Source organism: Malania oleifera, chromosome 6 (assembly GCF_029873635.1).
Source record: "Malania oleifera isolate guangnan ecotype guangnan chromosome 6, ASM2987363v1, whole genome shotgun sequence".
Lineage (NCBI taxonomy): Eukaryota > Viridiplantae > Streptophyta > Magnoliopsida > Santalales > Ximeniaceae > Malania > Malania oleifera.
The window spans coordinates 72,182,582-72,326,760 of NC_080422.1; the positions used below are offsets into that span (position 1 = coordinate 72,182,582).

Below are 144,179 nucleotides of genomic sequence, written 5' to 3' on the forward strand. Positions count from 1 at the left end.
CTCTCTCTCTCTCTCTCTCTCTCTCTCCCTCTCTCTCCCCTCTCTCTCTCTCTCTCTAATCTATTTCCAATCACCTCCCTTATTTCCCTTATACTTTCCACAATTCTATATCTTATTTGCCCTTATCTTATAAGAAACTGCTTACTTGATAGGATATCTTGCATTTGTAAGGGGAGCAATTTCAGTTCACACACCACTTCCACATTGAAATATTTCTAATTCCCACTATGGTAACTACATACACTACAAAAAAGAATGCCTTTAGTGATGGTTTCAAACTGTTACTAATACTTATTAGAGACAGCTTAGTGATGGTTTTGGATTGGTCACTAAAACGACGGTGACAACTAACTATCAATGATAGTTTTAAAACCGTCACTAATAATGAAGTATTAGTTATGATTTCACTTCGTCACTAAAAGCATAAGACCATCACCATAACTGGCACATTTTCTCGGCTGAAAATCATCACTACAGACATACCTATTAGTGACGGATTTCCAAAATGTCACTAAAAGTCGTACTATTAGTGATAGATTTCCAAACCATCACTAAAAGTTTAAAATAATTATTTAAAAAAAAATCACCCATTAATCCCGATAAAAACCTATAATTAAATTTCTACATACATAATATTGAACTAGAATTAATCAAAAAAGTTAAAAATTGTTTAGAAACCTTTATATATATATACACACACATAACAAATTGTTCCAAAAGATCACATATGATTTGTTCAAATAACAAAAAATAAAAAATAAAAAAAGTTGCAACCGACTGTAGTGCTCGACATCGTCTCAACTTCTTGTGACAAGTCGTAGACCCTTCAACGTAATAATTATAAAAAATTAGTATACAATTTTTTAATATGTACGTACTATAAGTAAAAATGATTTGATAGTAAGAATGATCGGATACATTTAAACAAAAAATGATACAATTTTAAATAACTAAGTTTGATCAATCGAAATTGACCCTACTCGGTGGCTATCTCATATGCCGACTTGGACACCTGAGTGCTTAAATCAACTAAGTTTGCTAGGTTAGCTTCTAACAACATAATTTTCAATAAGGAAGGATTTTTTAGGTACCGTGAGCTCTGATATGTCAAGCTGAATGTCATGGACGTGTTGGGAGTGACCCTACTCGATTTGGACCTCGCATGTCTGACTTGTACACTTGAGTGCTTAAATCCACTAAGTTTGTTAAGTTTGCTTATACTCTAACTTTGCTTCTAAGTGTGTAAAAAGATCCCAGGGAGGAGTTTTTGGGCATCGCCAGCTCCAGCATGTCTAACTCAATGTGATGGACGTGTCGGGACTGACCCTACTTGGTTCAAACCTCGTTTACATGCCCGAATTTGAAACCTGAGTGTTTAAATTCACTAAGTTTGTTAAGTTTGTTTATATTCTAACTTTACTTCTAAGTGTGTAAAAAGCTCCTAGTGTTGACTTTTTGAGTCTGATTCCTGGTTTTGATTATGACAAACTTCATATTACTAATATGTGTGCCTAGTACTTGAACAGGTCATTAATTCAGTACACACACATGAGAAAGGATTGTTGGAAGCCTGAAATACTTAAAGATCATACTCCTGGCATACTCCATGGAGAATCCGAAGAGCAGAAGAAAGAAGAAGAAGATTCTTATTATAAATGCATTTATGTTTTAAATTTGGTTTGTAATAATCTATATCGGTCCGTAATAATCTTTGCATGTCATGTATGTAGGTAATTGTAAGTTCAACAAGACTGTAGTTTGACCATAGGGAGCTAAAGGACCTTAAGGCACCCTAACGGTTGACCTTTGGTCGACCGACGCCAGATTTTTGGGACTATCTCAAAATAGCCTTATAAAAGGCCTTAGGTCCCTACACATATGCATAGACAATCCCCATAATAACTTGCTCAATCAGAGGATCAAATTGAAATGGATTGAACATAATAGGCATAAAATATAAAAGGTCGTGCAACTGAACCCTAGGTGTTCATATCACCTTGAGCGCCCGAACCGTTGGAATGTCAACGGTTTGACCAGGTTTCGGGCAACCAAACCTAAAATGACCTTATCTTCCCCGGGCGACCAAACCCTTAGAAAGTGACTTTCCACCAACTCGGGCTACCAAACTTTTCAGTTCAAAATAGGCCTTGGGCGACCGAATCCCTTAGTTCGATTAACCGAACGTATTTTCGGGTAGCCAAATTGCGCACTAAATCTTTCTAACTTTTGTTCAACCAACCGAATTTGAACTCGGGCACTCGAACCATTTAAAAGGTCTTTTTTAGCTGAGTCTATTCAGGCGACCGAACTAAAGTTCAGCCACCCGAATCCTCTCGGGGTACTTAATTATTTACCGAGGTTAAAAGAGTTAAATTGGGTTAAAAGTTCTAATGTGTTTAAAACTTTCCTAACAATACCTTATATGTCCTAAACGGTCATAAGTTGACCTTAGTCTATATATGTGGGTTCATTTGTGTGAATTAGCAACCAATTAAGAAAATCATTAGCAAAAAATTCTCTCTATTTTCAAAATCCTACCTTGCCCAAATACTCTCAAATCTTCATTCCCTTGATACATCTTAGTAGTGTGAGAGCTTATTGATTGTGTGTGATTACTAGATATTGCTAATACTCCCATAATATTGATTGATTATTTGATATTGATTTTGGGGAGTTTAGTTAAGTTTATCCCACAGATTTGAACATTATAAATCTTGTGTTGGGATAAACTAACAAGCTTAAGGATGTTTGCATTGTCATTGCAAGATTCCTATAGCTTTGATTTTGTTGTGCAAAATATTTTTCCACAAGTTATAATATTTTCAAACTACTCTTGTGTTTATTTCATTGAAGGAAAATATTTTGAGTTAGTTGAATATTTGATTAGCATCTTTGAAACCTTGATTCATTATTGAGATTTGATATAACTTGTTTCAAAGATATAACTTGATTAGAACACTCTTGAACATTCTGGTGATCGTATCTTGTTAAGTGTTGCTTGCACAAAAATACACATCACTAAGCTTACATTACCTATATTGTTGATGTGCATGTAATTGATTACATTTGGTACATATCTGATTGACTGAGAAGCATAATCATTGTACCTTGTCATATTGTGAAAATACTGTTGTATTCTAGGTGTGGCCTGAGGGGGTGGTAATTCAGTCCGGAAGGATTGTTTAGGTTGAGGTCAGCACCGCAAATTGACCTAGTGTATTAGGTGCTGCTCTACTCGTTTAAGTCAGTCTTATAGTGGTAATCCTTGTGCTGGTGAGCCAAGGCGGGGACGTAGGTAGTATTGGCCAAACCCCGATAACAAATATGGTGTCATTTTATTTTCTGCAATTTACTTTGTGCACCTATATGTTTATGTTTATTGTTTGAGTACTTAATTGGGTTTGCAATTACATAGAAAGACCCTAGGTTTGTATAATACTGATTGTTGGATTAAGTTAAACCTATGAAGAATTTTTAAATACCCAATTCACCCCCCCCCCCCTCTTGGGATTACACCAAAGCTAAGACCCAAGAAAGAGTTTCTACGCACTGTCAGCTCCGGTACTTTCTTTTTTTTTTTCCCAAAGAAGGGTGGCACCTCCATTTATTTATTGATAAACCCTAACTTTTTGCGAAAGAATACCGTGGTTACAAGACAATCAAAGGGAGAAACAGAAGACAAAACTTTAAAGGTCTCCCAAAAAACAACACCGACATAGCTCAATGTGACGGATGTGTTAGGACTGACTTCACTCAGTTTGGACCTCCTATACCCAACTTTGACACCTGAGTGTTTAAATACACTAATTTTGCTAAGTTTTTTTTTTTTTTGTATTCTAACTTTGTTTCTAAATGCATAAAATAAAAAATAAAAAAACTCCCGAGGAAGAGTTTTTGGGCACCGTCAGTTCTGGTACGTCCAGCTCAATGCGGCAAACATGTCAAAACTGACCCTACTCAGTTTGGATCTCGTATCTATACTTGGACAATTGAGTTTTTAAATCCACTAAGTTTGCTAAGTTTGTTTGTATTCTAACTTTACTTCTACGCACGTAAAAAGCTCTCAAAAAGGAATGTTTGGGCACCGTCAACTCTGACATGTCCAACTCGATGTGATGGATGTGTTGGGACTAATCCCACTCGGTTTGGACCTTGTATGCCTAACTTGAACACCTCAGTGCTTAAATCCACTAAGTTTGCGAAGTTTGAATGTATTCTAACTTTGCTTCTAAGTGTGTAAAAAGCTCTCAGGAAGGAGTTTTTGGGTACCGTCAATTTCGGTACGTCTAGTTTAATGTGAAGGAGGTGTCAGAACTAACTCACTCGACTTGGACCTCATATGCCTAAATTGGACACCTGAGTTCTTAAATCCACTAAGTGAATTTGCTAAGTTTGTTTATATTTGAACTTTGCTTCAAAGTGGAAAAAAGATCCCCGGGATAAGTTTTTGGGCACCGTCAGCTTTGGCATATCCAACTCAATGTGACAAACGTGTCGGGACTGACTCCACTTGGTTTGGACCTCGTATACCCGAATTTGACACCTAAATTCTTAAATTTACTAAGTTTTCTAAGTTTTTTCGTATTCTAACTTTACTTCTAAGTGTAGAAAAATCTTCCGAGGAAGAGTTTTTAGGCACTGTCAGCTCCGGCACATCCAGCTCAATGTGGCAGATATGTCGGGACCGACCTCACTCAGTTTGAACCTCATATCCTAACTTGGACAACTAAGTGTTAAATCCGCTAAGTTTGCTAAGTTTATTTATATTCTAACTTTACTTCTAAGTGTGTAAAAAGCTCCCGAAAAGGAATTTTTTAGCACTGTCAGCTCTGGCATGTCCAGCTCAATGTGAGAAACATGTTGGGACTAACCCCACTCGGTTTGGACCTCGTATGTCTAACTTGGACACCTGGTGCTTAAATCCACTAAGTTTGCTACGTTTGTTTGTATTCTAATTTTGATTCTAAGTGCATAAAAATCTCTTAGGGAGGAGTTTTTGGGCACCATTAGTTACGATATGTCCAGTTTAATGTGAAGGACGTGTCTGGACTGACCTCACTCAGTTTGGACCTTCTATACCTAACTTGGACACCTGAGTTCTTAAATCCACTAAGTTAATTTTCTAAACTTGTTTATATTCTAAGTTTGCTTCTAAGTGCAAAAAGGCTCCCGAGGATAAGTTTTTGGACATCCTTAGCTCCTGCACATCCAGCTCAATGTGACAGACGTGTTGAGACTGACCTCACTCTGTTCGGACCTCATATGCCCGACTTGGACACCTAAGTTTTTAAACGCACTAAGTTTTCTAAGTTTTGTTTGTATTCTAACTTTGCTTCTTAGTGCATAAAAAGATCTCAGAGAGGAGCTTTTGGAAACTATCAGCTCTAGCACGTTCAACTGAATGTGACTGACGTGTCGGAACTGACCCCACTTAGTTTGGAGCTCGTATGCCTAACATGGACACTTAAGTGCTTAAAATCAATTAAGTTTACTAAGTTTGCCTCTAAGCGCAAAATTTTTAACTAAGGAAAATTTTTTGGGCACCGTCAGCTCCGACATTTCCAACTCAATGTGATAGATGTGTTGGGACTGATGTTACTTGGTTTGGACCTCATATGCCTAACTTGGACACCTTAATACTTAAATCCACTAAGTTTGCAAATTTTTTTTTTTTTTTTTTTTTTGTATTCTAACTTTACTTCTAAGTACATAAAAAGCTCCCAAGGAGGAATTTTTGGGAACCGTTAGCTCCGTCATGTCCAGCTTAATGTGACGGACATGTCGAGACTGACCCCACTTAGTTTGGATCTCGTATGCCTAACTTGGACACCTAAGTGCTTAAAATAAACTAAGTTTACTAAGTTAGACTCTAAGCGCATAATTTTCAACTAGGAAGGAGTGTTTGGGCACTGTCAGCTCTGACACGTCCATATCAATGTCATGGATATGTCGGGACTAAATATGCATATTTCACATTTTGGACACCCTAAACCCCATTTTTAACTCCTAGCTGTTTTCTTAGCTATCCCTGTAGTCATTCCTACTCATTTTTGAACCTCCTTTTACATCTCAAGATTTAACAAAAGGTAAATAAAAGGAAACTTTGAGAACTAACTCTAGAAAATGCTGCTATGTTTGCTCTTAATAGAGTCATCATTCCCACTTTCATGATCCTATGAATCAACCAAAGGTGCATCTAGTTTGGAAACTTTTCTTCTCCTTAACCTAGCCTTAGTACCCCTCTTATTTCCTTCCTCATCAACACCTTCTCTTTTCTTATCTATTTCTTCAAGAAGACGACTTCTCTTTCTAATGTCATCAGCAACCTCAGCTTCTTTTTCTTCCTCCTCCCCTTCTATCTTCCTCCTCCTCCTTTCGTACAGTTCTTTGAAAAATTAGAGCTTCTCTTAGCCTAGTTCTCTTTGCTATTGGCAAGCTATAATCCATCCCTAACTACCTCCTTTCCATCTTTATCAATCTCAATTTATTTTCTCATTTTTTAAAAAGGGTTAGAAAGGAGAATTTACATGACCTAATCATGCACACATAAGATAAGACCGTCTTATATGTATGATAAGCTTAAGACGATTTTATCAACTTCATATAAGACTGTCTTATCTTACATATAAGACGGTATCGTCTTACATATAAAATGATCTTATCTTACATATAAGATGGTTCTTACATACATGTAAGATAGTCTTATCTTATATTCTCAGTCGATCAGAGTGTTCCTCAAAGGCAAAAATGACATTTTTATATAAGGTCAAGTGACCGGCCTCCCACTGTTATATTTAGGCTTGTCAACCGATGAAGGCTTAAGGGCTAAAATGACATTTTGCATTAGCTTAGCAGACTGGCCTTGAGTTGGCCTTGATGGCTTAGTCGACCGGCACTATTCACTCAGCAGACCATCATTAAGCCTCAACTGACTTATCATCGCAAATTTTGAAATTGCCTCAAGGTCAGTTGACCATACCTATTGGTTAATCGACTGAACCTCTCGGGAGGTCAAAATTCTAGGCATTTAACGGTCGGAAAATTCAAATTTTATTATTATTCTTTTTGCCCAACTGTCATATAACGACCATATTCTGAAAAAAGTCTATAAATACTTGGCCAAAACACCTTTGAATGTGAGAAAAAGAGAATGAAAGATATATTGTTTATTCTTTAATTCTTTCTTATATTTTCCACTCCATATCAAAGATCAAATCCATTTTTCCCATACTCCTTTTGAAAAATATTTTTGGGAAAATCTTGAGGTTCATACAAGTTAGCTTTGAGCATTTATTCAAGTTATATATCTTGCTTGAAAGGCCTCTTGTTCTTAAAGAGCAAATCATTTCTCCAAACTCTCCTTATTTTGAAAAATACTTTCTTGGAGAAATTTTCCTTTGGGTTCCTGAAAAAGACTTGAGCTTGTATTCAACTTCATATATTTAGCTCGAAAGTCTTTATTTCTTTTTTTGATTAATCTCAAAGATCTAAATATCTTATACGCTTCATCATTGAAAATTATTTGTGGAGATAATCTTTGAGTAAATCAAGAGTGCTTGAGCAATATATTAATTCATATATTCTTTGCTTGAAAAGCCTCTTGTATTTCGGTTTTACACAAGATCAATCTTGAGGAAAAATATTTTCCAAAACTCTCAGCCTTCATTCAAAAAATATATTTAAGAGAAAAATCACATACTCTACAGAGCTTCATTTGTAAATCATTTGAGAGTGCATATAGTGTCTTACATTGTACACACTAGCTTATTTTGAGAAGCATCGTGTTGTACACAAAACTTTATTTTTCATCTTTGTATTCTCGGCGTGTGGTATCATTAGAGGAGGAGGACTGTAGTGACCCGAAGAATAATGGTATTTAAATAATAAAGAGGGAGGGAAATGGGAACAGTAACAGAAGGAGAAAGCCGACTTCATCGACGAACGCTTTGCATTCATCAACAACGTTGCACTTAGGGGTATAATAATTTAGGAATTTTCTAACGGCCTCGTCGACAAACACAGGGCATTTGTCGAGGAGAAGATACCGAGAGTGAATTTTTGGAAGTCTAAAATTCATCAACGAGGGTGTAGGTTCATCGACAAACTTTCTACAGGACTCGTCGACGAGGTGACATGGCCTGTCGACGAATCCCACAATATAAATAGTGCTTAAACTCAGTTTTTACCCAGAAATTTCAGTGAAGACTCTCTCTCTCTCTCTCTCTCTCTCTCTCTCTCTCTCTCTCTCTCTCTCCTCTCTCTCTCTCTCCTCTCTCTATGGTCCCTCTCCCATTTTTCTTTGATTTTGGCCCCGTCAGTTGCCGGATCGATGATCTGAGGCCACCACGACGCTCATGGCGAAGTTCTCTTCAAATCTGTTGGGGTGGATCGTCGGTGGGATCGAGTCAAATTTCTCCCCATAATCAGGGTAAGGCCTTTTAGTCAATTTTTGACCTTCTGGTAGTTGTAGGAAATGATGTAGGCAAAGAAATATTGATATTATATTCTGGCGAATGTGATTTTCAGAGTGTTGAGTGGAGAACCCTGCATGTTTAGCACCCGTCATAGTAGGGGATTTTAGCAGGAAACAGGTAAGGGAAATATGTTATGCTAGGTTGTTCGAGTATGATTTCAATATAAAATTATATATATTCTACCACATTATTATTCACAGCAGAAATTTATATAGTTTATCAAGTATGATTAATATATTTTAAAATTACTGTGTGGCTTGAGAATATAGATATAGTATAGAAACATGCTTTACAGTATTTTTCAGAGTTATATTTTATAGAATATATACATAGAGGAAATATTTTATAGTAATTACAGAATACCATGATTATACAGTTGATACAGATACAATTTACAGTACCATGACATGCAGTTTTACAGCTTATTTTAGAAAATACAGTTGATACAGATATAGTTTATCACAGCGTCATGGTTTATACAATTATTATTGAATCATGGTAAAATAGATAATTGTATATAGAAATGTATTATATAGTATTAGACCCTGATGGACCATTACAGATTACATAGCATGGTACCGTAGCTACATACAGTATAGAGTGCAACCACCTATTCAGATAATACCTAGTATAACATTCAATCGTATAGAGCCCACGAGTGGATAGATTGTAACGACCTAAAGAATAATAGTATTTAAATAATAAAGAGGGAGATAAATGGAAACAGTAATAGAAGGAGGCAGTCAACTTCATCAACGAACGCTCAGCGTTTGTCGACGACATTGCATTTTGAATATAATAACTTAGGAGATTTTCTCATGGCCTCGTCGACGAACACAAAGGACTCATCGAAGAACACAGGGGATTTGTCAACGAGGGTACAAGAGGGTCTCATCAACAAGGGCAAGTTTCGTCGGTGAGAAGATGCCGAAAGAGGATTTTTGGAAGTTTGAAATTCGTCGACGAGGGTGCAGGTTCGTCTTCTTCCTCTTCTTTCTTCGATTTCGGCTCTGACAGTCACCAGATCAAGGATTTGAGGCCACCACGACGCTCCCGGCGGAGTTCTCTGCAAGTCTACCGGAGCGGATCGTCAGTGGGACGAAGTTGGAATTCATCCTAAATCCAGGGTAAGGTCTTTTATTCAGTTTTTGACCTTATGGCAGTTGTAGGAAATGATGTAGGCTAAGAAATATTGATATTTTATTATGAAAAATGTGGTTTTCAGGGTGTTGAGTGGAGAACCCTGCAGGTGTAGGACCCGTCTCAGTAGGGAGATTTTAGCAGAAATCAAGTAAGGGAAATATGCTATGTTAGGTGGTTCTAAAATGATTTCCAGTATGAAAGGTATATTTTTACCAGGTTATTATTCACAGCAAGACCTTATACAGTTTATTAATCATGAATATTATGTATTAAATTACTGTGTGGCTTAAGAATATAAATATAGTACAGAAGCATGTTTTACAGTATTTTCAGGGTATGTTTTATAGAATATACAGCCGGTGGATATGTTTTATAGTAATTACAGAATACCATGATTATACAGTTTTCAGTACCATGATTATACAGTTTTCTATACCATGACTTGCAGATTGCAGTTCAGTTCAGAAATACAGTTGACACAATTACAATTTATTTCAGTGTCATGGTTAATACAGTTATTTCAGAATCATGATAAATCAGATAGTTGTATATAGAAATATATTATATAGTATTAGACCCTGTTGGACCATACAGCAGAGCACGGTACCATAGCTATAGATATTTAATTCAGAGTGCAACCACCTATTCAGATAATACGTGGTAGTAGGTTGATCGTGCCCAGACATGGACAGGCTCCCCATCAGATATGGGTTGAGGAGTGGTCGATCTGACTGAGGGAGTATAGTGGTTTACCCTAATCGGCCAACCAGGGTAGATCCCGCCTACAAGCCGCACAACCCTGTTATGAGAAGTTAAATCATGACATACAGTTAGCCACAGGGAAGTTTTCAGTTATTATTATGTATATACATATTTATAGAGACAGAGAATATACTTATGTACATTAGAAGTATTTTGAGTAGAAACCTAAAGTATAGATATGTTAAGCAACCTGGAAAGGATGGTGGTTTATATAACTTGTATTGTAATTATGGATTCAGTTATACATGAATATATAGCAACAGATTTTCATAATATTGTAACTCATTTGCCATACACTAGCAATAGCATATATCGTCTTATTGAGCATTGGCTCATCCCATTACTTTAATATTTTTCAGGTGATCTAAGTAGGCGAACAGACCAGGTTCGTAGATAGAGGGGGCCTCAGTATTTCCTGATAATAGAGTAAGTATTTTTGGGAGTATTTTTGTATGGCCCTAGCTGGTCGAGGGTATTTTGGGGAACAGTCATATATGTATATTTTGGGAAACATTTTAGCACTCTGGTATTATATATAATTACATATGGTTATGTTTATTTTATTTCTGCTTTTCGCTGCTTAGGTTGATGGTTGGGTTTAATTCAATTTGGTATTAAAAAAAAAAAAAAACGCAGTTAAATAGTAGATGGTTACACAGGCTCCCCATCAAATATGGGTTGAGGAGGGCTGATTAGACTGATGGAGTATTGTGGTTTATTCCTGGTTGGCCAGTTAGGGTAGATCCCGCCTTCGGGCCACACAACCCTGTCATGAGGGGTTAAATCATAAACACAGTTATCCATAGGGAAGTTTTCAGTTATTATTATGCATATAGATTTATAGAGACAGAAAATATACTTATATATATTAGAAGTATTTTGAGTAGAAATTGAAAGTACAGATATGTTAAGCAACATGGAAAATATGGTGGTTTATATTACTTGTATTGTATTTATAGATTCAGTTATACATGATTATATAGTAACATATTTTCATAGTATTGTAACTCATTTGCCACACACTAGCAATAGCATATTTCGTCTTACTGAGCGTCATCTCATCCCATTACTTTAACATTTTTCAAGTGATCTAGGTAGGCGAGCAGATCAAGCTCGCAGGTAGAGGGGCTTCAGTACTGCACTGTCAGTAAAGGGTGGGTATTTTTTTTTTTTGGAGTATTTCTGTACAGCCCTAACCCAGTTGAGGGTATTTTAGAGAACAGTCGTGCATATATATTTTGGGAACATTTTAGCACTCTGGTATGGTATATTTTGAATATGGTTATATGTATTCCGCTTCTTGCTACTTAGGTTGATGATTATGTTTAATCCAGTGTGGTATCAGAGCATTATAAATGTTACAGTATAAAAAAATAAAAAAAAAACCCAAGTTAAATAGCAGGTCGTTATAAGGACACCATCTTGTAAGGTGTACCGATTTGGCTCCAACCTAGTTTGGTGAGTTAGGAGTGATCCATCTTGTAAGGATCGGTTGTACCAGTTTGGCTCTAGCCCGGTTAGGTGAGCTAGGAAGGCATAGTCCTGTAAGGTATCACAATTTGGTTCCACCCTGTAAGTGAACCAAGCAGTCTCCACCTTGTAAGGAGAGGTTGTAGACGGCGTCACTCTGCCCGATTAAGCGACCTTATAGTGAATCCGCAAGTGAGTTGGCTTGAGGGGAGGACGTAGGCAGGATTGGCCGAAGCTCAATAAAAACCCCGTGTCACTCTAATTTCCCTATTCTCTTTACATTCCTATACTTACATAATTATATCTATATGTTGGAATTACTGCATTTGTGTTTAAGTATTAATTTGTGATTGTTTGAGAAATACTGAAACTGCTATACTTAAACATTCATATATCTGTTGGATTTATACTTGATTAGAAAGACTCTAGGTTAAGCTATACTCGATGTGATTTTAAAATAGGATTGTTGACCTAGAATATTTTAAAATATCCAATTCACCCCCTCCCCCCTCTTGGGATTACACCAAAAATCACACTTGTACTAAATTACACTGCTGCCCTATCCTCGAAGGGGCTCTATGATCCATGAGTCCCAATTAAAATGTCTATAATGCGTGTGGATGATGCATAAATGTTTGTAAATGCACTAAATGCACTTTGCAAATGCAGTAAATGAAACTAAAAGCAATAACTTTGCCATAGTTCTAAGAGATCCCATTGTAGATGCCCATTTTATTTATTAAACAACTTAGGAAGGCACTAAAATGTTCCTCTAATTTATTTTATTTGAAGAAGAAGAACTTAAGCAGACATTTAGTGCAATTAACCACCTGAATTCTTATGCATTTTTAACAGCTACATGATCTGATTTCCAAGGTAAGTCTTATGCTTTATTTACCCTACCATGTCGATGGCATTAGCCTTATTGGACATCTAAGTATTACTGAACCTTAGATTTCCTCTGCAAATACTAGCACTAGGTTTCCCATGGAACTACTTGAGCGACTAATAGAACTTTGGCAAAGTAGGGGATATGCCTAGACCGAATGCAACTATATGTAACAATTCTAAATGCTTTAATCAAATCAAATATGAAACTAAGAGTTAAGCCAAAAGAGCTTTATTAATTCTGACGGACATCATGAATAAATACATTCATAGTACCCTCAAAATTAATACTGCCTAACAAACCCTAACAATGCAATATGAGTTACACACGGAAAACAAATTAGGACATGGAAATTTTGAGTGGACAAAATTTGCAACCTATAGAAAACAAATCAACACATGGAAATGTGAAATGGACAAAGTTTGCAACTCGTAGACAACAAACCAATACATGAAAATGCTAAATGGACAAATTCTGCATTGAAGGATGAGACTCCTATCCCAACCCAAGTGGGTTTACCAATCATGGGGTTAGTTTTGAAGCTCTATCCTAATATAAGAAACTAGAGTTAAGTATGTGAGGTTTAGGCTCTAATCTTGTTGACAAAAGCTCCTAGAACGTCCTCAATCTTCCCCCTTATATTGGTTTGGGACATATACAAACTAAGCGGAATGCACGCCCCTAAAGACTCCTGCTTCACAGAAGCTAATACTACTACACCCCTATCTAATCCAAGGAGGGTAAAGCCCAGGTATAAGACTTCTAAAAGCCTGTGGTGAGAGAAAAAGAATTAATAAATGCATATAAACAATACAAAAAAACAAGATAACTCTACAAAAAAAAAAAAGAAAAGGAATAGCTTATCTAGAAAAGGAGAACACTTATAAATGCACAATAATTACACATGTACACTACAAATTTCACAAGGCATACAAGCTAATGAAATAAAGATAACTACCGAACAAATCTTACAATTATTCACACACCCACAAACAAGGAAGGAAACACCTACAAATGACTCAACTCTCTCATATCCCTAGCGGAGTCATCAAGCTATCAATGCCAGATTCTTCTTGGGGTACCAATGAAGAAGAAAGGTGGTCCTCAAACAAGAAAGGAAAAGGTTTTGATAAAAAAAGAGGTAAAATAGTTTTTTTTTTTAAATAGAGTCACCGCCTTGTGTTTTTGAAAACATAGGGAAAATAAAGAAAAATCCTGCAACAAGTTTGCAAAAATGATAAATAAGCTCAGGAGTACAATTATGTGAGGGGAAGATATTAGCATCCCCTACGACACCTATTCGCAAAACGATTACTGCAACTACATTGGTGTTGCCTTCAAAAAGAAAAGAAAAATAAATTAAAAGGGAGAAAAGACCTTTTTTGGTCATCTAGTGACAAAATCACTGTCTGAGCACTTTAATGAGGCTTCGAGAAGCCTAGAGTATTTCTCTAAAAGGAGTTGGCAATAGAATCCTAAGTTTTTTACGAAATTGTGATTATGGTGATGGTGATGGCTGATAAATGCATAAAGACAACTGATTTTGAAAATGTCGGGCTTGTATCACCAACTTGGAAAACCAAAGTTTTAGAAAGGAAAAAAAAAAAAAGGTCAAGCTTATACTACCGATAAATGAAATGAGTGAGTTTTGAAAAGTGATAATTTGAAAAATATGGTAAGATGTAGGTTTTGAAAATCTAAGGCTTCATCGTCAGTCTTATTTAAAATCGAGAAAATTATTGCAAAAAACATATTTTTGGGATTTTTCAACAATTTGCTATTCTATTGACATTTTCGATAAAGGCAGGATAAAGTACATACTAATACACACATACACTAAAATAAACAACAAACATATACAAAGACATGCATACATATATACATATACATATACATACATATACACATATATACATGCACATATACATATTACTATATATATACCAACATACTAAATACACCACAAACACATAGACACACACACATAACACATATGACACACATATATATGATACATACTATATATATATATATATATATATATATATATATATATACATAAATATATAAGCTTACATATAAATATAAATACAACTATGTTTTGGGACGGGGCCACTATGTGGGTGGCTACCGACTCTTTCTATATATATATATACAACTATGTATACATGTGTGTGTGTGTGTGTGTGTGTGTGTGTGTGTGTGTATGTAATGACCCAAAATTCCTATCCATTTTTTTATTTATTATCTGTCAAGCTATTTAATATAATCTCTAATACCCTGTAAATAAGAATTTATCATCTTCACAGCCTAGAGTAGGTGCGGTGGTAACCTGTGTCATTCCTGTATTTTACCTATGCAACAAAAAAATAACATCCAAAACATAACCCAAAATACACAATACCAAAGTTCTACAGACCTATCTATATATACATACACACATATACAACATTTCCTTAAAAATCCTCCAAAATATTGTGGGCTCTACCACACAGCCCAAAACTAACCCCAAAAATACGCCGACTCAGCCACCTCCTCTATCTCTGAGCTGGCCCTGCACGCCTCTCTGATTACCTGAAATAATTATGATGATGGGGTAAGACACCTCCTAGTAAGGAAAAACATGTTATTACCAGTGTGTGGCATATGAGTTTAAGCACATAATAATACCTTTAATTAAACTATACATGGAATATCATTAAAAAGTGACTACATATAAAACTTACATTTATGTCATTTTAAAATACATGATTCTGAGTTCTCTATTCAATAATACTTTTAACAATAATATGTAATCTCTATTTTTTGTGTATTATATATATATAACTCTGACAATTTCCATGTATGGTTGTATTTCATGATTTAACTCCTTATGATTGGGTTGTGCGGCCCATGGGCGGGGCTAGACACTGGTTGGTCCTCCAATGTCAGTTTAACTGTATGCATCTGTATATGCCTATAACACAAAAGGCCAGACTCCACCTAGTCCGGACCCCAGGGAGTCCTCTACCTGTCTTGTGGCACAATTGGTTGTACCATACTTTATCTGAGACGTATGGTTGCACTATCTATACTATATAGCTATGGTACCGTGCTCTATAAAATGCTCTGCTCCATATGGGTCTGATAGTATATAATACTATTTCTATATAAGATCTATCTGTTTTACCATGATTTTGTACCATCTGTATTAACCATGATGCAGTAAATCTCTATAATTCTATATAATCTGTATTTCTGTATAATTTGTATGTCATGATTCTATGTTATGTATATCTTGGTATTGAAAAACTCTGTATAATCATGATTCTATAAAACATTTTGTATAGTCATGGTTCTGTAATGCCGTATAAACATGGTACTATAAATTACTGTATAAACATGGTACTGTAAAAGTCTGTAAAATCTTAGTTCTGTAAAATCATGTAAACTATAGTTCTATATAGCCATAGCTCTGTAAATAAAACTATATAAACTGTATTTCATAACTCTGAAAAAACTATATAATTACAAGTCTATAAATCTGTATAAAATTCTATAAACGTTTCAGTATTTTTCTCATGCCACACAATTAAATACAACTCTATATATATAAACTGTAATATTGCATAATTTACATGCTTTATTTAGTTTAAAACCATATCTGTAACTCATATTCAAGTACTGTGCTATACTGGTAAAATCTCTAAATTATCTAGCACAACATATTTCCCCTTACTTGACTATCTAAGCTCTGCTTATTGTTTCTCTATCTCACGCCTGTGGCATTTGTAATTTCTGCGCCCTGAAATTATACACGTGTGTTCCCCATTCAATCAACTAAAATTTCCCAGAATGTCAACCAGATGAGTATTACTATTTTTACCTTATTTCCTGGAAAATACTCGCCAATCCTAACTCATGCCTGCAGCACTTACACTATAATCCCGTATTACACAAAATTCCAATTCCTTAATTCAGCCCCAAACTATATTCATATTTACATTTCTAAGTCTATTCATCCCATAATTTAGATAAACAACCCATAAATAATTAAATAACACCCTTACCTCAATTTTGGGATGGTGCCCCAAAACCCCAAATTGAAATTCCGCTCCGCCTATGATGTAGAGAATCTTCCCAGGAACCCTGTGGTGGTTCTTGATCATCAATTCGGGCTTTAACGGAGCCAGAATCAGAGGAAGAAGGTAAGGGGGCCGTGGGTTTCTTGAGAGTGAGAGAGAGTTTTTATTTTTATTTTTCACAAATGACTCTCGGGCTCCTTTTATACTTTCAGCACTGCAATCAAAATCGTCGACGATTTTCCTAGCTTCTCATAAAACCGTTGCTAGTTTTCTATTAACCAGCCCAAAATTCACCATTTTACCTTTACCCAGCCGCGATTAAAACCCAAAATCGTCGCCGATTTTCTGGCTCCTCCAGATAACCGTCACCGGTTTTCCTCCTACCTTAGCCAAAATCCATTTTTTCTTATTTATTTTATTATATATATTTTTTCCGGGTCTCTACATTCTCCCCTCCTTATAAAATTTTTTCCTCGAAATTTGCTGTCTATACTATTTACCATCCTCTAAGGAAAAATTTGCTACTTATTTTATTAATTACCCTCACTTGTGGCAGAGGAATACCGTGGTTACAATTAGGGTTCTGGGAGATTACATGTATAAACATAAAAGAAAATTCTCCCATAACCAAAAACATTACCTATCTTATAACCTAAAATACCACTTCTACATACATCATTCTATTTTGTATAAAATAAAATCAAACTATATTTACTTTACCTAAATTACTACCATTCATTTTCTGTCTAATGTTGGTCCCCACTGAACAGATGTGGGTATTTCTATTGTATTTCTTCCTCAAGATCCCACGACACTTCCTCTACTGCATGATTCCTCCACATGACTTTTACTAGTGGAATTCTCTTGGTGCGGAACTCCTATTCTTTTTTATCTAGAATCTGCACTAGTATCTCTTCATATGCCAAAGTATTTTTAAGCTCTATCTCTTCGTAACTGATCACGTGGGCGGGGTCTAGGACATATCTCGTCAGCATGAAAACATGGAATACGTCGTCTATCCTAGATAAGAGCTAGTGGTAAAGTTAGCTTGTAGGCAACTGGACCCACTCTCTCAAGTATTTCAAATGGGCCAATAAACATAAGGCTCATTTTACCCTTCTTTGCAAACCTCATAGCTCCTCTCAGCGGCACTACTTTCAGAAATACTTGATCTCCCACATCAAACTCCAATTTTTGGCAACGAGTGTCTAAATAGCTTTTCTGCCGACTTTGAGTTACACTGATTCTGTCTTTAATAAGTCAAAATTTATCGTACGCTTACTGTACTAACTTTGGTCCTAAAACTCGCCTTTCACCCATTTTATCCCAGTATAGTGGAGAACGACAATGCCTCATAAGGTGTCATCCCAATGTTGTCCTAGTAGCTGTTATTATACGCAAACTTAACCACCGGCATATACTGGGTCCAACTACCCCCGAAATTTAGCATGTATGCACGTAGCATATCCTTAAGTATCTAGATCGCCCTCTTTATCTTTCCATCAATCTGAGGATGAAAAGTTGTGCTGAATGATAATTGAGACCCTGAAGCTTCTTACAAACTCCTCCAAAATTGGGACGTGAAATGTGGGTCTTGGTCTAAAACTATAGATACTGGCACTCCATAAAGTCGAACTATCTCCTAAATATATATCCCTGCCAGTCTGTTCATAGGGTAGCTAACTTTAATAGGTAGAAAGTGGGCAGTTTTCATTAGCCAGTCTACAATCACCCAAATGGCATTTTGTCCATGTAGTGCCAGCGGTAATCCTACGATGAAATTCATAGATATATGGTCCCACTTCCACTCGGGGATATGGAGTGACTGCAACTTTCCTGTCGATCTCTGGTGCTTAGCCTTTACCTACTAGCATGTCAAACACTGCTCCACAAATTCGGCTATCTCTCTCTTCATACCGCTCCACCCAAATGACTCTTAAAGGTCCCAATACATCTTAGTACTGTCAGAATGAACTATGTAAAGAGATCTATGAGCCTCCTCTAAGATAGCCCTCCTAATCTCAACATCTGTAGGGATGTACAGTCTGGTATGGAACCTCAGGGCTCCATCATCTAAAGTAGTAAACTCCTTTCCTTGTTCGTCCTCCACTTTATCCATCAACTCTATCAATTCTAGGTCATTTCTCTAAGCAGTTATAATTCTCTCTAACAAAGTAGGTTGTAGAACTAAAATGGCAATAAATGTTTGATGATCATCCTCTACTAACTCCACACCGAGCCTGTCTAAGTCCATTTGAATAGGATGTTGAATTTCCACTACTAACAATGCTATACTTATTGACTTTCGGCTCAGCGCATCAGCCACCACGTTTGCTTTCCATGGATGGTAGCTGATAGTACAATTATAATATTTAATGAGCTCTAGTCATATTTTTTGCCTCATATTCAATTCTTTTTTAGTGAAAAAATATTTCAAACTTTTATGGTCAGTGAAGATCTCACATCTCCCACCATAAAGATAGTGCCTCTAGATCTTTAGAGCATACACCACTGCAGCTAACTCTAAATCATGTACTGGGTAGTTCTTTTTATATTCTTTAAGCTACCTGGATGCATAAGTAATAACTCTTCCTTGCTGCATCAACACACATCCACGTCCCTTTAGAGATGCATCACTATATATAACAAATTCATCCTCTCTTGATGGAATAGACAATACCGGTGCAGTGACCAACCGCTACTTCAACTTCTGAAAGCTTTGCTCACACTCGTCAGTCCATTCAAACTTTACATTTTTTTCTCGTAAGTCGTGTTAGTGGACTCGACAATTTGGAAAAACCATCTACAAAGTGTCGATAGTACCCCGCCAAACCTAGAAAACTCCTGACCTCCTAAACGTTTCCTGGTCTCACCCAATTCACCACTGTTTCTAGTTTGCTCAAATCCACTAATATGTCGTCCCTGGAGATCACATTCCCAAGGAAAGTGACCTGCCTCAGCTAGAATTCATATTTCTTGAATTTAGCGAACAGTTTCTTTTCTCTCAGTACCTGCAAAACCAACCTCAGATGATTCTCGTGCTCCTCAAAACTCTTCGAGTAGACCAATATATCATCAATAAATACCATAATAAACTGGTTCAAATACTGATGGAACACTCGATTCATTAAATCCATAAACACTGCCGGTGCATTAGTCAATCCGAACGGCGTTACCAAAAACTCGTAATGTACATACTTGGTTCAAAAAGTTGTGTTCGAAACATCTTGTGCTTTAACTTTTACCTAGTGATATCCTTACCGTAGACCAATCTTGGAGTAAACTTGGGCTCCTTGGACCTGATCAAATAAATTGTCAATTCTAGGAAGAGGATATTTATTCTTAACGGTCACCTTGTTTATTTCTCTATAATCAATACACATCTTCATAGTCCTGTCTTTCTTCTTTACAAACAGGATTGGTGCTCCCCAAGGTGACACGCTAGGTCTAATAAACCCTTTATCCAGCAACTCTTACAACTGATCTTTCAATTCTGCTGGAGCCATTCTATAGGGTGCCTTAAATATCGGTGCTGACCCTAGTAGTAAATCCACAGTAAATTCAATCTCTCAATCTAGTGGTATACTAGGTAACTCCTTTGGAAAAACATCTGAAAATTTTCTAACTACCGAAATATCAACTTGTTTCAATTCTTCTTTTGGCATCTTCTTTATATAAGCAACATACCCTTGGCAACCACCCTAAAGTAGCCTCCTCACCTGAATAGTCGATACCATTTGCAGCGAGGCACATACACATGATCTCACGAATATGAATTCCTGCTTACCTGGGGGTCTAAAGATCACTTCTTTCTGATAACAATCAATGTTGGCGTAATTAGCCACCAGCCAGTCCATACCCAATATCACATCAAACCCTTGCATATCTAATATCATAAGGTCGGCTGGTAAAACTTTCTCTTGCATGCCCACTAGATAATTTTTAAGTACCTTCCTACACCTCACTACTGATCCAGTCGGCGTGGCTACTGATAGCTCAATATCCAGCAGTTTTGCCTCAATCCCAAATATTTTAGCATATCCTGATGACACAAAAGAATGGGTGGCACCTGTGTGAAACAAAACAACAACTTTATATAGTAAAGCAGTAAGTGTACCTGTAACAAAGTCTCCGGCAGCCTCGACGTCTCCTGGCGTCAATGCATAAATCCTCATCGGGGCTATGTTCCTCTACTGGCCGCCACCCATGGGTTCCTGATAATGTCTCCAAAACTGTCTAGGGGCTAGTGCACTATTCGGTTTCTAATGATACTCCCGTACTATATATCTGGGTCTACCACACCTATAGCATACATTGTTTCCCAACCGGCATGCTTTCGTATGTCTCCTACCGCATATAGAGCAAGTGATGTATGCCTGCTCACCCTGGTTCCCATGATCTCCCCTCTCCTGCCTCCGAGCTCTGCCATGTATATCTCCCCTCCAAGGGCCTCAACTGGACCCTGCCTAGAAACCCAAAGGCGTAGGCCTCTTTCTCTGACTTGGTGCTCCAACATCTTTTTATTCGCTCTCCTCTGCTACTGTTGCTCTTTCAACTAGTTGTAGGATAATATTTGTCAAAGAATACCTCCTTGAACTGGCTCCACATCATAGTCACTAGTATGGGCCTCTGCTCCTCCAATAATCTCGTAGCCGTCCACCATCTCTCGGGCTCACCTGTCAATTTATAGGTAGCATAAAGGACCCTCTGCTCATCCGTATAGTGGAGCACCGTTAGTATTTTCTCAATCTCTTGCATTTAGTTTTTGGTCACTACAGGATCAACTCCTCCTGAAAATGCCGAAGGATTCATTTTAGTAAACTTCTCAATGGTACAGCTCTGGTCTGTCGATGTACCTCCCTGCTCTCTAGAACTTCGCGCAATCTCAGTCATAACCTATTGAACCACACTACGCAAGACTGCGTCTAAATCCCCACCACCTACACCAGAGGGGCCTGTCCCATCATCCCCACTAGCATGAGCGCTACTACCTCCAGGGTCCATCATGAAAAGGAAAGTAAACATAATCTGAGGACCCTGTCTGTATAACATAACTGACATATTTATCTAATTGAAATCTTATACTATTAATTACTCTATCGTCCTTGTTTTCAATTTAAGATTTAGTCCAATGATAAAGAAACAACCTGACAATAGTTTTCTATGACTTTCCTGAAATAGTCACCTCAGGAAAAACACAGAAACCACTACGAAAATCTTGCTTCCCGATCACGGAACAAAATCCTAAATACTTATCTTAGTTCCCCAATATTGACTCACCAAATTCCTAATCTATTTCTATACTCTGATATTGTTTTTTGCTACACACTATAGTCTACAAAACCTAGCAACCTAGGCTCTGATAGCAAAATGTAACGACCCAAAATTCCTATCCATTCTTTTTTTTATTTATTATCTGTCAAGCTATTTAACATAACCTCTCGTACCCTATAAATAAGCATATATCATTTTCACGACCCAGAGTAGGCACCATGGTAACCTATGCCATTCCTGTATTTTACCTATGCAGCAGAAAAACATAACATCTAAAACATAACCCAAAATACACAATACCAAAGTTCTACAAACCTATCTATATATACATACACACATATACATCCTTTCCTAAAAAATCCTCAAAGATATTGTGGGCTCTACCACACAGCCCAAAACTCACCCTAGGAATACGTCGACTCAGCTGCCTCCACTATCTCTGAGCTGGTCCTGCACGCCTCTCTGGGTTACCTGGAATAATTATGATGTTGGGGTAAGACACCTCTCAGTATGAAAAAATATTTTATTACTAGTGTGTGACATATGAGTTTAAGCACATAATAATACCTTTAATTAAACTATACATGGAATATCATTAAAAAGTGATTGTATATTTAATTAAACTATACATGGAATATCATTAAAAAGTGATTGTATATAAAACTTACATTTATGTCATTTTAAAATACATGATTCTGAGTTCTCTAGTCAATAGTACTTCTAACTCTAAAAACTTCCCTAGATGGTTGTATGTCATGATTTAACCCCTCATGACTGGGTTGTGAGGCCCGTAGGCGGGGCTAGATATTGGTTGGCCCTCCAATGTCAGTCTAACTGTATGCATCTGTATATGCCTATAGCACGAAAGGCCCCACTTCACCTGGCTCGTACGCCAAGGAGTCCTCTACCTATCCTGTGGCACAATCTGCTGTATCATACTCTATCTGAGACGTACGGTTGCACTGTCTATACTATATGGCTACGATACCGTGCTCTATAAACTGCTTTATTCCATCAGGGTCTGATACTATATAATACTATTTCTACATAAGATCTATCTTTTTTACCATGATTCTGTACCATTTGTATTAACCATGACGCTGTAAATCTCTGTAATTCTGTATAATCTGTATGTCATGATTCTATGCTCTGTATATCATGGTAGTGAAAAACTTTGTATGATCATGATTCTATAAAACATTTTGTATAGTCATGGTTCTGTATAATGCTGTATAAATATGGTACCATAAATTACCGTATAAACATGGTATTGTAAAAGTCTGTAAAATCTTAGTTCTGTAAAATCATGTAAACTGTAGTTCTGTATAGCCGTAGCTCTGTAAATAAAACTATATAAACTGTATTTCATAACTCTGCAAAAACTATATAATTACAAGTCTGTAAATATGTATAAAATTCTATAAACGTGTCAATATTTTTCTAATGCCACACAATTAAATACAACTCTATATATATAAACTGTAATATTGTATAATTTCCATGCTTTATTTAGTTTAAATCCATACTCTATAACTCATATTCAAGTACTGTGCTATACTAGTAAAATCTCTAAATTATCTTGCAAAACATATTTCCCCTTACCTCACTATCGAAGCTTTGCTTACTGTTTCTCTATCTCACGCCTGCAACGTTCATAATTTCTACGCCCTAAAACTATACACGTATGTTCCCCAGTCAATCAACTAAAATTTCCCAGAATTTCAACCAGACGAGTATTACTATTTTTACCTTATTTCCTGTAAAATACTCGCCAAATCCTAACTCATGCCTACAGCATTTACACCATAGCCCTGTATTACACAAAATTCCAATTCCTTAATTCAACCCCAGAACTATATTCATATTTTCATTTCTAAGTCTATTCATCCCATAATTTAGATAAACAACCTACAAATACTTAAATAACACCCTTACCTTGGTTTTGGAATGGTGCCCCAAAACCCCAAATTGAAATTCCGCTCTGCCTATGATATAGAGAATCTTCCCAAGAGCCCTGTGATGGTTCCTAATCGTCAATCCGGACTTTAACAGAGCCGGAATCGGAGGAAGAAGGTTAGGGGGTCGTGGGTTTCTTGAGTGTGAGAGAGAGTTTTTATTTTTATGTTTCACAAATGACTCTTGAGTTCCTTTTATACTTTCAGCACTACAACCAAAACCATCAACATTTTTCTTGGCTTCTCAGAAAACCGTCACCGATTTTCTATTAACCGGCCCGAAATTCATCATTTTACCTTTACCCGGCTGTGATTAAAAAACAAAACCATCGCCAATTTTTTGGCTCCTCCAAAAAACCATCACCAGTTTTCCTCCTACCTTAGCCAAAATCCATTTTTCCTTATTTCTTTTATTATATATATTTTTTCGATATATATATATATATATATATTCACACACACACACACACACACACACACACACACACACACACACACACATATATATATATATATATATTCATGTATACACATCCATACCCACCCACACAAACACACATCCATACCCATACCCATACATCCATGCATGTCATTATGCATATCACCCATGCACCTACATAATCATGCATCCATGCACACATGCCTCCAAGCATACATACATCATGTCATGCATTATCATTCATATGCATACATACATCATATCATACATGCATACGTCCACCATGCATATGCATACATGCATAATCATGCATCAAAATGCATCCATACACATGCACCATACATCCATGTGCATGTATCATCATACATACATGCATCAACCATCATGTACATGCATATATACACATTTCGACCATATGTAACATGCATGCGTACATGCATTCTCACACACATTCGAGCACACACTTGCACACACATTAACACACAAACCTGAGCACACACTAACACACATACTAACACATACAAAATGCACACACACACACCCACACCCACACAACATAACACACATGCACAGGGCAGAAGGGAAAAACAAAGAAGAAGAAGAAGAAGAAGAAGAAGAAGAAGAAGAAGAAGAAGAAGAAGAAGAGAGAGAGAGAGAGAGAGAGAGAGAGAGAGAGAGAGAGGCGAGGGGGATTACCTATGGGGGGAAGCCTCAGGTTCTAGGAGGATAGAGGAGGAAGAAGAAGAAGATGATGAAGGAGAGAGAGAGAGAGGAGAGGAGAGGGAAGGAGGGAGGGAATTACTTGTGTGGGGAAGCCTCGATTGAGAGGTAGAGGTAGAAGAGGAGAAGAAGGGGAAATAAAATAGAAGAAGAATAAAGAAAAGAGAGTGTAAGCAGAGTAGAAGAGAGAGAGAGAGAGAGAGAGAGAGAGAGAGAGGCAAAGGTGGTGTGAGCAACATGGGATGGTAATGGGATAAGAGATAAATAGAGAGAATAGAGGGGAAAAAAAGAGGGGGCGCTTGGCCTCTGTTAGTGGCGGAACATTGTTGAAGACACAAGGGAGGCAATGCACCAAAATGGTGTCGTTTCCTCCCCATATTTTTTCTTAATTTCAATAGCCTTATAACTGCATCGTTTCGGATAGATAGAGGTAAGTGCATGAGCACCACGTGCAGGCACATGGACGCCAAGTGCGAGCACATGCACACACGCGCAACCTATTTTTATTTTTTTTATTTTTTGAAAATTCATTTTGCTTTTCTTTTTCATTTTCATTTTTTGAAAAACATTTTCATTTTCATTTTTTAAAATTCTAAATATGCACATGGCACCCACGTGCCAGCCTTTTTTTTTTTGAAAAATAATTTTCCTTTTTCTTTTTCCTTTAAAAAAAATATTTTAAATTTTCATTTTTAAAATATGAATATTATTATAGCATTATAATATTTAATTAACCCTTTGAAAATTTTTTATATTTATTAATTAAATAAAAATGTAAAGTCCACTAAAAATGGTGGGGCTTCTACCTCACTTTTCATGCTAGAGGGTGAAATTACTGGGAGATGCTACTTTAACATTTCGGACAACTCTAAATCACTGAGTGTAGTCAAGAACTGGCGAAAAAAGACTAGAAAAACTATTATAAAAAATTAAATAAAAAAATAAAAAGATGCCATTTTACCTCGATTTGCGTGTGTGAAGTCAAAATCACTATTTCACACCTATTCTTACCATTTCAAACTACTTTGAATTACCCGGTGCAGTCAGATTTAGCATAAAGAGAATAAAAAAAGCCCAAAAATGGCATCAATTTTTCCTTGATTTACATGTCTAATGTCAAAATCACTATCATACCTCTTTTTACCATTTCGGACTACTCTGAATCACACAATGCAGTCTGATTTGGCAAAACGAGACTAGAAAAGCCCAAAAATGACAATGATTATGCCTTAATTTGCATGTCCAAGGTCAAAATCTCTATTCGTCTTTACAATTTTAGACTGCTTCAAATCACCTAGTGCAGTCTAATTTGGTAGAAAGAGACCAGAAAAGCTTGAAAATGACAAAGATTTTACCTCATTTTATGTACCCTAGGTCAAAATCACTGTCAAACCCCACCTTAATGTTTCAAACGATCTTGGATTACCCAAGATGATTAGAAACGACAAAAAAAAAAAAAAAAGTGAAAAAGGCAAAAACAAAAAGGTAGAAAAATATACAAGAAGTAATAAGATATGACGATCTCTACTTTGGGCCTTTGGTCGAAATGGCCACCAATGAGGTCTTGATTTTCGTGCGTGAAACTCAAGATATCATTGAACACATCCTGACCATCTTGGACCACTCCAGATTACCTGAGATGGTCAAAATTGATCGAGAATGCTTTGATACACCATAGATAAAATGAGGAAGGGGGAAGTTTAGAATGTGCCCTACAATTTTAGTGATCGAATTGACACCTGGACAAAATCTAGTATCAACAACAAGTATATTATATGCAAAATAATAATAATAATAATAATAATAATAATAATAATAATAATAATAATAATAATAATAATAATAAAATTAATTTACAAATTATAAAATCTTCTCAAAACAAGTTACCAATTGCCAACATTTAAAATATTTCATTGAATGTCTCAATTTTAAGAGTAAGAAAACACTATAGTAGTTAATAGTGAAGCACCCATCATAAGTAAATAAATACTTCTTCCCTAGTATTGTTGGAAAAATGAATCTAAAAATAAGATGCAAAAAATAAAATTGAGAAAATAGCGGTTGAGGAGTGTGTAGCACTACCCTTAGAGAGAATTTTGCCCCTCTAATACGGTGTAGAAAGCTTGTTGTCTCTACCCCTCAAGATAAAATACCCCTTCAGATTGGTGTGCACCAATCAGGAGACAAAAACAAAATAGCTTGGTTAACCTAAATAGATATATTTCACAATAGCCACAAAAGAGAAATCACAATCAAACCAATAACAAAAGGAATTTCAAAGAAAAGAATTTTGCGAGGAAGAAGAAAGTTCTAACATATATGTACTTATAAATCTCTACCTCGAGATTAACAATTATTATTACACGATCACAAACAGTCATAAAATAGTCAATAAAAATGGTCACAAAATGGTCAACTAGAACGGTTACAAAACGGTTAAAACTATTTTTATAACAAACTATAAAGTTGAATAAATTCTTAAGATGATCATTAGAGGAGAAAACAGTCAAGGCTTTTGAAATAAATTTACACAAAATACCAACATAAGCTTACACTGTATCAAAATAGTAGGTTACGATAGGTTTTCCCTAATAGAAACTAGACATACATCAACCACAATCATCAAGAATCACAAATTCTTGAAATACAAAACATTATGTCATAACCAATAAGGTCAAAGCAAACGTGAATGAGAATTAAAAAGGTCTCACCCAAAAAACAAAAGTTGTTGTTCAACTCACGAAATCAAAGATACTACTCTAAATGACTATCAAATTGACCAGAATAAAGAAGGATGGGTCGTAGATAATTCAAAATTTTGCTCAGATAAGAAATTGTCATCCAATCTTTAATCTTTAAGATCAAATAGACTGCACATGCACTTTTAATCCTAAATTTTCAAAAAAGAATTTTCTTCTTTCCCTCACTCTCTTCTTGGTTGTCTCCAAGGATGCACCAAAATTGTCTTAATTTCTCCAACATGACCATTCGTCTTTCAAACAAAACCTCAACCAACTAAATGAACCACTTACTCTAAAGCAACAAGTAATTCCTCTACTCTTTCTTGGACATGAATTCTATTTTCTTATAATAGTCCTCTACTCTTTCTTGCCTAATGTTTCACTCTTTTATTCTTTTTTTTTTTTTTTTTTTTTGGGGGGGGGGGGGGGGGGAAAGAGGACGGCACCTCCTATCTTTATTAGAAAACCCCTCACTTATGGTGGAGGAATGCCATGATTCCAACCTTGAGACTTGCCTCATGTTTCACAAAATCCCTTTATGAAACCTTCTCTTATGCTGCATTTTGCCATGAAATTTGATTAAGAGTTGTAGAACCCAAAACATAATAGAATGGAAATGGCGCCCGTCCTGTTTATTTTGATCTACTCAACTTTAAAATGCGTATACTATGGTGTGGTAGACATTTGGCGGTAGGTTCCCATCTAAACATGCATTCTATTTTCAGATTCTAATGAAATCCATAACAAATGTTGTTTTACCTTATAGATACTCCATCATAGGCACTTCAAGAGGGGAGGATTATGTTACATAACCCTAACTGTTGATTTCAAAATTCAACTTTTGGTAATAAAGTATGTTTGATGTATACCAAGTCTGTATAGTAGAATTTTTTACATCACAATAGCATCTAATCAAAGAGTTTACAAGATTGTTTTTATTAGTAATGTGTATTTTATAGTAATATCGATTTTGGATTGAATCTATATTATTTAAAGTTATCCAAGTATTTGTGTGTCAATTTTCTAGATGCTAAGCACCTTTTTTTTTTTTTTTTTAATAAAAGAGGACGACACTCCTAACTAAGCAAGACATATTCCCTACATAATTTCTCACTATTCATATGTGATGATTAATTTTATTGATGCTCAGATCGAAGTGACATTGATTGAGGGCAAGATTGTTTTACATTGGATAGAGTAATCCGCAGGTTCCGCATATACAGAAGTTCAAGGCAAAATTCTAATGCTTTTTGCAATGCTGTATTGTGGGTTTCTTTTCTTTTCTTTTCTTTTCTTAATGTTTTGGGAAGACAAATAGTAGAAAGAAGACGGAAAGAATGGACAGCAGGGACAGGCGAAAAGAAGCAGCAGACGGAAAACACAAAACATTTCACAGCAGAGAAGAAATTAATTACAGAAGGCCAATCCATTAATGAAACACTCATGGTGGGTTTCACTCTGGTGCTCATTAGAATTAAGGTGGGCGGTGTCTCTGGCAATGGAATACTAACTGAAACAAACAATGGATGAGTACTCAACTAATCCCTCCACCACTTCCACCGAACAGACACAGCCACCCTCCAAGAACCTCCCAAGAACCCAACAAAAGACGATCACTCTCGCCGTCTTTCTCATCACCTTCATCTCCACGCTCCTCCTCCCACCTTCATTAACTGTACTTCTCCGCAGCAGCCACAACTCCAACAATAAGGACGATCATAGAACCCATAAAACGCCACTTACCACCCACGAAGGCTCGTCCTCAACAATATTCATCAAGAACGCCTGCAGTTCCACCCTCTACCCCTCTCTCTGCCTCTCCACCCTCTCCAATTCTTCCTCCATTAACAACACCAACAATAACAGCAACGACAACAACGACGACGAAGTCGTAGCCTCCTTCCACCACCTTCTGCACTCTGCAATCAACCAAACCCTCAACGTCGCCGTCGCTTCCCACTCCAGCATCTCCTCTATTTTATCAGCAACCAGTGTAGGTACCCACTATCATCCTTCTAATTTGAGTTCTCAAGAAAAGAACGTGCTCGAAGATTGCTTGGACATGCTCGACCAAACCCTATACGAGCTAGCCCAAGCCATCGACGATCTTCGTAACTTCTCCTCCTCGCACGATCATCTTCCTATGTGCTATTGCAACCTCAAGACCCTTCTCAGTGCCGCCATGACCAACGAGCACACCTGCATCACAGGGCTGGAAGAACTCGCAGCAACCGATTATTCAGATATCAAAATCAGTCCCAATTACATGGGTCTAATACAATACCTCCAAAACACGCTCACCCCAATTTCCCAAACGATCAGCAATTGCTTGGCCCTTATCAAATACGTGGAAACCAATCACAATACACCAAATTACTTCCAAGAACGGGATCAGACCCGCCAAGAAGATATGCAGATGCTGTTTACAAAAATGCCAAGGGATGGATTCCCAACGTGGATGACGGTAGGTGATCAGATGCTCATGGAAAGGATGGCATTGCCGAAAATGAAGCCGAACATTGTAGTTGCCAGTGATGGAAGCGGGCAGTATCAGACTATCAGGGAGGCTGTGAGAATGGCGCCTAGCAGGAGCAACAAGAGGTTTGTGATTCAGATAAAGGCAGGAGTATACAATGAGAGCGTGGAGATTTCCAGAGAAAAGGTTAATCTAATGCTGGTTGGAGACGGAATGAATTCAACCATCATAACTGCCTCTAGAAACTTTGCTGACGGCTTTTCCACCTTCACTTCAGCCACCTTAGGCATGTCTATAAATTATGGGATTCACTTCTTTCACTATAAGTATATCCTTTTTTTCTCCTATTTTCTTTTTTGGGTGATTCACAATTTTTTATTTTGTATAACTTTACATTCGGGATGATTCAAGACTTGAATTTTAAATTGTCTTAGATTCCAACAAAAAAAGAATCTCATCGTGGTATCCAAATTTATTGTTTGATTTCTTTGAATTCGGAAGAAAAACTTCCACAGAATACGATGATCATTAAAAATTTACAATGCACCAATCCCAACGTACCTACTTCTACAAGTGGCTCCTATTCGATGAGTCTCACATTCGGGTACAGGTGGGTTCCACTTGGAGGAGAAATATTGACACAGTGCAGTGAGATTGCCAATCCTATTTTAATGTCTGAAGTCTTATGCAAGGTCTTCTCCACCCATGCTCCTAGGCAAATGCTTGTGTGCAAGCGCCCGTGTTTTTTTTTTTCATTATTATGATAAAATCTGGCTATAATATTGCAAAATTGTTAAATGGATACTGATTATTGCCTCCATATATAATCTTTAATTTGAAGGTGTGGACGGGGACAAGTTCCTAGCCAGGGACCTAACCATCTTGAACACAGCAGGCCCAGACAAGCACCAGGCAGTTGCTGTAAGAGTGACCTCCAATGCTGCCTTCTACCGCTGCAACTTCAGTTCGTACCAGGACACCCTCTACGCTCATTCCCTCCGTCAGTTCTATCGTGAATGCACGATCCAAGGCACTGTTGATTTCATCTTTGGCAATGCAGCAGCAGTCTTCCAAAACTGCCTCATACTCATTCGCAGGCCAATCCCTGGTCAGGAGAACATCATCACTGCCCAAGGCAGAGAAGACCCTAATCAGAACACTGGCATTTCCCTTCACAACTGCACCATAGAAGCTGCACAAGACTTCACCATATCTGAGAGGGCAAATGTTACAACTTTCTTGGGTCGACCATGGAGGAACTACTCGAGGACAATGGTGATGAAGAGCTACCTAGGTGACCTGATAAACCCACAAGGGTGGTGCAAGTGGGATCAGTATAGCACTCTGGACACCGTAGAGTATGTAGAGTACATGAACTTCGGACCTGGATCCGATACTAGAGGCAGGGTCAAGTGGGGAGGCTACAGAAGGAATTGCACCGAGGACATAGCAAAGCAGTTCACAGTGGAGGCATTCTTCCATGGCGCAGATCAATGGTTGGATTCCACTGGTTTCCCTCACCTCCGTGATCCATAGAAGGGATAAGGCTAGGACTCCTGGTGAATCTATACATGTGCACACGCCCACATCTCGTAACGAAAATTACACTTGAAGCGTGTTTATGTACATGTGAGTGTTTCTTGGATTTACCTGATGAGAGATGGGGCATTGCAGCTCGTCTACAATCTTTGGAGATGCTTCTTCCCAATCTTATCTTTCCATACTCTAGGCCCCTAGACTGCTTTTCATGCACCATGCACCGGATTACTGAAAGGAGCATGTTTACTTGGCATGAGAGAAACACTTTTGTACTCGGAGGCTGCATAATGGAAGTGTACTTGAACTCCAAAATCTCATAGGCGTGGATAGATGATTGAAATTTAGACAAAACTTCCAAGTTCCACAAACAAAAATTGCATGATATTCCACTATCAATGCTATACACTATGATTCAATATACATTTGCAGTTGCACACTTGAGGGGAACAAATGATGCCACATTGAATATTCAAATAGCAAAGTAAATAAAGAGCCGCATACTAAATGCAATAAATAGCAAGTCTTGTACAATCATTTCTCTACTTCAACAAAACTTCCTCTTCTATTTCTCACACTTTTTGGCATCTACTAGCTATACACTAACACATCAGAAAAAAACATTCAGGAGGCAGCTCTTTAAGCTTTCACTCTCTCTCAAAAATTGAAAAAGAAAAAAACAAGGAAACAAAATCCCACCCTTTCGTCTTCTCCACCCACCGTTCTTCCATTCCTACCATAGTCGAATAAACTTGTACAAGGCACATCAACTGGACGCTAACACGCACAATCAAGCCAGTCCAGTTCAGTCTCACTAAAAAACCAAAAGCACCATCAACATAGCACTTTTCCTGATCCAATCTTAATTACTATCCAATCCAATTATCTTTCACTGCACAAATAGCAACATCAACAGAGCAGTCTTCTGTATCCAGCCTTGGCGACTGAATAATGTGTATTCCTTGCTTATTCTCGAATTGTCCTCATAATTTTCTTCTTCTGGAGAGGCTGCCTTGGATATAGAGCTATTGCCAGTAACAAACAGAAGGCAAGACCAACAACTCCACTAAACGGTTGGAATGGGCAGCTTCCAGCTAACCACGCAGGGAAATTGAGCGAGTAAATTATGAAGCCGCCTCTTTGTAAAACAAAACTTGAGGCCAGCATCCCTGTACGCAACCCAATTGGGATGGAGAGACTGCCTTGGTTTCTTTCTCGAGTCCCTGCCAGGCCCAGAGAAAGAAGCCACAGCCCTGGAATTGCCTGTGGAGACCTGAAATCCCATTCAAAGAAAGAGTCATGACATTTTGTAATGCACATGGTCAGTAAAGTGAGGATCATGGTTTAACCACGTAGCAAGTCATAGTTAGATAAAACAGCATATACTCATCAAATGGAGATATATAAGAAAATTCAAGAACTCTTCAATGGAAGAACAAAACTAAGAAAAGAGCAGAAAGGTTTCAGACTTCATGTTCAACCATGAAATATTAAGCAACCACATCCCCAACAAAAATGCAAGTTATTTTTGAATTCCAAAAGAGGCAAATAATTAGTCAAGATCAAATCTCTAGTTTAATCACATCTATGGAAAAAACATTTGAGTTCCAATTTTAATCAAGCATTTCACACATATCCTCATGCATTATGGATAAGAAATATTGCATTTATATAGGAAAATTTGCTAAATACATTAGAATGACTCCGTCCCAAAAGATATCATCTTAGGTTTTCCAGAATTTATAAAATATAATGATAACAAACCTGTCAGTAAAAAGATTAGGCCGTGCTCCCTTTTATTTTTTGTTGTTGGGTTAAGGAAAGGAGAAAGGAAGAGGCAAAAAAACACATAGAAAAAGAAGATGGTATATGAAGAAGATACCTCTGAAATAAAGAAAAAGCAAGTCCGGAAATAATAATTCCACGATGATATCCAAGTTCTACGGCAATTTCCTGAGGCAACCATGACCTAAAAAGCAATTCTTCCACCAGTGCAACAGCTGTTGCAGTTACAATACCTTGAGCAGTCCACATAAGCAGTCGCCCAGACACCTTGACCCATGTCATAGCATCAAAAGAAGAAGGAAGACTTGAAGGCCAAGATAAACTAACAAAACCAAGTAACACATTTACAGAATGTATTGATAAGACAAGCACAACTCCTCCAATCAAACCCTTCAGAAAAGTTTGCACCTGCACGGAAGAAGTCCATCATCAGCTGTTTTGTCCAAACCATGTAATTCAGAGAAAAATATTCATTGATTTCAAAACAAGGAAGAAAACTGCTTTTGAATGACGAGTTTAAGAAATTTCCTTTCCATTCTCTTCTTCCCATTTCCCGAAATCCAAATGGACACCAACCATGCAGATGCTTGAGCTGAGAAAACATGAAAGTTAAACATATCTATAGAAAAACAAAAGGGCCATTCAAGTGTAAAAAACAGTTTTCATAAATTTTTTTATTTTTAGTTTTCCACAGAATTAAAGAAAAAAATTCCAGCTTATTTTCAGTTTTCCAAGATTCATATTAAAAAAGTAGAACCATGATCACATAAATTGGCGGAAAAGGATTCATATAGCTGACCCCACGTAGTGGGACTTAAGGCTTGGTTTTGTAGTTGTTGTTGTATATTAAAAAAGTAGAAAATAAAGAGTTTGCTTAGTTGTGCAAAACAAGTTTCTTTTTCCATTTTTAGATTCCAAAATAATTACAAAAAAACACCTAGTTTTTCGGTTTTTTCCAAAAATTATATAAGAAATCACAAATCTAGAAAACAATAAAAAGATGTTTTGCAACTTTTCTGAGGGGCATTTTCGTAATTATTTGAAGAATTGGAAATGAAAAAAAAAACTATTTTCCACAAATGAATACTGCCAAAATTTTTTATTGTTTGCTATCTTTGTTCTACAAATGTTGCAAAACTGAAAAATAAGTTGGTTTTTCGTAATTTTTTGGAAAATTAAAAATGGAAAATGAGAACTGTTTTCAAAACTAAACGCACCCTAAGGTTATTTTTTTATCTTTTTGTAAACAAGAATTATTAAGGAGAGGGGGACAATACAAAGAAAAAGGAGAATATAAGAAGAGGACCAGTAGTAGTCCGTAAATTCAATAAAAAGAAAGAAAGAAAAACACTCGAGAATAACTCTAATATAGTCCAGCAGTCCAATCCCTTGGCAAATCTTCAGAAGAAACAATTTTAAAATGGCCATGAATAGCACACCACAATCGCGCATGAAAACCCTGCTCTCCAAACTGAGAATTAGTACCCACTCCCCTAAACATTTGAGCATTCCTCTCAAGACAAATACACCACAAAATAGCAAGAACCATGCAAAGCAATAATGTTTTCCTATCTTTTCCCTGCAAAACCCTCTAAAAGCAACAACAGCACAAGACAGAAAGCATCCAAAGAAGATGAATCAACCCAGTGCCCCCAAAAAACACTAAGACACCCAATGCCTTACAATAAGGCTAGGACAATCTGTTCATAAGAGCCCAAGCAAATGGACAATGTGAGAAAAGAGGAGCACAATTTTCCCTACAAAAGCAAGGAACACAAACATCTAGTGAAAATGCCTTGTTTGGTCTCCACTTAAGCAAATCATTAGTATTGAATAACTAAGAATATCTTCCAAAAAAAAACATGTTTAAAAAATAAAACAAAAAGGTCTAAAGGATTTAAGATAAGAATCAATTTTCAGTCATAGGAGTTCTGTTTGGAACTAGGAATCTCTAACAAACAATAATAGTCTCTGCGCATTACATTACGTCATGAACACTCTTTATATATAATTTCAAATTCACCAATAGTTCTTTTCATCAAGAGAATTTTTTTCCCATTTGCACTAATTGTAGTACCACATAGGCTGGATTGGATGGGGTTGGAAATAAAACAGCATTATATTTTTGAGGTCATCTAATGCACATCAATGTCGTTAAATGGGGTCACAGAGTCATAGGGCTTAAAGAGAGATGTGGTTAACAGAAACAAACCCTAGGAGGGGCAATGACATAGTTGAAACAGAAAGATGGAATCTCAGTTGCCGGCCAATGATAGAATGAAATGGAATAAAGAAAAAATAAGAAGGGATATGATGAAGAGGGGAGATAGAAACTTGACAAGAGCATGAGCTACAAAGCCAAACAGCAACATACCTGTTGAACAATTGGGTAAAATGGAAGACCTAACTCAATGACAGGTATCTCTCTCTATTATAAGATATGTCGAGTACACACCGATGACCATAATACCCCTCACGAACCCCCACTCATTAACATAATACTAACACCTTAATAATGCTAGATAACTAAAATAACCATTAACCCTCCCCCTCAAGTTGGCGTATAGATATCATATGCTCCTACCTTGATACAAATGAATTTAAAATGAGCACCCTCCAAAGATTTAGTAAAGTCGTCAGCAAGCTGCATATTAGACTTCACATAAGTGGTAGTAATGAGCTTATGCACAAGCTTCTCCCAAACAAAGTGGCAATCAACTTCAATGTGTTTTATCCGCTCATGGAAAACTGGGTCGCTAGCAAAATAAACAGCAACTTGATTTTCACACATCAACACCATAGATTGAAAAAGTGGAAAACCCAATTCTTCCAACATGTTTTTCACCCAAACAAACTAACATGTAGTGTGAGTCATGGCCCTATGCTCTGACTCAACACTTGACTTGACCACTACAGTTTGTTTTTTACCCTCACAAAAAACCAAATTACCACCAACAACGATTCAGTCCAGTTGTGGATCTTTTGTCAAAAGGTGACCCAACCTAATCTGCATTTGTATATCCCTAAATATGAGTGTAATACTAATCCTGATATAAGAGACCTCTCTAAGGTGAATCTTTAAGATATCTCAAGATGCGAATAATTGCATCCCAATGACTTATTCTCAGAGAATCAAGAAACTAACTCACAACACTTGTTGCAAAAGAAATGTTCAGTTATGTGACTGAGGTAATTCAACTTTTCACCAAGTCTCTAGTAACGTCTTGGGTTAGGCAACAAATCACCCATATCCGAAACTTACTGCTGGGATCCAAGGATGTATCAACAGGTTTGGATCCCAACAACTCAATATCATCTAAAAGAGCAAGAATGTACTTCCTCTGTGACAAGATGATTCCATACAAGATCTCAATACTTCTATATCAAGAAGCACTTCAATGGTCCTAAGTCCTTGGTCTGAAACTAACTTTGTAGGAAAAGCTTTAGGCACTGGATGCCTTAATCATCATCACCAGCGATCCATATATCATCCACATACACAATAAGAAAAAATTTTCCAAATAGAACATGACAATAAAATACAGAGTGATCTACTGCACACTGTCAGATGTCAAACTCAAGTACTACAGCACTAAATCAACCAAACCATGCTCTAAGAGATTGTTTGAATCCATGTAATGATTTCTTAAGTCGACACACTGAGCCTGACTCCCCCTGAGCAACAAATACAAGTGGTTGCCCCATATAAGACCTCCTCCTAAAGATCACCATGTAGGAAAACATTCTTCACAACTAACTAATGTAGAGGCCAATGACAAGTAGTTCCTAAGAAGATGAAAAAACGTACTGAAACAAGTTTAGCGGCGGAGAGAATGTGTATAAACAATACAAATCGTACACATAAGTATGTCCCTCAGCAACAAACCGAGCGTTCAAACAAGCGATAGAACCATTAGGATTGATTTTCACATTGTACACCCAGCAACAACCAACCACAAACTTATCAAGAGGAAGAGTACCAAACCTAGACATGTTAAATGGGTGGATATGGATCAAGATGGATAGGGTCAAAATGATTGGGGTTGTCTATTACCCATTTACCCATTTATGACCCATTTATGACCCATTTATATAAAACATTTGACCCATTTATGACTCATACCCAATTATAAATGCGTTAACCCCATTTACCCATTTAATTTTAAAGCATACAAAATCAATTATTGAACACCAAGCAAAACTTATGACTATCTTCAAGCATTATCATTGTCATATCTTTCCTTCTATCTTTGAATATTATTCGATCTCTTATTCGATAGAAAAATATGTATGTAATCATGTAATTGCGTACATGCATGCATGCATATTAATTGGTTTGCATAACTAAATCGAATCAATTCAGTAAACTAATATTTGCGTAATTAAGTACATATTTGAATTGTGTATGTATAGATTTACGAATTATAGTATTAATTACATAATAAATTATATAGCTTAATTTCAAATGATACTTGTAGCAAATACTATAATTACATATCTATATAATTACAGACATATCTTAAGCAACCAAATACGTAATTAGGAACATGGATGCATGCATATTAATTGGTTTGCATAACAAAACCCAACTCATAATTGCATAATTATGTGTGTGTGTGTGTGTGTGTGTGAGTGTGTGTGTATAAATATTTTTAAACTGACGTGTCCATAATTACAAAATTATGTATATGGATTTCCAAATTATAATACTGATTTTATAATTAATTATATAATATAATTTCAATGGTTGTCATAGTCAATATTATAATTATGCACATATCTATAAATTACGAACATATCTTAATCAACCAATTACATAATTAATTGGTTTCTATAAATGAATCCAACCAATTGTAGACACTCATGATTGCATAATTACATACACTCGTAAGCAAAACAAACTACCTACGTACATATAGTTACGTAATTACTTGCATATTCAAACCAACAACAACAACAAAACAAAACACAACAACAACAACAAAACCAAGTCTTAATTCCTACTAGGTGGGGTCGGCTATATGAATCATTTTCCGCCAATTTATACGATCATAGACCATTTCTTTTGACAAATTCAGGGATATTAAATCCCTACTCACTATCTCCTCCCAAATTATTTTAGGTCTACCCCTACCCCTTCTACTGTCCCCCCACAGTAACTAACTCACTCTTCCTCACTGGTGCATTATGTGGCCTATGTTGCAAGTGCTCATACCATCTGAGTCGTCCCTCCCTTATCTTATCTTCTATAGGAGCTACACCTAACTTACTGTAAATATGTTCATTCCTTAATTTATCTTTCAATGTTATACCACTCATCCATCTAAGCATTCTCATCTTGGCAACTTTTACTTTTTGGATATTATGTTTCTTCTTCACCCAATATTCCAATCCATATAGCATAGTTGGTCTTATAGTTGTCCTATAAAACTTTCCTTTTAATTTTAAAGGCATCCTACGATCACAAAGCGCACTTGAAGTACTTCTCCATTTTACCCAACCTGTTTTAACTCTATACATTACATTATCTTCAATTTCTTCTTCAGCTTGCATAATAGATCCAAGGTATCGAAATCTACAAGTGCTATTTATTTCTTCATCATCAAGTTTAACTTTATCTTCAATATTCCTCCTATCATTACTAAAATTACATTTCATATATTCTGTCTTATTTCTGCTTATCATAAAGCCTCTAGATTCCCAAGCTTCTCTCCATAATTCTAACTCAACCTCTAGTACTCCGTCCCTAGTTTCATCAATTAATACAATATCATCTGCAAACAACATACACTATGGAACCTCCTTTTGAACACTCTTAGTCAATTGGTCCATCACTAAAGCAAAAAGATAAGCACTCAAAGCAGATCCTTGATGTACACCTATGGTATTTGGAAATTCTCTAGTTTCTCCATCTATAGTCCTTACACTAGTCATTACTCCATCATCCATATCCTTAATGATATCAGTATACCTACTACATACACCTTTTTTTCCTAAAACCCACCATAAAACTTCCCTAGGTATCCAATCATATGCTTTCTCAAGGTCAATAAATATCATATGCAAGTCCCTCTTCTTTTACCTAAACTTTTCTATTAATCTTCGTAAAAGATACATAACTTCTGTGGTAGATCTCCCAGGCATAAAACCAAATGATTTTTTGAGACTTTCGTTTCTAACCTTAATCTTTGTTCAACTACCATTTTCCCATAGTTTCATCATATGACTCATAAGTTTAATTCCACGATAGTTATTACAATTTTGAATATCTCATTTATTTTTGCATATAGGTATTAAAGTACTTTTCCTCCACTCATCTGATATTTTCTTAGTTTTTATAATTGTATTAAATAAATTAGTTAAACATATAATTCCATTATCACCTAAGCATTTCCAAACTTCAAATTGGGATGTTAGCGGGTCCCATAGCTATCCCATTTTTCATCTCTTTTAGTGCAAACTTAACTTCGTTAACTCTAATTTTGCGAGTAAATCTCATATTTTTAGTCTTTTCCTCATTTGACAATTCTAAGTTTAAGCCTTCTATTTCGTTTTCATTAAACAACTTACTAAAGTAACTTCACCATTTTTCTTTAATGTCTTCACCCTTAACAAAGACAACATCATCCTCATTTTTTATACTTTTTACATTTCCTAAGTCCTTACTCTTCCTTTCTCTAGCTTTAGCAACTTTAAAAATATCTCTTTCCCCTTCTTTTGTATCTAATCTATCATACAAACTATTAAATGATCCGTATTTAGTTTCATTAACGGCCTTTTCTGCATCTTTTCTCGTCTCCTTATACTTTTCAAAGTTATCCCTGTTTCTACATTTTTGCCACGTTTTATACCAAATTTGTATTTTGTCTTTACGGCTTTTTGTACATATTTATCCCACCACCAACTTTCTTTACTATTCGAGAATCTTCCCCTTGATTCACCTAAAATCTCTTTTGCTATCCTTTTAATAAAGCTAGCTAATCTACTCCAAAGAATATTTATATCTATCTCATCCTCTATAGTCCAATCTCCATCTTTGATCATTTTATCTTTAAATTTTATTATATTTTCTCCTTTTAGGTTCCACCACCTAGTTCTCTTACACTGGTTTATTTAATCCTTTTTCTTTCATTTTTTAATACATATATCTAACACTAAGACTATATGTTGTGTGGTTAGGCTTTCACCTGGAATAACTTTACAATCCTTACATGATAAACGATCTACCCTCCTGGTTAAAAAAAAAAATCTATTTGACTTCTATTTTGCCAACTTTTAAAGGTTATTAAGTGTTCTTCTCTCTTCTTAAAGCTAGTATTCATTATACTAAAATCATATGACATAGTGAAGTCTAAGATCTCCCCAGGCTCATTTTTGTCTCCATATCCATATCCTCTATGTATCCTCTCATAATTTTTATTATCCCTTCCAACGTGTCCATTTAGATCTCCTCCTATAAATATTTTCTCAATCCCTAGTATGCCTTGTATAATCCTATCCATATCTTCCCAAAATTGTCTCTTAATATTTTCTGCTAAGCCAACTTGAGGAGCATAACACTAATGTTATTTATTATCTCTTGTCCTAATACCATCTTGATTTTCATAATTCTATCCCACTCTATTTACATCAACAACGCTATCTTTTAAGTTTTTGTCTATAATAATTCCTACTTCATTCTTATGTTTTTCTTTTCTAGTGTACCAAAGTTTAAATCCTGATTTATCAATTTCTCTAATTTTCTCCCCCACCTACTTAGTTTCTTGAAGGCAAATTATATTAATTCTTCTTTTGATCATTGTGTCCACAATTTCCATGCTTTTACCCGTAAGCGTCCCTATATTCCAAGTTGCTAATCTAATCCTAGTTTCCTAAACTAACGTCTTTACCTGCCCACATCCAAAATGGTGCAACAACCCTCGCCTATTTGACACAGTACCCAAGCGCTAACACGGCGCGTCGCTTCGGGGCGACGACCTAGCCCACCCACATAGTACAAGTGCAACGCATCGCTCATAGGGGACGCCCCAGCAAATATTCGGTAAAGATTCATATCATAGTGATCTGACAAATTTTACGCTGGCTGTCAGCTACCTAACACAACTCTCCTCCTTTACCCAAGCTTGGAACCGGCTGTGTGTGAAAAAATTTGGACATTAAGTGCATCACAGGCGGAGTTTGCATATTCAAACCAAACTATCAATATATTAAAAAATTACATACATAGATATACAAATTATAGAGTTCATTATGCAATTATGAATTTTAATTTCAAAAGATATATGTAAATAATAGAATAATTACATATCTATATAATTATGGACATATCTAAACCAAACCAATTACGTAATTATGTACATACATGCATATTAATTAGCTTGGAAAACCAAACCAAATTAACTACATATATATAACTGCATCATTATGTACATATTTGAACAAAATTGTTCATGATTATAAAATTATTTCTAAATTATAGTATTAACTACATAATTGAGTTGTTTAATTATATAACTACATAATTACGGCATATTTAAAGTTTAAACTGAACTAATTATGTATGCATAATTGCATATGAACCAAACCAATTGCATACATTTATAATTATTCATTATTAAAAATATTTACATAGATTTTTTGAATAACGGTATTAATTATGTAATTATGTTGTTTAATTCCAAATGATATGTGTAATTAACAATTAATATAATTACATATCAACAAAATTACGAGCATATCTAAATTGAACCAATAATGTAAAGTATGTACATACATTCATATTAATTGATTTGGAAAACCAAAGTAAATCAAATTACTTATGTTTACATAATTGCATAATTACATACACATAATAACTAAGTTATCTATAATTATAAAACTACACATGTAAATTTCTTAATTATAATATTAATTACGTAATTACATAATTTAATTACAAATGATAAGTATAGACAATACCATAATCACATACCTACATAATTACAGACATGTCTAAACCGAATCAATTATGCAATTACAAACACGCATGCAAATTTATTAGTTTGAAAACCAAGCCAAATTATGTACATAATTATATAAATATTCAAACCAAACAATACATAATTACATTACGCATATAGAGATTCAAATTATAATATTAGTTACTTACTTGTAGTCTATTTTTAAATGTGATAAATTAAATGCATAATTACTATTATAATTAATAAGATTAATAACTTAAATGGGTTAATGGGTAAGCGGGTACACCCATCTAACCCATTCAATAAATGGGTCTAAATAAGTCACCCATTTATGACCAATATAATTATATAGTGTACCCTAACCCTTTTATTTAAGATGGGTATGGGTCGGTCAATGGATATGGGTAGTAATTTCCACCACTAACCAAATCCCAAGTATTATTATCATGTAGTGCACGCATTCCTTCAACCATTGTAGTCCTCAACCCATAATAGGATAGGGCTACAAAAAAAGACGTTAGAAGAGCAACAAAAGATAAAGTACTAAAGAGAATAGTAATACAACGACAAGAAATCAAAACAATCAAAATTAGAGATTGGATGTTGGTTACAAGTGCATTTACCTTTTCGGACAGCTATAGGAGGATCAACATAGTGGGAAATAGGATCATTTTGACGAAGGAATTACAAGCACATAAGTAGAAGCTAGAGGAGGCTTTCCTCCCTTGAGTTGTCGTGTGTATACCTACAAATTGGGATGATCCAATCAATAAGAAGGATGCACACTGGATGAAGATGTAGGAGGATTGGACACAAATAATATATTAAGATCTAGAAGGCAAGGCAAAGGAAGGGACTCATCAAGGTCAATGAAACTCAAGGAATCAAAGGTAGTATGGTGTAGACTTAATAAAAGTGGCATCAGCACAGAGAAAGAATCAATGTGAAGTAGGGCTACAACATTGATATCCCTTTTGAGTATAGGAATAGACCAGAAAAATACATTTGATGACACGAAGATCCAACTTATCTGTTCTTGGAATTAAATCATGGACCGAATATACGAGGAGGAAAAGAGAACAAAGGAGTCTTAGGGAAGATAAGTGAATATGGGATTTTACTACCCAGGGCATAGGATGGCATTTTATTGTTGAGGGAGCTAGTTGTAGCACGACAACACTCCAAAAAACTTTGGGGACATTTGTTTGATACAACAGGGTATGAGTTACTTTAAGAATGTCTACTTTTGCACTCTGCAAGTCCATTTTGTTGTGGAGTGCGGGCACAAGATGACTTATGGATCATACCAGAATTAGTCATATAGGTAGTGAATTGGGTATTGAAGTACTCCTTAGCATTATCACTACAAAGTATCCTGACTACCATATCAAACTGAGTCTTTATTCGAAACTAGAAGGCAAAAAAGATAATAAACAACTCAGGCGAACTTTCATTAAATTCAACCAAGTCATCCTAGTGTAGTCATTGACAACTATAACAAAGTACTGAAACCCCAACTTCGACAAGACACAAATAGGACTGCAAACATCGAATAGCATGAAAGGATTAATCGCCCATTGTTTAATCTAGGAAGCAAAGGGAATGTGATGATGTTTTCCCAATTGACAAGACTCACACTCAAGATTATACACAGAACTCAAGGTGGGAACCAACTGTTTCAACTTGTCCAAGGATGGATCACCAAGGCAACAATGGATTTGAAGTGCTGTTGCAATAGTTGTGTAGGCAATGGGAGGGGAGAGCAACTCAAAGTAGTAAAGCACACGAGTCTCACATTCTATGCCAATTGTCTTCCTTGTCTTCGGATCCTAAATTATCACAAAATCAGAAAAGAAGGTTACAGAACAATTTAGTAACTTTGTAAGCTTACTCACTGACATGAGATTGAAAGGAAACTTGAGAATGTACAAAACAAAAGAAAGAGAAATTGAGGGAGTAAGATTTACTATTCCTATCAACTTGACTAAAATAGTGGACCCATCAACAAAGATAACTTGAGGTAGATATGTAGGATACTGGAGGGCCAAAAAGAAGATGGTTGCACCTGTTATATGGTTAGCGGAAGCAGAGTCGATAACCCAAGGACTAGTGGGAGAGATACCAAATGACAAATAGACTATAGGATTACCTTTATGGGCAAAAGATGCAATATGATAAGATGCTTGCAGAGACAATTGATACTGTAGAAGCCTTGAATATTCCTCCTTTGAGATACAGTATGTGGTTCGCTCAAACAAGTTACTAACAAGGGAACCATACTTTTGGGATTTGCAAACTCCATCCCAACACTCACAAACTTAGAGCAATGATAACAAGATTAATTGTTGGAACAATCAGGACAACCACAAACAAGGTGATCCACCATGACCGAGTCATAAATAAATCAACACAAGCCTGTGACAGCACCAAGAAACTTACGCACAGCCCCAAGAAACCAACACACAGCACCAAAACAATTGGAGCAACCACAAACAAGGTGACCCACCACATATGAGTTGCAACAAAACCAGCATAAGGCTTCCATTGCACCAAAAACTTACACACAGCCCCAAGAAAACCAGTACACAGCTCTAATAGTACCACACAACTATTAACAGAGTGCTCCGAGTGAACAATTGAAAAAGTCAAATTTTTTGAACAAAATACATGAACAACTCAATATTATGATGTATGAAGGTATTTAGAACATTCTGAACAAAAAGGTAGCAGAAATCTTGCTCAAAACACTATCACGCACCAGCACATGGAGTCGGAGCTTCCAGCTTCCAGCTGGCTCGTGGCAGCACAAGCACACTCTCTAGCAGTGAAATTTCATAGGGCAGCAGATCAGCAGGTTCTGAGGATGGCTATGTGGTTACTTTTTGCAAAATATAAGGTGTTTCTTTGAGTTTCTAAAAGGAGCATCCAGGATTTTTCTGGCGACTACAGTATTTTCCGGAAACTCCTGGACTTCGCTCTAGTCTTCAGTGGTACAGATTATCTTCTACAGCAGAAGGTATGAGGTTTAGGATTTGGTTTAAGGTATGGTTTCTGTTTGAACATAAAGTTTAGGTCGAATCCTCTTTTTGATACCAAGTCGAATAATTGGGTAAAATGGAAAACCTATCTCAATGATAGGTCTCTCCCTCTATTTATAATATATGTTAAGTACATACCAATGACCATAATACCCTCACTAACTCCCACTCATTAACATAACACTAACACGCTAATAATGCTAGATAACTAAAATAACCATTAACAATTCTCAATGTTCAAACTGTAACTAGTTTGTTGGAACTTCGTTCTCAAACAAACTCAATGTTCAAATTGCAACTCAAAAATATCTGACCAAGAGTTGCACTGGATTTGAGCTGCAGCCCCCAAATTATGGCAGTTTGATCATTGAGTTTGTTTGAGAACAAAGTTCCAACAAAAAAATTAATCCATTATCAGAATTTAGCTTTAAAATTCCAAAATGGACCACATTCTGCTTCAGCAGTGACCAGGTTCAATATTTTGTCCCAATAAAATTACAAAAACAACACAATGTGATGGATACTTTGCCTGCTAGTCGATGGGCATGCTGAAATCTTCTCAAGGCCACATTCACACATGCACACACAAACTGACAGCTGCATCCCCATCTCAAAATTTTAGGACCTATGATATATATAGATATATAAAATCCAATGCCTGGCTACAAATTAAAGTGCATGCATACCTTTGGTGAGGATGTCAAATCCAGCCCATATTGCTCCAATGGATTTCCATACCCTCGAATTCGTTTTCCCCATAAAGTAACAAGTATCATAACAGCAATGTACAGACCAACAACACAAGCAAATTGAGCAAATCTGGAGGAATTATGTGTTGTCCAGCTCTGAACAAGTGTTGGAAGCAATGGAACAACCACCGGAGACCATAAAATAAGCACCATGCACACAAACCCAAGAATTCTAGGGAAAGAGATAGTAGAGCGAAATCAGTAAATACAGTATTAAAAGTTCACAATACAAACATAAGACTTCAAAAAAGGCATAAATAGGGAACAAGAAATATGAGATATCAGCAAAGGATTCCAAAAAAATTATATCATTGCCCCCAAAATTTCTAGAACAGAAAACAGAGAAGTCTCTGCATTTTGAATTTCCATCAAAAATTCAAAAATTATTTGCTATAAGTGACAAGCAGCATCAAATGCCTCCATAGTTGGGCTTTGCTTTAAGATAAATGTAAAAAGAACTTGCATTTTTAAGTAAGAAAAGGGGAAATACTACTGCTCAGAGGACTTCTTAGAAGTAACTATGGGGTGGTTTGGCATGGGTGATCCTCAATGCCCACCTAGTCCTGGAATCACTGATATGTTATTACCATCGCACATTCATCAGTATTCCAAGAAATATTGGATTATAGTGTTTGGCATAACATGGGTATTCTAATTAAAAAATTACCAGAATACCCCTAAACATGTAAGGATAATAACATTGTGCGCGTTTAAAAATATTTTTTATGACACTAGCAATAATATAATGATAATAAACAAGAAGGGGCAATTTCATCTGGGAACAACGAAATGTTGGGATATTTAGTCCATGAAGTTGGATTCTGGTGAACTGTCAGATTGCCTAAGGAAGAGGTGTGTTCTGAACTGTGTGTTTTTGAGGTATCTTGCATCCCCCCAGGGAATTCAAGACACCTACCATGTAAGATTCCCATGCTTTCCAAAATATGGCCATCCAAAGAATTAATAACACTTTTTCAAGAATCTTTTAGGATAACCTGAGCCAATCACCCACTATAACAGTCCTATTTGAACAAGAAAAGGACTTTTTTTATCACTCCACAACTAAGGAAAATGACACTAGACTCAAACTAAAACCAACCAAGAATAACTGACAAGCTCATAAGAAAATATATAGAATTACTAAAAATACCCTTGCTATAAAATTTTCCAGTTTTCCTAGATCAAACGCTCCTAGATTTCACTGCCAGTAAATTGAATCAAACTGCAGAATTACCCCCATGCAATCACTGTGCACAGTGGACCCATTTTCTTTGTGGGACTCACTTTCTCCCTTTTCAAGCATAGAGTTTTAAGGGGCTCATCTCCATCAGAAATTCTAAAACGAGCACTTTGTTAGCACGAATGCATCTATGGTAAATTGAAATGAAAATGCACTCTGGAAGAAGGAAAATATGAAAACAAGAGAGTCTGAAAGAGGCTAAAAAGGATACCTCCCACATCTTAAATATAAGTATTATGTCAGAAATCAAAACCATAGTAGACCTCGTCTCTGTATTAAGGAGTTATGATTCCATTGCCAACGTCAAAGTCAAACCAGAAAATAGTCCAAAAAATAATAATTCAGAAATCTATCAATTTGGCATGTCCATGTTGCAAAATTAGGCAGTTAGATTAAGTTCCTCTGTTTAATGTTGATGCAACAACATGTAAATTAGTCTCTTAACAATTGTACCCACAACAAACAACATTCCAAATATAGGAAACAACTAGCTCTATGATTTGATAACATTTATGCCGAATTATAGGAAACACACAAAATAGATTTAAGAGCTACCAGTTGCTAATATTGAGTAACAAACTTCTAGAAGTGGAGAAGGATTGAAATAGTATTTCTTATTATTTTAAAATAAGGTACAACCTGAATGTCTTATAGACTACAAGGGTAATCTAAAAGGAAAGAATAGTAAAGGAAAGAATAACAAAAGGAAAGAATGACAATTGCTAACAAATCTCCTAGAATATCTCCTAAGAATATATCCTAGAAAATCTCCTAAGAATATTTACATAATTACAGAAATTTCTCCTATAATCAAGGAGAGTTGACTGGAAAAATTTGGAAACTTTCCAACACTCCCCCTCAAGCTGGTTTGAAGATGTCTCCCATAGCCAGCTTGCCGATCAAATTTTCAAATTGCTTCTTTGATATTCCTTTTGTAAGTGTATCTGCTACTCGTTCAATAATAGAGATATAGGGTAAACAAATCAGTCCACTGTCCAGCTTCTCCTTTATAAAATGCTTGTTGACCTCAACATGTTTTGTTCTATCATGAAGCACTGGATTGTGAGCAATGGCTATGGCAGATTTGTTATCACAATAGAGTCTCATAGGTAGTGGATTAGTGACTTCCAATTCTTCCAATAATTTTTTTAATCCAGAACACTTCACAAATTCCATGAGCAAATGCTCTAAATTCTGCCTCTGCACTACTCCTAGCTACCACATTTTGTTTTTTGCTTCACCATGTAACCAAATTTCCACCAACAAAGGCACGATAACCCGAAGTTGATCTTCTATCGATTATACTACCAGCCCAATCTGCATCAGTGTATACCTCAACTTGTAGATGTCTATGGTCTTCAAACAATAGACCTTTTCCTGGAGTTCCCTTTAAATATCTCAGGATTCTATAAACTGCATCAAACTGGTCAGGCCCCGGTGAGTGCATGAATTGGTTTACCATACTGACAGCAAAGGCTATGTAAGGACGTGTATGTGATAGATAAAGTAGCCTTCCAACCAATCTTTGGAACTGGTCTCTATTGGTTACTTCTTCAGTCTTGGCAGGTTGTAGTTTAAGATCAGGCTCTAAGGTGTCTCAGCTGCTTTACACCCTAGTAAACCTGTTTCTCCAAATCAAGTCAAGCACATACTTTCTTTGTGAAAAAAATAAAAAAACCTTTTCTTGACCTTGCAAATTCCATACCAAGAAAATACTTCAAGTCACCCAAGTCTTTAATCTAAAATTCATTAGCAAGTATCTGTTTTAATTTCTCAAGTTCCTTGCTGTCATTACCTGTCAAAAATAATATCATCAACATAAACAATTAGAATAGCAACCTTCCCTTCACTTGAGTGCTTATAGAACATGGTGTGAATAGCTTGACCTTGGCAACAATGATCCTTTACAGCCTTCCCAAAGCATTCAAACCAAGCTCTCAGAGATTGCTTGAGCACATACAATGATTTTTTCAATTTACACACCTTATCCCTGCCAAGATTACCTTCAAAACCTAGTGGTAATTCCATAAACACTTCATCCTCTAGATCTCCATTTAAAAATGCATTCTTTACATCCAATTGGTGTAAGGGCCAGTTAGAATGTACAGCTAAGGAGAGTAAAACTCGGATTGAGTTTATCTTTGCCACTAGAACAAAAGTTTCTTGATAGTCAATTCTGTATGTTTGTGTAAACCATTTTGCAACGAGTCTCACCTTATATCTCTCTGTATTGCCATCAGCCTTGCATTTAACTGTAAACACCCAGTTGCAACCTACAGTTTTCTTTTTCTTTGGTAAATCAACAATTTCCCAAGTACTGTTGTTCCATAGTGCATTCATCTCTTCAAGAACTGCTAACTTCTAATCCGGATGATCCATAGCTTCCTCAATGGCCCTTGGAACAAATAGGTGAGAAATATTGGATGAAGGCCTTATGATTATGAGAGAGTCTATGGTATGATAAATATTTGGCAATGGGGTGTGTGGTACAGGTTCTAACTCCTTTCCAAATGGCTATAGGTACATCAAGGTCAATAGATTGACCAACTGGAAGTGTAGTAGAAGGATTGCCTGGGAAAACCAAATAACCAGTTTTTGGAGGTGGTGATTGATTTTTCTTTGAAATTATGGGATGATCCTTAGTATTAGAACAAAACCTGCCTCTAGTATAGACACGAAGCTCAGAAGAGGGATTATTCTGTAGCAATTCTCCCCCTGCTTGTGATTCCCTTATGCTTTGTACAAGCAGATTGGGATTTCCAATTTTTTCACTATTTAAAATTTCAGTTCCTTGAATGTTTTGTAGAGGTATGTCAATGTCAAGGAAAACATTGGCATTGGTATAGAAGTTTGCCAAAACTGATCTTCACTACTCTTTTTCTCCCCCTGAAGATAAGTTTGATTAAAGTAAGACTGATTTTCAACAAAAACGACATCCATATTGATGTGAATTTTTTTTTTGTTTTTGGAATTTGGATTCAAACATTTGTACCCTCTCTTATTAGGAGCATATCCAAGAAACACACATTTTTCAGCCCTAGGATCAAGTTTAGATCTAAGATGAGCTGGAATATGAACAAAAACAATGCATCCAAAATGCTTTTAGAGGCAGATCAGAAATTATCCTATTATCTATTATCAAGAAAGGATTTTTTTAGGCATGCCAAAGGAGTGATATACTGCAGCGCACGGGTAGGCATTCTATTAATAAGGTAACAAGCAATTAGAATAGCATACCCCCACAAATATTTTGGAATATGCAAAGAAAACATTATAGCCCATGTAACCTCAAGTAAATGACGATTTTTCCTTTTAGCGATGCCATTTTGTTATGGGGTGTCACAACACGTGGATTGATGTTGAATCGAGATCTTTCAAAAAATTTCCCAAAACTTGGTTGAAATATTTTGTACCATTATCCGTACGAAGTATGCTTATTTTTGTGTGAAATTGATTTTCGATCATATTATCAAAATTCTTGAATAATATTTCAACTTCAGATTTTCCATTCATCAAAGATACCCAATAAATCCGAGTATGATCATCTATAAAGTCAAACCATTTTTTCCCCGGATAAGGTAGTAACCTTAGGGTGATTCCAAACATCACTATGAATCAAAGAAAAAGGTTTTGAAGCATGGTAGCCTTTTGAATTACAAGGAACTCAATGACTTTTTGATAAATGACAAACGTCACAATGAAGAGAAGTACAATCCAAATTTTTAAACAGACTAGGCAACAAATATTTTAAATAAGAAAAACTAGGATGCCCTAATCTAAGATGCCAAAGCATTATTTGATCACACACAGGGATTGAACTAGTACTACCACTCAAGCCCTGAGCTTGTTTATTGTTAAATAGGGTATCATCAAAATAATAAAGGCCATCAATCATCCTAGCACTGCCAATCATCGCCCCCGAGTTCTAATCCTGAAATTCACAGTGAGAATCAAAGAATATGAAACGAAAGTTAAAACCACAGGATAATCTACTAACAAACAAAAGATTGCAAGTAAGTTTAGGAAGAAGGACAGATTTTAATTCTATTTTCCCGAAAATTCTAATTGAACCTGCTCCTGCAAGGGATGAAAGACTCTCATCTGCAATCCTAACCTTTTTATTACCCAGACAAGGATAATAAGATTGAAACAATTGAGATATACTGTTCATATGGTTGGATGCACATGAATCAATAATCCATGGTGCAAAGGTTAAATAACTGGAGGCAGAGGTTGTCTATTAAGAATCCTCCCCCTAACCTCATCAAACTCATCATTGAGTCCAGCCAAGAATTTAAAAATTCTTGCATTTTCCACCACCTTCTTGTTGTAGTTGCAATCATCAGGGTCCTTCCATTCTAATCATTGAATAGATCCAAGTCCTACCACAGTCCCTCAAGGACATTAAAATACTTAGTCACAATGTCTTCCTTTTATTGGGTCTTGGCAATTTTTTGTTGCAATTCATAAATCTGAGAATAATTTTCAAGGTCAGAATACACCTGACAAACATTATCCCAGAGTTCTTTTGTAGTAGGATAGCACATGTAATTAGCACTAATATCTTCATCCATTGCATTCACAAGCCAAGCCATAATCATGGAATTTTCAGCATCCCATATAGCATACGATGGATCTGCTCTGTCAAGGGCCTTGGTTTCACCAGTAAGGTACCCAATCTTCCACTCCCGCGAATATACATTCGAACTAACTAAGATCATCTCAAGAAGTTGGCTTCATTGAGACGAATATTTGTGATTTGTACTGAATGGGGTTTGGTATGGGCTACTTTGGTTTCAGTTTTGGTGTTGACCACAGGTTCAAATCTGGCCATGGTGGAAGTTTAGGAAATTTTAGACATAATGGAGGCTGAACAGGGTTAAGGAAATAAGGCCTAGGTTTTAGAGGCTATGACTGCCGAAAAGAAAAGAAAACCAGGCTTTGATACCATCTAGAAGTGGAGAAGGATTGAAATAGTATTTCTTATTATTTTAAAATAAGGTACAATCTGAATGTCTTATAGACTACAAGGATAATCTAAAAGGAAAACAATTGCTAACAAATCTCCTTGAATATCTCCTAAGAATATATCCTAGAATATCTCCTAATAATATTTATATAATTACTGAAATTTCTCCTATAATCAAGGAGAGTTGACTGGATAAATTTGGAAACTTTCCAACAAAACTACAACCACCAAACCTTAAGTCCCACTAGGTTGGATCGGCTACATGAATTCTTTTCTAACAATTTGCACGATGTTGGACAATATCCTCTAATAAATAATGGTTTGTTAACTCTGTATTCACTATCTCATTCCAAGTTATTGTAGGTCTACCCTCACCCCTTCTACTGCCACTAACATTAAGTAGCTCACTCCTCGCATTAAATTGCAGGTGCTCAAACTATATCAGCCGCCCCTACCTTATTTATCTTCTACTTGTGTTATGCCAACTTGCAACAATTGGGTTCATTCCTTAATTTATCTTTTAGAATTACACATTCAACTACATCAGCATTCACATTTTAGTAACTTCTTTTTGAATTTATTGTTCCTTAGTTGCCCAACATTTCAATGCATAAAGCATAGCTGGTTGCTTTAACTCAATGTATTAGCATAGCTGGTTGCTTTAACTCAATGAATTAGCATAGCTAGATGCTTTAACTCAATGTATTAGCATAGCTGGTTGCTTTAACTCAACATATTACATATTCTTCAATTTCTACTTCAACTTGCATAATAGATCCAAGGTATCTAAACCTACTAGAGCCATTAATTTCTTGACCATCAAGTTTAATTTTTTCTCCAACACCCCTCTAGCCGTAACTAAATTACATTTCACATATTTTTGTCTTACTACTATTTATCTTAAGGCCTCTAGATTCTAAAGCTTCTCTCCATAATTCTTAACTTAAATTTTGTAGCGCTTCTATTTTCATCAATTAAGACAATATCATCTGCAAACAACATACACCATGGAATTGCATTTTGGATAATCCCCAATAAGCTCATCAATCACTAAAAGAAAAATATAAGAACTCAAAAAAAAAAACCCTTGATGTACACCAATTGTGATTGGGAATTCCCTAGACTCTCCATCCTAGTCACTACTCTATCGTACATATCCTTAATGACATCAATCTGCATACCCCTTTTTTTCTAGAAACTATCATAGAACTTCCCCCGATACTATATCATAGGCTCTCTGGTAAAAAAACAAACACGTGCAAGTTTCTCCTCTTTTTCCTAAACTTTTCCTTTGATCTTCTTCATAGATATATAGCTTCTATAGTTGATCTCCCAAGCATAAAACCAAACTGATGTTATACCCTCTTTTCTACCCCGTGTCTTTGTTCAATTACCCTTTCCCAATGTTTCATTGTATGACTGATAAGTTTAATTCTAGGATACTACACTTTTGAATATGTCATTTATTTTTGTATATAGATATTAAAGTGTCTTTCCTCCATTTGTATGGAATTTTCTTAGTTCTTATAATTATGTTGAGTAAATTAGTTAACCAAATTATTCCATTACCACCTAAGCATTTGCAAACTTCAATTTGGACGTCATCTACTCCTAGCTTTTCCAAACTTCATCTTTTCCAATGCAAACTTAACTTCATTAACTTCTTTTTTTTTTTTTTTTTTGCGGGCAATAAAGTTACAAACTCTCAACCAAAATAAAATAAAATGACAATTAGCCACATTCGCATAGCACATCAAACAAATAATAAATCTTTGCAAGAAAACTATGGCTTGCCTGGAGTTTTCAACAGTAATTTTTGGCAAAGAAATCATAATTCAACTCCTGTCAAGTTAATACACTAGAAATGGCATTCTTTCAATACCTAATGGGGTGGTAAGAATGTTTGACAACTTGATTTACCTCTGGTACAAGGGACGTTCAGCAATACGCAGAAACAGGATAAGCCTATCTGTCAAACTCATAGCTCCACGTAAGCCTCCCCAAAGCAAAGCAAGTTTACCAACTAGCTTTAAAGTGCCACCCTTTTGGCCCAAATCTGCTAACATTGCTACTAGCCTGTCCACAAAAGGAATAGGGTACAAAACTTTAGAACAAGGAAATTCAAAAAATAAAATATAAGCAATAAAATATAATTATCAAATGACCAACCTTTCTTGGTCCACTTCACCATCTTCCTTTGTTGGCACCACAGGACCAGCAACTGACATGGCTTTCTCAGCTAGGCTTGTGACTATATTATTCTCGCTTCTTTCGGACATTACCTCCTCTAGCTTGTCAAGATCCTTCTGATGATTTCCTCTCTCATTGAAGGGCTTGGATGAATTCTCACAAGTTTCATTTCCTTTGTACAAATCCTTCATGTTTATGAATCACAATGAAGCATGAGAATCACATAAATAAAACCAAATAATAAAATAATAATAATAATAATAATAGCTAAAGTATAATTCTTAGGCCAAAATGGAAATTCACATAAGTATGAATGAAGATGCCCCAAAGCAAAATTTTAGACAGTCGCATCAACTACATCAGGGTAGGCATTCATAGATGTTTACCAAATTAAAATCATCACAACCATTCTACCATGACAGAAAAAGTCTGTGTGGATTAGTTAAACAAACCAATCAAAATGATAGCATGCAGCTTTTGAGAGAACTAACAAGTACCTGTTGATGCGCCAGTAAAGCAGACGCCCCCAGGGCAGCAGTAACAGCACCTACCATAACAGTGTCATTTAGACTATTTAATCCAGCTTTCTCCTTGTCTCTGTTTGTTGAACTGCTTAAACCAGATATTTTATCAGTTGTGTCAACAGGCGCCTGATCAACTTCTTTTTCACCAACATGATCAAGAATTTTTGTCACATAATTGTCGGCTTTATCAAAGGTCACAGCTTCACTTTGGCTGTTATCATGCACTGTAGCTACATTGAAATTATTTCTCAAAGCAGCTAAGCTAGACCCAACAATGACACCAACAGGCAGTACCCTTCTCAAGCACATGGTGTCCTGAACAGAAAATGAAATTGCCTTTATAATATGCTCCCCATTAAGAGTAGCAGCGTCTTTTAAAATACAGCCAGCACCATCGCCTTTACCTTCCAAAGACCAAGTACCATCATTGTTATGCATTACAGCCAGAGACACTGCATTTGCAACTTGTTCCAGATCTCTAGCGAGATTGGAATCCAATTCTTTCAAGTTGTCTGCACTTAGCCTACGACCAACTTCGACCCTCAACGAGTCCAATATAATATTCTTAACAAAACATATCGACTCCTCTGATCTATTATCACCAATTCCCACTGATCCATTCATTTGGCTAACTGTCTCATACTCCCGAATTGGTTCCTGTTCTTCTTCAGTATCTAAAATTACATACAATGGTTCGATAACATTATCTTTGTTATTTGATTTTGCAGGCGAATGGGCCTGAACCTTTCTATCAATGCCCCTATGAGTTGTAATGTCTCCAATTGAGTTTCCAGTGCTTCCCGGCTGTTCCAAGAGCTTCCATTGACCCTCTTCTGGAAAATAGTCGAGAAATAGGGCTGCAGTTGTATCTAGATCAAGTGGTTTTGTGTTCAGCATCTTTGAAAGAAGATGATTTTGGAGAAATTCATTGTAAATAGAATTCCCAAATGGATTTTTGGTTAAACCCAATGGAATGTCACTTACATGTTCACCCAAATTTTCTGGTGTTGGTTCGCCATCAACCATATGTTCCTCCCTTTTGTTTTCCCCCATACCCACAGGACTTGCTTTGTTGTGATCCTCAAAACAATCAATGTCATTCCCATTCAACCAATTTGAATTTTGCTTAAGTTTATCCTCGACCAATCTGGTTCTCATATCATGCTGTGGATCTATACAATCCTCAGGGCCACTATATGCAGAAGGATCATGAAACATATCAGACTGCAAGCTTAGTTCATTCCTGTTGTCTTCTTTCCTTTGCAACTTCTGGTTGTAAATGATATCAAACTTCTCAGCTACAGAACCAGATTTATCATCCTTGACCTCATTCATATTTTTTACTCCATTGTCACCATCTCTTTCCTCAATGTGCGAAATCATTTCCTCTATTACACCGAAAACACTGTTAACAGCCACCTGGGTTGAATCATCCATCCCTGTCAAGGCATCTAATGCTTCAGAGACACTGAATGTTGGCGGACTAGAATCAGACAAAGAGTGCTTATTGTCAGGAATGGGCTGCGGCATATTTCTGTCTTCCTTCTTCTGATTATCATTAACATCCATTTCCATTGGCTGGGAATCAGACACAGATACCTGAGATGAATGTGCCTCTTCTGCCCTGGATGATTTATTTGTCTTATTTTGATCACTAGAAGAATCAGTTGATTTTTCTGCATTTCTCTGGGTAATATTCTCCTCTTTTATATCTGATTGAGTATTTACATTATCTGAATTCCCTTTGCACTGATTAGTGACTGTAGCTTCACTGACGCCAGTCTTTTCTGATGAACTAGGAAAGGGAGGCTTTGCACCTGTTTCTGACCCATTTTCCTCATAGTCAGAATATTGAGACTCTTTTGCCGTGGATAACTCTTCATTTTCATGATTATTTCCCGAGTCATCAGTTCCTTTCCTAACTGAAGAAATATCAACTCCATAAGTATCTGTAGATTGAGATTGCCCCTGATTGACAGAATTTTGCAATTTCTCAGAAGGCAGACACTCCGGTCCCTCAGCAGGCTTGCTCACACCAGGCGGATTGTCATCAAAGCCATCCCCCAGATCATCTTTCAATTTCCCTTGGTCTGAGGGATAAGAATTCAATTCTCCACCCGACTGTCTACCAACTTCAGCAAGATCATCTTTCAGGTTCCTTTGATCTGAGGAATGAGAATTTACTTCTGCACCAGATAGTCCACTGACATTTTCCTGAATCTTTGACTTTAATGCTGATGACATATTGGGAAGCCCACCAACACTAAGAAATACATCAAGATTTTTTAAATTTGTGCCCTGACCTAAAATTCCAGAAACAGCTGTTGTAAGCTTTTCTCGGACATCCTCAGGCACTGCATCTTGCAAAGCTTTCATGACCGTGTCCCCTTGATCCACAGCAGTCAGGACCTGCACATGGAAACTAATTTGTAATAATTAAATATTAACATTAAAGAAAGTACCTGTGTAATAAGATTACGGAATAAAGAAAGAACCCTTAAAATGTAAACATTAATTTAAAAGGGAGAAGGGTAAAGGGAATAATCTAACCTATGACAGAAGATATGAATCCAATCATTTCTTTTCTTGGGTGTGGATTAGCAACAAATTAGATTTTAAGAAGTAAATTATGCCAAAAATAAATGGTATCGTACCAAAAGACCAAATCAACTGCATCCATCCATTTATTTATTTTTATTTTTTTCTCCACAAGGGGACCACTTTGTGTGCACTCACATGCAAACTACTCAAAGAAGAATCAAAAGGAAATTGACTCAGCAGCTACAAATATAATGTGGGGATGGCAATGGAGAGCAATCACTCACCCATTTCTTTCTCCAACAACGAATTTAACCTCTATTCCCTCTCCCCCATAGACCATAGCCTTAAATTTCAAAAATTTCGTCAAAATTTCAGATTTTCTGCCAAAATGCTAGAAATTTTGGGGATTTCAGCCAAAATTTCAGACATATAGGCTGAAATTTCAGAAATCAAAAGAAAAACAGGAATACACACACACACACACACACACACACACACACACAAACACACAAACACGCACACACATGCACATACAAGAGGAGAAAATTTAGGGTCTGTAAAAGGAAATCAATATTTCTATCAATATCAAAATTTCCATCAAAACAAAAATTTTAGTCCTTGCAACCCCCCCCCCCCCCCCTTCTTCTTCTCCATGAATGTGTTTTGTCATTCCCATTCCTGTCTGTACCTCATCCCAATCTTACCCAATGTATATATATATGTATATACATTTGAGGGAATGTATGTATTTATGTATGTATGTATGTATGCATGCATGCATGTATATGAATGTATGAATGCATATATGTGTAATTGTGTGTGTGTGTGTGTGTGAAGATAACAGTAATAAAAACATGTATTTAATTATTGAAATTATTAATATAAATTAAAATTTATGTTTTCATTGAATAAATTATCAGAAGGGGAGCTTAGGCGCAATGGTAAGGTTGTCACCATGTGACCTGGAGGTCACGGGTTTGAGGCGTGGAAACAGCCTCTTGCAAAAATGCAAGGTAAGGCTGCCTACTACAGACCCATTGTGGTCGGCCTCTTCCCCAGACCCCGCATACACGGGAACTTTGTGCACCCAGTTGCTCTTTTATCGAATAAATTATCAACTATTTAAGAGTAAATTTCCTAGGCAGGATATGTGTAAGAGTTTTATTGTACTTGGTTACAAAACCAATTAGAGGTGTTCACAAAACTGGCCAACCTGACCTAAACCAGTCCAAATTGCCCACAAAAAACAGCTTTGAAAGTGTTTTGAGGGTAGTGGTTTGAAATTTTCATCTAGACTGAACATGCGGGTCAGGTGACAAGTTTAGTGTGCAAACCACACGACTTAACCCAATTTGAATTTAATGGCAAAAAGGTAATAAGAAAAACAAAAATAAACACAGAGAAGGCATAAGGCTGCACTGCTGCATAGGTGGCTGCTACTTTAAGGTTAAGATTCCTAGAAAGTGTTCCAAAGCATGGATTTCGGGGCTTTGATTTGGAGTTGTGTGGATTTTAAAAAATATCAATACAATTTGTACTACATTTTATTCAAATCCACTTAAAACCAAATACAAGGTCAAAATACCATGCTCCCAAATGCAGGGTTAGAGAAATTTTGTGCAGGTCAATCTGCATATTTCAATCCATTAGAGACTTTATTTATTTTTTCATATTTATTTTCAAGTTGAATGAACTTGAGTTAGAAATAGTCAAGATTTCATTCCATGTAGTATTAAGCTTTGATGGCTAATACTATTGCTTCCTTTGGTTAACAACAAAATTCATAGGTTAAACCTCACTTTCTATTTCCTACTGAACTTGTATTTGCTCAGCTAAATTTCGATTTCATACTATTCCATGTTATTCATTTCTTTAGAAAGGAAAACTAACCCACCAACTTGACCCAACCTACCCGTGTATCAAACCCATGGTTTTAAATTGCGGCTGCGGGTAGCATAACGTAATGGTAACGGGTGTAACGGGAAGCGGGAGTAGCGGATGTTACATAACGGGAAGTGGGTGTAACGGCCGTGAATTTTTTTGAAGCATGCACAACCTTGTGCATATTAGCGTATTTGCATGTTTTAAGCTTTTAGCCCTTCTTAGAATAGTTTGTGTATTTTGAATCATTTATTTAGAGTAACTAAGTTCTTTGGTAAGGGCAACAAGTTTACATTTGTTTTAAACCACCATTGATAGAAAAATTACATGTGTGTGTGTGCATTTATACTTCTCATTGTTCTTGTCTGTGATAAATTCTTATGTGTGCTAAATTAATTAATAGAACAAAATACATTATACACTCCATTAATCTATGAGACACATAAGACACAAATAATACAAATATAAAATAGCTAGAAAAGAAAGATGGTTGAAGTTGAAAAATATAGAACATAAATACATTATACACTCCATTAATCTATGAGACACATAAGACACAAATAATACAAATATAAAATAGCTAGAAAAGAAAGATGGTTGAAGTTGAAAAATATAGAACATAAATATCGCATTAGTAATATTATCAAAATAAAATATTTTCCTAATTAGTATTTTCAAATTGTTAATTAATGCATCTATTGTGAGTATTTAAAGAAATATTAAACTTTATATCATTGCCATTCTCATTATAATCTTTTCCCCCTCTCGCCACATGGTATATTGAGAATGATTTATGAGAGGGAAAAAGTGAGAAGAAAAAGTAAAAAATAAAATAAATTTTTTGGTGTAACAATCATGTAGCAGTCACATAACGGCCGTAGCAGCCTTTACGTAACGGCCGTGGTCCGTAACGGCCGTTATGGCCATGATTTTTCTTCACACCAATTTCGCGGTGTGTAACGGTATCGGCAACCCAAAAAACCGTTACGTAACGGCGTTACGTAACGGTTGCGGCCTTTATTTCAAACCATGATCAAACCAATCCAAACCACATCCAATACAGCTTAACTTTAGTTTTGATTTTTTTTTTCTTAATGTGACCTAGTCGATTCTATTGGAACTGTGTGCCCAACCCAACCCACGAACAGACCTAGAACCAATGGCCAGCAAGGGAAGGGGGAAGAACCTACCTATTAAAATCAATTATTGCCCCATAAAAAGTGGGAATCCCCAGTGCTTGATGGGAAGGTTGCCACCATATGACTTGAAATGTCATCCCTAACAAAAGTAGTAGCAACTACAACTTCAAGGATTACTACCTTGAAACCAGACTACAAGTAGTAGTAACCGTGAGCCCAAGCAGTAGTAGTAACAATGAGCCTAAACAAAGCAAGTTATAAAGCAAAATTGGCAAATTAATCTACAAAGAAAGGCACCACAGTGCATGCTATTGTTTTACCATAATGGTATAGATGATTGAAAACCAAGCCCCAGCTTTTTATAATTACATAATTTCATGCTTACTCCAAACACATAGAAGACTTTGACATCATCAGCTCCAAAACATAATACAATTTACAAAAAAAAAGGATATTATACCAGTCAAGACAATGTCACATCAAGTAAGAATTTGCGATTGTTAGCATTACCTTCTTTTTTTGTTCTTCTGTAAGAGTACCAGGCATGGTTACATCAAGCATATTCATAACCACCTGCGCTGTCTGCAGTACTTGGCCTCTTTCACCATCTGACAGACCAATTCCATCCTCTTGGACAGATTCAGTTTCAACAGAGCTAGTTAACTGATGTAACACACCATTATCTGCTTGTTGCAGTCCCTTATTTTCAAGTCTCAATTCTCTAGGCATATCTTGCCCAGACCTTAAATTTGTTTCAGCAATAGTCTTACTTTTGTCAAGCATATTAGGTATAGGATCCACAGAATATCCATTCATTGCATTTGATTTTGTAAGATCCAAAAGCTTGTTAACTCTATCACCTTTATTAGATTTTCTGCCTTCCACAAGAGCTAAACCTCTTGAAGGATTGACTGTAACATCTATATCTTTCAGAAGAGGATGACAACCCTTCAAAAGTCCAAGCTCTACAGCTGTTAGCCACTGCAAGTAACAATGCAAACTAATCAGAAATTCACTAGCAAGAAATTGTTTGATTTCACCAAATACTAGAATCACTATTAGCAACAAATCAAGAAAATTAAGGACAAGAAAGGTAATTAGGTGGCATAGTTAGTGTTGGGGGTGCAACCTCGTCTAGACTAGTTTCTTGTATGACAAACCAAAACCAAAAACACCTTAAAATTAAAACAAAAATCATGACTGAACCAAAGTCAGATTCATAGAACCTTAACATTCAAAATGCCTTATGGCAACGTCCCAGAGGGCCGCCTCCCAAAAAGAAAGGGGTTGAATCTCCAAATTGCCTCGACTGAATGGCAACCTCAAAATTAATGAGAAATTGTCCAATGGAGTCCCCACCAACCTATTTCATCCTAGGTGAGGTTAGAACACCTAACTAATTGCTATCAATTATTTGGTCTCTAAGCTAATCTAGGGTCAATGAACCGATAGTCAACATTTTGAGCAACCAGATAAGGTTCGGGAGTACAGTTATGTGAGAGGAATGTATTAGCATCCTCTACACACTCATCTAATGGAAGGTTCTTGATTAACCTAAGATTATATTTGAAATCAACCGATCAAGACTTCCATTCTTCCATTCTTTGTTCAATTACCAAGCCTTTTGATATTAGATAATTCTACGAAAGACAGAAACTGCCCTCACCTCAGGATCTCCAAAGGCATGAACGAACATAACCCCCAAGGATCCTTAAGAGGACTTGTTCTTTATTAAGTGGTTTTCCAATTTCTTCATACTTTGTATGTCATTTGCCTTACCTTTAAATACTGGGAAGTCTCGCACAAGACAAAAACCTCCCCCCACTTCTAGAATCTCAAAGGCATGCAAAGACATAACCTCCAAATTCTAAAAGAAGCCAAGAAGGTAAATAATGAATGTCCATTTAGTTTAATCAAGGATGCACATAAATATATGAAGAGATAGAAAACACATACAAGTGTATAGATCAAGCTGCTTTGTACTTAAATACACATGCAAACAAACGTACTAAGCAAACAACTATTAAATACGTGCACTGAAATCAAACGGTCTAATAAAATCACCTCAAACGAGTTCGAAGTAATTTTATTAGACCTTCCGCCCTTCAGCAGATGATTTAGGATTATATAACCTTTTTTTTTTCTTTTTTTCTTTTTTTTGGATTTTCCTTATAGAAGTGTGTACACACACACACATGCACATGCAGGGGAAGACTAATTTTTTAGACCAAATTCCCAAACATTTTTTAACAAAAATAACATCAACCACAAATACCTATTTTTTGGATTTTTTGAAGTTAATAAACATAACTAACAAAAGAGTACACTATTTTCATGAATAATATAAAGAAATATAACAATTAACACACACTTATTAGCACATATTCATTAATGCGCTTGCACCTACAAAACCACACACAACAACAACAACAAAAACAAATAATAATAATAATAATAATAATATTAAAGACGCCAATGTCAAGTGGACAAGACTAAATTCCACCAAAACCCTCTATGGGCACATATTCACACAGCGCACCTCATATGCATGCACACCACATAGTAAAATTACTTGGCCCATGCAATTACACTATCACCAATACCCCACCCCTTTTCTTTTTAACAATAATAGTTTCCATGCACTCCTTAAGCATGCATGTGCATGCACTGTAAGGCACACAAACCAATTATCCATGCACACACTCACACCACCCTACATGCACTTTGTAGCAAATTACTTGTTGCCATGCCATGTATTCACTAGCACCCTCCACATATATTGTATGGATGCATACAATCATATGACCAATTTATTATTACATGCTCACATGCACAGCACATTTTCACACATACACTCACTGCATACATCACAAATCCACGAGCACATCATCCCACAAGTGTATGCATGATTCACTCACATGAACACATGCTGCCAATTGCCTCACTACACACACGTGCACCACTTTCCTTTCATATCATCATGCATACATACCATGTACCATGAAGAGAGAGATGGGGATACCTTTGGCAGGCTGCGGTTAAGGGAGCAGAACAAGGTGGCCCAAAATAGAAGTAGAAAAGGGTTGCTCCAGCCGAAAGCTCCCTTTTTTGTCATTGGAGTTGGAATGGAAGGAGACCGCTGGAATTGGACGGCTGGCAGTCGTCCGAGCTGGGCTGCTGTAGTGTTGACGGAGTCGCTACAGCGAGTCCCTCTCTCTTGGCCTCTTTTCTTATCCTCTTTCTCTCTCTGTCTCCTCCTCCCCCTCTCTTGTCCCTCCGTTTTTCCTTTAACTCTGTGATAGGCCTCGCCTTTTATAGGCATGATGAACCAGTTACAGACTAGGGATTGGTTATTGACAGCCAGGCAAAGAGAAGGACCTGGGCATAAATTACTGGCTCGCGTGCTCCTGCACAACTAGCCATATTTTCACCATTTGGGGTGGCCTCGGAGTCGAGGAAGGAAAAGGGATAGAGAGGAGCAATTCTGGGCGGTCGGCAGTGTCAGAGGAGTGGCAGCGGTGGTCAGGTGAGCAGGGCGCCAGCTTCCAAGGCGGACAAGTCGCTGGCGGGATGGCAGCTCGCACGTAGGCAGACGATGCAAGGAAGAAGACAAAACTGGGCCTCGAACGACGTTGTTCCAAGTTTCCAACCCCCTTCCCCCTTTATTTCTTTAACCAGCTTAAAAATGAAACCACACCGCATGAAAAGCCAAATGTGGGTGTGTGGATTCACGTGCCCAGCTATTTTTTCTTTTCCTTTCATTTTTATTTTCTATTTTTTAAAATTATTTTTTATTTGAAATTTATTTTATTTTCCTTTATTTTCAAAATTCAATTTCTTACTTTAAAATTATCTCTTTTATTTTAAACTCAAAATTCATCTTTCACTTTCAAAATCCATTTTTTTCATTTTTGTTCTCAAAATTCAATTTTTTTTCATTTTTCAGCATTCATTTGAATTCCCTACTTCATTTTCAAAATTCAAAGTTTATTTTCAAAATTCATTCCCATAGTTCAAAATTTATTTTTCCTTTTCAAAATTCAAATTTCATATTTCATTTTCAACTTTGAACTTTTCAAGAATTCATTTTTCTCATTCATTTTTCTCAAAATTCATTTTCTCATTTTCTTTATTATTCTGAGGTAAGTTCCTTAGCCCCGGACAAAATGGGTGTCAACATGCCTAATTAACAACCAGTAATACCGACAAACATTAGCACCAGTGCAAAATATTTTAGTTTAGATTTGAAGAAGATAGCAGAACCATTCTGCAAGAAAATAAAGCTATCCAATGGCCACTCCCAATGTGGGAAGGTCTTTCTATAGTTTGTACATCTAATATCCAAGATGATGCAGGAGATATTGTTCCCCATTCTCTCGTCCTATAAAAATATCCAGATATTGTTCCCCATTCTCTCGTCCTATAAAAATATCCAACTGAACCACTTACAGTGCTTTAAAACGAAGAAGCACAAAAAGGAGAGGAAAAAGTGTTTGTTATTAGAAGAGTCAAAGGTCCAGAACAAAGTGCGTCCAAACAATACCAATCACAAATTCACATTATCTTCATATGAAAAATGTCAGATAATGCTCCTGTTTAAGCTCCACAGGTGTATTTGTTTGAGGTGAAAGTCAGTAGGAGGGAGAGGATTAGACATAGAAAAACTCAGTCAGGCAATTAAAAAGAATGTGAAGGACCTCCTGATTTTTAAACAATTTTTTATCACAAAATTTATAAGGATACTGCCCCAGATCATAGTAGAAAAATTCATATAATTGACCCAGACAATAGGACCTTGAGGATTTGTATTTGTTGCCCTTTGTTCAAGCTTAAAAATTTATGATGCCCAATTTCATCATATGTGTATTTATAAATCTTTAATAGATGATAAAATTTGTTGATGATCCAAACTTGCCTTAAATTAGCTTTGAGGCTCATAATAGAACTTTAATCCTCACAAAGTTTTGGGTGAGAAGCATGAAGTTGAGGTCTCAAAACCAGAGTGTCAATTTTGATTCACAAGTTGAGTTAGTTCACAAAGCTTTCTAAATTGGACCTGAACCAAAATAACTCAGTTATTGTTTCTATAACACAAAACTAGACCACAGCTCAAAAAGAAAGTAAAATCTATCGCTGACTTGCATTGTGTGCAGAGCAAGCATTTTCAGTTTTCAACACCTCCTTATGCTTTATCTTATCACATGCTCACTGATTCTCTCTCTCTCTCTCTCTCTCTCTCTCACACGCGCGTGCGCAATCCCAGAACCGCCGCCACTGCTGCCACCTCCTGCGGCCTGTGGCTGCCAGGGGCAGTGCTGTTCTGTCTGTGCTATTGTTCCTACTCGTGACTCCTGGAAGCTCAGACGCCAACATACTGCCCTGCCAACACCAAGCCCCTGCACTGGCTATCCTACTCCCTCCTCCACCGCGCCACACGTTCCTTCTCCACCCACAACCTCCTCGGCCACAGATGGCTTCAGATCAGTCTACAATGACATTCACCCCTCTTTTCACCACATTGCCGTGAAGGTCATGGACTCCTACCTCCTTGCACAGATCCATCTCAAGCTCTCAACTGGCTCACTCTCTTCTCATCCACTCCCCCCCCAACACACTCCTTTTCCTCACTCAAAACTCTTTTTTCTCTTCTTCAGTCCTAACTCTGTTTCTTTTTTCTTCTTCTTTTTTTTCAGATTTGGAAAGATAACAGGCTGGATGGAGCTCATAGCAGCCACTCTAGAAGGGGGATGAAAGGTGTGACTCTCTCTCTCTCTCTCTCTCTGAAGGGGATTTTTGATTATGTGAGATTAGTTTCTCTTTCTCCACTAATTTCCCTTTTTGGTTTATTAACTGTTGATAGTGTTCCGTAAGGTTTTCTAACTTTGTGAGTCTTGCTCCTTCGCCCCTGCCTTTTTTCTGTTTTTTCCATATTTAATTTCATATAATTCCTAAGTTCTGCAATTTTTTTTCCCAGTTTCCCTGTATGTTATGTATTTCCTTATAGGCGTGATACACTCTGGCCACTTCATCAAATTAGATTCAAAAAATGATTTTGAAAAACTACCACTGCCTTCATTTCCGGTTCAGGTTACAAATTAATTAATGAAAATTTTAAATTTTTTTTTTTTTAATGAGTTCATATGGGCAGCTTATATCCAAAATATGTACACTTATTAGAATGGATTCATTCAAAACACTCAAGTGTCTAAGCTAGCAGTCAAGTCTCACGGCTCAACAGCCCTTGAACCAACTAAGGTCATCATTAATGAACCCAGACTCGAATGGTAAGGAAAAGAACTCAAGTTCCACTAGTATTGAGGGTAATTCTCATCCCCTCAGTACAACCAAGGTCACAGGTGATACCGCCCAATTGTATAGCCGACGACTAAGAAGGACATACATTCAAACCTCTAGACCAAGAGTACTCGCGCGATCCTATTCCCAAATGGATCGTCTGTAGGTCTCCCACACACCCCCCCCCCCCCTTGGGGGGGGGGGGGGTGGTGGGCGTCCCCACAACAAAAACAGGGAAGCCCAAGACAGCCCTCAAGGATGTCAAGAGCTCACCCTTGAGCACTCCTCAAGGTTGCTCACTTAGTGATACTGGAGGAGGTAGGATGCTTACCTAGTGTACCCCCAAGAGTCATTCTCGAAAGTATTCTTATTCCCATACAAGTAACCACCAGGGATCTAATGATCATACATCTTAGACTCAAGAACACCACAATAAAAACTATTTAGACGAACCACAATGTCACTGAGACATACCGAAACCATCCCCGTGGCAACAGCACAATTGCATCCAGGTTAACCAACCATACCTCCAACTCTATTATCATACACCAAAACCATGTGTTAGGGTCACATAACTCTAAGACCCTAACACAATGTCATATTTAAACTACAATATTGTTTATATTTTTCACCTACCTTTTTTTATTTCTAAATATCTATCTTCCAAATTTATTTACAAATTAATTAGATATGATATTTTTGTTCCCGAAATTCTATATGAAATGTGTTTTTTTTCCCCACCACGTAATGCGGGGCGTCATACTAGTAAATAAATAAAAACTGAACAGAACAACCTAATCTTAACTATTTATCATGGAGCATAAATGTTGGGGAAAATGTTAATAAGGGTAATCTTAAGGAAATTAAAGAAGAGGGGCATAAAAGAAATATCAAACTCAATGCTCCACCCATATCATAAGGCTGCATTTTAGAAACCACAGTACGCTAGTAATGCTACACTATTGTTTAACATAAGAGATTGATACAGGATGAAGAAAAGTCATTACCTCAATGGTGACATTCTGGCACCAAGATATAGCAGATTTGTCATTTACAACATCTTGAGACGGCAAACATGAGCACAACAGCAGACTTGTATATGGATTTTCAGCTATAGAACTGCGTGGAATAGAAAATAGTGGCACTGTCCCATCATCATTCTAATAAATTGACAAAATTATAACTAGTTAGAAACATTCAAAAAAAAGATCGTACACTGATAAATTTTAAATGAATAACCTTCAGACAACTAGTTAGATCAGATCATCCACTTTCAGTTCATACACATAATACGTTAAGAATTTTTCCACAAAAAATACCAGGCAAAACTATCACCATCTACATAGCAAAATGATATGAAGGGGGAGAGAGGGACTCATAAATTTCAACAGAGCAATAAAACATCCAAGATATAGAGGCAATTACTAGAAACCTTGATAGCTGTAACAGTGCTTAAAAAGGTCATATGCACCCTCACAACATTAGATTCAGTCATACAGTAGAGGCAACGCATTCGTTTTTTTAAACTATCAATATTTTATGAATCAAAGATATTACTACAAGCTTATAGCATCATACCACAGAGTTATGTTTACCTTTTAAACTAACCCCACTGGCAAGACAAGGATGCAAAGACTACTGAGCAGGCAAAATGCCCAAAACAACTTCATTAGGACTAGCAACAAAGAAGAAAAAGCCACACATGTTATGGAGGAGTTAGAGACAAGCAGGTATAGTAATCAAACAATCAGTACATCCACACAACTAAGCAAGCACCAGTAAATAAACTAATTATGGCATCAGACTCTGTTTTTCTCAATGGAAAATAGATTGTGCAAAAATTATTTTTAGAAAAAATATATATATATCAAGAAACCATTCATCTCAAATTCTCAACAATTTAATGAAGCTTCATGAACTTTTTATTTGGGCAATTGTCCAGTGAAATTGCCTCTTTACAACTGAAATTTAATTCCATATCACAATTTATTCCACAAACATTTTTTTGTTGAAAGGAAACAGAGCACAAGAGTGAGTGAGTGGGCATGTGTGTGCATGCACCACATGCACACCCATAACAGAATTAATCTTATACAAAATTCAACTGCAAGATCAAATTAAGTACAGAATATGCACCTGTATAAAAAGGACAGGAATCTTCACATTCCCAATGACACCCCACGTGCTAGATGTTGAATAGAAGTCTTCTATAGAATCAAATCCATAAGATACCATAGATATAGCTTTTTCAAAATCACGAACAGATTTTGCCAATAAAGCCTTTTTGACATCAAACCCTTTTGCTCTGCCTTGAAATATTTCCTGAAGGCATTAGTTGGCAGGAGTTACTACCATATATAGATAATTGATGATTGGGTACTTGATGGATTACACAAATAGAAGCATCACGTAAAGAATTCCCTTTCACTGAAGTTGCTAATGACGTATTTGCAAACCTCATTTCACTAAATTTTCAAAATGACGTATTTGTAGAAAAAAGGAGATAAAGCATTAGCATTAAACAGGCAACTCAAAACAAATAACCTTGTTAGATCGTAGAATATCTATCAGTCCACCTGTAAGCTTCTGATCAACAGCAACGTGGTAAGCAGAGGACCTTGCCGCCTCCTCTAAGTCAAAAGGGTTGTCTATGCATGTGGCAGCTGTAAGTGGTGTTTGCTCTCCAACTTCTGCCAAGTATTTTGTCAACATGTTCGCACCATATCCCCATCCAACACTCATCAATGTCGTCCACGGCCTTTCTCTATTGATGAACTGTATAGCTGTGCAGATATCATCGCTGTCAGCAGCTGTAAATAACCTACATAAATAAAGTAGTTAAGATGTCCTACTATCAGCGTATTTGACAAGAAATATTCAGAATGAACCAAGAAAGATTATTCTTCTGGCCTGGGCATCTGAGGATGACACAATCATCCAAATTCATAAATATAAAGAGCAAAGAGAACCAGTCACCACTCACAGTTTCATTAATTCATATCAACCCCTCACACTCTCATCTTTTTCCATTTTAAAAAAATTATGTGTCAAAATAAATAAATAAATAAACTAACTAAACAAAGGGGCAACAATATTTTCTGGTTGACCATAGAGCAAAATTTCACAGCAGAGAATTCAATATGCTATGTAGCTGCCAGAAAAATTGCCTGTGTAGGAGTTGAAATTTGAGAGATTCAGCTCATGCATGTAGGTTTGTCTCTTATCCAGTGCAATGTCTTGGCAGTAGTTAATTGCTATTTTGCTTTCCAAAAGTCTTACAACAGGAGGTGCCAATAATTTGAGCCGCACCTGCACCCAATTCTAATTGCTACTAGAAGCATCGCCATCAAATTTAGGCAAAAGAACCTCACAACATATGCACATGGATCCTATAAGGCATCCAATAAAAAATTTAAAAACATATATATGAAAGAATGTGTTGCTGAAAAATGTGAAGTAAATCAGTTTTGCTCAGAAAAACTATTTTGAAACAAGATCTATATGAGGATAATTGGACAAAACAATTTCTTAAAAGGCAATGGCAAAATGCAAGGTGTTTTAACCTTTATGAGGGAAAGCGTAAGCCTAAAGGCATTAGGGTGAAGGCATTTTAGAAATATTATTTTTAATATAAATAAATACATTACATATATATGTTCAAAAAATAAAATTAGAAAAGTTGCAAATAAAACTTGATAAATAATTTATAAACTACTTTTTATATAACATAAAATCATTAAAGGGTGGTGGAAATGTACTTTCTTGCAGTGTTGTGAGGATTATGGCTGGGCATAATGCACGTATCTTTTCAGGGAAGAAGCTGAATGCTATTTTGGGAAGAAATTCACCATATAGCATCATTATGGTGTGCTGGGTTAGGGCATTTCAATGAGGTGAGCTTTTTGGAAGTTCAGCGAGATTGGAGTAATTTGATGGTTTAATTTTGGGAGTTGTGGTTTTGTTTGTTTACTTTTCTTTCTTTTGTTGTTTTAGATTTTCCTTCCGATTTGCTCCAGATTTTTATTGGGATGTCTTATTCTCCCTTATATAAATTCTTAATCTATTAATGAAATCTCTTCTTTGGCTATCAAAAAAAAAAATCATTCAATTAAACCATGGATAATCATAACATTACAAAGTTCTAGTGGTGTTCATAATTCAAGATGCAACTTTCAATTGTTTTTAAAAAGGTTTAAGTTTATGAGTTTTAGAGATTCACTTGGATTAAAGAATTCACTATTCGTTCTTTCATACTGTTAGAGGTCATGTATGCCTTTTAGTATTATTATTATTGAGTGTGTTAGTATGTCAATTAGTAAGAGTTAATAAGGGTATTACTGTCATTAGAATGTATTTAATTTGTATTATAATCGTCAAGTTAGGTCATTCATTTTTAATCAAATCTTAACATGGTACTAGAGCATGATCCTATCTAAACCTTACTTCCCTCAGCCGTCGCCGGAAAACACCATTCCCAAGGCTGTTCTTCCTTAATCCACCTCCATCCCAATACTAAATCATAAAACCAACCATATACCCATAATCACAGTTCCCCCCCCCCCCCCGGCGGGGCGGATGACTCACCTCACAAAACCCCATCCCTGGAGGGCACTCCATGCTCCGGCCAAATGCCAGCAGGGCCAACCCCACGCGTCGGGGTGCGACTGCAGTTCTGGCCACTGTTCTCTTTTTTTTCTTCTGCCATGCTCTGATTCCTTCTTTAGACTATATTATCAAACTGTTAGGCCAGTTCTTTGCTCAAAAATTCAACCTTTTTCAACCATGCACTCGCAGTATTCCGTTAATTTCTGTTCAGGGTTTTTGAAGGCTTCCTTATGAGTTTTTTGGAGCCATGGAAGCATTCGTATGTTCAGTTGTGAGGCTGTGGCAGTGCTATATCCGTCGGTGAGTTATGCACCTCGTCCATGGTTGCGCCAGTGCTTCACATGGTTTGTGATTGTTCCAATTATTGATTGTTCTTCTTGTTTTTGGTGTGGTTGCTGATTTGTGAGTGCTGTGGCAGCGCTATATCCATCGGTGAGTAGTTCACCTTGTCCGTCGTTGTGCCGATGCTTCACATAGTTTGTGATTGCCCAATTAGTTGTGATTGTTCTTCTTGTTTTTGGTTCGATTGCTGATTTGCGTGTTGGGATGGAATTTATGAATCACAAAAGTTTGTTTCCTACATCACTGCCACAAATAACGACTCAAAAGTTGGATGGAAAAAACTACGTTCAATGGTCTAAAGTTGTTCGGATTTATTTAGCAGGATTAGGGAAATCTAACACCACTTGCTCCAATCTGATTCTTCTGATGAGAAGAGCAAATACGTATGGGTCCAGGAAGATGCCTTGATTGTTTCCCTTTCATGGAATTCGATGGAGCCACAAATTGCACAAATGTGTATGCATCTAGATACATGCAAGGAGATTTTGGATTATGTCAAACTTCTATACTTCATTACCATTACACGTATGTATGATTTATCCTAGGATTACTTTCAGTTACAACAAGGAGATAGGAGCATTGTAGATTATTTTGGAGAGATGAAGCGTATTCATGAGGAGCTTAATGTCGTGCAACCTATAACTGCCAACGTTCGTAAGATGCAGAAGCAGAGGGAGCAGATGACAATTCTTCGTGTTCTAGCAAGCTTGAGACTTGATTTTAAGGCAATTCGGTCCCAAATACTCTAGAGTGCTGAGTTACCATCATTTGCTTATGTTTATTCTCATGTCCTTCATGCTTCCTTTAGCACGCATTCTCCTGCTCTTGCATCTGGCTCTAAGAGGACAGACTTTGCTACACAAAGTGATTCTAGTTCTCTACCAATCAACCGCAAAAGTTATCGCGGTGGTTCGAGTAGTCGTAGCAGTAGAGACAGACGAGGCAAAGGTACTCCTCGCAAGTGCACTCATTGTGGATGGAATAATAATAGTATTGAGCCGTGTTTGGATCTTCACGCCAGACCTTCACATGTTGCCAATGCAGCCACCACTAACTTCACACCTTTTCTTGCTACTACTGTCTTTTTCCTATGGCACTTCAGGAATAAGATGAGATTTGAACATAAGGCTATTGGAACTAAGGAGTTGATTGAGGTTATCCAAAGACATACTTACAGAGCCATGTTTGATAAATTTGACCTACACATGACTTGATTGTAATATGTTCAATTGAGTAGGTCTCCATTGGATTGTATTGATGCATTGTTGAGCTCTATGTGAAATGGCCTCATGGCCCTGGGTATGCCCAGGATTTGATGTATTCCTTGTTACTTGTGTTACTTGGATGGGGGAACTTTGTTTCCTCAATCGGTGTATGTTGTATGTTTGTACATATTACATTTTTTATCAATATATTTACCCTTTATTGATCAAAAAAAAAAAACTTCACACCTTTGGGGGCAGCCAATGCAGCCACCACTGACTCCTCACCTTTGAGGTCGAGTGGGGGGCAACATATTGTCTCTATGTCAGAGGAAGAGTATTCCAAGTTCCAGCAGTATCAAGCATCACAACAAGTTTCTCTTCCCATTGCATCTCTTGCCAAAGCAGGTAATCGCACAATATGTTTGTAATCCAGTACTTCTCATCCTAGTCCTTGGGTCATAGACTCCGCTGCCACTGATCATATCACAAGTATACCTAACTTTTTCTCCACTCTTCAATATCCTGTAAATTTACCTTGTGTTACCCTTGCTGATGGATCCACTACTGCAGTCAAGGGAATTGGGACTGTAAATCCCACTTCTTCTATTTCTCTTCCTTTAGTTTTATATACTCCCAAATTTCCTTTCAATCTTATGTCCTTTAGTAAAATTACTAAATCCATGAATTGTTCAGTGACGTTCTTCCCTGATTCTGTGGTTATTAAGGATTTGAGGACGAGGAAGACGATTGGCGGAGGGCGTGAAGCTAGTGAACTCTATCACTTTGAGCCGCTATCTCCTTTAACCGCCTGCATTATTGCTGCCACACCTTTCCAAATTCATTGTCGCTTGCATCATCTGGAAAAGTTAAAATGTCTAGTTCGGAAAGCACCATCGTGTTTCTTTTGCTTCCCAGGTCAATAAATGAGCTACAAGACCTTTTATGTTAGTTCATTTAGATGTATGGGGTCCTAGTAGGGTTGTGTCCAAGTTGGATCTCCGATACTTTGTAACTTTTGTGGATGATTATTCAAGAATGACTTGGTTATATTTAATAAAAGATCCGTCTGAGTTATTTCATGTATTTTGTGCCTTTTGTTACGAAATAAACACTCAATTTGATTTGTCAATTTGAATACTTCAAAGTGATAATGCTAAAGAGTTTTTTAATGTACAATTCACAACTTATATGACTCAGTTTGGTATTGTTCATCAATCATCCTATGCCCACGCTCCTCAACAAAATGGGGTTGCAGAGCGGAGAATAGACATGTCACTCGCACTTTACTTTATCAAATGCTTGTATCTAAAATGTTTTGGAGTGATATTATACTTACTGCTTGTTATCTGATCAACAAAATGTCATCCTCTATTCTTAGTGGTAAAATTCCCTACTCCATTCTCTTTCCTAATTCACCTTCATTTTCTCTTCCTTCTCGTATATTTGGGTGTGTGTCCTTTGTTCATCAACTAACTCCTAGAGTGGATAAGTTGGATCCCCGTGCTAAAAAATGTGTCTTGCTAGGCTACACATATTCTCAAAAGGGATATCATTGTTATAGTCCCGTGCTGCATCGCTTCTTCATTTCTGCCGATATTACCTTCTTTGAGTCTACACCCAGTCACTAAGTGCTTCTAAACTCAATGAGTCTCTTCCTTTACCTAATCTTCCAGATTCTACGTTGCTGTCCTTGCCCAACCAACCATCTGAGTCTCCATGTAGTTTGCGTCCTTCTCATCGCCTTGATCATCCTAATTGGTAGGTGTATTCATGACGGTGAATCCAAGGAAGAGAGTCCCCTCTAGATTCTGGTTCTACTACCACATCTTTGGTTTCCTCGTCTGATGATCATACTTCCCATGATATTGATCCTTCTATTGCTGTTCAGAAGGTAAACATGCATGTACTCAACACCCCATTTCCAACTATGTTTCTTATGACTCCTTATCACCCTCCTATTATTGTTTTTTCACTGCCCTACCATCTACTACCCTTCCTAAATTGTTTCAAATGCCTTAGCCCATTCAGGGTGGAAGGAATCTATGGTTGAAGAGATAAATGCTTTACATGAGAATGGTACTTGGGATTAGGTACCTCTTCCTCTGACAAGTTTGTGGTTGGTTGTCACTGTGTTTACATTGTGAAAGTCAACCTAATGGTTTTTTGGCTCATTTAAAAGCCCGTCTTGTTGCTAAGCAATACACTCAAGTGTATCTTCTAGATTATTCTGATATTTTTTCTCCAATTGCCAAACGTACATCAGTGTGTCTATTCATCTCTTTGGCTACTACATGTCACTGGCCTTTGCATCAGTTAGATGTAAAAAATGTCTTCTTGCATGGTGATCTTGAGGAGGAGGTTTACATAGAGCAACCACCTGAATTTGTTGCTTAGGGGGTGTCAGGCTTATTGTGTTGGTCGTTTTAGTGCTGTAGTACTTGAGTTTGATCTTTGATGGTGTGTTGTGAATCATTCCGTGTTTTATCGTCATACTTCATCGGGTAAGATCCTTCTTGTTGTTTATTTAGATGATATTGTTATTACAGGTGATGATGGTAAAGGTATTTAGAGTGTCAAACTTTTTCTACAAACTAAGTTTTAGACCAAAGATTTGGGACGGTTGAAATACTTCTTGGTATAGAAGCATTGAGATCTCGTATCGGAACTGTTGTGTCACAACGGAAGTATATTCATGATCTGTCAGATGAAACTGGCTTGTTGGGATCTATACCAGTTGATACACCCATGGATCCTAACAACAAGTTAATGTCGGATATGGGTGATTTGCTACATAATCCTGGACAATACCGGAGACTTGTTGGAAAGTGGAATTATCTCACAGTTAAGTGTTGTGAATCAATTTCTAGATTCTCCGAGGACACGTCATTGATACACAATAATTTGCATCTTGAGATATCTCAAAAGTGCACCTGGGAGAGGTCTTTTATATCGTGATTTAGGTCACACTTATATCCATGGGTATATGAATGCAGATTAGGCTGGATCGCCTTCCGATCGAAGATCCACCACCAGGTATTATATCTTGGTTTGTGGTAATTTGGTATCTTGAAAAAGTAAGAAACAAACTGTGGTAGCAAGGTCAAGTGCTGAATTAGAATATAGAGTTATGGCTCACATTACCTGTGAACTTGTCTAGTTGAAGAACATGTTGAAAGAATTGGGTTTTCCGCATTTTCAGCCTATGAAGTTGATGTGTGATAATCAAGCTGCTCTTTATATTGCCTCCAACCCAGTCTTTCATGAGTAGACGAAGCACATTGAAGTTGATTGCCATTTTGTTCGGGAGAAACTTGTGCAGAAGCTAATTACAATTGCTTACGTGAAGTTGGACATGCAACTTGCTAATTTGTTTACCAAAGCATTGGGGTGTGCTCGTGTTAGATTCATTTGTAACAAGCTAGGAGCTTACGACATTTATGCTCCAGCATGAGAGGGAGTTTTAGAGGTTATATATGTCTTTTAGTATTATTATTGAGTGTGTTAGTATGTTAATTAGTGAGAGTTAATAAGGGTATTATTATCATTAGAATGTAGTTAAATTTATATTATAAACAGATGGAGAGACCTATCTTCAAGTTAGGTCATTCATTTTTAATCAAATCTTAACACATACATATGATTAAATTTTGCTAGCCCAATTAGAAATCAAATTTGACTTAAAATGCATAAGCCTCGACCCCAAAAAGCGCAAAAGGCACACCTATTGTGCACACACATAAGCCTTGCTGCATTATGCATTTGCTGTTTGAGAGTTCAGTATACCATATCTCAGGGCATTTTATGCATGCCTCAGCTTGAGGCAAGCTTCAATTGTGTCTTTGAAAACATTGGATGAAAATTGCCCAAACTACAAAGCCTCATGCACCCCCTTATTATTTCAACAAGTGAAATGGTCTATGCAGTTTCTAGAGAAAAGTTAATCACATATATTTTTGAGCCTGTTGCAAATAAGGCAGAGGGAAGATCATATACAAATCTTGATAAGGAAGTTTTACGTGAATTGCCACGGCCTTGGTGCACATGGTTAATGTTGCTGTCACTGTAGGTGTTCTTGTTGTTGTTTTGGAGTTACTCAGGATATAATTAGTATAATGGATTTCAGCTCTTTTTTCTAGGATTTTATGTGCATTTACATTGTGCTATTAAATTTAATTTAGTAATGGTTCATTTTCAACCCCCTCCCCAATTGGAGAGAGATATTAAGATCTTATTGAAGCATTACTAGACTCTTTCAATCTCAATGGAAGGTCTTAATTTTCTAGTGGAAGTATGATCAGGAATTTCTTCTACAAATGAAAAAGTTATTGAAACTTGTGCAAGTACACAGTGTTATGAACCCCAAAATCTTCTTGTCTCTCCCCATTTGGAATGAATGCTCCAATGAAACTATTCAATCAATCCCAAAAAGTATAAAAACATTTTTCTATTCCATCCTTTCCCCTCCTATATTCTCCTGCAAAATATAAAAGCCTTTTCTATTTTATCCTCTCTCTCCCCCCCCCCCCCCCCTCTATATTCTTCTTATTCTCCACAATCCTCTTTTACAGACACACACAAACAAACATGCACACGGACACAAACATACACATGCACACACAACACAAACATTATTTCTGTGAATATCATAATAACAAACAAGCATCTGCTAATGTTTTAAGTTTGCAAATTTAACTCCTAACATTGGTGCATAGAAATTATGCAAATAATGGCAATTGGAACCCCTCCCCCCCTAATTTCTTAGTACTTCCTTGCCCCACTCCCAAACCGTTTTCTCTCCTCACCGGGGAAAACAATTTCACTCATCCCACTTTGCATTTGAAGACAAGGGATGGGTGAGTTGTAACAGGCTCATCCCACCCTACATTTGAGCAGGGATCAAACCTCACCACTTCAATATGATTTTTTACATCGAATCACAATTTTGTTATGATGTTCAAAATCTAGTTTTACAAATCAGTGTGCAACAGTCATATTGATTGTTAAATAATCGTATTGGTAGCCTGACTGACAACTGTATCAACTGATATGGTCCACTACAGTATGGTAACAGCCATCACAGAGTGCTGCAGGCCATTGCATTATGAGATTGTCTGTGAATAACTAAAATAGATTTTTGAGTCCCTTTGTTTGCATATTTTCACTCTTTTTCCTGCATTAAAGCTTAGAAACACAAATTTAAGCTGGTTTATTTTAAATACTAATTATAAATTGTTGTTTCATGTTTAGGTTTACTTTGATATTTAGTATGCATTTATTTAATAACTAGAACTTGGATAAACCAAACTTTTCATTTCATTAAAATAACAAACATTTGCACATTCTATGTTCGTTCAATTTTATTTATTGAATTTTTTTCTTGCACCTCACTTGAAGACAAAAACATGTTCTATTGCTGTGTATTTATGCTCTTGCTTGAAATATGAACTTTCTACATTTTATATTCCGTTATATTTATGATTTTTAGTTTTTATTTGACTTATAATCAAATAAAGAAAGTAGCAAAGACATGCTTCTTATTGTCAATAGCAACTGAAGAACCCAAGCTAACATCTAATACTTGTAGGCTTGTAGCATATGTTATAGTTTGACTAATAAAAATTTACTAAAAAACATTTAAAGCATTAGTACATAGGACTCTAGGATCAAAACATATGATATGTTTTTTAACAAGTTGGTAAAGCAAAAAATGAATTGATATGCACAGAGTTTGTTACCCATTATGTAACTCTCACAGTGGCCACAAGTCCTACCATTACGACAACCCCCATCATTTGCCCTTCTCCCCACTCATCTATGCCATTTATACGATAATGGAGAATATTTTACAAAGATTAGACAAAATCAAATCTTCACCGACTGCCTAATTTCAAATTATTCTAACTCTAATCCTCCCCTTCATACAACCTAAGTTCAACTAAAACACTGTTTCTTAATGGAACCATATTTAGTCTCCATTACAAGTGTCCAAACCCACTAAACTATCGTTCCTTTATCTTATCATCAATAAGTACATAGCTTACTCATTTGTATTCCTTAAAGTTAATTTCTTGTGTTTAGTGACATTGGCGTCAAGCATGAATTACCACATTAGTTTCAACTGAAGGTAATATTAAAAAGAGTATAAAATTGCAGAGTGGAAACCTTCCAGTCTTAAGAACAATTTTCCACCGACTCCAGACAACCACAGCATCAGATAGCGAACATATATGAACAAGCAAGCTGCTCACCTTGCTGTTGTCAGCGGTGAACGGGCACAGCCTCTAGGGTTCATGACAATGGGAAAACAACCACGCTTTAGCGATTCACAGACGAACAACCTCACTTTCTCATCCATACTCCCTTGAGCCGTTCCGGGAATGAGCAACATAGTGGTATCCAATCCATGCTCCTCCTTAAAATCCAAATTGGCTGGCCAGTCCAAAGATATCACTCCTCCATCATCCGTCCTCACACACTCTCTCTGATAAGCAAGCTTCTCTTCCATTGCGCCATCTCTCCCATCGGAAGGGCCTCTTGCTTGAATCCTGCCGCTGTCGAGCCTCACAAAATGTTGATCCTCATTCACCAGCTTCTCGCTCACGTCCTCCAACAACTCGCCCCCGCCGAACGATATGGAGGGGCAGCGCAGCAGCACGAATCGGTTGAAGGGGGTGGGGCTCGTGAACAGAATCCACTCTCCGACGTCACAGACGGCGGAATTCCGATGGGACTTGAAGCGAGAGAGGTAGAGGGCGACACCAGAGGCAAAGCCTAGCGCCGGAGCAATCAAATCAAGCGAGTTCACAGAGGGGGACTGGGAAATCAAATTATGGAAGAAATCATCAAATATTGGCCCCAACTGGCTGCAAACAACAAGGTGGGTTCGAGTGAGATTTTGTAGCTTCAGTCGCCGACGCCTCCAGACGCGGAACTCGCGGACATGGGAAGTCCGAGTGGTCAAGGAGAAGGGATTGTTAGAGGGAACGAAGGGAGATTGGAGACGACGGTGGGAGCTGGCATAGAAATTCAATCGGACGCTCATGTTGGGGATAACAATGCAGTAATGGCGATTGGCTTTGATTCCCTGAGAAAAATGTAAATGGAGAAGTAGATGACGATGAGAATCATGAGATAAGAGGCTGAGGGTGAATTTGTCTGATCATGGATGCGTATGAAAATGGATATATATATATATATATATATATATATATATATATTTATATATAATCCGAAACGACGAGAGATGGAGAAAGCTCCAGAAGCAGAAGGAGAGGAATTTGAAAGAGGACGAAAGAGACGGCGCCAACCAACGGCCCAACGCCAAGCCACTGAGCACCGTTGGTGTTGGTGTTGGGTGGCGACCTGCTGTATTTTATTATTTTGCTTCTAATTTCCACCCTTCCCGGAATACGCTTTTTTTCCCCCATAATATTTTTTTTTTGTATAAAAAGTTCCTCTCTTCTCTTGCAAACTCGAAGACCCCAACCCTAACCTCCAAGAGCACCTCTCTTTTACCCTCATCTAATGAATAACATTACTCTTAAAGAAGTCGAAAATGAATGTTGGAAATTCTTTTAAAGAAATCAACTATTTGAAGACGATGAATAGTTATCAAAATTTAAGGTAAAGTTTACATAAAAATATTTTTCCCTAGAATCATACCAAAATAAATACATATTGCAAATATTTTTACTCAAAAGTTCAGAAATAGCTAGATATATAATTTTCAAATTGTCCCCTATACACTTTCATTCCTTGGAGTTATAAGAAAGTCAACGCATTCTCTATGCTATTGAATTTTCTTACCTTGTGTTTAGGAGCGCAAATTTCAAAAGGATTTTTTTCCAATCCAAGATTTCAAATTCATATATTCATGTCATCTTTGTACATCTTCTTGGAATGCAATCATAATCGCCCAACTTCAATATTCACCCGAGGAGTTACACAAAGATTAACACATGATAAGCATCGTCTGGGCATAGGTAATCTCACCTAAGTTAACATCGAATGGAGATAAAGCAAACCATTTTAACATGAGATGAAACATTTATCACCTCCAACCATTCGTGAATGACTAAGATAGTTGTGAAGGTAAAGCACTCTCCTTGATGTTGACTTTTTTATTCCAATCTCTGTTTTGATGCGGACAAAGTACAAGCATCTTATGTGTGTTTTTAAGTGCCTGAACAGGTTTATAATTCAAACACACACATAAGGGAATGGGAAATGGAAACCTAAAGGACTTAAAAACCATCTCAACCTAGCGTATTCTATCAAAAGAGTAAAGAAGAAGACATATTTTATTTGACTTGTAAATGCATTTAGAATTTAGTCTGTAATAATGCATGTCTTTCATGATATGATGCATAAGCTTAGATGACCATAGACTAACCATAGGGGACCAACACTATCATGAAAAACCTTTTTCTAAAATGCTAAAATCATACAAAGGTTTTTGGAATAACTTTATGGTCAAAATATGGCTAAAACTTAAGTTTTTAATTGACCTCAATCGACCGGCCTATGACTACTTTATTTGGTTTAATCGACAGGCCATGTGTAAAGACCCAAAAATTATAATAATTAAATAATAGAGAAGAAGGAGAAATTTAAAAGGGAAAAATAGGGTTTGTTGACAAATGCCCTAGTTTCATCGACGAACTCCCTGTAGGATTCGTGAACGAGTCTCAGTGTTCGTCGACGAAGAGATACCGAGAGGGTGTATTTCAGATTTATTGGTTCGTCGACGAGTTCTTTACCTTCGTTGATGAATTGTCTTCTTCACCTCGTCGACGAAGCCACTTGTCTCGTCGATGAAACCACAAGGCAACTGTTTATATATATATGCAAAATCACAGTTCAGCGTGAAATTCTTTTTCCCTTTCACTTTCTCTCTCTAGAAAGTCAGTCCCTTTGCCTTCTCTCTAAAAATCCGGCCCCGTTTCTCCCTGATTCGATGATCAGAAGCTACCACGATGATCCTACGAAGATTCTCTACAACTTAACCAGAGCAAAATTTCAATTTGAAAAGTTTGGGAATCATCCCAAAATCAAGGTAAGTGGATTATTTAAGGGTTATTTGGTTTGTAGGATTTTTTGAACCCAAATTTAGTAGTAGATGTTGTTATACTAGTATTTAGGATGATTTATGTGGGTGTTGTGAATTCAGGGTTTTGAGACTTTTACTCCAAGCAGGTTAGGGAACCTAGTGGGTGTTTTCAAAAATTTAGGTAAGATGATGAATAGTTTATGATTTAGTTAATGTAGGTATGGAAATTATTCTGAGAATTTAGTTATTTGATAGGAATATATATATATATATATATATATATAATTTCAGGATTATGGAATTATGAATGTTGTGGGCGTGAATTAGAATTAGTAGACGAGCCTATTTTGTTAGGTAAGGGATATATGCTACGCTAGCAATTTTGGAAATGTTATCAGACAATATGTGTGTTACAAGGAAAAATTCTACAGGATATAAATTACTTTTATTATCAGGAAAAATCCAGATTTCAGTAAATGAGTTTAATATTTATTTAATTGTGTGGCATGAGCAATTATCAGATTCAGCAAGAAATTTATTCAGTTTACAGATATCATGTTTTACATTATATATATACAGATAGATATTTTTACAATTTACATTCAAATAGATATTTTACAGTACTTTAAGATATACCATGATATTCAGATTACAAAACCATAACAATCAATTATTTAGTATTTAGTCATTCAGTTATTCAGATTATACAACATATTCAGATCAATTATTACAATGTTATGGTTATTTCAAATATATCAGAATCATAGTAAAACAGCAAGATAATATATATATATATATATATATATATATATATATATAATAGTATTATACAATATCAGAGCTTGATGAATCAAATTAGTTGCAGAGCACAGTATCATAGTTATTTCAAATCACAATGCAACCACATATCTCAGATAGTGTGTGGATTTCCGTCAACCATGTCTATGAAGGGATTGCAGGCTCCCCAAAAGTTTGCATTGAGGAGGCCGATTTGACAAGGTAGATATTAGTACAATGCCTTAGAGGGATTGCAGTTGGTCGGTCTGATGATTGGTAGAGTTTTAGTTGACTTACCTAGTAGGCCAACCAGTGTTAAGTCCCGCCTACGAATCGCACAACCCTGCTATGAGGGGTTAAATCATGACATACAGTTTTCCAGGGTAATTATCACAGTTATTGATATGTATGCAGATTATAGATTAACAACAAATATATTATAATACTAGAAGTATAAATAAATAGAAAACTCAGATATTATAGTTGTATTTTAAACTATATAGGTGTGAGTTATACTGTATATTGTTTTACCAACTAACTCAGTTTCAATAAATTATCAGCATATTATTTATGTGAACTCAGTTGCCACATACTGGTAATAGCATATTTTGTCTTACTGAGCGTTGTCTCATCCCAATGATTTAACATTTTTCAGGTGATCCAGCTAGACGAACAGATAAGGCTCGCAAGTAGAGAAGTTGTCTACACTACCTTGTCTGTAGGGTAAGTGTTATCAGGGGGTTGTATTTTTTAGTAGCATTTAGGAGTTTTTGGGTAGAAGATGTTGGGATGATGTGTAATTATGTATGTATTTTTTGGGAAAATACTGGATTCTGGTATTGTAAATATGACGGATGATTTTATGTTTTCCGCTGCATAGGTATGTTATTTTGTGAACAAAATTTTCCTCAATGCCCTCCTGGGGCCTAAGATGTTATAATAGATAATATAGGGGTATTAGAGTATTTTATTTTGCAGTACATCTTATAAAAAAAATGGTATGAATTTTTGGGTCGTTACACCATGCCTTAGGCCAGAAGTCAATTTTTTTCAAAGATCAGTTGACTAGGCATTTTTTGAATTAAATTTCCTCAGTTGACCAAACCTTGTGAAATTTGAAATACGTTTTAAGACCAGTCAACTGGTGCATTCACTAGTTGACTTGACCTCATTTTTTGGCCATATTTAAAAGTTTAGTCGACTGACCATGTAAGAACAAAACATACTCAATTGACTGGCCTTCAAAGCCTGGCCTATCACGCCCCAAACCCGCAGATGGGTCTCAGGTGTGAATATAGTAACATAACCTGTCTCAGTATCAGTTAAAACATACATGATACTAAACGGAATGAGGGTTCAACCCCGTGGGGTACACGTACACCCTATACACATTCACATACATATCCATACTCATCAAATACGCAACAAAAATGTTCTTTCTATATATATACATCATACCATACCAGAGTCTATACACAGCTAGAATATACATTCCCAAAATACAATACATACTCTGAGTGTCTACAAAACCCAACAATGACAATCCGATTATAAAACCCATACTTATACATGTACTAAACGTAGCTAACTGACACCCACGCTTCCGGACGCTAGAATGCTAGTTTCGGCTACCCGAAAGACCTGAAAAATATTTGTATAGTCGAGGTGAGACACCTCTCAGTAAAGAAAAAAGCAGGTTATATCAGTGTGTGGCATACAAGTGTTATTTCAACTTAAAACATAACACAACACAGTTCCAGTATTTTTCACAATCCAGTTCCTGTACATACGATACCCAAACATACAGTCAGTGTCGCCACACTAAGCACCCAATTACCCTACGATAACTGAAACCTCATAGCGATAACGTTGCCAATACGAGCACCCGATAACCTACGATAACCGAAACCCCACAGCTATATCGTTGCCACTACAGTGTAGCTCACACCCATAGTTGACTAGTCAGAAAGAACAAGCGATATTTCACACCCTCGGATATAGAGTCAGACACTCTCGCCCACAGTAATTAGCCGAGACATGGCATCAGCGTACGGTATTTTGTTGCCCCTAGCTGATTCAACGTACGGTAATTAGCCATCCGTAGCTAATTTACAAAACCTGGAACAATTTTGGAACTCATGTCCCTATACTCATCAGCATACGGTAATTAGCCGCCCCCAACTGTTTTACAAAACCGTGGAACATTTTACATACAACATTTCATTCCACACTTATTTGAGTATACAACAAATCATATTATTTTTAGTTCGAGAAATACAGTTTAATACAAATACAGGTATGATCATCTTGATACTACAGTTTGATACCACATACCGTTTTTCCAACATAAATAGATATGATACCCGAAACTCCCAATTTTCCCAAAAACTGTAACCCAAAAATCCCACATTTTTATTCGGTAGATTTTCCCAAATAAGTAGTCAAAACATACATATGATTATAACCTACAGGTTTACTGATCCTAATTTCAAAAATAACTGATATAAATAGAATCTCCTTACCTTTTCCCGAATACCAAAATACGAACTCTACAGCTCTAAAACTACGAACTGAGATACCAAAACCTACACAACGAAGAACAATACTTCCTTACTATACCATTCTCTACAGATCTACCGAACGAAAACTGAAATCTGACCCTTACCTCGGTTTTAGGTCAAAACCCAAAAATCCCCGAAATGAAGATCTGATCCACTATTCTCAAAGAGATTCCTCCCCTGATCCACACAGTAATGTCAGATCGTCGAATCAAGCAACAAACAGCGAAGAATCGAAGAGAGAGAGAGAGAGAGATCCCGCTGGTTCTAAAGAGAGAGAGGGAGTTTTAGCTTACTTAGCCATGAAGCATTGAAATAGGATATTTATAGCCCCTTTGACCCAACCAACTTCATTGACAAGATGGCGCCTTCGCCAACGAATCATCCATACATTTCGTCGACGAACCAACTCCTTCGGCAATGAACCATATTCCGATATTTTACAAGACGTTTGGTATCTCTTCGTCGACGAGGCTCTGAATTTTGGCGACGAAGATTATGAAGACCTTCATCGACGAGGACAATGGCTTCATCAACAAAGCCTGCAAAATTTACCTTTTTACCCTTTTTCATTTATTTAATCTACATACCTCAGGTCGGGTTCTTACAACCTCCCCCCTTTACAAAAATTTCGTCCTCAAAATTTTAATCTCTTATTTTCCTAGTCATCTACATACCCATATGTATACCTGACTCTTAGGAAGAGCCGGCGGCTACCCACATAGCAGCCCCATGCCAAATACATACATACCCTCACTTATGGTGGAGGAATACTATGGTTACATACATACGCTATCTCGGGAGCTCACAATATTACAAAACTCTCTCAGAGACTAACCACACAATACTACTACGATAGCAGAGTATTACATACATATATACATACCCATACCGACCTTGCTATCAAAACTACCACTTAGAACAACTGCGGATATTTCTGGCGTATTTCTGTCTCTAACTCCCAATAAGCTTCCTTAACCGTGTGATTCCGCCACAGTACCTTCACTAACGGTATCTCCTTGGTACGCAACTTCTAAACTTTACGGTCCAAAATTTAAACGGGTATCTCCTCATACGCCAAAGCATCCCCAATCTCTAAAGATTCGTAACTAATCACATGTGACGGATCCGGAACGTACCTCCTCAACATGGATACGTGAAGTACATCATGGATCCTCGAGAGCGCTAGGGGTAGTGCAATCCTATAGGCCATCGGACCCACTCGTTCTAGTACCTTAAATGGTCCGATATACCTTGGACTCAGCTTGCCCTTTTTTCTCAAACCTCATCACCCCTTTCATCGGAGCGATTCTCAAGAATATCTTACCTCCAACCTCGAATTCCAACTCATAATGGCGAACGTCCGTGTAACTCTTCTGCTGACTCTAAGCTAATTTAATCCTATCTATGATCAATCTGACCTTCTCAGAAGCCTGTTGTGTAAGTTCGGGACTCAATATCTGCTGTTCACCGACCTCATCCCAATATAGAGGAGACCGACACCTCCGCCCATACAATGCCTCAAATAGTGTCATCCCGATACTAGCCTGGAAGCTGTTGTTATAGGCAAACTCCACTAACAGTAGAAACTAAATTCAACTACCACTAAAGTCTAATACACAAGCCCGTAACATATCCTCCAAGATCTGTATCATCCTCTCTGACTATCCATCAGTCTGGGGGTGGAACGTTGTACTAAAAGTAAGCTTTATCCCTACTGCTTCCTGTACACTCTTCCAGAATCAAGAAATAAATCTCGGGTCTCAATCTGAAACAATGGATACCGGTACCCCATGCATTCTGAATATCTTATGCATATACAAATTTGCTAACCTATTCAAAAGCTAACCTTCATCAGTACAATGTGAGTAGATTTAGTCAACCTGTCCACGATTACCCAAATCGCATTCTACCCGTGTAGTGCTGGTTGTAACCTAGTGACAAAGTCCATGGAGATGTACTCCCATTTCCACTCCAGGATACACAATGGCTGCAACGGCCTTACCGGCCTCTGATGTTTAGTCTTTACCTATTGACACGTCAGGCAGTGCCCCACAAATCGAGCAATCTTCTGTTTCATGCCACTCCACCAGAAGGACTCGTGCAAATCTCGATACATCTTCGTACTACCTGGATGTTAAAATCTGCAGCCAACCTTTGCTGCACTTTCTCTACGGTCTCAACTAATTCCGCATCATTAGCCTGGGTGACTTTAATCCTCTCAAATAATGTCAGCTAGATCACCAAGCTAGCAATGAAAGCCTGATGACTACCATCCACCAATTCCATGCCAAGACTTTCCAAATCCTGTTTAATATGATGCTAACCTACTACTACAGATACTGACGCATGCTCTGACTTCTGACTCAATGCATCAGCTACAATGTTAGCTTTCCCCGGGTGATAGCTAATCGTGCAATCGTAGTCCTCGATCAGTTCAAGACACCTTCTCTACCTCATGTTCAACTCCTTTTATGTAAAAAAGTATTTGAGGCTCTTGTGGTCCATGAAGATCTCACACTGTTCACCGTATAAGTAGTGTCTGGATCTTCAACGCATATACTACCACCGCCAACTCCAGATCGTGCGTGGGGTAATTTTTCTTGTACTCCTTGAGTTTTTGAGAAGCATATGCAATTACTTTCTCCTGTTGCATCAGCACACATCCCAAACCCTTTAGCGATGCATAACTGCAAATCACAAAACCACCGTCCCCAAATGGGATGGTTAAAACCGGAGCAATGACCAGTCGGTGTTTCATCTCCTAAAAATTCTACTCCTACTCATCAGTCCAATCAAATCTCACACCTTTCCTCATCAATCGTGTTAGAGGGCTAGATAACTTAAAGAATCCCTCCACAAACTACCGGTAGTACCCAGTCAGTCCTAGGAAACTCTGAACATCCTGCATGCTCTTCGGTTTCACCTAATCAACTACTACTTCTATCTTACCAGGATAAATTGAGATACCACCCTTTGACACAACATGGCCTAGAAATGTGACCTGATTCAGTTAGAACTCGCATTTCTTCAGCTTAGCATCTTCTCCTGTAGAACCTAAAGTATCAACCTCAGATAGTATTCGTGCTCTTCTGAACTCTTAGAATATACCAGAATATCGTCGATGAACACTACTACAAACTGATCCAGGTGTTCATGGAAAACCCTATTCATTAGGTCCATAATACTGTCGAGGCATTAGTCAATCCAAAAGGCATGACCAAAAACTCGTAGTGGCCATAGCTGGCTCGGAAAGCAGTCTTCGCAACATCCTCCATCCTAACTTTCACCTGATGATACCCTGACCGTAAATCGATCTTTGAAAAGACCTACGTTCCCTACAGTTGGTCAAACGAATCATCTAGACGGGGCAACGGGTATCGGTTCTTCACCATTGCCTTGTTGATCTCGTAGTAATCAATTCACATTCGCATCGACCCGTCCTTCTTCTTCACGAACAATACTGGAGCTCCCTAGGGCGCAACACTCGGTCCGATAAAGCCCTTGTCTAGTAGTTCCTTTAATTGCTCCTTCAACTCTCTAAGTTCAGCTGGAGCCATCCGATATGGAGTTTTAGAAATTGGCGCCTTACCTGGCAGCAGATCAATAGAGAACTCCACCTCCCGATCAGGAGGTAAATAGGGAAAGTCTTCTGGGAATACATCCGGAAATTCGTTAATCACTTGAATATCTTCAAGTTTCAGGTCATTCTGAGGTGGTTCCTTCACATAAGCCTAACAACCGTCCAAGAGTAACATTCTCACCTGTATAGCTGACAGAATATGTCGCGTCAAACGCACACACGATCCCGCAAACTCATACTCATGCTCCCTAGGAGCTCTAAACACTACTACCTTCCTACGACAATCAATCATCGCATAGTTAGAGAATAACCGATCCATCTCAAGTATGACATCAAATCCACACATGTCATACACTATTAGGTTCCCTGATAGCAACCTTCCCTGAATAACCCCTGGGCAGTTTCCCAACATCTTACTACAGATCGTTACACTCTTAGTCGGTGTAGCTACAGACAACCATTCATCCATCACTTGGGTTTCAACCCCACACAATCGCACAAAACTAGCATATATAAACGAATAGGTTGCTTTCGAATCAAATAAAACAACAGCTCTATTCAAAAGCAATAACATAGTACCTGTCACCACGTATCCCGCGTGTTCTGCATCTACTATAGTAAGAGAGTACACTCTCGCCGGAGCCATGTTTGCTTGATAGTTTCCCCGAGACATATGATTACTTCCACGGTTCTGGTTCTATGTAGGTGTGTCACTCCTTTGTGCCTGACAGTTTTGGGATATGTGGCCCGATTTGCCACAGTTGTAGCAGTTATCACAAAACGGCTGGCATTCACTGTCATGCCATTTACGACATCTAGTACATGGTGCGGAGGACGAATCCCCCTGAGAACTCTATCGTTTGGTATTCTGACGATACCCCAAACCATAGTTTTTCTTCCTCTTCCACCGTCCCTGTCAAGGACCAGTATAAGAACCAGAAGATACCGGTCTTTTCCTCTGTTCCTGTATCACCTCATCCCCCTAGAGGTTAGCCTCAACTATGGTGGCTTTATCCACCAGAACAAAAAACTCTTGGATTTGCAGCATCCCCACAAGCCTACGGATGTCCTTCCTCAAACCCTTCTCGAACCTCTAAGCTTTCTCATACTCGTTCGAGACCAAGTACGACGCGAAATGAGATAACTTAATATATCTGGCATCATATCTCTGCACCATCAGGGTTCCCTGAGTAAGGCTCGAGAACTCATCAGCCTTCGCATCATGAGTGGAAGCCGGGAAGTATCTCTCGAAAAATACCTCATTGAAACGACTCCAAATCATACCAGATGTACCAGCTCTCTACTTCTCAAGCAGACTTATCGCCGTCCACCATTTTTTAGCCTCTCCTGCTAGCTAAAAAGCAGAATAGAGAACTTTCTACTAGTTAGTGCAGTGTAGAACTTCCAATATCTTCTCAGTCCTCTACACCCAGCTCTCTGCTATAATCAGATCGGTTTTTCTCGTAAACATCAGAGGGTGTATGCGGGTGAACCACTCTATGGTACAACCCGTGGAAGTAGGAGAGTGCTCACGTCTCCTAACACTTCGCCCGATCTCCTGCATAACCCGCCTCATCAAACCCTGAGGCATAGAAGGAGACCCATCAGTAGTAGTCCCCTAAAAACTATTGTCCAAGTTGTTATCCTTGGGCTCCATTCTGAAAATAGGATAGCAATTAGTAAGATTGGAAGGCTTGGAAAATAGTGACTAAGGGAAATCACATTCCCATGAAAGTAATTGTTAAGATTAATGTACCTAAAACTGAAAATGAATATACCGAAGAGAATTGGAAGTCAGAACAAACCAATGCCACTACTATGAACTTACTTTTTTGTGCATTAGATGTCAATGAATTTAATAGGGTAATGGCATGTAACTCAGCTAAAGAAATTTGGGAAAAATTAGAAGTTACATATGAAGGCACTAAGGAAGTCAAGGATAGTAGCATAGACATGCTCACTAGTGAATATAGAGCATTTAAAATGGCAACTGATGAACCCATGCAATCCATGTACACTAGATTCACACACATCATTAACTCTTCAAATGCTCTTGGAAAAACTTACCCTACTGATGAGTTGATCAGGAAAATACTCAGGATATTACCTCCAGTGTCGGAAGCGAAAGCTACGGCAATAGTAGAAGGGAGAAATCTCAAGGAGATGTCGGTGGACGAACTCATTGGATTACTCATCACCTATGAGCTGGCAATAAACGAGAGGAAAAATGAGCAAAACAAAGCTAAGAAGGTCACTGCACTTAAGGCATCATTAAGCCATTCAAATGAAGGAAGCGATTCCGAAAGGATAATGACATGGCCTTGCTAACAAAGAAGTTCGCGAAGTTCTTGAAGAAGAACAAGAAGTTCAACAGAAAATTCCGGAACTTTAAATCTAAAAGAGGAGAGCAAAGCATGAAGAAAAAGAAGGAGGATCCACCCACATGCTACAACTGCCGAGAAGTTGGACACATCAAGCCTAAGTGCCCCAAGCTCGTGAAAGCCTCAAAGAAAAAGAAGGAGGCGCTGAAAGTCGGCTGGGATACACACAACACTAGCAGTTCAGAATTTGAATCAAGCGACGACGAGGTTGCCAATCTGTGTCTAATGGAACATAATGACTTTGAGGTACAATCATCTTTTTCATCATCTTCATATTATTCTAGTGAATCTGAAAATGAAAATGATATGATTTCATATGATGAACTGAAACAAGAATACATGTACACTTTTAAAATGCTTAAGAAGAAAACAAAGAAAATTTCTGAGTTGAGAAGTAAAGTCAAAGAACTTTCCAATCTAGTTGAACACCAAAATGAATCCCATACACCTTTCATAAAAGATAAAGATTTGAAAATTGAGGAGTTAGAAAAGGATTTGAAAGATAAATATGAAATTATTTGTAAATTTACTGAAGGACAAAACAATTTTGAAAAGCTCCTAGGATCTCAAAGAACTTCCCTAGAAAATGAAGGGCTCGGTTTTAATGGTAAGGAAAATATAAAGAAAAGATATCTTTACTTGGCTTATTTTATAAAAGAGTCAAAGTCATATGCTCCAACTAAGAATTATTATAGAAATATTACATGCTTTAAATGTAGAAGGTTGGGTCACATACAATTCGACTGTCCTTTGAAAAATAAAGATGTAAAAATAAAGAAAGTATGGAAGGTCAAGGGTCAATCTAGCACTAACCCTCCTAGACCCAAGACAATCTAGGTACCAAAGCTAGTTGTTTAATTGTGTATTGCAGATATGCTTAAGATTAGCATCATCAAAAGATAGATGGTATATGGATAGCAGATGCTCACGCCACATGACCAGGGATAAAGCAAAGTTCACATCCATCATACCCAACAATGAAGTGTTTGTTGCTTTTGGAGATAATGCTAAGGGAAGGATTACAGCTGTAGGTAAAGTCGGTAATGATTCCTCACTCATTATAGATGATGTTATATTAGTTGAAGGTTTAAAGCACAATTTATTGAGCATAAGTCAACTATGTGATAAAGGCTACAAAGTATCATTTGAACATGGAAAGTGCATAGTTGAACACAAAACTGATACTAAGATATTGTTCATTACTAAGCGTCATGAAAACGTATATACCACAAGCTTTGATAACTAAACTTCACAGAGTGTGACATGCTTATCTGCTATAAATGAAATAAGATGGATTTGGCATAGGAGACTAGGACACGCAAACATGGATTTAATCTCAAAACTAGTTAAAAATAATTAGTTAAGGGATTGGATGAGACTAAATTTTTGAAAGATAAAATCTGTGATGCATGCCAACTAGGAAAACAAGCAAGAACAAGCTTCAAGAAGAAGAAAGAGATCTCCACTACTAGGCCACTCCAAATGCTACACTTAGACTTATTTGGACCAAACCCAATTCAAAGTTTAGGAGGAAAATCATACGCCTTTGTCATTGTTGATGATTTTTCAAGATACACATGGGTACTATTCTTTGGTCACAAAGATGAAGTATGTGAACAATTTATAAACCTGTGCAAGAAGTCCAAAATGAAAAGGGATATACAATTACTAAAATTCGAAGTGATAAGGGTAGAGAATTTAAAAATCAATGCATGGAAGACTATTGTAATTCATTAGGAATTGCCCATATTTTTTCAACTCCTAGATCACCGCAACAGAATGGTGTAGTTGAAAGGAAGAATAGGTTTATACAAGAAATGGCCAGAACTATGCTTAATGAACATAAATTACCTAAATACTTCGGACCTGAGGCAGTGAATACCGCCTGCTATGTGCTAAATAGAGTTTTGATTAGACCATCACTTAATAAGACTCCTTATGAATTATGGAATGGCCATAGACTAAACATATCATATTTTCATATCTTTGGCTGTAAGTGTTTTGTGCTTAGATACAATGAGCATCTAGGAAAGTTTGATGTGAAATTAGATGAAGGTATCTTCATAGGGTATGCCTTAGATAGTAAAGCCTATAAAGTATATAACAAACGAACACTGACGGTCATAGAATATATTCATGTAGTGTTCGATGAGTCAAATCCCTTCTCCAAAAGAACTGATGAAGATGAAATTGAATTAAACAACTAGAAGAACTATCAATTGAGAATGATTCAGAAAAGAAAAATGAACTTAAAGAACCATCCATTGAAATTGATCAAACTACAAATGAGGTTAATGAACCACCTAAAGAATGGAAATACATAAAGAATCATCCCATAGATCAAATAATAGGCGAACCATTACGTGAAGTAGCCACTCGCTCTTCTCTTAGGAACATGATTAGTCATTTTGCATTTCTATCTCAAGAAGAACCTAAGAATGTGAGTGAAGCTATAGAGGATGAATCTTGGGTGTTGTCCATGCAAGAAGAATTAAATCAATTTGAGAGAAACAAAGTATGGACATTAGTTCCCCGACCTGAGGATAAGTCAATCATAGGGATCAAATGGATATATAAGAATAAGAAAGATGAACATGGAGTAGTTGTGAGAAATAAGACTAGATTATTAGCTCAGGGATATAATTAAGAAGAAGGTACAGATTTTGAAGAAACATTTGCCCCTATAGCTAGGATGGAAGGCATATGAATGCTTTTAGCATATGCAGCTTTTAAGGATTTCAAGTTATATCAAATGGACGTCAAAAGCGCATTTTTAAATGGCTACATAAATGAAGAAGTATATGTAGAACAACCCCCAGGCTTTGAAAACCATAAGAATCCAAATCACATGTATAGACTGATGAAAGCCTTGTACGGTTTAAAGCAAGCTCCTAGAGCTTGGTATAAATGGCTAAGCAATTTTCTATTAGAAAATGGATTTATAAGAGGAAAGATAGATACTACCCTGTTCATAAAGTCTAAGAAAGATGATATTCTCCTAGTACAAGTATATGTAAATGACATCATATTTGGTGCTTTAGATAAAGAATTGTGTAATGAATTAGCCAATACCATGCAAAATGAATTTGAGATAAGCATGATGGGTGAACTAAATTTCTTCCTAGGACTTCAGATCAAACAAGCAAATCAGGGAATATTTATAAATCAATCAAAGTATATTAGATACTTACTTGAAAAGTTTAATATAGAAGATGGAAAAATACTAGGTACACCTATGAGCGCTTCATTAAAATTAGACAAAGATGAACAAGGTATACTAGTAGACGTCAAGCTATATCGTGGAATGATAGGTAGCTTATTATACCTGACTGCCAATGGACCTGATATAATGTTTAGCGTATATTTGTGCGCAATATTTCAGTCTGCACCAAAAGGGTCTCATTTGCTAGCTGTTAAACAGTTACTTAGATATCTGATAGGAACTGTGGACATTGGGTTATGGTATCCTAAGTACACATCCTTTAAGATTCTTAGTTATTCAGATGCTAATTTTGCGGGTAGCAAAGTGGATAGGAAGACTACTAGTGGTACTTGTCATTTCTTAGGACACTCCTTGGTCTTTTGGTTTTCCAAGAAACAAAATTCAGTTGCTCTTTCCACAGTTGAGGCTGAATACATAACGACAGGTAGTTGTTGTGCTCAAATGCTTTACATGAAGCAACAATTGAAGGATTTTGGATTAAGTTATGAAAAAATCCCTATAAGATGCAATAATACTAAGTGCAATAAATATCTCAAAGAATCCTATATTACATTCACGAACTATGCACATAGAAATACGACATCACTTTCTTCGTGACCATGTGCAAAAAGGGGATGTAACACTAGAGTTTGTATGCACGGATGAACAATGGGCAGATATATTCACCAAACCACTTACGGAGGATAGGCTTATCCAAATTAGGCATGAATTAGGTCTCATGCATAGTCGAGAGGTTGCTTAGAATTATGTTAGATGATATAATTCCAGAGGAGCAACGTCACTTACGATATAATCACTTGGTATTGCATTAATAAAAAATTGGACACGTTTAAAACCTTAAGATTTCTCAGGGGAAAAGAACATAAGGGTATGTCTACTCATGCTTTATTAGTTTACACCATTTTGTTGATGTTAAAAAGGGGGAGAAAATTGGAAGCAAAAATAATAGAATGGAATTATGCAAAGAGGGAGATATGCAAAGGGGGAGAAACAGTTGTTGATGTCACGAATTGAAACCTCATGAGCATATTCAGGAACTTTGTGTATGAACATGAGCATATTGTTATTCATTGAATATTTGATGCATTCATTGAGGGGGAGCCTTGTTAGGCGTAACCCAACTTTGTGTATGAACATGAACATATTGTTATTCATTGAATATTTGATGCATTCATTGAGGGGGAGCCTTGTTAGGCGTAATCCATTCTATAATATTTACTCGTGTATTTGTCATTATCAAAAAGAGGGAGATTGTTGACCCTACGAGTCCAATCGGGTTTTGATAATGATAAATTACGTGGTATTTGATCTGTGCATTGAGTTTGTGAACATGAACTATATTAAGCATGCATTGAAGGATAACAAGTCATGGAAGTCACAAAGTAAACCTAACATATCTTCCCAAGATCCATGGAACTCAAAGAGTACGAGAATCAAGATGGGAGCGGCAAAGTTCAAGAACATCTTGGGAATGGGTATTTAGAACTCATGTACTTACATTTTCATATGATTTAATTTGCGGCTCAACATAACTTAGAATGATTTTAGGATTCATGCATTTCATGTATATCATTAGGAGACTTTCATGGACTTAGAAATACTTTTAAAATCATGGAAAGTACCTTTATAAAAGAGTCAAGAAAGAAAGTAAAATAGATTTTTTAAAAAAGAAAGGAAAATTGAGAAAAATGGGACTTTAGTAGCCTGAACTCACCCTTAGTAGACTGAAGAATTTCTTCAGGAGCCTGAAGATTAAGTTCAGTAGCCTGAAGAATTAATGGGAAAACACAACAAGAAGGCCGAGGTAATTCGGTTGCCTGAACTGGAACTTCAGTCGCCTGAAGTAACTTTAGGAGCCTGAACTTCAACTTTAGTAGCCTGAAGTCACGGGAAAGTTTAAAAATCATATTTTTATTAAACGAACTCGCGAGCTATTTCTTTGATCCAACGATTGAGATCAATCCTAAGGGTAAGACACTATGAATACTAAATATCTAAACCCTAAAACCAAGCTAAGACACTCAAGAAAGAGAAGAACACATCTTGTTGAAAGAACATTGAAAACTTGCTCCTATTGCTATACAATTGCCTACACTTCAATCTCTAACCATCAAGCTTGGGAAAATCAACTCAGAATCTCAATGGGAACTTGTTTACCCATCTGAATTCTCATTCTAGTATTGAGGTTTGATCATTCAAGTTATTATCCTCAAGAACTTCTCATCTCATTACTTGTTCTTGATTATCTTTAGAAAAGTTTGATCTTGTGTGTGTTCATACATATAAAAAAATTGTTTTTGAAAAGATCATTACTTGAGAAAGTTGTTTAGCTATTAATTGATTGTTTTTTAATCAAGAGTATATATATAGTTTTTATAGAGCATATTATTGAAAAATCTACTTTTGATTACGTATTAAAAGGTTGACCTTGAAATTGCTTATTCATATACATATTTATTTTAAACAACATCGTTACTTGATTAAGGTTGTTTTATTGATTTAATGGTTTGATTCAAGTGTGCGTTCAGTTATAGGATTCATATTTTATATATATTAAAACACTTAAGAATATATCATTGGTATTCAAAAATATCTATTTTATTAAGGGATATCTTGTTTGGAAAATCTTATACTCAGGATTTTGTTCTTTGAATTATATATCATATACATTTACATATTACAAAGATCGAGTTGTGAAAAAATATTTGATAGAAAGTTTTTTGATATAGATTGATAAAATATTCAAGATAAGGCTTTTATCAAGTTCATAATAGACATATTTGTGCATCTTTAAAAAGTGAACTAGAACCCTAATATACTCCAAAGCATTTTAAATATATCTTTACTTGGGAGTTTTGGTTAAAGAGGGATTTGTGTGTTGAAGCACATCATACATAAAACGATTGTATCATTTTTCATACATTCTAAGCTTCAAGTTTAATCATGTTGACTCTATGAGTCCAATCCTTTTTTGATAATGACAAATCACTTGGTATTTGATCTGTGCATTTAACTTGTGAATAGGAACCACATTAAGCATGTACGGAAAGATAACGAGTCATGGAAGTCATAAAGTAAAGCTGACATATCTTGGCAAGATCCGTGGAACTCAAAGAGTACGAGAATCAAGATGCAAACGGCAAAGTTCAAGAACATCTTGGAAATGGGTATTTAGAACTCATGTACTTACATTTTCATATGCTTTAATTTGAGGCTCAACATAACTTAAAATGATTTTAGGGTTCATGCATTTCATGTATATCATTAGGGGACTTTCATGGACTTAGAAATATTCTTAAAACCTTGGAAAGTACCTACATAAAAGAGCCAAGAAAGAAAGTAAAATAAATTTTTAAATTAAAAAAAATAAGAAGAAACGAAAAATTGAGAAAAAAAAAAAAAAGGACTTCAGTAGCCTGAACTCACCCTCAGTAGCCTGAATAATTTCTTCAGGAGCCTGAAGATTAAGTTCGGTAGCCTGAAGAATTAATGGGAAAACACAACAAGTTGGTCAAGGCACCTCGGTCGCCTGACCCAGGAACCTCAGGCGCCTAAACCACTTCAAAAGCCTAACCCTATCTTTAGGCGACTGGCCTTGCATCCCAAGTTAAATTTTCAAAGGGTTAAGGAACTTCGGTCGCCTGGGTTTTCACCCTCAGGCGCCTGAACCTGCGGAAAACTTAAAATTGTGATTTTTATTAAAAGAACTCGCGAGCTATTTCTTTGATCCAACAGCTGAGATTAATCCTAAGGGTAAGACACTATATATACTGAATATCTAAACCTTAGAACTGAGCTAAGACACTCAAGAAAGAGAAGAACACGTCTTGTTAAATAGAACATTGAAAACATGCTCCTACTGCTATACGATTGCCTACACTTCAATCTCTAACCATCAAGTTTGGGCAAATCAACACAGAATCTCAAAGGGAACTTGTTTACTCATCTGAATTCTCATTTTAGTATTGAGGTTTGATCATTCAAGTTATTATCTTCTAGAACTCACCTCATTACTTGTTCTTGATTATCTTTTAGAAAAGTTTGATCTTGTGTGTATTCATACATATAAAAAAATTGCTTTTGAAAAGATCATTACTTGAGAAAGTTGTTTAGCAATTAATTGATTTTTTTTCATTCAAGAGTATATATATATAGTTTTCATAGAGCATATTATTGAAAAATCCATTTTTGATTAGGTATTAAAAGGTTGATCATGAAATTGCTTATACATATACATATTTATTTTAAAGAAGAACGTTACTTGACTAAGGTAGTGTTATTAATTTAATGGCTTGATTCAAGTGTGCATTCAGTTATAGGATTCATATTTTATATATATTAAAACACTTGAGAATATATCCTTGGTATTCAAAAATATCTATTTTATTAAGGGATATCTTGTTTGGAAAATCTTATACTCAGGATTTTGTTCTTTGAATTACATATCATATACATTTACATATTAAAAAGATCGAGTTGGGATTAAATATTTAATAGAAAGCTTTTTTGATATAGATTGATAAAATATTCAAGATAAGGCTTTTATCAAGTTCACATTAGATATATGTGTGGATCTTTACAAAGTGAACTAGAACCCTAGTATACTCCAAAGCATTTTAAATATATCATTACGTGGGAGTTTTCATTAAAGAGGGTTTGTGTGTTGAAGCATATCATACATAAAACGATTGTATCGTTTCCATACATGCATGAGCTTCAAGTTTAATCATATATTAATGTGCTAGGAAATTGAATTGTACTCACAAGCTTTTGTTAGAAGCATTGTTCTGAGTGTTATTTTTAAATTCTATTGTATACACGGGTTTGGTGTGTGAACCAGTGTGTGAGGAGAGAGTTGTATCTCTTGTAAGCAACGAAGTAGGAGGGAGTTGTGCCTCTTGTAAGCAGTGGATTGTAAGGGAAGCTCCGTCCCAATTTAAGGAGGAGGGATTTAGTTAAATCCTTTGAGTGGTTGTTGAAGGCGAGGACGTAGGCCAAGTCGGCTGAACCTCGTAAAAATCGTGTTTGTCTTCTTTCTTCCCTTTACTCTTTATTTTCAGCACTACATTTAAATTATGTATATCCCGTGTATAGGTTGGATAGCCTTACACATAAGTAATTGAGTAACAAGAATTCATTGGTAAATATATAAGAAGGGTTTAAGCGTAAATAAGTGTCAAAGAATATTATAAATACCCAATTCACCCCCCCCCTCTTGGGATTACGCCTAATTCAACAAATCATATGTTAATGTGCTAGGAAATTGAATTGTACTCACAAACTTTTGTTAGAAGAAATATTTTGAGTGTTGTTTTTTAGATTCTATTGTATACACGGTTCGGTGTGTGAACCAGTGTGTGAGGAGAGAACTGTATCTCTTGTAAGAAGCGGAGTAAGAGGGAGTTGTGCCTCTTGTAAGTAGCGGATTGTAAGGGAAGTTTCGTCCCAATTTAAGGAGCAGAGATTTAGTGAAGTCCTTGAGTGGTTGCTCAAGGTGAGGACGTAGGCCAAGTCGGCTGAACCTCGAAAAAACCATGTTTGTCTTCTCTCTTCCCTTTACTCTTTATTTTCTGCACTGCATTTAAATTGTGTATATTGCATGTATAGGTAGGATAGCCTTACACATAAATAATTGAATAATAAGAATTCATTGGTAAATATATAAGAAGGGTTTAAGCGTAAATAAGTGTCAAAGAATTTTATAAAGACCCAATTCACCCCCTCTCTTGGGATTACACCTGATTCAACATTTGGTATCAGAGCGGGTTTGCATAGACTTGATAATTAATTTGTAAAAAGACCACATGGCACACATTGGTGTAACTCCATTCGGTGAGGGACACTCATCCACTAGACCACCCATTTTCTATGGTGTAAATTACACCTACTGGAAACGTAGGATGAGCATATATCTACTAAACGTAGATTGGAAGGCTTGGAAAATAGTGACTAAGGGAAATCACATTCCCATGAAAGTAATTGATAAGATTAATGTACCTAAAACTGAAGATGAATATACCGAAGAGGATTGGAAGTCAATACAAATCAATGTCACTGCTATGAACTTACTTTTTTGTGTATTAGATGTCAATGAATTTAATAGGGTAATGGCATGTAACTCAGTTAAAGAAATTTGGGAAAAATTAGAAGTTACATATGAAGGCACTAAGGAAGTCAAGGATAGTAGCATAGACATGCTCACTAGTGAATATGAAGCATTTAAAATGGCGATTAATGAATCCATGCAATCCATGTACACTAGATTCACACACATCATTAACTCTTCAAATGCTCTTGGAAAAACTTACCCTACTTATGAGTTGATCAGGAAAATACTCAGGAGATTACCTCTAGTGTCGGAAGCGAAAGTTACGGCAATAGCAGAAGGGAGAAATCTCAAGGAAATGTCGGTGGACGAACTCATTGGATCACTCATCACCTATGAGCTGGCAATAAACGAGAGGAAAAATGAGCAAAACAAAGCTAAGAAGGTCACTACACTTAAGGCATCATCAAGCTATCCAAGTGAAGGAAGCGATTTCGAAACGGATAATGACATGGCCTTGCTAACAAAGAAGTTCGCGAAGTTCTTGAAGAAGAACAAGAAGTTCAATAGAAAATTCCGAAACTTTAAATCTAAAAGAGGAGAGCAAAGCATGAAAAAAAGAAGGAGGATCCACCCACATACTACAACTGCCGAGAAGTTGGACACATCAAGCCTAAGTGCCCCAAGCTCGTGAAAGCCTCAAAGAAAAAGAAGGAGGCGCTGAAAGTCGGCTGGGATACACACAACACTAGCAGTTCAGAATTTGAATCAAGCGACGACGAGGTTGCCAATCTGTGTCTAATGGAACATAATGACTTTGAGGTACAATCATCTTTTTCATCATCTTCATATTATTCTAGTGAATCTGAAAATGAAAATGATATGATTTCATATGATGAACTGAAACAAGAATACATGTACACTTTTAAAATGCTTAAGAAGAAAACAAAGAAAATTTCTGAGTTGAGAAGTAAAGTCAAAGAACTTTCCAATCTAGTTGAACACCAAAATGAATCCCATGCACCTTTCATAAAAGATAAAGATTTGAAAATTGAGGAGTTAGAAAAGGATTTGAAAGATAAATATGAAATTATTTGTAAATTTACTGAAGGACAAAACAATTTTGAAAAGCTCCTAGGATCTCAAAGAAATTCCCTAGAAAATGAAGGGCTCGGTTTTAATGGTAAGGAAAATATAAAGAAAAGACATCTTTACATGGCTTATTTTATAAAAGAGTCAAAGTCATATGCTCCAACTAAGAATTATTATAGAAATACTACATGCTTTAAATGTAGAAGATTGGGTCACATACAATTCGACTGTCCTTTGAAAAATAAAGATGTAAAAATAAAGAAAGTATGGAAGGTCAAGGGTCAATCTAGCACTAACCCTCCTAGACCTAAGACAATCTAGGTACCAAAGCTAGTTGTTTAATTGTGTCTTGCAGATATGCTTAAGATCAGCATCATCAAAAGATGGATGGTATATGGATAGCGGATGCTCACGCCACATGACCGGGGATAAAGCAAAGTTCACATCCATCATACCCAACAATGAAGTGTTTGTTGCTTTTGGAGGTAATGCTAAGGGAAGGATCACAGGTGTAGGTAAAGTCGGTAACGATTTCTCACTCATTATAGACGATGTTTTATTAGTTGAAGGTTTAAAGTACAATTTATTGAGCAGAAGTCAACTATGTGATAAAGGCTACAAAGTATCATTTGAACATGACAAGTGCATAGTTGAACACAAAACTGACAATAAGATATTGTTCATTGCTAAGCGTCATGAAAACGTATATACCACAAGTTTTGATAATTTAACTTCACAGAGTGTGACATGCTTATCTGCTATGAATGAAATAAGCTGGATTTGGCATAGGAGACTAGGAAACGCAAACATGGATTTAATATCAAAACTAGTGAAGAAAGAATTTATTAAGGGACTGCCTAAGACTAAATTTGTGAAAGATAAAATCTATGATGCATACCTTCTAGGAAAACAAGCAAGAATGAGCTTCAAGAATAAGAAAGAGATCTCCACTACTAGGCCACTCCAAATGCTACACTTAGACTTATTTGGACCAAACCCAATTCAAAGTTTAGGAGGAAAATCATACGTCTTTGTCATTGTTGATGATTTTTCAAGATACACGTGGGTACTATTCTTAGGTCACAAAGATGAAGCATGTGAACAATTTATAAACCTGTGCAAGAAAGTCCAAAATGAAAAAGGATATACAATTACTAAAATTCGAAGTGATAGGGGTAGAGAATTTAAAAATCAATGCATGGAAGACTATTGTAATTCATTAGGAATTGCCCATAATTTTTCAGCTCCTAGAACACCGCAACAGAATGGTGTAGTTGAAAGGAAGAATAGGTTTATACAAGAAATTGTCGGAACTATGCTAAATGAACATAAATTACCAAAATACTTTGGAGCTGAGGCAGTGAATACCGTCTGCTATATGCTAAATAGAGTTTTGATTAGACCATCACTTAATAAGACTCCTTACGAATTATGGAATGGCCATGGACCAAACATATCATATTTTCATGTCTTTGGCTGTAAGTGTTTTGTGCTTAGAGATAATGAGCATCTAGGAAGGTTTGATGTGAAATCAGATGAAGGTATCTTCCTAGGGTATGCCTTAGATAGTAAAGCCTATAAAGTATATAACAAACGAACATTGACGGTCATAGAATATATTCATGTAGTGTTCGATGAGTCAAATCCCTTCTCCAAAAGAACTGATGAAGATGAAATTGAATTAAACAAGGAACTAGAAGAACTATCAATTGAGAATGGTTCTAAAAAGGCAAATGAACTTAAAGAACCATCCATTGAAATTGATCAAACTACATATCAGGTTAATGAACCACTTAGAGAATGGAAATACATAAAGAATCATCCCATAAATCAAATAATAGGGGAACCATTACGTGGAGTAGCCACTCGCTCCTCTCTTAGGAACATGGTTAGTCATTTTGCATTTCTATCTCAAGAAGAACCTAAGAATGTGAGTGAAGTTATAGAGGATGAATCTTGGGTGGTGTCCATGCAAGAAGAATTAAATCAATTTGAGAGAAACAAAGTATGGACATTAGTTCCCAGACCTAAGGATAAGTCAATCATAGGGACCAAATGGATATATAAGAATAAGAAAGATGAACATGGAGTAGTTGTGAGAAATAAGACTAGATTATTAGCTCAGGGATATAATCAAGAAGAAGGTACAGATTTTGAAGAAACATTTGCCCTTGTAGCTAGGATGGAAGGCATACGAATGCTTTTAGCATATGTAGCTTTTAAGGATTTCAAGTTATATCAAATGGACGTCAAAAGCGCATTTTTAAATGGCTACATAAGTAAAGAAGTGTATGTAGAACAACCCTAGGCTTTGAAAATCATAAGAATCCAGATAATGTGTATAGACTGACGAAAGCCTTGTACGGTTTAAAGCAAGCTCCTAGAGCTTGGTATGAAAGGTTAAGCGATTTTCTATTAGAAAATGGATTTATAAGAGGAAAGATAGATACTACCCTGTTCATAAAGTCTAAGAAAGATGATATTCTCCTAGTACAAGTATATGTAGATGACATCATATTTGGCGCTACAGATAAAGAATTGTGTAATGAATTAGCCAATACCATGCAAAATGAATTTGAGATGAGCATGATGGGTGAACTAAATTTGTTCCTAGGACTTTAGATCAAACAACCAAATCAGGGAATATTTATAAATCAATCAAATTATATTAGATACTTACTCGAAAAGTTTAATATGAAAGACGGAAAAATACTAGGTACACCTATGAGCGCTTCATTGAAATTAGAAAAAGATGAACAAGGTAAACCAGTAGACGTCAAGCTATATCGTGGAATGATAGGTAGCTTGTTATACCTGACTGCCAGTAGACCAAATATAATGTTTAGCGTATGTTTGTGCACAAGATTTCAGTCTACACCAAAAGAGTCTCATATGGTAGCTATTAAATGGATACTTAGATATTTGATAGGAACCGTGAACATTGGGTTATGGTATCCTAAGTACACATCCTTTGAGATTCTTAGTTATTCAGATGCTGTTTTTTCGGGTAACAAAGTGGATAGGAAGAGTACTAGTGGTACTTGTCATTTTTTAGGACACTCCTTGGTCTTTTGGTTTTCCAAGAAACAAAATTTAGTCACTCTTTCTACAGCTGAGACTGAATACATAGCGGCAGGTAGTTGTTGTGCTCAAACGCTTTACATGAAGCAACAACTGAAGGATTTTGGATTAAGTTATGAAACAATCCCTATAAGATACGATAATACGAGTGCAATAAATATCTTAAAGAATCCCATATTACATTCATAAACTAAGCACATAGAAATACGACATCACTTTCTTCGTGATCATGTACAAAAAGGGGATGTAACACTAGAGTTTGTATGCACGGATTAACAATGGGTAGATATATTCATGGAATCACTTGCGAAGGATAGGTTTATCCAAATTATGTGTGAATTAGGTCTCATGCATAGCTGAGAGGTTGCTTAGAATCATGTTAGATGATATTATTCAGGGGGAGCAACATCATTTATGATATAATCATTTGGTATTGCATTAATCAACAATTGGACACAGTTAAAACGTTAAGATTTCTAAGGGGAGAGGAAAATAAGGGTACGTCTACTCATGCTTTATTAGTTTATTCTTCTTCTTTTTTTATGTCAAAAGGGGGAGAAAAATCAGGAGCAAAAATAATAACATACAAAAATCTGAAGCAAAGAAAAATCGGGAGCAAAAGTTGTTATTGAAGTTATGCAAAGTGTGAGATATACAAAGGGGGAGAAACTGTTGTTGATGTCATGGTTGAAATATCATGAGTATATTCATTATGAGCATATTTCACACTTCATTTAGATTCAGGCACTTTGTATATGAACATGAGCATATTGTCATTCATTGAATATTTGATGCATTAAATGAGGGAGAGTCTTGTTAGGCGTAACCCATTATATATTTTTGCTCGTCCATTTATTATCATCAAAAAGGGGGAGATTGTTGACTCTACGAGTCCAATCTTGTTTTGATAATGACAAATCACTTGGTATTTGATCTATGCATTGAGTTTGTGAATATGAATCATATTAAGCATGCACGAAAAGATAACGAGTCATGGAAGCCATAAAGTAAAGCTGACACATCTTGGAAAGATCCATGGAACTTAAAAGTACGAGAATCAAGATGCAAGCGACAAAGTCCAAGATCATCTTGGGAATGGGTATTTAGAACTCATGTACTTACATTTTCATATGATTTAATTTGAGGCTTAACATAACTTAAAATGATTTTAGGATTCATGCATTTCATGTATATCATTAGGAGACTTTCATGGACTTAGAAATATTCTTAAAACCTTGGAAAGTACCTTTATAAAAGAGCCAAGAAAGAAAGTAAAATAGATTTTTAAATTAAAAAAAAAAAACAAGAAGAAAGGAAAATTGAGAAAAAAAAAAGAAGAAGGAGATTTCAGTAGCCTGAACTCACCCTTAGTAGCCTGAATAATTTCTTCAGGAGCCTGAAGATTAAGTTTGATAGCCTGAAGAATTAATGGGAAAAAACAGCATGTTGGCGGAGGCACCTCGGTCGCCTGACCCTAGAACCTCAGGCGTTTGAACCACTTCAGGAGCCTGACCCTATCTTTAGGCGCCTGGCCCTGCATCCCAAGTTAAATTTTCAAAGGGCTAAGGAACTTCGGTTGCCTGGGCTTTCACCCTCAGGCGCCTGAACTTGCGAAAAACTTAAAATTGTGATTTTTATTAAAAGAACTCGCGAGCTATTTCTTTGATCCAACGTCTGAGATTAATCCTAAGGGTAAGACACTATATGTACTGAATATCTAAACCCTAGAACAGAGCTAAGACACTCAAGAAAGAGAAGAACCCGTCTTGTTAAAAAGAACATTGAAAACATGCTCCTATTGCTATATGATTGCCTACACTTCAATCTCTAACCATCAAGCTTGGGCAAATCAACTCAGAATCTCAAAGGGAACTTGTTTACTCATCTGAATTCTCATTCTAGTATTGAGGTTTGATCATTCAAGTTATTATCTTCAAGAACTTCTCATCTCATTACTTATTCTTGATTATCTTTAGAAAAGTTTGATCTTGTGTGTGTTCATACATATAAAAAAATTGTTTTTGAAAAGATCATTACTTGAGAAAGTTATTTAGCTATTAATTGATTGTTTTTTATTCAAGAGTATATATATATAGTTTTCATAGAGCATATTATTGAAAAATCTATTTTTGATTAGGTATTAAAAGGTTGATCTTGAAATTGCTTATACATATACATATTTATTTTAAACAAGATCGTTACTTGATTAAGGTTGTGTTATTGATTTAATGGTTTGATTCAAGTGTGCGTTCAGTTATAGGATTCATATTTTATATATATTAAAACACTTGAGAATATATCCTTGGTATTCAAAAATATCTATTTTATTAAGGGATATCTTGTTTGGAAAATCTTATACCCAAGATTTTGTTCTTTGAATTACATATCATATACATTTACATATTACAAAGATCGAGTTGGGATTAAATATTTGATAGAAAGTTTTTTTATATATAATGATAAAATATTCAAGATAAGGCTTTTATCAAGTTCACATTAGATATATGTGTGCATCTTTACAAAGTAAACTAGAACCCTAGTATACTCCAAAGCATTTTAAATATATCATTACGTGGGAGTTTTTATTAAAGAGGGTTTGTGTGTTGAAGCATATCATACATAAAATGATTGTATCATTTTCATACATTCATGAACTTCAATTTTAATCATATAATAATGTGTTAGGAAATTGAATTGTACTCACTAGCTTTTGTTAGAAGCTTTGTTTTAAGTGTTATTTTTCAGATTCTATTGTATACACGGGTTCGGTGTGTGAACCGGTGTGTGAAGAGAGAGTTGTATCTCTTGTAAGCAGCGGAGTAGGAGGGAGCTGTTTCTCTTGTAAGTAGCGGATTGTAAGGGAAGCTCCCTCCCACTTTAAGGAGCAGAGATTTAGTGAAATCCTTGAGTGGTTCCTCAAGGCAAGGACCTAGGCCAAGTCGGTTGAACCTCATAAAAATTGTGTTTGTCTTCTCTTTTCCTTTTACTCTTTATTTTCAGCACTACATTTAAATTGTTTAAATTGTGTTAATATGCTAGGAAATTGAATTGTACTCACAAGATTTTTTTAGAAGCATTGTTTTAAGTGTTGTTTTTTAGAGTCTATTAAATACACGGGTCGGTGTGTGAACCGGTGTGTGAGGAGAGAGTTGTATTTCTTGTAAGCAGTGGAGTAGGTGGGAGTTGTACCTCTTGTAAGCAGCGGATTGTAAGGGAAGCTTTGTCCCAATTTAAGGAGCAGGGATTTAGTGAAATCCTTGAGTGGTTGCTCAAGGTGAGGACGTAGGCCAAGTTGGCTGAACCTCGTAAAAATTGTGTTTGTCTTCTCTCTTCCCTTTACTCTTTATTTTCAGCACTGCATTTAAATTGAATATATTGCATGCATAGGTTGGATAGCCTTACACATAAGTAATTGAGTAACAAGAATTCATTGGTAAATATATAAGAAGGGTTTAAGCGTAACTAAGTGTCAAAGAATTTTATAAATACCCAATTCACCCCCCCTCTTGGGATTACACCTGATTCAACAAATCATATGTTAATATGCTAGGAAATTGAATTGTACTCACAAGATTTTTTTAGAAGAATTGTTTTAAGTGTTGTTTTTCAGAGTCTATTAAATACACGGGTCGGTGTGTGAACCGGTGTGTGAGGAGAGAGTTGTATTTCTTATAAGCAGTGGAGTAGGTGGGAGTTGTACCTCTTGTAAGCAGCGGATTGTAAGGGAAGCTTTGTCCCAATTTAAGGAGCAAGGATTTAGTGAAATCCTTGAATGGTTGCTCAAGGTGAGGACGTAGGCCAAGTTGGCTGAACCTCGTAAAAATTGTGTTTGTCTTCTCTCTTCCCTTTACTCTTTATTTTCAGCACTGCATTTAAATTGTGTATATTACATGCATAGGTTGGATAGCCTTACACATAAGTAATTGAGTAACAAGAATTCATTGGTAAATATATAAGAAGGGTTTAAGCGGTAAATAAGTGTCAAAGAATTTTTTAAATACCCAATTCACTCCCCTCTTGGGATTACACCTGATTCAACATAGCATATTTCATATATCTATAAACATTCATCATAACATACTGAATAATCATATACTTTCGTATTTTCTAATAAATCATACCATTCATAAAATGTCTTTTATAGCTGATAATACTGAAAACATACCCAGGATAATAGCTAGCAAGTGTCATGAATTACCCCCTCATGACGGGTTGTGCAGCCCGAAGGCGGGACTCGACAATGGTTGGCGGACCATTGCCGAGTCAAAACTTTTCGTAAGTAAGATGGGTTCGTCACATCAACTATCCATCTCCCACTCTTTGTAAGGTGGTTAGCACAAGTCTGAACATAGATATCTGATCTATATAGCTATGGTATCGTACTCCTGAAGCTGAAATAAACTAACATCCAGGTTCTGATAACACATAGTATATGATAATATAACAATTAACATAAATGGATTGATAACATTTCTATACTTTCATAAATACGACCTTGCGCCGAACATTTCGTAAATACGGCCTTGTGCCGAATATTTCATAAACCCGGCCTTGCATCGGAAACATATATCACACATGGCCTTGCGTCGGCTATCAATCACGGCATTGCGCCGAATATCTCATACATATCTTTCTAAATAAATAAATCAATTATCATGTATTTTCAAAATCATAATGTATTGTTTTATTTCATAATTCTTGAAAACATGCTTTACTCATAAAATTGTCATATCATAATACTTTTCATGAAAAATAATATTCATGCCACACAAATCTGAGTAAATTCGTACATTTCATTCTAAAATCACATTTTCTGTATAACAGCAGTATTTTCCCAAATATGCATTTTCTTAATAATATTCAAATATAATACATGCTTCCCTAAAAATTAATTTGCTGATAAATAATACTAATACGCATGGAAAATAACTGCTTTAGTTTATTCCCTTACCTGACACTGGAAAGAAACCCCTTAAAAATTCCACTCGTTTTGCACCTGCAGGGTTCCCCGTTCAACACCCTAAATTTAATAATCTCCAGAACTAAACTTTAGTATTTTCATGTGAATATCATTTCCTATAACTATGAAAAGACCAAATTTGGCATAAAAAGTCTTACCTCAACTGAGGGATGAATTTCGACTCACTCCCACCAATGATCCGCTCCAGCAGATTTGGAGAGAACTTCCCCAAGAGTGTCGTGGTGGCCTTAGATCGTCAATCCGGAAAACGACGGAGCCGCAATCAAAAAGAAAGGAGAAAGAAACCGTAGGGAGGAGAGAGAGTGAAAATTTTTTGATTTTTTTGAGTTTAAATATGAGTTTAAGGCTATTTATAGAGCCGGGTTCGTTGACGAGACACATAACCTCATCAACAAGTCCTTGAAGAGTTTCGTCGACGAACCTTCACCCCTCATCGACGAAATTCAGAATTGCCAAAACCCTCCTCGGTATTTTCTTGTCGACGAGACATACCGTCGTTGACAAAATCTGCTGCGCCCTCTTTCTATTCCCATTTTCTCTATCTCTTAATTATTATTTAAATATCATTATACTTCGGGTCATTACGGTTTATGCCACTTGTAGAATTCGCCTATAACAATAGCTTCCAAACTAGTATTAGGATGGCACCGTTCGAGGCTCTACATGGTCGGAGGTGTCGATCTCCTCTATATTGGGATGAGGTTAGTGAACGTTAGTTGTTAGGACTTGAGCTTGTGCAGCAGGCATCTGAGAAAGTGGGTTTGATCCGGCATAGGATTAAATCGGCTTAGAGTTGGCAGAAGAGTTATGCGGATGTTCGCCGCTGTGAGTTGGAGTTCGAGGTGGGGGGTAAGATATTCTTGAGAATCGCTCCGACGAAAGGGGTGATGAGATTTGGGAAGAAGGGCAAGCTGAGCCCAAGGAACGTCGGACCATTCAAGATTCTTGAGCAAGTGGGTCCGGTAGCCTATAGGATTGCACTACCCCCAGCACTCTCGAGGATCCACGATGTGTTTCACGTATCCATGTTGAAGAGGTACGTGCTGGATCCATCACATGTTATTAGTTACGAGGACTTGGAAATTGGGGATACTTTGGCATAAGAGGAGGTACCTGTTCAGATTTTGGACCGTAAAGTTCAAAAGTTACGTACCAAGGACACGCCGCTAGTAAAGGTATTGTGGCAGAATCATGAGAATGAGGAAGCTTCTTAGGAATTGGAAGCAGAGATACGCCGGAAGTATCCATAGTTGTTCTGAGTAGATGTGTATTACCGTACTTTGTATGGAATAGGTGGTTGGTTTTGGGAGTGTGTGTTATTGTGAACTCCTAAGACGGTTTATGTATGTAACCACGGTATTCCTCTGCCATAAGTGAGGGTATGTATATGTATTGTGACGGGGCTGTGTTATATTAGCTGCTGGTTCTTCGTAGAGTCGAGTGTGTGTTTAATTGTTTGAATAAATTCATAAACGAGAGATTGCAAATTTCGAGGACGAAATTTTTGTAAGGAGGGGAAGTTGTAAGAACCTGAATCGTGATATATGGAATAAATCAATAAAGAGAAGGGTAAAATGGTAATTGAGCAGGCTTCGTCGACGAAGTTAGAGTTCATCGACGAAGGCCCTTTGCTACTCGGCGATGAATTTCAAGTGCTCGTCGACGAGGAGAAGCCGAGAGGTTTTAGGAAATTGGGAATCTCAGGCTCGTCAACGAGGCCACCATTTTGTCGATGAACCGTCTACTTTGGCTCGTCAACTAAGTCACCCTTTCGTCAATGAGGTTGGCCGAGTTAAAGGGCTATAAATATCCATTTCCTTTTCCTCCAAACTAAGTAATCTAAAATCTTCTCTCCCTCTCTCTAGAAATTCGAAGAGCACACTCTCTCTCTAGATTTCTTTGCTGTTGTTGCTGGAATCGTTGATTCAATTATACCACGAGGATCATGGAAGGATTCTCTTCAAGATTTGTGGAACATATCTTCATTCCGAGTATTTTCGTGTTTTGGCGTAAAGTCGAGGTAAGCCTTGATTTTCAATTTTGTTCCAGTAGTTTTGTAGGGAATGAAATTGTGAGTACTTTTTGTACTGTGATTTATAGGTTTTGAGAACTCGATTCGCTGTTTAGGGATCGTAGAGTTCAGGATTGGTCGTTTGGGGAAAGGTAAGGGGTTTCTATTTATGTCGGTTATTTTCAAAATCAGACTCAGTAGAACTGTGGTTCATGGTCTTGTGTGTGTTTTGGTTACTCATTTGGGGGGATCTAACGGGTAAAATTATGGGTTTTCCATGTTACAATTTTGGGAAAAAGGGGGCAGTGGGTTGCATCTCTAGTTTTGTTGAAAAACCGTGAATATATTATGGTATATATTATGTTATGGAGATGGTCGTGCCTTGACTTGTTTAAACTGTATATTTTTGGAAAATCATAATTTTAGATTACCAAATGGGTGTGGATTGTTTGGTTATATGAACATGCATGAGTTGTGTTTTGCTGCAATGAAATAGGAAATGGGTTCCAAATTGTTCTAGGTTGTGAAAGAGTGTTCGACTCTATATTCGAGGGTGTGAAATATCACCTGCCATGTTTGGCAAGAGTGTCCGGCTCTATATCCGAGGGCGTGAACCTTACCGGTTGATCACCGAAGGGTGTAGATCCACCAGTTGTACCAGTACGATGCCATGGGAGCCTGGGGATGCCGTGTAATGCGGGCCGCCTTCGGGCCGAAGGGTGTGACGACACCAGGTTACTTGATCATGAGTGTGTGCGTGTGATGCACTATACTGGAACTTTTTTGTGAAAATAATGGAATTGCATTAAACTGTTTATGTTTTATTGTCATGATAACACTCAAATGCCACACACCGATATAACCTGGATCTGCCTTATTGAGATGTGCCTCACCCCTATTGTACGTACATATTTTTCAGGTCCTTTGAGTAATTGGAACTAGATCCTTGTGTTGGGAGCATACTGATCGGTGTATTACGGGTTGCGCTTATGTAAGTGCTAGGGCCGGTAGGGCTGTTACAACCCTTAGCTATTCTGGAATGGAAATGGGATCATATTTCCATGGACTTTGTGATTGGATTGCTGCCAACGCTTCACGGACAGAATGCCATTAGGTGATCGTGGACAGGTTGATGAAATCTGTTCAATTTTTACCGATGAAGGTTAGCTACCCTTTGAGTAGGCTAACGAAATTGTATGTGCATGCGATAGTGAGAATGCATGGGGTACCAGTGTCCATTGTATCAGATCAAGACCCGAGGTTTACCTCTTGTTTCTGGAAAAGCTTGCAGGAAGCACTGGGGACAAAACTTACTTTCAGTACAACGTTCCACCTCCAGACTGATGGACAGTTGGAAAGAACAATACAGATCTTGGAAGATATGTTACGGGCTTTTGTGCTAAATTTTGGTGGTAGCTGGTTGTAGTTTATGCCACTCGTAGAATTCACCTATAACAAAAGCTTCCAAACTAGTATCGGTATGGCACCGTTCGAGGCTCTGTATGGTCGAAGGTATCGATCTCCTCTGTATTGGGATGAGGTTGGTGAACGTCAAGTGTTAAGACCTAAACTTGTGCAATAGGCATATGAGAAAGTGGGTTTCATCCGGGATAGGATTAAATCAGCTTAAATTCAGAAAAAAAGTTACGCGGATGTTCGCTACCATGAGTTGGAGTTCGAGGTGGGGGGTAAGATATTCCTAAGAATCGCTCTGATGAAAAGGGTGATGAAATTTGGGAAGAAGGGCAAGTTGAGCCTAAGGTACGTCAGACCATTCGAGATTCTTGAGCAAGTGGGTCCGGTAGCCTACAGGATTGACTACCCTCAGCACTCTTGAGGATCCATGATGTGTTTTATGTATCCATGTTGAGGAGGTACGTGTTGGATCCATCACATGTTATTTGTTACGAGGACTTGGAAATTGGGGATACTTTGGCGTACGAGGAGGTACATATTTGGATTTTAGACTATAAAGTTTAGAAGTTACGTACCAAGGACATACCGCTAGTAAAGGTATTATGACATAATCATGAGATTGAGGAAGCTTCTTGTGAATTGGAAGTAGAGATATGCCAGAAGTATCCACAGTTGTTTTGGGTAGATGTGTATTACCCTACTTTTTATGGAATAGGTGGTTGGTTTTGGGAGTGTGTGTTATTGTGAACTCCTAAGACGGTTTATGTATGTAATCACGGTATTCCTCTGCCATAAGTGAGGGTATGTATATGTATTGTGACGGGGCTGCGTTATAGTAGCCGCCAATTCTTCTTAGAGTCGAGTGTGTGTTTAATTGTTTGAATGAATTCATGAACGAGAGATTGCAAATTTTGAGGATGAAATTTATGTAAGGAGGGGAGGTTGTAAGAACTCGAATTGTGATATATGGAATAAATCAATAAAGAGAAGGGTAAAATGGTAATTGAGCAGATTTTGTCGACGAAGCCAAAGTTCGTCGACGAAGGCCCTTTGCTACTCGGCGATGAATTTCAGGTGCTCGTTGACGAGGAGAAGGCGAGAGGTTTCGGGAAACCGGGAATCTTAGGCTCGTCGACAAGGCCACCGTTTCATCGATGAACCGTCTACTTTGGCTCGTTAACGAAGTCGCCATTTCGTCGACAAGGTTGACCGAGTTAAAGGGCAATAAATATCCATTTCCTTTTCTTCCAAGCTAAGTAATCTAAAATCTTCTCTCCCTCTCTCTAGAAATTCGAAGAACACACTCTCTCTCTAGATTTCTTTGTCGTTGTTGCTGGAATCATTGATCCGACGACACCACAAGGATCATGGAAGGATTCTCTTCAAGATTTGTGGAACGAATCTTCCTTCAGGGCATTTTCGGGTTTTGGCGTAAAATCGAGGTAAGGCTCGATTTTTAATTTTGTTCCGATAGTTTTGTAGGGAATGGAATTGTGAGTACTTTTTGTACTGTGATTTATATGTTTTGAGAACTCGATTCACTGTTTAAGGACTGTAGAGTTCGGGATGGGTCGTTTGGGGAAAGGTAAGAGGATTCCATTTATGTCGATTATTTTCGAAATCGGACTCGGTAGAACTGTGGTTCACGGTCCTGTGTGTGTTTTGGTTATTTATTTGGGGGGATCTAACGGGTAAAATTATAAGTTTCTCATGTTATAGTTTTGGGAAAAAGGGGGCATTGGGTTGCATCTCTAGTTTTGTTGGAAAACCGTTAATATATTGTGATATATATTATGTTATGGAGATGGTCGTGCCTTGACTTGTTTACATAGTATATTTTTGAAAAATCATGATTTTAGATTACCAAATGGTTGTGGATTGTTTGGTTATATGAACATGCATTGAGTTGTGTTTTGTTGCAATGAAATAGGAACTGAGTTCCGAATTGTTTCAGGTTGTGAAAGAGTGTCCGACTCTATATCCGAGGGTGTGAGCCTTACCAGCTGATCACCAAAGGGTGTGGATCCACCAGTTGTACCGGTACGATGTCATGAGAGCTTAGGGCTATGCCATATGCCGGGGACGCCGTGTAATGCAGGCTGGCTTCGGGCCGAAGGGTGTGACGACACCAGGTTACTTGATCATGAGTGTGTGTGTGTGTGTGTGATGCACTATACTTGCCACACCCCGAACTCGGAAATAGGACCCGGGAGTGAATTTAAGAACCTAACCTGTCTCTGTATCAATTAAAACATACATGATACAACATAAAAAGATGTCCGACCCCGTGGGGTAAACGGATGCCCACATACATACACGCAATCATCCATACTCATCCATAATACGCAGCGGAATATGGTCTTTTATACAATAATAGTATCATACCAGAGTCTATACTATACAAGCTAGGATATACATTCCCATAATACAAAACATACCCCAGGTGTCTACAAGACTATCTTGATGACCTGGATACCAAAACTCGTACCTAGACGGTACTAGCAGTAGCTACGACACCCTTGCTTCCCGACGCTAGGATACCGCTACCTGAAAGCCCTAAAAATATTGTACGTACATTCGAGGTGAGACACCTCTCAGTAAGGAAGAAAGCAGTTTATATCAGTGTGTTTAATACCAGTGTCATTTTACATACTTCATAACACTATACATACGATATAGTTGAAACAATTTGTACAATTTTATACGTATACATACAGTTCTGGTATTTTCACGAAACCCATTCCAGTTCGTACGATACCCAACATATATACCTACATACATACATACAGTCAGTGTCATCACACCAGTTCGCAACTACACCAGGTCACCCCATCTCACAGCAATTACATTGCTACATATGCAACTACGCTGCGACGATCAAGGCCCCATGGTGAATCCATTGCATCATACGCAACTACACAAGGTCACCTAGTGTCACAACGGTTACGTTTCTACACATGCAACTACGAAGATCTACGACTCGGGCCCAATAGTGAATCCATAGCTACATACGCAACTACACCAGGTCACCTAGTCTTACCCCGATTACATTGCCATGTGACAATTACGCTGCGACGACCTAGGCCCACAGTGAATCCATTGCCACATACGATGTAAATCACACCTTCGGTGACCAGCCGAATCATACTGGTGATATTTCACACCCCGGATATAGAGCTGGCCACTCTCGGCGTACGGTAATTAGCCGCCCCTAGCCGATTTCACAAAACCTGGAATCATTTTGGAACTCACGTTTCTATACATTTGAGCGTACGGTATTTAGCCGCCACATAGCTGTTTTACAAATACCTAAAACATTTACATACATCCATACGTACCACACTTATTTGGTTTACGGCAAATCATATCATTTACAATTTCAAGTATACAATTTATGCAAATATGGATTACATTCATCTCAATAATACAGTTCTAACAAAACAAACGGTTTTCCAAACAAAGTAGAGATGATACCCGAAATCCCCAATTTTCTTGAAAAACTGTAACCCGAAAATCCCGCATTTTTACCCGATAGATTTCCCCAAATAAGTAGTCAAAACATACATATGATCATAGCCTACAAGCTTAGTGATCCCGATTTCAAAAATGAACTGATATAAACAGAATCTCCTTACCTTAACCCGAAAACCAACTCCGAACTCTACAGTCCTCAAAACTACAAACCGAGACCCCAAAACCTACAAACCACAATACGAAACATACTTACAATCCGTACTACTATATATATATAAAGAATCAGAAATGAAAATCGAGCCTTACTTTGATTTTGGCCCGAAACCCGAAAACGCTCGAATTGAGATTTCGATCAAGTAGAAACGTAGAGAATCCTTCATTGATCCTGACAAACGGTGAAGGAATCAAAGAGAGAGAGAGAGAGCTTCGAATCTTAGAGAGGGAGAGAGAGAGAGAGAGAGAGAGAGAGAGAGAGAGAGAGAGAGAGAAACCAAACTTAGGAGCTAAGCAACCCAAAATATCTCTTTTATAAGCCTTTGATGCTAGGGATTTTGTCGACGAATTGGTCTTCTCGTCGACAAAGTCTTCACAAAATTCATCGACGAACCGGTGGCCTCATTGACGAACTCTGATATTTCTAGTTTTCCTCCTCTCGGCTTTTTCTCGTCGACGAGGCTCTGAATTTCGTTGACGAGAAATCTACAACCTTCGTCGATAAGCCTACAGAAATTCCATTTTACCCCTCTTTTACAATATGATTCCACATCTCACGGTACTGGTTCTTACAATCTCCCCTCCTTACAAAAATTTCGTCTTCGAAATTTGAAATCTCTCATTACGAATACATTCATCTTACTACATACATACATACTCTGAGATGAAAAGGTGACTATCTATACGCAGTCCCTCTACGATACATACATACTCACTCTAGAGAATACGGTGGCCATTTATATGCAGCCCCGTTACAATACATACATACATTCTCTAGAGAATACGGCGGCCATTTATACGCAGCCCCGTTGCAATACATACATACATGTCCTCACCTATGGCGGAGGAATACCGTGGTTACATACATACGTGACCTCGAGAGTTTACAATACAACAGGACTCTCCTAGAGGCTAACCACTAAACAATATGATAACAGAGTATTACATACCCATATACATACTCCTACCAACTCTGCTATCCAAATACTACTCAAACAACTGCGGATACTTCAAGCGTATTTCCATTTCTAGTTCCCAATAAGCTTCCTTAACTTCGTGGTTCTGCCACAATACCTTCACTAACGGTATATCTTTGGTACGAAGCTTCTGAACTTTATGGTCCAGAATCTGAACAGGTATCTCTTTATACGCCAAAGTATCCACAAGTCCCAAAGACTCGTAACTGATAACATGCGACGGATCCAACACGTACCTCCTCAACATAGATACGTGAAATACATTGTGGACCCTTGAGAGTGCTGGGGGTAATGCAACTCTGTAGGCTACCGGACCCGCTCGCTCAATTACCTCGAATGGTCCGACATACCTCGGGCTCAACTTGCCCTTCCTTCTGAATCTCATCACTCCCTTCATCGGAGCAACTCTAAGGAATACCTTACCCCACACCTCAAACTCCAATTCACGGCGGCGAACATCCGCATAACTCTTCTGCTGACTCTAAGCCGATCTAATCCTCTCCCGAATCAAACCCACCTTCTCAGACGCCTGCTGCACAAGTTCAGGTCCTAAGACCTGACGTTCACCGACTTCATCCCAATACAAAGGAGATCGATACCTCCGACCATACAAAGCCTCGAACGGTGCCATCCCTATACTAGCCTGAAAGCTATTGTCATAGGCAAACTCCACTAGTAGCAGAAATTGAATCCAACTTCCATCGAAATCCAATACACAAGCCCGTAACATATCTTCCAAGATTTGTATCGTCCTCTCCGATTGTCCATCAGTCTGGGAGGGAACGTTTTACTAAAAGTAAGCTTCGTCCCCAATGCTTCCTGCAAACTCTTCCAAAATCGAGAAGTAAACCTCGGATCCCGATATGAAACAATGGACACCGGTACTCCGTGCATTCTCACAATCTCATGCACGTACATTTCAGTTAGCCTACTTAATGGGTAGCTAACCTTCATTGGTACAAAGTGAGCATATTTCGTCAACCTGTCCACAATTACCCAAATAACATTTTGCCCATGAAGCACTGTTGGTAATCTAGTAACAAAGTCCATGGAAATGTGCTCCCACTTCCATACAGGAATAGGCAAAGGCTGCAACGGCCCTGCCGGCCTCTGATGTTCAGCTTTCACCTGCTGACATGTTAGACACTGCTCCACAAATCGGGCAATATCCCTCTTCATACCACTCCACTAGAAAGACTCGCGCAAATCCCGATACATCTTTGTACTGCTCGGATATACCGTATACAAAGAATGATGCGCTTCTTCCAGAATCGTCCTTCTGATCTCATCGTCATTTGGAACACACATCCTAGTCCCAAATCTTAACACACCACTGTCAGAGATGTTAAAGTCCGCAACCAAACCCTACTGCACTATTTCCATAATCTCAACCAACTCTACATCATTAGCCTATGCGGCTTTAATATGATCAAACAAAGTCGACTGGATCACCAAGCTAGCAACAAAAACCTGATGATTGCCAACCACCAACTCCACACCCAGGCTTTCCAAATCTCGCCTGACATAATGCTGAGCTACAACTGCAGATACTGCTGCATATTCTGACTTCCGACTCAACGCATCTACTACCACATTAGCCTTTCCCGGGTGATAACTGATCGTACAATCGTAATCTTTAATCAATTTTAGCCACCGCCTCTGCTCTGCCTCATATTCAGCTCCTTCTGCGTGAAAAAGTACCTGAGGCTTTTGTGGTTAGTGAAAATTTCACACTGCACACCGTACAGATAGTGTCGCCAGATTTTTAAGGCATAAACAATATCAGCCAATTCCAAATCATGCGTAGGGTAATTTTTCTCATACTCCTTAAGTTGCCGAGAAGCATAAGCTACTACCTTACCCTGTTGCATAAGCACACATCCCAAAATTTTCAGAGACGCGTCGCTATAAATCACAAAGTCCCCATCCCCCGAAGGAATAGTCAACACTGGAGCAGTAACCAGCCGGTGCTTCAACTCACGAAAACACTGCTTGCAATCACTAGTCTAGTCAAACTTCACCCCTTTCTTCATCAATCGTGTCAGAGGTCTAGATAATTTAGAGAAACCCTCTACGAACCGATGATAGTAACCGGCCAGTCCCAGAAAACTTCAAACCTCTTGCACACTCTTTGGTCTAACCCAATTGACCACAACTTCAATCTTACTGGGATCAACGGAAATATCGCCCTTAGACACCATATGGCCTAAGAAAGCGACCTGATTCAACCAAAACTCACACTTCTTCAGCTTAGCATACAACTTCTTCTTCCGCAGAATCTGCAATACTAACCTCAAATGTTCCACATGCTCTTCCGTACTCCTTGAGTATACCAGAATGTTGTCAACGAATACCACTACAAATTGATCTAGGTACTCATGGAAAACCCTGTTCATTAGATCCATGAACACCGTTGAAGCATTTGTCAACCCAAAAGGCATGACCAAAAACTCATAGTGGCCATATCTGGTTCGGAAAGTAGTCTTCGCTACATCCTATGCTCTAACCCTCACCTGATGATATCCTGACCGCAAGTCGATCTTCGAAAAGACCTGCGTCCCCTGCAACTGGTAAAAAAGATCATCTATACGAGGCAAAGGGTAACGGTTCTTCACCGTCACTTTGTTGGTCTCACAGTAATCAATGCACATACGCATCGACCCGTCCTTCTTCTTCACAAATAATACTGTAGCTCCCCAAGGCGAAACACTAGGCGAATGAATCCCTTGTCCAGTAGTTCCTACAACTGCTCCTTTAACTCTCGAAGTTCTGCTGGAGCCATCTGGTATGGAGCTTTAGAGATTGGTGCCTTACCAGGCAGCAACTTAATCGTAAACTGCATCTCACGATCTGAAGGTAAACCGAGTAAGTCGTCTGGAAACACATCCGAAAACTCGTTAACCACCCGAATGTCCTCGAGACTCAACTTATCCCACGGCGGTTCCTTCACACAAGCTAGGTACCCCTGACAACCATCCAAGAGTAACCTCCTCGCCCGTAAAGCTGATAGAATTTGTGGCGTAGAATGCACACACGATCCAGGGAACTCAAACTCTTGCTTCCCAAGAGATCTGAACACTACTACCTTCCTACGACAATCAATTACCGCATAGCTGGAGAACAACCAATCCATTCCCAGTATGACATCAAAACCTGACATGTCGTATACTACAAGATTCGTCGGTAACAGTCTCTCCTGAATCACAACTGGGTAGTTTCGTAACATCTTACTACAAATCGTTATACTCCTAGTCGGCATAGTTACAGCCAAACATTCCTCCAAAAGTTGGGTTTCAACCTCACACAATTTGACAAATCTAGCAGATATGAACGAATGGGTTGCCCCCGAATCAAATAACACAACAACTTTATTCGAAAGCAATAACATGGTACCTGTCACCACGTTCCTAGCGTGTTCTACATCTACTGGAGTAAGTGAATATACTCTTACCGGAGCCGTGGTTGCCTGGTAATTCACCCAAGGGACCTGGTTACTTCCACTACTCTGACTCGGTGCAGGCATAATCCTCCTCAGTTCCCGACAGTTCTTCGCCATGTGGCCCGTTTCACCACAGTTATAGCAAACACCCTAGAATGGCTGACACTCACCCTCGTGCCATTTACAGCACTTCACACACGGTGCAGAGGATTGATCCCCTTGAAAACTTAGCTGCTCGGTGTTCTGCCGATAACCAGAGCTGTAATTCTTCTTCTTCTTCCATTGTCTCTGCTGAGAACCACCCTGAGGACCAGAAGATACTGGCCTTTTCCACTAAACCTGTACTATCTCATCTCCTCAAAGGTCGGTCTCAACTATAGTGGCTTTATCCACTAGGACAGAGAACTCACGGATCTGCAGCATCCCCACCAGACGGGGGATGTCTTTCCTCAGACCCCTCTCGAACCTTCGAGCCTTCTCGTGCTCATTCAGAACCAAGTACGGTGCGAATTGAGACAACTCGATAAATTTGGTAGTATACTTCTGCACCGTCAAAGTACCCTGTTCCAGGCCTGAAAACTCATCGGCCTTCGCATCCCGATTGGAGACCGAAAAGTATCTCTCGAAAAATACCTCCTTGAAACGGCCCCATGTCATGCTAGATGGACCAACTCTCTGCCTCTGCAGCAGGCTCACTGCCATCCACCATCGCCCTACCTCCCCAGTCAACTGCAAAGTAGAATACAAGACCTTCTGCTTCTCAGTGCAGTCGAGGACTTCCATAATCCTCTCGATCTTGTCGACCCAGTCCTCTACTACTATCGGATCAGGTCCTCCCGTAAATTTCGGAGGGTGCATGCGTGTGAACCTCTCTATGGTACACCCCGCATCAGTAGGAGAACTCTCGCGTCTCCTAACACTCCGCCCAATCTCACGGATCACCTGTCTCGCCAAACCACAAGACACGGAAAGAGACTCGTCACTCGCCGTCTCGTCAGAGCCACTTTCCAAGTTATTATCCTTGGGCTCCATACTAAAAACAGAATAGGAATTGGTTAGAATTCCTATATCGTACACAATTAACACAATCATAGACCTAATCATGTCAACTACTACTCCCACAGATCTAAGCCTGTCCCGTCACACCGACACGAAAGTCATCAATGGTCTGCCCTGCCCTTACTGAAAGCGTCATCCCAGGAAAAATACGGAATACCGCCGACAAATCCCAATCTAGCAACAGAACAACCCTCGACCAAAACTACCCATTCCCTACATCCTATACGCTGGTATGTACTCATCGATACTCTTAACCAAGTCTACAAGACCTAACAACCTGGTTAGCTCTGATACCAAGCTATCACGCCTCGGACTCGGAAATAGGACCCTGGGGTGAATTTAAGAACCAAACCTATCTCTGTATCAATTAAAACATACGCAATACAACATAAAAAGAGGTCCAATCCCGTGGGGTAAACGGATGCCCACATACATACACGCAATCATCCATACTCATCCATAATACGCAGCGGAATATGGTCTTTTATACAATAACAGTATCATACCAGAGTCTATACTATACAAGCTAGGATATACATTCCCATAATACAAAACATACCCTAGGTGTCTACAAGACTATCTTGATGACCTGGATACCAAAACTCGTACCTAGACGGTACTAGCAGTAGCTACGACACCCTTGCTTCCTGCCACTAGGATGCTACTTACCGCTACCTGAAGGCCTTGAAAATATTGTATGTACATTCGGGGTGAGACACCTCTCAGTAAGGAAGAAAGCAGTTTATATCAGTGTGTGACATACTAGTGTCATTTTACATACTTTATAACACTATACATACGATATAGTTGAAACAATTCGTATAGTTTCATACATATACATACAATTTCGGTATTTTCACAAAACCCATTCCAGTTTATACGATACCCAACATACATACCTACATACATACATAAGGTCAGTGTCGTCACACGAGTTCGCAACTACACCAGGTCACCCCATCTATATACGCAACTACGCTGCGACGATCAAGGCCCAATGGTGAATCCATTGCATCATACGAAACTTCACGAGGTCACCTAGTGTCACAGCGGTTACGTTTCTACACATGCAACTACGAAGATTTACAACTCAGGCCCAATAGTGAATCCATTGCTACATACGCAACTACACCAGGTCACCTAGTCTCACCCCGATTACATTGCCATGTGACAACTACGTTGCGACGACCTAGGCCCACAGTGAATCCATTGCCACATACGGTGTAAATCACACCTTCGGTGACCAGCCGAATCATACTGGTGATATTTCACACCCCGGATATAGAGCCGGCCACTCTTGGCGTACAGTAATTAGCCGCCCCTAGCCAATTTCACAAAACTTGGAATCATTTTGGAACTCACATTCCTATACATTTCAGCGTACGGTATTTAGCCGCCACATAGCTGTTTTACAAATACCTAGAACATTTACATACATCCATATGTACCACACTTATTTGGTTTATGGCAAATCATATCATTTACAATTTCAAGTATACAATTTATGCAAATATGGATTACAGTCATCTCAATAATACAGTTCTAACAAAAAAAATGGTTTTCCAAACAAAGTAGAGATGATACCTGAAATCCCCAATTTTCCCAAAAAACTGTAACCCGAAAATCCCGCATTTTTACTCGATAGATTTCCCCAAATAAGTAGTCAAAACATACATATGATTGTAGCCTACAAGCTTACCGATCCCGATTTCAAAAATGGACTGATATAAACAGAATCTTCTTACCTTAACCCGAAAACCAACTCTGGACTCTACGGTCCTCAAAACTCTAAACCGAGACCCCGAAACCTACAAACCACAGTATGAAACATACTTACAATTTGTACTACTATATATATACCGAATCAGAAATGAAAACAGAACCTTACCTCGATTTTGGCCTGAAACCCGAAAACGCTCAAATCGAGATTCCGATCTAGTAGAAACATAGAGAATCCTTCACTGATCCTCGCAGTATCATTGGATTTGTGAATCCGATGACAAATGGTGAAGGAATCGAAGAGAGAGAGCTTCGAATCTTAGAGAGAGAGAGAGAGTGAGAGAAACCAAACTTATGAGCTAAGCAACCCAAAATATCTCTTTTATAAGCCTTTGACCCGAGGGATTTCGTCGACGAATTGGTCTTCTCGTCGACGAAGTCTTCACAAAATTTGTCAACGAACCGGTGGCCTCGTCGACGAACCCTAATATTTCCAATTTTCCTCCTCTCGGCTTTTTCTCATCGACGAGGCTCTAAATTTCATCGACGAGAAATCTACTACCTTTGTCGATGAATTCTAGCTTTGTCAACAAAGCCTACAACATTTCCATTTTACCCCTTTTTTACAATATGATTCCACATCTCACGGTACAGGTTCTTACAATACTAGAACTGTTTTGTGAAAATACTGGAATTGCATTAAACTGTGTATGTTTTATTGTCATGATAACACTCAAATGCCATACACCGATATAACCTGGATCTGCCTTATTAAGATATGCCTCACCCCTACTGTACGTACATATTTTTTAGGTCCTTCGGGTAAGAATCTGAACCGTGATAACTGAGTTTAAATAAATAAGAGAGTGGAAAATTAGGGATTTAGTAGATTTTGTCGACGAAGCCTTTGTTCTTCTCGTCGATGAAATTTAGAGACTCGTCGACGAGGCCATCGATTCGTCGACGAAGTCAGTGAAGGATTCGTCGACGAGAAAACCATTTCGTTGACGAAATTGCCCTGGTCAAAGGGCTATAAGTAGAAAACTTCATTACTTCTTCATTAAGAAAACTCAATTCTATCTCTCTCTCTCTCTCTCTCTCTCTATAGAACTCTCTCTACTCTCTCTCTCTCTCTATAGATTTCTTCGCTGATCGTTGATGGAATCAAGAATATGAAGTTACCACGAGGATCATGGAAGGATTCTCTACAATTTCTACGAATCTGAATCGCGTTTTAGAGATTTTTGGGTTTCGGCGTAAAATCGAGGTAAGACTCGATCTTCATTTCTGATCCGGTAGTTTTGTAGGAAATTGTCTTGTGAGCATATTCTGTACTGTGATTTGTAGGTTTTGGAACTTGGTTTGCCGTTTAGGGACCTTGGAGTTTGGGATTTGCTATTCGGGGAAAAGGTAAGGGGAACTATGTTTATATTGGTTATTTTTTAAATCGAGCTCAGTGGAACTGTGGTTCACAGTCCTGTGTGTGTTTTGACTACTCATTTGGGGGGTTCTAATGGGGAAAACTATGGGTTTTTCATTATTACAGTTTTAGGAAAAGGGGGCGACGGGCTGCATTCCTGGTTTTGTTGAAAACCGTGGGTATATGTTGATTTATACTGTGATGTTGGGATGGTCATGCCTTGACTTGTTTAAATTGTATTTGTTTGAAAAACCATGATTTAGATTACCAAATGGGTGTGATTTTTTTGGTTATATGAGCATGCATGTGTGTGTGATATGTTGAAATGCTAGTAGGAACGCGGTTCCGAATTGTTCTAGGTACTAAGAGTGTCCGACTCTATATCTGAGGGTGTGTATTTTTACCGCCTACCATGTGGGCAAGAGTGTCCGGCTCTATATCTGAGGGCGTGTGTTTGCCTACCATGTAGGCAAGAGTGTCCGGCTCTATATTCGAGGGCGTGAGCCTATTTCGGCAAATCAGGCCGAAGGGTGTGGATCCACCAGTTATGCGCCGGTACGATGTCATGGGAGTTTGGGACTAGCCATGTGTCGGTGGGGCCGTGCTTTGCGGGTTGGCTACGGGCCAATGCCGAATTATCGTGGACCGGCTTCGAGCTAAAGGGTGTGACAACACCAAGATTACTGATCATGTGTATGTGTATGTGTGCGTGTGTGCACTATGGAAATTAGTATTGGAATGCATTTAACTGCGTGTATGTTGTATCATGATAACACTCAAATGCCACAAATCGATATAATATGTGTTCTTCCTTACTAAGAGGTGTCTCACCCCTACTGTACGTACATTTTTACAGGTCCTTTGAGTAATCGGAACTAGCGTCCTGGTGTAGGGAGCGTAGTGGCCGATGTACTGCAGTTAGCGCTTGGGTAAGTGCTAGGACTATATTTGATGGGTTGCCATTTTGGGATGTGTTGGGCACCCAGTTTGTACGTTTTGATAGAGTCATGTTCTGCTTTTGTATAGACTCTGGTATGGTACTGTATATGTTTATATAGAATGACTTTTTTTGCTGCGTATATGTTTGTAATTGGATGTGTTTAGGGTGCCTGGGAACCCCATGGGGTTGGACGCTTATCCATTGTACTGTATCTTTGGATGTTTTATCAGATACAGGGATAAGTTAGATTATATTTTCACCCTTGGGTCCTATTTCGGGGTTCGGAGCGTGACAACTTGGTATCAGAGCTAACCAGGTTACTAGATCTTGTAGACTTGGTTAGGCTTAGTTGTGAGTACGTACTAGAGTATAAGATGTGGATATGGGTAGAGTTGGTTGAGGGTTGTTCAGTTGCTAGACCGAGATTTGTCGATGGTATTCCATTTTTTTCTTGGGATGACGATTCCAGTAAAAGCAGGGCAGATCATTGATGACTTTCGTGTCAGTGTGATAGGACAGACCTAGACCTGGTAGGGAGTAGTTAACATGATTAGTGTAGATCATGGTGTTAACTGTATGAGTTGCAGGGATACTGATAGATTCCTATTGTGTTACAGCATGAAGCCCAAGGATAATAACCTGGGAAGTGGCTCCGAGGAGACTGCGAGTGATGAGTCTCCTTCTGTGGCTTGAGGTTTGACAAGGCAGGTGTTACGAGAGACCGGGCGGAGTGTGAGGAGACGCGAGCACTCTTCTATGGCTGCGTGGTGCACCATTGAGAGGTTCACACGCATGCATCCTTCGACATTCTTTGGAGGACCTGACCCAACGATAGCAGAGGATTGGGTGGAGAAGATTGAGAAGATCTTGGAGGTCCTGCACCGCACGGACAGGCAGCGAGCCCTTTATGCCACCTTCCAGCTATTTAGGGAGGCGGGTTGATGGTGGACTGTGGTGAGTCTGATGGAGAAGCAAAGAGCCGGTTCAGAGGAAATGACCTGGAGCTGTTTTAAGGAGGTGTTCTTCGACAGATACTTCCCGGCTTCCGTACGTGATATGAAGGCAGACGAGTTTTTTGCGCTGACTCAGGGGAGTTTGACGGTGCAGGGGTATGTGACTTGATACATAGTGTTATCTCGCTTTGCACCATGTATGATCTCGAGCGAGTATAAGAAGACTCGGAGGTTCAAGAAGGGCTTGAGGAAGGATATCAGCAGATTAGTGGGTATGCTTCAGATTCGCGAGTTCTTAGTGTTGATAGATAAGGCCACAGTGATTGAGACCGGTATCCGAGAGACGAGATGGATTGGGAATCGAGGAAGAGGACAGTACCTTCTGGTCCTCAGACAGGATCTCATCAGGGATCGTGGAAGAAGAGGAGCAAGGGCTCGGGTTATCGTCATAATATCGAGCGCCAAGATTCTCAGATGAGCCAGATTAGTGGTCGTTGTACTAGATGTCACATGTGGCACAAGGGTGAGTGCTGGTCATTTAGGGGTAACTGCTATAATTGTGGCTGGCTAGGCCACATGTCTCGTGATTGTCGTGCACCGAGGCAAGACGTACCTGCAATTAGTGGGGATTGAGGGAGCAATCAGATACCTTGGGGAACCATTCAGACGAATACAGCTCCGGCCAGAGTATACTCTCTTACTCTAGCGGACGCTGAGCATGCAGGTAACATATTGGCGGGTACCTTATTATTGCTTTCGAATAAAGTTTCTGTTTTGTTTGATTCCGGTGCGACCCATTCCTTTGTGTTAGTGAATTTTGTGGGACAATGTGGGGTTGAGACCCGAGACATAAATGAGGTGTTATCTGTTACTACGCCATCTGGGAGTGTATCTTTCTGTATGAGGATGTTGGAAGACTGCCCAGTGGTGATTCAGGGAAAGCTGCTACCAGTAAATTTTATTATATATGACATGACGAGGTTCGATGTTATTCTGAGGATGAATTGGTTGTTCTTCAGTTATGCAGTGATCGACTTTGTAGGAAGGTGGTAGTTTTCAGACCTCCTGGGGAGCAGGAGTATGAATTCGTGGGATCATGTGTGCGTTCAGCCCCACAGACTCTGTTGACTCTACAGGCGAGGAGGCTATTCTTGGACGGATGTCAGGGGTACCTAGCTTGTATAAAGGAACCGCCGCAGGATGAGTTGAAACTCGAGGACATTCGGGTTGTCAGCGAGTTCCCGGATATGTTTCCAGATGATTTACCCGGTTTACCTCCAGATCGTGAGGTGAAGTTTGCGATAGAGTTGCTGCCTGGTAAGGCACCAATCTCTAAAGCTCCGTACCAAATGGCTCTAGCGGAACTTCGGGAGTTGAAGGAGCAGTTCTAGGAATTACTGAACAGGGGATTTATTCGACCTAGTGTGTCGCCCTGGGGAGCTCTAGTACTGTTTGTGAAGAAGAAGGATAGGTCGATGCGGATGTGCATTGATTACCGTGAGATTAACAAGGTGACTGTGAAAAATAGCTATCCTTTACCTCGTATAAATGATCTCTTTGACCAGTTGCAGGGGACGTGGATCTTTTCAAAGATTGATTTGCGATCAGGATATCATCAGGTGAGGGTTAGAGTGGAGGATGTAGCAAAGACAGCTTTTCGAACCAGATATGGCCACTACGAGTTTTTAGTCATGCTGTTTGGGTTGACGAATGCTCCGGCGGTGTTCATGGATCTGATGAATAGAGTTTTCCATGAGTACCTAGATCGGTTCGTGGTGGTGTTCATTGATGACATTCTGGTATACTCAAGGAGTACGGAAGAGCACGTGGAACATTTGAGGTTAGTGTTACAGATTCTGGGGGAGAAGAAGTTGTATGCTAAGATGAAGAAGTGTGAATTCTGGTTGAGTCAAATTGCGTTCTTAGGCCATGTGGTTACTAGGGATGGTATATCAGTTGATCCTAGCAAGATTGAGGCTGTGGTCGACTGAGTAAGGCCGAAGAATGTGCAGGAGGTTCGGAGTTTTCTAAGACTGGCGGGTTACTATCGTTGGTTTATAGAGGGTTTCTCTAAGCTATCTGGGCCTCTGACTCGATTGACCAGGAAAGGAGTACAGTTTGACTGGACTAGTGATTATGAGCAGTGCTTTCAGGAGTTGAAGCACTGACTAGTTACTGCTCCAGTGTTGACCATTCCTTCGGGGGATGGTGGGTTTGTGATTTATAGCGACGTGTCTCTGAAGGGTTTGGGATGTGTGCTTATACAGGAGGGTAAGGTAGTGGCGTATGCTTCTCGACAATTGAAGGAGTGTGAGAAGAATTACCCTATGCATGATCTAGAATTGGCTACTGTGGTATAAGCACTGAAGATCTGGCGACACTACCTGTACGGGGTGCAGTGTAAGCTATTCACAGACCATAAGAGCCTCAGGTATTTCTTCCCGCAAAAGGAGTTGAACATGAGGCAGAGGCGTTGGCTAGAGTTGATCAAAGACTACGATTGCACGATCAGTTATCACCCGGGGAAAGCTAATGTGGTGGCTGATGCATTGATTCGGAAGTTAGGGCCTACTACTGTATCTGCGGTTGTAACTCAGTGTCACATCAGACGGGATCTGGAGAGCTCAGGTATAGAGTTGGTGGTTGGTGATCATCAGACTTATCTTGCTAGTTTGGTGATCCAACCGACTTTGTTTGAGTGTATAAAAGCCGCGCAGGCTAGTGACACAGAGTTGGCAGAGGTTATGAAAAAGGTACAACAGGGACTGACTACAGAGTTTAACATCTCTGAGGGAGGTGTGTTGAGGTTTGGGACCAGACTATGTGTTTTGAACAATGATGAGATTAGAAGGAAGATTCTAGAGGAGGTGCATCGTTCTATATATATGGCACATCCTGGTAGTACAAAGATGTATTGGGATTTGCGCGAGACCTTCTAGTGGTTTGGTATGAAGTGGCAGATTGCTCAGTTCGTGGAGCAGTGTCTGACGTGTCAGCAGGTAAAAGCTGAACATCAAAAGCCGGCAGGGCTGTTGCAGCCTTTGCCTATTTCGGTGTGGAAATTGGAGCATATTTCCATGGATTTTGTGACCGGATTGCTGCCAGTACTTCACGGGCAGAATGCTATTTGGGTAATCGTGGATAGATTGATGAAATCTACCCATTTCATATTGATGAAAGTAGGCTATCCTTTGAATAGGCTAGAAAATTTGTATGTGCATGAGATTGTGAGAATGCATGGGGTACCCGTGTCCATTGTGTCAAATCAAGATCCGAGGTTTACTTCTCGATTCTGGACGAGTTTGCAGGAGGCACTAGGGATGAAACTTATTTTCAGTACAACGTTCCACCCTCAGACTGATGGACAGTCGGAGAGGACAATATAGATATTGGAAGATATGTTGCGGGTTTGCGTGTTAGACTTCGGTGGTAGCTGGATACAGTTTATGTCACTGGTGGAGTTTGCTTATAACAACAACTTCTAGTCTAGTATTGGGATGGCACCGTTTGAGGTTTTGTATGGTCGGAGGTGTCGATCTCCTTTGTGTTGGGATGAGGTTGGTGAACGTCAGGTGTTAGGACCTCAACTTGTGCAGCAGGCGTATGAGAAGGTGTGTAAGAACCCGAACCATGATATATGGGCTTATTATGTAAAAGGGGTAAAAATGGAATTTCATAGATTTCGATGATGAGGCCAAAATTCCTTGACGAAGGTTGAAGGCTTCTCATCGAAGAAATTTAGAGGCTCGTTGATGAGTGAATGCCGAGGGGTTCAGGAAAAATTGGAATATCTGGCTCGTCAACAAGGCTGCCGATTCGTATACGAGGCTAGTGAAGAATTCGTTGACGAGGGCACCAATTTGTTGACAAATCCCCTTGGGTCAAAGGCCTGTAAAAGAAATTTTTGGGTTGCTCTGGGATTAAGTTTTCCCCAAACTCTCTCTCTCTCTCTAGAATTCGAAGTTCTCTCCCTCTCTCTCCTCGATTGCCTCACTATTTGTCGCCTAAATCGCAAATCCAAAGTTACTGCGAGGATCAGTGAAGGATTCTCTACGTTTCTAGCGGATTGGAATCTCGTTTCGGAGGTTTTCGAGTTTCAGGCAAAAATTGAGGTAAGGCCCGATTTTCTTTTCCGATTTAGTATATGTGTAGTAGTACAGATTGTAAGCATGTACTGTACTGTGGTTTGTAGGTTTTGGAGGTTCGGTTCGTAGTTTTGAGGACCATAGAGTTCGTAGTTGGATTTCAAGTTAAGGTAAGGAGATTTTGTTTATATTAGTTTATTTTCGAAATCAGGGTCAGTAAGCTTGTAGGCTACAATCGTATGTATGTTTTGGCTACTTATTTGGGGAAATCTATCAGGTAAAAATAAGGGATTTTCAAATTACAGTTTTTGAAAAAATTGGGGATTTTTGGTATCATCTCTACTTGGTTTGGAAAACTGTTAGTTTTGTTAAAACTGCATTATTGAGGTGATCGTAATCCATATTTGCGTAAAATGTATACTTGAATTTGTAAACGATATGATTTGCCGTAAACCAAATAAGTGTGGTATGTATGGTTGTATGTATTTGTTCCAGGTATTTGTAAAATAGCTATGTGGTGGCTAATTACTGTACGCTGAAATGTATAAGAACGTGAGTTCCAAAATGATTCCAGGGATTTGTAAAATAGCTATGTATCGGTTAACTACCGTGGGCAAAAGTGGCCGGCTCTATATCTGGGGTGTGAAATATCACCAGTATGTTCCGGCTGGTCACCGAATGGTGTGTTCTACACCGTATGTAGCAATGTAATCACTATTGGGTCTGAGTCGTCGCATTGTAGTTGCGTATGTAGCAATGCAATCGATGTGAGACTAGGTGACCTTGTGTAGTTGCGTATGTAGCAAAGTAATCACTATTGGGCCTAAGTCATCGCATTGTAGTTGCGTATGTAGCAATGTAATCGATGTGAGACTAAGTGACCTTCTGTAGTTGCATATGGAGCAATGTAATCACTGTGGGCCACGGTCGTCGCAGCGTAGTTGCGTATGTAGCAATGTAATCGCTGTGAGACGAGGTGACCTTGTGTAGTTGCGAACTAGTGTGACGACACTGACCATATGTTTTGAGTATCGTATGTACTGGAATGGTTTTTGTGAAAATACTGGAAGTGTATGTATCTATATGAAACTGTATGTAAATGTTTCGAACTTTATCGTATTTTATAGTGTTATAAAGTATGTAAAATAACACTAATATGCCACACACTGATATAACCTGCTTTCTTCCTTACTGAGAGGTATCTCACCCCGAATGTACGTACAATGTTTTCAGGTCCTTCAGGTAGCCGTAATTAGCATCCTAGCATCTAGGAGCAGGGGTGTCATAGCTACTTCTAGTACCTATTAGGTATGAGTTTTGGTATCCAGGTTGTCGGGATAGTTTTGTAGACACCTGGGGTACGTTTTGTATTATGGGGATGTATATCCTAGCTTGTATAGACTCTAGTATGATACTGTTGTTGTATAAAAGACCGTATTTCGCTGTGTATATTTGAATGAGTATGGATGGTTATGCGTATGTAAATAGGGCATCTATTCACCCCACGGGGTCGGACCCTCTCTTTGGTATTGTATCATGTATGTTTTAATTGATACAGAGACAGGTTATGTTACTTTATTCACACCTGGGACCCACCTACAGGTTCGGGGCGTGACAAGGTGGGTTTGATCCGGGAGAGGATTAGATCAGCTTAGAGTCGGCAGAAGAGTTATGTAAATGTTCGCCGCCATGAGTTAGAGTTCGAAGTGGGAGGTAAGGTATTTCTGTGTATCGCTCCGATGAAAGGGGTGATGAGATTTGGGAGGAAGGGCAAGTTGAGCCTGAGGTATATCTGACCATTCGAGGTACTTGAGCGAGTGGCTCCGGTAGCCTATAGAGTTGCATTACATCCAGCACTTTCGAGGGTCCATGATGTGTTTCACGTATCCATATTGAGAAGATACGTGTTGGATCCTTCACATGTTATTAGTTATGATAAGTTGGAAATTGGGGATACTTTAGCATATGAGGAGATACCTATTCAGGTTCTGGACCGTAAAGTTCAGAAACTTCGTACCAAAGAGATACCGTTAGTGAAGGTATTGTGGCAAATCCACGAGGTTGAGGAAGTTTCTTGGGAACTGGAAACGGAAATATGCTGGAAGTATCCACAGTTGTTTTGAGCACTGGTACATGATTCTACTGTGGGTTGGGATAGGTGGTGAGTCGTCAGGAGTGCGTGTGTATTGTGAACTCCTGAGACAGTTATATATGTAACCACAGTATTCCTCCGCCATATATGAGGGTATGTATGTGTATGGGTATGATGGGACTACGTTGTAGTAGTCGCCAGTTTCTTGTTGGTAGTTCGTATATGGGTTCGATTGTATGTATGAATTTGGGAATGAGAAATGGCAAATTTCGAGGACGAAATTTTTGCAAGGAAGGGAGATTGTAAGAACCCAAACCTTGATAACTGGGTTTAAATAAATAAGAGAGGGGGAATTTGGCAGATTTCGTCGACGAAGCCTTTGTTCTTCTCGTCGATGAAATTCAGAGACTCGTCGACAAAGAGAAGTCGAGGAGTTTTGGAGATTGGGAATATCATGACTCGTCGACAAGACCATCGATTCGTTGACAAAGTCAGTGAAGGATTCGTCAACGAGAACACCATTTCATCGACAAAATTGCCCGGGTCAAAGGGCTATAAATAGAAAATTTCATTACTTCTTCATTAAGAAAAATTCTATCTCTCTCTCTCTCTTTAGAATGCTCCCTACTCTCTCTCTCTCTCTCTCTCTCTCTCCAAATTTCTTCGCTGATCGTTGATGGAATCGAGAATCTAAAGTTACCACGAGGATCGTGGAATGATTCTCTACAATTTCTACAGATTGGAATCTCGTTTCGGAGATTTTTGGGTTTCAGCGTAAAATCGAGGTAAGGCTCGGTTTTCATTTCTGATCCAGTAGTTTTGTAGGAAATTGTCTTGTGAGCATATTCTATACTGTGATTTGTAGGTTTTGGAACTCGGTTTGCTGTTTAGGGACCTTGGAGTTCGGGATTTGTTATCCGGGGAAAAGGTAAGGGGAACTATGTTTATATTGGTTATTTTTGAAATCGGATTCAGTGGAACTGCGGTTCACGGTCCTGTATGTGTTTTGGCTACTCATTTTGGGGGGAGGGGAACTAACGGGAAAAACTATGGGTTTTTCATTATTACAGTTTTGGGAAAAGGGGGCGACCGGCTACATCCCTAGTTTTGTTGAAAACCGTGGGTATATGTTGATTTATATTGTGATGTTGGGATGGTCGTGCCTTGACTTGTTTAAACTATATTTTTTTTAAAAATCATGATTTAGATTACCAAATGGGTGTGGTTTGTTTGGTTATATGAGCATGCATGTGTGTGTGATATATTGAAATGCTAGTAGGAACGTGGTTCTGAATTGTTCCAGGTACTGAGAGTGTCCGGCTTTATATTCGAGGGCGTGTATTTTTACCGCCTGCCATGTAAGCAAGAGTGTCTGGCTCTATATCCGAGGGCGTGTGTTTATCGCCTGCCATGTAGGCAAGAGTGTTCGGCTTTATATCCGAGGGCATGAGCCTATTCCGGCAGATCAGGTCGAAGGGTGTGGATCCACCAGTTATGCGCCGGTACGATGCCATGGGAGTTTGGGACTAGCCATGTGCCGATGGCGCCGTGCTTCGCGGGTTGGCTACGGGCCAACGCCGGATTGTTTCGAACACACCGATATAACCTGTGTTCTTCCTTACTGAGAGGTGTCTTACCCCTACTGTATGTACATTTTTATAGGTCCTTCGAGTAACCGGAACTAGCGTCTTGGTGTAGGGAGCGTAGTGGCTGGTGTACTACAGTTAGCGCTTGGGTAAGTGCTAGGACTGTATATGATGGGTTGCCATTTTGGGATGTGTTGGGCACCCAGTTTGTACGTTTTGATAGAGCCATGTTCTGCTCTTGTATAGACTCTAGTATGGTACTGTATATATTTATATAGAATGACTTTTTCCGCTGCGTATATGTTTGTGATTAAATGTGTTTAGGGTGCCTAGGAACCCCACGAGGTCGGACCCTCATCCATTGTACTGTATCTTTGGATGTTTTATCAGATACAGGGACATGTTAGATTTATTTTCACCCTTGGGTCCCATTTCGGGGTTCGGGGCGTGGCACTTGGAGTAATTGGAACTAGCGTCCTTGTGTTGGGAGCATAGTGGTCAGTGTACTGCGGGTTGCGCTTTTGTAAGTGCTAGGACCTTTTTGGTTGTCTTTTTGGGATATGGTTGACACCTAAGTTTATGTTTTGTTTTATGAAGCCTAGACTCTTGTTGTATATACTTTGGTATGGTACTAGGTATGCATAGAAATAATGTTTTTCGCTACCTATTTGTCATATGTGTGAATGTGTATAGGGTGCTTGGGAATCCTACGGAGTCGGACCCTCATTCATTTTGTATTGTATCATTGTTGATTTATGTGGTACAGGGACATGTTAGGTTACTTTTCACCCCTGGGTCCTATTACCGAGTTCGGGGCGTGACAGAGGATGCCTATGAAAAAAGCAATGAAAAGGAAAAGAGATAAGAAATAATTCTTGCATAGACAAAAGTACAAAAGTTGGTGGATAGAATTTTAAAAGTTGAAAAGGCATGATGTTGTCTATTATGAAAATGAAGCAAGGTTCTCAAGGTAGATTTAAGGAGTTAATACGGAATAAGAGCTACAAGCATTGGGTGATCAACACATGGCAAATTGGTGATTTTGTTTAATGGAGAATGTTAGCCTCAACATGTTTTGGGACATTATTGAGTATGAATAGGTGCCTACCATGTGTTAGGGGGCATGACAAATACAACCTACTTAACATGGGGTTTACTCAGCTACTCGTCATAGTTAGTGTGACATCCTAAATGTTACAATTGAGGGCTAGACAAGACACTTCCATATGTGACGAGTCAGGTGATGGGGTCTTGAGAAAATCATAGCCAAAGGATTAATGATACTTGAATCCCTAGATCTTGGCAGTTCTAGGCATTCAGATCCCTAGAATGTTGATCGACCGAATTTGCCATTGGGCCTCTATTTCCTTAATTTTGTACATTACATTGACTTTGGTTGTTGTGGGGGGGGGGGGGGGGGGGGTTGGGGGACAAAACTTGCTTCTGTTAACTAATGAATTTTTGACAAACATTCGAAAATGTAATTATCAAGAAAAGCATGAGTGGCCAAAGTTAAAGGAATCTAAAAACATAGTGAAAGATTTGACTTCAGTCTATAAAAAAGTAGTAAGATGAGAAAAGTATCTTCCAACTACTTTTTATACATTACTCATTTACTTTTAATTATTTATAGCCTATCTTTAAATTGTAGTTGGTCGAAGTCTATTATATCTTATGTTTCACATTTTTTAATTTTTTTTCTCTCAATTATTCCGTTGATTTTTTACACAATAACTTTCCAATATTTTAGTATAAATTATCATTATCAATATTTTTTTAATCTAAATTTAGGTGTAAAAACTCTTAATTTCAATAAAAAATATTCTTGATCTCTTTACCTTTTTTTTTTTTTTTCAATGAGCATGTCTTAACTAAACTCCTTAACATTTGACTCTTTAATTTAAAATTATGTAAATTGAAATAAACATACTACAAAATTAAATTAAATAATCTCTAAATTTATAGAAATTTAAGTATAAGGCTGGGATCAATATTCAAATACTAAAGCTTGGGTATGCATTAGTTAGGAGTAGGGGCGTATTTGAGTCGAGTTAAGTTGACATAGTAAAATATTCGAACTCGACTCGACTCGACTCGAAAATGTTAAGTTTGAAAAATTTAATCAATTTTATAATTATTAAACTCGAACTTGACTCAAATATAAATTAATATTAAACATATATAATATTAAATATATTTATAAAATAGATATTATATGATATATGATATACAAATAAAAAAATAAAAAAAATTAATAAAACTTAAAATTTGACTTAATAACATTATTGAATTCAGACACGACTTGTTAAAATACTCCCCAAGTTAAAGCTTGATTTGAATTTGAATATGAATAAAATGGAATAGTCAAGGATGTGTTGGGAGTACCTTTGGGGAATGAAAAAACGTTTGCAACTTGATTTTCTGTGGAGTCACCGGGTACGTGTCTAGACCGCAGGTCCCACTTAATTAATAAGGTCAGTGGAAACACGGAACAAGGGGCGAGTGAGGGAAACGTCTCTCTGTCGTCGTCACCCTTCCCCTTAATTTTCTCTCTTCTCTATCCACGGAGAATGCGGCCAAAGCTCTCTCTCTCTCTCTAGAGTTACGGAAGGGTAACCAAACTTCCAACCGACCCATCAGCTTTTTTATTTTTGTTTTCCCCTTTCAATCTTCTCTCTAGTCTCACACCAAAGTGAAGGCTCTGCGTCCGTCTCTGTTACAGTGAAGTGAAGAAGAGCTGGGGCTAAATTAATTTTTATGGTGTGCGTATGGCGGGTGCCCTGAGTGGGTGGAAATGACAGGAATGCCCATTTTATTTTCTGGATATACAATGAATCATGGTAATTGTTGGCTGAAATGCTGATGATGAAGATGAGATCTAATGCCATTGGCTTTCACCCCATGAATAAGACCCTAGCTGGGCCGGCTCATTCCCGGTTGCTTCACCATTAATACCTGCTACCAGCTAGGACTAGCCAGTGGCAGAGGCAGGTGGCGGTTGCTAATGCTGCCACAAAAAGTCCAGATTCCAAGAGGTAAGATTGGTAGGGCAGCTTGTATGAAATTGTTAGGTTGCCCCCTTGCGATTTGATGTTTTTTGGAATTCCTATATTGTTAGACAAATAATAATAAGAAAAATTATTTTTTTGTACCAAATCTCTTCTTTTTTACGTTCGTATGCCTAAAAAGTTTAGGGACTCACTCATTTTTTTTGGTTGAACAAAAAGTAAAAATTAATTTTTTATAAAATTTAAAAATATTACAAAATTTGGGTCAAATTTTAAAAATATATATATTTTGAGATTTATTAAAAAAATACATATTTATTTTTTTTAAAAAATTATCATTTTATAAAATATAAAAAGAGAAAAAAATGTAAAATCATTTATAATTTCGATTAACTCTGAATCCATAGGGAAAAAATGCCGAGCGTATAAAATGACAAAAAACGTTCATTCAGGTATTGGAGACAAGAAATCAGAGAAAGTTTCGAATTCAAACGGAAAAAAATCTGAATTGGGTTTTGGTTTTCCCAACCTTTCTTGGCTTGTGCAAAGAAGGGAAGTAGAGAATTAAAATCAGATGTATGTTTGTGCGACAATAGCAGGCGGTGATTGATCATGATGACCATGACCATGACGAAGGTGCCGTCGGATCCTTGGGTGAGAAGAAAAGGGAAGAAAAGAGGAAAGGGTATTTGTGTAATTAAAGCTATTGGGCGAGGAGTGTATAATAACAACAATAATAATGTGAGAGGAAGGTGGGGGTGTCTCATTCAACGGCACCATCCATGAACTACCCACAGGAAGCCCTAAATTAAGGGGTACTGCCAATTACAACTGCAGCAAATCAGAGGAACAGCACCACATTCTCCATCTCCACCTCGCCCCCCCCCCCCCCCCCACCCCCCTGCTTTTTCAGCACTCACCCATCTCTCTCTCTCTCTCATGCAGTTGCAAGCCAACCCAATACAAGGAAAGGAGAGTGGGGAGAGGAAACATAGAAACTGCGCACACCCACCTCTCGTGCAAGGAAAGAGTCCACACCACCCAACTCTCTCTTCCCTCCCTTTCTCTCTCTAATGGCCCAGCTGGACCAAAATTTATGTAGAAGAAAAACAAAAAAGAAAGAATGGAAAGAGAGAGAAGAGAGAAGGAAAGAAGATGTCTTCAAATGTCCTCCAACCAAACGAAAACCAAAATTATGTTGCCGGAAATGCCCTTCTGCAACCCCCAAAAGATCCCCATCTTCATCACTGTCTCAATACAAACATATTTCCCGATTTGTGTGGGCTTTTTTGGGTTTGTCCTGGTCAGAGTTTCACAGAGAAAACAGGAAACCCAGAACCTTCCTCCCCGCCCCCCACACCCCCCCCCCCCCCCCCCCCCGCGGGGGTCACCTCCTTCTTTCTTTCTTTCTTTCTTTCTTTGCACTCTGTCCGTTCATTATTTCTTGCCCGTCTCTTTGTTTTCCACTTATTGGATCCCTCGCCCTCTTGATTTTTCTCCCTAGACGGTTTCTCGTTTTGGGTTGTGGGTGTTTCTTCTTCTTCTCTTTGAGGTGATGTCGAAGAAGATGAAAGGGGTCGCTCTGGGTTCGTCTCCTTACGCTGCTTACGAGGACGCCAAGAGCAGGATCAAGCATCAGAATCTCTTGCAGGACTACCAGGAGCTGCAGAAGGTACTTAGTTATGTGGGTTTGGGTCTTGTTCTGTTTTAGATCTGGACTTGGGTTGTAGAAGATCTGGATTTTCTTCCCGAAATTCCTTTCTAAGTTTGCGTCTGATTTTGTGGGTTCTTGGCATGCCGCTCTAATATTCTTTCTCAGAGGTTTGCGCATGAAATTTTCTCCCTTTTTTTTTTTTTGTGCCTTCCGATTTGATGCTGAAAAAACGATTGAACTGAAATTTTTATGAATACTTGTTTTTTTGGGGATTTCCAGAAATTTAGAAAATTATTTTAACTCAGCCACCTAGATAGTCGCATTAGGGTTAAATCGACGGATGTTTTTGTTCTCCCAGATCCAGAATCAGCGAAAATTTTAGGCTTAAAACTTTTAGTTTCTTTTCATTCTTCTCTTTTCTCGGCGATCAAACCGCATTCTCTGGTTGTCCCAATAATTTCTTGCGGCTTACTAGATTGTCTTCTGATTTGTAGAAATATTTTTCGTTAGATATATTTTTCCTTCACTTTCCTGCTATCTTATTGCTTAAACTTTTGTTTTATTTATCATTTTTCGACGGTCGCGGTACTGCTATGTTGATTTTTCAGATTATTGGTTGCTAGTGTCTGGTTGTGCTCTCGTTTTAGAACCCCCAGTTTGGAGGGTATTATTAAATCGCCTGAAAAATTGTGTTCCCTTTTATATGAAAGTCCCTTCGCTGTTCCTTCTGTTCTTTACCTTCTTAGGTTTTTTGATGATCCTGACATAGTTGAAGATTACTTACGTCATTTTGCATTTTACAGGAAACAGACTGGACGAAGGAGAACCTGGAGGAACTGAAACAGAAGAAATTAACTCTTTTAGCTGAAGTTCGGTATGATTTTTTCCCGAATGTTTCTTGAATTTGCATATGTTCTTACTTTATATTTGGGAGCTTGCATTTTAGCTTCAAATTTGAATTTGTTTGGATTTAGATTAATGTATTAATGTAAAATTATATTGAGTTTTATTCTAAATCCATCATAAAAATTCAAATTCAGGGGCTGAAGCGACGGTCTCAAATACAATTCAAGGTAGTGTTTGAAAGTCTCAAACACCACCTAAGGTAGTGATTAGGAACATTTATTTCTGGGCTTGAATTTGCATTTGTATGAATTTGGAAGAAAATATGGTTTTATCTTTTTATATCACATATGGTCCAACCCTATGCAAATTCAAATTTAAACCTTGAAATCATTGCTCTAGTACAGAGGCTGAGAATAATTTCAATGTTCCCGTAGTGATATCTGATGGAGGTTTATGAAGTCAAATTTTAGTGCTGTATCATAATTGGGTGCTTTGGGTTGCTTATGATTTACAGATTTTTGAAGCGACGATACAATCTTCTAATGAAAAACTCAACTCCCAAGCCCCCATTGGGTCAAAGAACCGTGCAGCTGCAAAAGCTGGAAACCCAACGCAAAACCATTAGGAAGGATAGGAATTATAATAGAAAGCAATCTGCTCTGCGAATCCCAGTTCCTGCTACTATCGACTCAAACCAGAAAGAAATGAAGTTCAATGGAAAAAAGGCTGTTTTGCGACTCCCTCTACCAGGATATGATTTAAACCACCAGGAAAAGATTTACACTGCAAAGGAGGTAGTGCCACGGAACTCTTCAGTTTTGGACCTGAATGAGAACGATCGTATTTATAGTGGGCAGGAAGCTGGTTTGCGAAACCCAGTTCCAGTGTTCGACTTAAACCAGATATCGGTAAATTGCTGAAGGAAGTTGTAAATTAATCACTCCAAGTCTTCGTAGGATCTAACTTTCGATTAATTTCCTGTGTTGCAGAGAGAAGAAGAGGAATTTCAGGTTAATGGCGAGCCTGTGAGAGTGGAGGAACAGAGGAAGAGTTTGATTAGAGGTGGAAATGAGGAGCAGTATGTGGATATGAAATTATCTGCCTGTAGAAATATCAGTAATGGGTCGAATCGGGCAGGGAAGAGGAAGATTTCATGGCAAGATCAGGTGGCTTTGAGGGTTTGAAATTGAAACTATCTTCCTTGGTTGCAATAGAGAGAGTGTATATGTTGTCAGGCACGGAAAAAAGTTTACCTTGCCTTTCAGTGCTGAATTCTCATTTTTCTTTACCTTGTAGTTTTTCCCCCTAGGTGAAAAAAGAAAAGAATAGTCCTCCTGGAGAATACATGGATCATAGTTTTTGTTCAAAAAGCCGAAGTATATTTCTTTTCAAGTATCAATGCATGTTTCTTTTGGTGAAGAGCAAGATTGGTGTTTGGATTCATGGTGCCTACGGGATTTTTTGGAATTGTTGTATGCTTGTCAGACCAGCAAACGTGAGAACTGAAAACAAGCAAAAGTAGATTGGAATTGTTCTGTAATTTTATATGATAAAGACTTTTTGTTACTCTTTACTACTACATGTTTGGTTTGGTAGATGGGAATAGAAAGAAATTGGGTCGAGGAAAGTGAATTTATTATTTGATATTTTTGTGTTTTATTTATAATTTTATTTTATTCAATTCATTTTTCGACTCCCACTTTAGATGGAAACTATTTACGTGGGTTTGATGTCCATTTACTATTCCCCTCGGCAAAATGGATGGATAAAAATTTATTAATTTGAGTTGAATTTGATCCGTTTGATTCACAAGTGATTTATGATGTATGCATTAAATGAGTTGATTATGAGTTGAGTTTATTTATTCTTTTAAATAAATTGGTTGGTGAATTTAAGATTTTATTGTGATATTTGTTTATTTCTTCTAAATTTATTAATAATTTCATATTCATGCTAATTAGGTATTAATTTAATTAATATGAATAAAATTGGTTAAGGTTTATTCTCACATTCCTAGCTGTAAGAGTGCGGTGTGTTCCATGTTGACATTCAAACTCAAGTTCCAAGCATATTTAAATTCAAGCCTAATACTTAATTTTTTCATGATCAAAAAAGTTTCTAAATTCATGATATGAAAAATAATTATAATTTTGTGATTGGTTGTTAAATATTTAATAATTATTAAATTATAATTTTAGAAATAATTTAAGTTATATTAGGAAATAAATTATTTCTTGGATCATATAAAAATTATATTATGGATAAAAATGGCAAATTATTTATCATTTATTAATTATCTAATCTAAATTGTCATATACCAGCAACTTAATTGAACATGATATGGATTATAATATTTTTATCTGTCACAAATTATTTAATTGGATTTGCGTGTCAGGTCTACCCCACCTTCTCTTTTTTTTGGATTCGTCCAGGTGTCCACAACCGTCAACGACGTCCGTTTTACGGTCCGTCGCACCGGTTGTGACTAATCCCACGCCCAAGTGCCAGCGGCCCCACACCACCACGCAGGAGGTAAACTCAGGCGCTCGCCGCAGGAATCGAACCCGGGGTGGGAGAAATCCCTGATCTTGTGAAAGGCAACCCCGAAATCCGCCCTTGCCAACTGAGCTCAGCCCTGGGGGCGACCCCACCTTCTCTTGAGTGTTAAGGAAGGTGAGATGCACCAAAAAAAAAAAAAAAACATGAAAAAGGTTTTGTGAAAAGTTATGGATCTTTTTCATGAACTTTAAAAAATAGTTCTTATATTTGATAGGAGGATGAGAATTTTGAGGAATTTAAGTGTCAAAAATGGAATGCAGGCAGAATGCTTAAAATTTTAATTGAATTTTATGTAATTTTTAAATTATCAATAAAGGTTTGTATCTTTTTATAAGACTTTAGGAGAGTTTACCATCTTTTGTTCATGATTTTTTAATTGGAGTTCTTTTTTTAATTTTTAACTTTTGGTCACAAAACCCTTAGCCCAATGGTGTCATATAACATAATATAATATTTCTAATGATCCCATATTACTTAGTTTTTGTTTTCTTTGGTCTATTGAGAACTTGAAAAATGTTGAGAAAATAAAAGAAAAATAGAAATTTTTAATTT

The 144,179-nt window shown here is 37.7% G+C and overlaps 4 protein-coding genes across 7 annotated transcripts; 3 read left to right on the plus strand and 1 right to left on the minus strand.

Moving 5' to 3' along the window:
• Nucleotides 1-29,453: 29,453 nt before the first annotated feature.
• LOC131158633 (probable pectinesterase/pectinesterase inhibitor 40) lies at nt 29,454-32,313 on the plus strand. The gene is made up of 2 exons (XM_058113500.1): nt 29,454-30,693; nt 31,249-32,313. Exons 1-2 carry the CDS (start codon nt 29,454-29,456, stop codon nt 31,941-31,943), a joined length of 1,935 nt encoding a protein of 644 aa, XP_057969483.1. The 3' UTR covers nt 31,944-32,313.
• A 76-nt stretch (nt 32,314-32,389) lies between these two features.
• LOC131157352 (uncharacterized) lies at nt 32,390-80,745 on the minus strand. 4 transcript variants are annotated; one of them, XM_058111424.1, is made up of 11 exons: nt 79,654-80,745; nt 69,798-70,074; nt 69,390-69,575; nt 68,261-68,413; nt 61,470-61,940; nt 55,372-57,807; nt 54,854-55,059; nt 54,605-54,760; nt 46,413-46,647; nt 33,826-34,136; nt 32,390-33,216 (listed from the first exon to the last, which is right to left on the minus strand). In XM_058111424.1, exons 1-11 carry the CDS (start codon nt 80,445-80,447, stop codon nt 32,910-32,912), a joined length of 5,532 nt encoding a protein of 1,843 aa, XP_057967407.1. In that variant the 5' UTR covers nt 80,448-80,745; the 3' UTR covers nt 32,390-32,909. The 4 variants fall into 4 exon arrangements, with proteins under 4 accessions (XP_057967407.1, XP_057967410.1, XP_057967409.1 ...); XM_058111427.1 differs by having other exon boundaries at nt 69,798-70,036; nt 79,654-79,778; XM_058111426.1 differs by lacking the exons at nt 32,390-33,216; nt 33,826-34,136 and adding exons at nt 45,802-45,836; nt 46,251-46,323 and having other exon boundaries at nt 79,654-80,568.
• LOC131157354 (uncharacterized) lies at nt 64,584-84,196 on the plus strand. The gene is made up of 3 exons (XM_058111428.1): nt 64,584-66,488; nt 66,653-66,713; nt 83,887-84,196. The coding sequence occupies exons 1-3, from the start codon at nt 66,144-66,146 to the stop codon at nt 83,922-83,924; spliced, it is 444 nt and encodes a 147-aa protein (XP_057967411.1). The 5' UTR covers nt 64,584-66,143; the 3' UTR covers nt 83,925-84,196.
• A 54,069-nt stretch (nt 84,197-138,265) lies between these two features.
• LOC131157355 (uncharacterized) lies at nt 138,266-142,712 on the plus strand. Its single transcript, XM_058111429.1, has 5 exons — nt 138,266-138,595; nt 139,514-140,240; nt 141,026-141,096; nt 141,583-141,976; nt 142,058-142,712. The coding sequence occupies exons 2-5, from the start codon at nt 140,124-140,126 to the stop codon at nt 142,250-142,252; spliced, it is 777 nt and encodes a 258-aa protein (XP_057967412.1). The 5' UTR covers nt 138,266-138,595; nt 139,514-140,123; the 3' UTR covers nt 142,253-142,712.
• The last annotated feature ends 1,467 nt before the right edge of the window (nt 142,713-144,179 follow it).

Coding starts and splice junctions, on each gene's coding strand:
- LOC131158633 (XM_058113500.1), top strand. CDS start 29,454: ATGGATGAGTACTCAACTAATCCCTCCACCACTTCCACCGAACAGACA. Junction 30,694..31,248: donor CTTCACTTCAGCCACCTTAG/GCATGTCTATAA, acceptor TTTAATTTGAAG/GTGTGGACGGGGACAAGTTC.
- LOC131157354 (XM_058111428.1), top strand. CDS start 66,144: ATGCTTTATCTTATCACATGCTCACTGATTCTCTCTCTCTCTCTCTCT. Junction 66,489..66,652: donor TTCACCACATTGCCGTGAAG/GTCATGGACTCC, acceptor CTTTTTTTTCAG/ATTTGGAAAGATAACAGGCT. Junction 66,714..83,886: donor CTCTAGAAGGGGGATGAAAG/GTGTGACTCTCT, acceptor AACATTTTTCAG/GTGATCCAGCTAGACGAACA.
- LOC131157352 (XM_058111424.1), bottom strand. CDS start 80,447: ATGAGCGTCCGATTGAATTTCTATGCCAGCTCCCACCGTCGTCTCCAA. Junction 55,060..55,371: donor CTTTACTGGCGCATCAACAG/GTACTTGTTAGT, acceptor ATAAACATGAAG/GATTTGTACAAAGGAAATGA. Junction 33,217..33,825: donor GCTTTTTCTTTATTTCAGAG/GTATCTTCTTCA, acceptor ATGGGATTTCAG/GTCTCCACAGGCAATTCCAG.
- LOC131157355 (XM_058111429.1), top strand. CDS start 140,124: ATGTCGAAGAAGATGAAAGGGGTCGCTCTGGGTTCGTCTCCTTACGCT. Junction 141,097..141,582: donor ACTCTTTTAGCTGAAGTTCG/GTATGATTTTTT, acceptor TATGATTTACAG/ATTTTTGAAGCGACGATACA. Junction 141,977..142,057: donor TCGACTTAAACCAGATATCG/GTAAATTGCTGA, acceptor CCTGTGTTGCAG/AGAGAAGAAGAGGAATTTCA.